The following is a 144,179-nucleotide window of genomic DNA, read 5'->3' as shown; positions in this document are numbered from 1 at the left end:
AGGTGGAAGATAGTTAGAGGATGAGGAGGATGAAACACGAAAAGGCGCAGAAGGCTGCCAAGAAACTTTCTCTGACCACTGAAGTTCTTGAGACGAACGGTAGCAAAGTTGAACTTTGGATGCAGGTCTGAGCATCGATGAGTAGAGAAGACCCAGGCGAGGTTGCTGGAAGAAGCAAACGCCTATATTTGCTCTCCCTCTTTTGTTTCGGCTGGTCCAGGGATGGGGAGCCCATTCCTTCGGGCATTAGATGCGCAGAACTCGCACAGGGCATTTGCTCCCTTGATGATTCGGGGTTGAGAGGAATTTCACCGCACATTTGCACACCCAGGAATTCACAACTGCCTGGAATGTAGACAATATCCCTTCCTTGGCCAAATGGGAAAGCTCCAGGGACAATACAGCCTCCCCCCAAGGTGGCCAAGGGTGAGGGAGGAGGGGGCGAAAGTCCCACTGATCGGAACGAATCTGTCACCAACCGCCCCCGCGCATCACTGACTTCTCCCGGACTGCATTTTGGTAGGAGGGGGTGCCTGGGTGCCCGCACGCCTGTGTTCTGCCTCGTTGCGAGTTAATTGGATCCGTTCCAGCCCGCTTCCTGTCCGCCCGCCGCTGATTGGCTCGCGGAGTTTCGGGGGTGCGAGCAACCGACCTCCTTAAAGGCGAGGGAACTCCTGCCGCCGCTCAGTGCAACCAGCCAGGGTGATCCACCAGGAGAGACCTGGGGGAGGGGTGAGCTTCTCTTGATCCGTTTCGGTCCTCCGGCAGCAAAAGATCCCTCGCGCTCTCGGACTGCTCCAGGACCGCAAAGGACACTACTCGCTCGGACGTGTATCGGACCAAAGTGCTAAGCCCACGCAGGGGAAACTTCGCAGAGCCCAAGAACACTGGGAAGGATTTTTGTACCGAGTTCTATAAAAACCACCTTTGCTCTCGAGAGGATCTGATTCTGGGGAATCCTTCGCCGCCTCCTACAAAAAGTAAGTCCTGAAGACTTTTTGTTTTCTCCTACAACTTCGCTTGGAAAAGACTATTAAGATAAATAGAAGAAAGCTACAGCGCTCTTCCTTCCTTCCTTCCTTCCTTCCTTCCTTCCTTCCTTCCTTCCTTCCTTCCTTCCTTCCTTCCTTCCTTCCTATACTTTCCCTTCCTTCTTCTATCTTGCTCACTCGAGGTTTGGGTCTGTAGTTACGATTTCTCCCTCTTCTTCCTCCATCTCTCACCGCTCTGTCCTAACTTGCGCGCTTCTTCGAGACGGCTGCTTGTGGTTAGGTTAGGCGAGGGCGATAGTCCGAGATCGTCGAATGACTGGTGACGGTTTGTTTCTTGCTTGAAGGTTGTCCCTTGGGGCGAGATTCTTGCCATGGAGCTATCCGGCGGTCTCTTTCTCCTCCTGATGCTTGGAGTCAGCACAACAAATCGGATTCCAGGTAAAGATTATGGGATCGCGGGAGGGGGGGAGACGTCGCGGGTAAATAGGGAGGCTATTCCGAATTGGGAGACTTTCCGCTCAAACTCGAGATTAAGTTTCGAGGGAGAGAAGGGAGAGAAGGGAGAGAAGGGAGAAAGTCTCTAGAGAAACCTGGATGTCCAATTTATCCAGGTAGGGGTGGCAGAAATGGCTTAAAACGGAATAAGGCAGTCGCTACCCAGTACAGCTCTCTCTAACCTGGCGCTTTCCAGCTGGACTTTATACCCCTCGTTCTCTTCTGTGGGCAACGCCGAGGAGTTGCAGACCAACAGAGGCGAGAGTACACGGTTGAAAAGGCAGCCTCTGTTCCCTGAAAGGAGGTCACTGCCCAGGCGACTTTGCCTGCGCGGCGGTGGCCGCCATCAGCCAGGAGTGGAAAGCTGCCTGTGGCTAAGGGATGGTGCCAGTGGTGAAATCCCAATTTTTTACTACCGGTTCTGGGGGCTGGCTTGGTAAGCATGGTGTGGCTTGGTGGGCATGGCAGGGAAAAGATACTGCAAAATCTCCATTCCCACCCCACTCCAGGGGACGGATATTGCAAAATCTCCATTCCCACCCCACAGCCAGAGGTAGTATTTGCCGGTTCTCCGAAGTACTCAAAATTTCCATAAAATTCTCCAGAACCCATCAGAACCTGCTGGATTTCACCCCTGGATGGTGCCCCGACGTGGCAATTGATTGTCCCGCTTCTCTTGCTCAAGCGGCTCCTCTGCCTGGGGCTTCCCCGGCTGGGCGGGCTCGACCGGCTTGTGGCTTGATATTTGAGAAGGGACGGTGGGCTCGAGGCGCGCGAGGCGTTTTCCGTCTGGGTTCTGGCTCCGAGCGGACTATTGACCTTGGCATCCGCCTCGCTTGGGGCCAGGGCGCCGTGCCAGAGACGCTCCGAGCCAACCAGGCGCACAGCAAAGGGGCGGGTCGGCGGGTGTCCTAGTTCTGTATGGAAGTTTTATTTATAAAGTAAAAGAGATAGCGGGAGGGGGGATTATTACCCTCAGCCAGATCCCCGATGCTTCAGGTGATCCAAGGCATTGCTCCAACGTTGCCCGGCTTCTAGGTTGAGCCGGATGCTAGCAATGCTATTTCTCTCTCCCACCTGCCTGCCCTGAAGCTTTACTGAGCCCCTTCTGTTCGGCTCTGCTTCTTTTGGGGCAGAGCTGGCTTTCCATCCTTCTCTATTGCTTTGGGCTCACTCTTTTGGGTTTGTCCCTTGCACAGCCTGGATCATAAATTGGGAATCTCCACTTTATGCCTTTGGGTTGCCCTCCACTTTGAAACTTCAGAGTCCCTGGAGGAGGCAAGAGGAATTCTGGGCTTTGATTTCTATTGTCATTTGGGCAATCGTTCTTCTTTGATCCTCTTGGCTCATTCAGCCAGGAAAAACTGGGAAACGTATATGGGAAGCCAAGTATTCCGCAGCTTGCCTCTATTGCTTTGCTGCAGCAGAACCCAAGCTGTAGTGATGGGAAATTGCTGTGTGAACAGAGGACTATAAGATCCAAACCCTTTCCTCTATAGCTTTTGACAGCATTCTTGGGACTCCTCTTATCAACAAAAGAGAGACCCCAATAATAACAGCAGTAGCAGCTATTTAGACCTGTCCCTGCCCAACATAACCATCTCTTTCTCTCTCTCTCCCTTCCTCTCTCTTATCTTGACAGAGACTAGTGATGATAACAGTGTTTTTGATTTCTTTGAGTTAATTGGCTTTGGCCGCAAGGGAGGCCACAAAGGAATGGGGGTGCATTCGATCAAAGGACTAGAGACTTCCAGCCCTGCCTACCGCATTGATGATGCCAACCGTATCCCTGCAGTTTCTGATCACAAGTTTCAAGACATTCTTTATTCCATCCAAGCCGAGAAGGGCTTCATCTTGTTAGCTAATCTTCGCCCAATAAAGAAGGATGCCGGCACCATACTGGCCGTGGAACGCAAGGATAATTCTGGCTACGTTTTTAAGTTGGTGCTAAATGGCAAGGCAAAAACTTTGGACCTGAGTGTCTTTCCTGATGAAGGTAACCAAAGTTTGGTGTCAGTGGAAGAGGTGAAGTTGCCCATTGCGCGATGGAGTAGCATCACCCTCTTTGTGCAAGAGGATCAGGCTCAACTCTATGTGGGCTGTGAAAAAATGACCAATGTTGAGCTGGAAATTCCTATTCAAGACATCTTCACTCGGGATCTGTCCAACAGAGCCAGACTCCGTATTGCTAAAGGAGAAGTTAATGACAACTTCCAGGTAAGATACTTTCTTATAACAGGTTCAAGAGTCCAATTCAAGGAAGCCAATTTGATTTGCCATTTTGAAAAAAATTAGTCTCAAGAAAGTAAAATGTTTGCCTCTGACTACTCATCATTGACTCCTATCCACAGCAATGGGGATTTAACTGACATTTGGATTATTAATACTGTATGTACAGTTAAAATACATCCAATGGTGTAAGCTTTAAATTGAATTTGAGTTTTCTGTTAAAAATTAGGCAATATTAAGATTTGATCATTGTTGATATGAAAAGGAAGTGAGAGACTGACTTATTATCAACTAATGAGAATTCTGGACAGTATAGTTTATGCTTGTATTAAAAATGAAAATAATAACATCTTTAAATATAGGTATGAAAATTCTTACACAGGCTGAATGAAATATAGGTCACTCCTAACTCAAGATGAGTAATAAATTATAGGCAAAAACGATATGAGAGTTAAAACATAAATGGACAATTGTGCCAATTAAAATACACACACATATATATGCATCAAGAATTCCCCTTGTAATAGTGATGGATTTTTTAAAATCTTTATGTTTTCAGGGAATGCTGCAGAATGTGCGGTTTGTGTTTGGAACTTCACTGGAAACCATCCTGAGGAATAAAGGCTGTCAGATCTGTACGTTATAAACCTTTTTCTTCAAATGTATTGGCCCATTGATTATAAGATTCCTGTTTATGTGAAATGAATGAGTTTAGACACAAAATGAAATGCAGACCACTGTATTTTAAAGAAATATTGCCTTACATTTGTTTAAGCTGAATTCTGTCAGTTTTGAAAGTATTTCTATATGTAATCTGTATGTGTTTTAATTGTTTCTTTAGCTACTGGAACACTTATTAAATTAGATAATCCCATGAATGGCTCCCGTCCAGCCATTCGTACCAACTACATTGGCCAGAAAACCAAGGACATCTGTGGCTTTTCTTGTGACGATCTAACCAAAATGTTTCTGGAGCTGCAAAGCCTGCGTGCCCTGGTTATAAAAGTTCAGGACTCTGTCAACCACATGGTAAGTGGATATTAAATACCCAAGAAAGAATCAAAAGCCTTCTAAGGACTCGACTCATAAATGCTAACTATTTTTCATTCCAAAATGATGGGAAACAGACATTCACTTACAGTACTGTAAGAAAGAAATATTTTAAAGTGACCAGCCTGGGCAATGTTTGTGCATAAGAAGAAATCTATTTTTCTTTCTTCTCAGCTGCCAAGGTCACTACCAAAGATGCTTCATACATGTTAAGCCATGATTAGATCTGTATTGTAGTATACTGAATGAAATATAATGTTTAGCTTCACCTAATTATATTAAATCAAAGCCAATATAGCATTACATTAAATTTATGTCTAATATGAATAGTTTTTGCAACTGACCTAAAAGTAGATATATCCTGCTGTACGTGTAATCCTCTACTTACAATCAGTTGCTCAGCAACCATTCAAAGTTACAATGAAAAAGCTACTTACAACTCAGATTTGAAGTTCCAATGGCCAGCCGGCTCCATATAGTCATGTGATCACATTTTGGATGCTTGGCAATTGGCCTGCATGCATGATTGTTTGCATGGTCACATGACTGCAATGTATCACATTTTTTTTGCTGGAAACTGGCATTTACTTTCAGTTTTCAGCAAAAAAACATCCTATAGCAAACAGTGGGCTTACTTATCAAACACAGCATTTGTTTAAAGTCATAAAATTAGGTGCGGTCATAGGATGACCCACTTAAAAACTATCACAATCATTACCATTATTGTAGTTCAGTTATGGTCATAAATTGACCTATAGTCATTTGCAGTATTTTTATTAAATTTTCTCTAGCAACTATGGTCCTAGAAATCTGGCTAAACTTGCATTTGTATACAGTCCAGCTTCCCCTGAAGCTTCTCCATATGGTCTAACATAGGTGAGCAATCAAATGGAGAAAAATATATGTATTACTTTAGTTATATCGTTTAAATACTATGTAGGTATTTAGAACTATAGCATTTAAAATGGAAGCATAATCCTTTCTAAGTAATCAGTGTAAAAGCCATTTTCTTGCTCTGTCAGATTCAGCCGGATTTATAAATCTTCATTATTATCTATTCTTTTTATGTCTGTTATAAAGGAACTTATCGGCCCACCTGATATAAGGAAAGGAATATGCCACCACAATAATGTTATGTATGAAAATGCAGCTGAATGGACCACCGACACCTGTACCACATGTACCTGCCAGGTAAGATTCTTTACAGCTAACCTGTCAGTAAAGGATTTATCATGTATCTAGTTAGTACATTATGCAAAATGTAACCCGTGTAGAGAAATTGGTGACCCAAATATCTGTTACTGTCTTTGTAAGAAAGTTTGAATACATTCTTTTCAACTTAAACCTGCCACCATCCATATGTTGTGAATGAATATTTGCAGCAAGGAAAGTTCTGCTAAACTTGCTTCCTAATCAGAGCTGCCTTTTTGACAGTTTAAGACAGTTGTATTCGGATAAGCTTCTGTGATTTTCTTTGTACTACTGACATCTAATTCACTCTTTGTTTATGTTATCCCCTAAAGCTACAAAAACATGATGTCTATTATCCTTTAAAGAACAGAATTGGCAAAAGTTACCATTCTGTACCATTTGTTTTGTTTTTTTTTGGCATAAGATGAAAATACACATCAAGCTACAACATGGATTTGTTTGAATGTGGAGCCAACTTTCCTAAATCCATTCTACCAATGACTCTAATGATCAAATAAAATTCAGGCAAATAACCAAAATGGCAACTTTGAGAATTTTTATTAGCTTAATGAGACAAGATCTGGAAAGCTACTCAATAAGATTTGGTTTTCCCATTTAACAGTAGCTATTGATTAAATGAACAAATAAGGGTTGCAAATGATTGAAGGGCTTTATATTCTTGAGTTTGCTTTTACTTCAAAAAGCCTCAGTATACTCCACCAAAAGCCAAACTACCCATTGTTCAGATTCCAGGCAGCAATCATCTGCACACTTATTAAAATTGCATCCACCTTAATGGGACTGAAAGTCAAAAATAGGCTTCAAAACTTACAATCTGGACTAAAAATCACTCTTGATTGTAACATTTGAAGCCTATTTCTGGCTTCATGATTACTAACCTGATGACATAAATTGTTTTAAAGTCAATTCCTAAAGTATCCTTATTGCTTCCAGTTGGAAAGAAGATGAGTTTATTTTCTCTCTCTCTTCTCCCATACTAATTATAGTCTCTCCTTTCTAAATGTTAAACAGCTGTTGGGGAAAAAATACTTTGCACAATGGAGTATGACTGGTTGTAGTAGAGCATTAAGGTACTGGGAAACGAAATGTCAGATTTATGTTTTTTTAATAGGATGGTTTTTTCCCTCCTGTTTAGAATTCTGCTGTAATGTGCCATAAAGTGTCTTGTCCTCTCATGCCTTGTTCCAATGCCACAGTTCCTGATGGTGAATGCTGCCCACGATGTTGGCGTAAGTAACTATATCCCTTTAACTTATTTGATAAGATTCAGTTTGATTGTTTTTGCATTTTCAATCTCTGTACCTAGGAGGTAAAAGTTATCTTGAAAAGAGTATATGTGAGAGAGTACAGTTTCTAGCCTGAAATTCTGAAACTAATGCAGACATCTTTGAAATTGCCACTACATTCAGGATCAGCTATAAATATTAGATTTTGAACTAAGGACACAATCTTTTTTTGTTTGTTTGTTTGCAGATAGATGGCTTGTGTCAAAGTAATTTGAATTAAGTAAAAATTAAAAGTCAGATAAAATTAAGAAAGAACTACGAGTCCAGTCAGGACAGCATACATGAAAATAAAAATTTCTAAGATTGATGAAACTTCCACAAGTTTATTCTGAGTTGTGGTTCATAGTTTGAGGAAACCAAAGCAAAATCTTAATAAAGTTTTTCATATCCCTTAGGAGATTTCAGGAACTGGTAGCAAGGATATCTGTGTTTATTTTCTTTTCCTGGGTAAGCACAAGGTGTCCCATAAATCTCCAAAATATGTTACACGAGACCTTGGTCATCTGGTTCTGAATTTTTCTTACAAACATTCAAATGTAATTTGGATAGTTCAGTTATCAAAGAGTAAATGGAAATTTACAGGGCAATATGGAATCTGTCACTATATTATTTTGGCAATCTCTGTTTCCTATTGAGGTAACTTCTAAGAATATTTTTATTTTATTATATATTTGTTATATATTTTTTTCTTCTTTTTACAGCAAGCGATTCTGCAGATGATGCTTGGTCTCCCTGGTCTGAATGGACCGCTTGCTCTACAACCTGTGGCAATGGGATTCAGCAGAGAGGGCGCTCTTGTGACAGAATCAACCATCTTTGTGAAGGCTCCTCAGTGCAAACACGGATATGTAACTTGCAAGAATGTGATAAGAGATGTGAGCATTCAAATTCTTTACATTGTAGATAGCTGATATCTAGTTTTACTCTGTCTTTCCATACTTAATACTAGGAAACACTGATTTACTTCAGATTGGTGTAAAACATTTATGAGATGGTTGATGATATTTGGTATGATGATATATGGTATATATATCACATATCATATATATATCATATATATGATATATGATGGTTGATGATATATGGTGAAAATATTTGCAGATCCCTTGCATCCTGGACATAAACTGTTTCAACTCCTACCCTCAAAACGACGCTATAGAGCACTGCACACCAGAACAACTAGACACAAGAACAGTTTTTTCCCGAAGGCCATCACTCTGCTAAACAAATAATTCCATCAACACTGTCAGACTATTTACTGAATCTGCACTACTATTAATCGTCTCATAGTTCCCATCACCAATCTCTTTCCACTTATGACTGTATGACTATAACTTGTTGCTGGCAATCCTTATGATTTATATTGATATATTGATCATCAATTGTGTTGTAAATGTTGTACCTTGATGAACATATCTTTTCTTTTATGTACACTGAGAGCCTATGCACCAAGACAAATTCCTTGTGTGTCCAATCACACTTGGCCAATAAAATTCTATTCTATTCTATTCTATTCTATTCTATTCTATTCTATTCTATTCTATGATTAAAACAAAAACACTTCCTATAAAAAACCATTTTCTGATTCAAGTGACAGCAATATTTAAATAATTTTTGCAGTGTGGTAATTAATAGAAGAGAATATTTGTAGCTCAGGTTGAGCTGTGGGTTCATTGGTGCTCTCTTGCAGACAATTCATTACACAACCAGGTAATATCATCAGTGCTAACATAATCAAGGACCCCATAGTATGGTAATTTCCTAATCGACTATTACAATACTTTGATCACTCACTAAGCAACATTTTATTGCTTACAGTCAGACAGAATGGTGCTTGGAGCCATTGGTCCCCTTGGTCTTCCTGCTCTGTTACTTGTGGAACTGGGTTAATCACTCGAATCCGTCTGTGCAATTCTCCACTTCCTCAGATGGGAGGCAAAACGTGTGAAGGAGAGGCACGCGAAAACAAGCCTTGCCAGCAAAGCCCGTGCCCTAGTAAGTACACTGTTTTAAATGGTTTTGTACGAGAAACATGATCGTATTTTAATATTCATCACCTGATACTGAGAACAGGAATTATTAAAATGTTTTCCAAAAAATCACCCAAATCAACCTGAATTTCTAATGCCAATGGCATTTTCCCCTTCAGTTCCAAGATACAGAAATATTCCTTATTGTTTGTTTTGTTTTCAGTTAATGGGAACTGGGGGCCATGGTCACCTTGGGATGCCTGTCCAGTTACGTGTGGAGGAGGCATTCAGAAACGCAGCCGTCTCTGCAATAATCCAGAGCCCAAATTTGAAGGGAAGGATTGCATTGGTGATGCAACAGCCACTCAGATGTGCAACAAGCAGGATTGCCCAATCGGTGAGTAATGGCCCATCGTAAACAATCAAGCAGCATATATAAGAGTACTGTGTCATTTTCAGAAGAGTGTGGCAAAGTGGAGAATGCAACAATTTAAATTTCATAACAAAGAAATGTGAAATATTTTGGCAAAATGACTGCATTATGACTTCCATAATCTTGTTGCTACTTCTGATATTCTATCAGGTATTTTTAAGGTGGCCACCTCATTCTATTTAATGGCGAGAACAGCCAAGAAAATAAAAGTTGATTTGTGCCAATTTTCTTGCCATTTTTAGATGGATGTCTGTCTAATCCTTGTTTTGCGGGAACTAAATGCACTAGTTTCCCCGATGGTTCCTGGAAATGTGGCCCGTGCCCTGCTGGCTATCAAGGAAATGGAATTATATGCAAAGATATTGATGAAGTAAGATAATTTGCATGCATTAATCTAGTCAATGTTCAAGACAATTGCAAATGAATCTATGGCCAAAATTTTCTCCCACGTCTTCATATTTCAGTGCCAAGAGGTCCCAGATACATGCTTTGTACTTGGTGGACTACACAGATGTGAGAATACTGTACCTGGTTATCACTGCCAGCCTTGTCCCTCCCGCTTCACGGGATCACAGCCCTTTGGTCAGGGCGTGGAAGATGCAATGGCAAACAAGCAGGTACCGTCAAAATAGAGATGTTTCCTATTTTATGAAGCCTCAGTCCCTTTGGAATCTAGGGCCCCTTTGTTCCATATATGACCAAGAATTAAAGAAGATACCAGATAACAGTTTACTTTGTTACATGCAGCCATATGATTTTGCTCAGAGGCAACCAGTTGCATATAAGAAATTCAGTTTGAATTAAGCTGGAAACAATAATAATAATAATAATAATAATAATAATAATAATAATAATAATAATAATAATAATAATAATAATAATAATAATAATAATAATAATAATATAACAACAGAGTTGGAAGGGACCTTGGAGGCCTTCTAGGTCAACCCCCTGCCCAGGCAGTAAACCCTACACCATCTCAGACAGATGGTTATCCAACATTTTCTTAAAAATTTCCAGTGTTGGAGCATTCACAACTTCTGCAGGCAAGTCGTTCCACTTATTAATTGTTCTAACTGTCAGGAAATAAGCAAGTGGAGAGCCACAAATGGTAGGTGGAATTCAGTGGGCAGTCCTCTCTTTTGTGTAAAGAGAATTGAAGCTCCAGTCGGTATCTAAAACACGATAAAGAAAACCATATACCTAATTCTCTTCAGAGAGAATTCACAAAAATCATAGTCAACAGCTGCTTGCTTTGAAAACACAGTAAAAATGTCAGGTATTGGTCCTCCTTTGATACATTAAAAAGAAAAATGAGGTAAAGACATCTCTGCAAGTATATTCTTAATTCTGTTTTAGGTATGCAATCCACGTAATCCATGTGTTGATGGAACTCACACCTGCAATAAATTTGCCAAGTGCATCTACCTTGGACACTTCAGTGACCCAATGTATCGCTGTGAATGTAAACCAGGGTATGCTGGCAATGGGGTTATCTGTGGAGAAGACACTGACTTAGATGGATGGCCAAATGAGGATCTTCACTGTGTTGCCAATGCTACTTACCACTGCACTAAAGTAAGCCTATTTCTTCATTATATGCCATTCCATCCTTTAATACTGGGGAAAAGTGGTTTGGTTACTATTTTAGTATGAGCTTATTGAATTAATACTTCTTAAATGAATTTACGAGATAAAACAGAGTGGCCCTTTAGTTTTTCCATTTTTCCAAATTTTGTGATGCAAAATAATTCTGGAGAAAATAATCAAATACCTAAAGGAGATAGCACAAAAGGGCACAATATTATGAAAATCTGATAGTGGACATATTTCTTATTCAGTGTAGTACATTTAAATAAATTAGTTGCCATGGACACAACTGATTGATCATAATTCACATGTTTTTTTAAAAATGCTTATTTTGGGTTAAGCATAAGTGTTTCAGAATAATTTCTTCTTGTTCAAAAATCATGATTTTAGTGATGTTGACAGTGCTCTAAATTAAAGAATCACCAAGACAGGGTCTGCCTTTGTAATCTGAACACTGCTTTGTGTGAAATTAAAGACAAATGTTCTGTATCTTTTTCTGCAGGATAATTGCCCTAAACTTCCCAATTCTGGACAAGAAGATTATGATGATGATGGAATTGGTGATGCCTGTGATGACGACGACGACAATGACAGCATTCCTGATGATAGGGCAAGTTTAATTTAAAAAAAAAATGTTCCTCTGTAGTATAGACAATATCCCACTTAATGATAGCCAAAGACCAAAAGAAAATTGCATGTAGATCCAGTGAAACCTTGGAATGGATTAATAGATGTCTTCCCATGCAGTCAGTGGAAGAAAAAGTAAAATATGAAATAAAAATCCGTGCCCATTTCCTACTCTGTTCATAGTAAAATGACAAGTTTGCCCACCGATATACTGTCCCTCCCTACCACTAACGTAAAATGCAGAAAGAGGAGGAGATTGAATCCATGATACGAGGTTGAAAGGTAGCTAGACTTACAAGATTGAAAGGTAGCAGCAATTTGAAATAGTTAACTAATTTGTAGCTAAAAATGGATTTTTTTAAAAAAAAAGACCAATTTTGCAATAAAATATGGATGCTGCATTGCTTATCCCCTTTATTACTGATTACCTTTCATTTATGTGCCAAAGAAATAATCCTCAACATGCCTGCTACCCTTCTTACTCCAGTAAATCTACTGAATAAGTTATTCATGACACTACCTGTGCAAATATCTGAGCATATTTTAACAAGGCTTTTAAATTTTCCTTCTGCAGGATAACTGTCCATTCAATTACAATCCACAACAGTATGACTACGATAGGGATGATGTTGGTGATCGTTGTGATAATTGCCCATACAATCACAATCCTCTTCAGATAGATACAGACCAAAATGGAGAAGGCGATGCCTGTGCTGTGGATATTGATGGAGATGGTAAAGTTTGGTTACTTCTTCTTTTCTTCTATTATAGTATGACTGTCCAAGTCATCTCAAGATAGGGAGCCTGCCCTTGAGCAAGTTCTACTCTTAATGATGACCTGGATATATCAAACATTTCAAATAAATACATGAAAAATAGAGAAACTAAGTTATACACCTGCCATTTTGGAGGTACTTTTACTGTTGCATATTCTAATAGCATCCCATGTTTTTCATTTGCTTATTTAATGTCATACATGGCAGCTTCTATAAAAGCAGATTTAATTTCATACTGCCTCTTATTTGGTTTGTAGATATAGTTGAAGATGTGCTGCCATTGAATAGTTAACTGAAATGTCAGCTCTATTAGTGTTAGATACCTAAAGTGATAGGCTATGATTTTGGCTTCTATGAACCATGTTCTCGTACTTACTTTTATGTAATAACTTATTATCTAGATGCATTTACCATTAAAGATACCCGAATGGGTTCCTTTACATTTCTAGGCATTCTTAATGAAAGAGACAACTGCCAATATGTGTACAATGTGGATCAAATAGATTCAGACTTGGATGGTGTTGGAGATCAGTGTGACAACTGCCCAATGGCGCATAACCCAGACCAGGTCAGTTTAAGTGCCCTCGGACAATTAAATATTTATTTAATCTTCTAATTTACAGAATGTCATGTATAGCTCTGCAACATATGTCAAGAAAGGATGCCATTGTTAACTGGGACAGAGCGTCTTTTAAAAATAAAAATGAGGGGTCCTCAGTGCTCTGGGAGCTTGTTTGTTTTCTTGCAGGTGTTTCATTACCCAGAATAGGTAACATTATCATGATGTTACCTAGTTTGGGTAATGAAACATCTGCAAGAAAACAAGCAAGTTGAGAGAGCACCAAGGACCCTTTAGAATAGAATAGAATAGAATAGAATTTTATTGGCCAAGTGTGATTGGACACACAGGGAATTTGTCTTGGTGCATATGCTCTCAGTGTACATAAAAGAAAAGATACGTTCATCAAGGTACAACATTTACAACACAATTGATGATCAATACATCAATATAAATCATAAGGATTGCCAGCAACAAGTTATAGTCATACAGTCATAAGTGGAAAGAGATTGGTGATGGGAACTATGAAACGATTAATAGTAGTGCAGATTCAGTAAATAGTCTGACAGTGTTGAGGGAATTATTTGTTTAGCAGAGTGATGGCCTTCGGGAAAAAACTGTTCTTGTGTCTAATTGTTCTGGTGTGCAGTGCTCTATAGCGTCGTTTTGAGGGTAGGAGTTGAAACAGTTTATGTCCAGGATGCGAGGGATCTGCAAATATTTTCACGGCCCTCTTCTTGATTCGTGCAGTATACAGGTCCTCAATGGAAGGCAGGTTGGTAGCAATTATTTTTTCTGCAGTTCTAATTATCCTCTGAAGTCTAATTATATCAAACCTGTGCTACAAATATTTTCTTTCATTAAAAATCTAAATCTTAAATGAGATTTTTCAGAACACAACACCTGAACATAAATCCTGTCAAATGGGGTACATGGTGCTGGTTGAAAAAAATCATTTTTTTCACTAAATCTATATTCCATCATTCATTAGAAAAAGGCAAAATACCTAGAACTCCCTCTTATTTTCATACCAACAAAAGAATTTCCATGGCTGAGGATAAACCTGAACCTGGGTCTTCTCAGCCCTGATTTAACATCTTAACCACTACACTGTACTGGGTGAAAAAATATATTTTGTACTGCAACAATATCAGCCAGCAATATAATAAAATTAATAATTGGAAAGAACGGTCTATGTAGAGGTTACAAGTGTATTAAATGTGGATTAAATAAAATAAAAACCCCAATTTTTTGCTTTTCAACTTAAGTATTTCAGGAATTTAGCAATAAAAATACTGTTAATATGTCAAACAATACATAATCTGCAAAAAAGTTTGTATGTGTATGGGTATCATGACTTATGATGTCCTGAGGCTAGGAATTTAGTTTTACAAAAACATGCCCATAAAATGAATTATGTCTATATTTAAGATGAAAATCTGTTTCAGAGAACTTATTTTATGTGGTGGTTAAAACTGAAGACCGATGGTTTTTTATATGATTTATTTAATATAGCTTTCTACATCTAAATATCGACTGATTATATTTTAGAAAGGCAGAAACATTACGGTTGCTACCAACCTTAAAAATGCACTACAGATAATAGAAGCCACAGTAAAGTTTGACTTTTTCCAATATGCCAAAGCAAACTGGATAGGCGTTAAGAGAGTATCATTCACTAACTCAAGGTGAATCCTACACCGAGCTAAATTGAATTATTGAATTGAATTGGATTCCCAATAATTCAAAACTTTGAGTGCACATTAGTATCTTACTATACATATTTATCTCCGTTCGCTTTAGTAAAGTGAAAGGCCCATGCATGCAAAAACTGCTTCTCCACAAGCTATTGAAATGAAGGATTCATTCTGACCATTGGAGGCTCAGCCCCAAAAGAGACCTCTGGATTTCCTCCTGCTTCAAGATGCTATCTTCCAGGGTTTGTAAATCTTTGTCCTGACAAATGTTCCACATTTTGCTTTCAGATGGATACAGATTCCGATCGTATAGGGGATGAGTGTGACGACAACCAGGATATTGATGAAGATGGCCACCAGAATAATCTTGATAACTGTCCTTATGTGCCCAATGCAAACCAAGCTGACCATGACAAAGATGGGAAAGGAGATGCCTGTGACCACGATGATGACAATGATGGTATTCCTGATGACAGAGATAATTGCAGATTGGTTCCCAACCGTGACCAAGTTGATTCAGATGGTAAGAAAGACAATTTGCATGAAATTAGAAAGAGACGGCATAACATTTAGACATGTAATGAAGTCTTCAATGTGGTTTACTACAGAGCATTAATATGAATGAATATGTGGTTTTCCTGCAAATGCAACATTCCTTTACGCCTTGTAATATTTAAATTTTGTTTGTTTGTTTATTAAAATGTTAGGTTACTCCAATTTGTATATCTCTGAGTGGCAAACTGTACACACAGAGTACATATATACATATATACAGGCATACATACTTTTTCTACATCTAGAAAAAAACAATAGAAACAAAGCCTAGAGAAAAAACAATCAATTTAACCACTGAAATATCTTCCAAGGGGCATATACCACCCATGGTAATCCAGGATCAGGGAACATAGCCAGGTTTTAAGGACATGTTTAAACAGGCCTTCCTGTTTAAACATTTAAAAGTTGCTGTTATTTAAAAATTACTTTAGCTACTAAGAATTCCAGCCACTTAGCTAATTCTTGAACTGGTTCGTATGTATAATTGCTCAAACTATCTGCTACTGGAAGTCTGAAATATACCACATGATGTTCATTTCTTTCTTTCTGAACTCACCCCTTATTCCTCTATTTTTTGCCAGGTGATGGGCGGGGAGATGCATGCAAAGATGATTTTGACAATGATAACGTTAATGACATTGATGACGTCTGCCCTGAGAATGTTCACATAAGTGAGACAGACTTCCGTCGATTCCAGATGATTCCCTTGGATCCAAAGGGAACATCTCAAATTGATCCCAACTGGATTGTTCGTCACAAAGGCAAAGAACTGGTTCAGACTGTCAACTGTGATCCTGGACTTGCTATTGGTGAGCATCAAAGTTTTGGCTTCTTTTATATGTGCATGCCTACACACACATCCACTGAGAATCATCTCCTTCTGGTCAACAAATACCATATTGTTGTATAAGGATATAGGTATTCTTCGTCCTCACATTCACATTCCTTCACCTCATCACCATGTTTACAATTGTTTTAAAAAATTCTTTTTAAAAAAATGTTTTTCATAAGGCATTCTTAAAAATACCAGATGCTCAGTTTTTGAAATGAACAGGCACTGAAAAAAGAGGGCAAGGATAAAAAACATTGATTTCAGGAAATTAAACAACAACAATGTTGCTTAAGCTCCTTTAAGCCTTATCCAATAGAACAATAAGTCTGCATAACAGAACTTCTGAATATACATACAAAAGCTCTTTCTGAATACTGGATCTCTGTTCAGTATGCCTATTCACTTTTGCTTTTGCTGGAAAGATGCAGCATTGCACAATGCAATGGATATAGATCGTGATTTAGGATGCAATCATGAATCGTAGTTCTAATTCCATTTAATTTCAATTCATTGTATAAAAATACTTTGACAGAGAAAATAGTGAGAGGAAAAACATAATCATCCAGAAAATATATGTTTTGATTAGAAGTTTTGAGTATAAACCCCAGACCAATTTTAAAGAGAGAGAGGGAGAGGGAAAGATTTGTTAATGAAAACCTTACAAAGGATGGACATTAAAGCATGAATTGACATTCATCTGAAAGCTAACAGTTACTTATTTTTCTTTTTCCCAGGTTTTGATGAATTTAATGCTGTTGACTTCAGTGGTACTTTCTTCATTAACACAGAAAGAGATGATGACTATGCTGGCTTTGTATTTGGGTATCAATCCAGCAGCCGTTTTTATGTGGTCATGTGGAAGCAGGTTACCCAAACATATTGGGAATCACAGCCAACCAAAGCTCAAGGATATTCGGGTCTTTCTATCAAAGTAGTAAACTCTACCACAGGTCCTGGAATGCACCTTCGTAATGCCTTGTGGCATACTGGAAATACTGTTGGACAGGTAATAGATAATTTCTATTATTAATGAATTCATTTTTCTTTTCAAAAATCTTGGCAAATTACACTAATGTAAAACATAGCTATGTTAAAAAATATTTTAAGCATAACAAACTTTTTTTAAAAAGAAAACTCTTCTGTACCTGCTAAGAGCTTATGTTTTATCTCCAGGGCTTATATAAATGTAATTGCAATGCACAATTCATCCTTGCATTTACCTTTCAGGTAAAGACTCTGTGGCATGACCCTCGTCAGATAGGTTGGAAAGATTTCACTGCTTATAGATGGCGTCTCACTCACAGGCCAAAAACTGGCTTCATTAGGTAAGCATCATCGATATAGACTGAACAATTTATATCTTTTGGGAAAGACTTGTTCAAGATTACAGTGTAAGTACCGTATGTTATTTCATGCTAAAGATTAATTATCACTGCTCTTCCTTACAGAGTGGTAATGTTTGAAGGAAAAAAGATCATGGCTGACTCTGGCCCTCTCTATGACAAAACCTATGCTGGTGGTCGCTTAGGACTGTTTGTCTTCTCTCAGGAAATGATATTCTTCTCTGATCTAAAATATGAGTGTAAAGGTAAGAACATAACTTGTTTTGTTAGATTTAATATCATGAAGTATTTAGTATATCTTTATAAATATTTTTTTAAAAAAAGAAGTATTAGATCACACTTACTAAATATAAATAAGAAATGTGTTTGCTGGATAAGGAAGGATCTTAAATTTAAATTAAATAACTGTATGATTTATAGATATCTGAGTTGGGCAACTGTTTTGTTAGAGAAGCAGTAGGCTTGTTACTCGGACATATTTTGCTTTGAAATAACCCCACCTTTCGTACAAGAACAAGTACAGTTAGGTCTTTATTTTGTATGTTGATTACTATTTTATAAATTTATCTCTAATTGTCATTGCTTAATTACTAAACAATTGATGGTTTTTGTCTCTTTTTTTCTGCAGATCAATGATTGGAAGGCAATTCATTATAGAAATTCAAAATGCTGGTATTGCACCTTCTGAACTGTTAAATTTCTAGAAACCTTGGGGGACCATTTGTTGTGTTATGTTTTGTTTTTTGCTCATTCCTCTCTTCCTGCCTTCATGAGACTACATTACCTGTTTCGAGGGAATGCTTTTGAGAGAGAAATTTGCAAATCTTCCCATCTGACCTCTGTTAGCACAGAAGAAACATGTCTTTCAGGAACAAGAACATTCCTTCGCTTCAGAAATGAATAGACATTTCTTTGAGAAAGATGTTTGTAATAGCTGGGCATTGTCACTGCCTCTTTTTAACTGGAGGTCCAATGGATCAGCACTTTTGCAACAAGGGTATCTTTATGTGGACTACTTAAAAATTAAACCAGAGATTTCAACCTATAGAAGAAGGAAGGGAAGAAGGTTTGAGTTAGGTTTGAGTTTGCCTCACTTTCTAAAAGAGAACTATGCTTCCTAGGGTTTATGTCAAGGTAAATTGGATGAATTGTTACATACTGTCCTGGATCATTTATCCAGTGCACATTTGCTCAGGCGTAAGCCCCACTTAATTCAGCAGTATGGATCACTTTATGCTCACACCTAAGATTATACTTAGTTCTGTTTCCACAAATAGGGCCTACTTTGCTTAATTGTGTAGGAAAATACTTGCAAGTTATACTTGCTAACTAGCCACATGCAATATTAACATTTTTTTTAAAAAAATCTGCAATGGGGCAAATGAAACAACAATCATGGCACATTTGATTGAAGCAGGTTTATGGGGGAAAAAATGGAGGGCAAGGAACATATGGGTAAAGCAAGATTTCCTGTGCTGCTGCATCCACGATCTGGTTCTCATGCAGATCCAGCAACAATATTAAAAGTGTCAAAAAGCACTTTCATCTCAATTTAGCACTTGTGGTGGCCTTCAGTAACTTTTTAAACATTTTAATGAAAGATTCAAAAGCACAATGAGTGACGAGTACGGTTAAATGCAAAATTCTGTTCTACAAAATGCAATGGTGAGGGTTTTTTAAAAAAAATGTCCCAAAAATGGTTTTTGTGGAAGACATCTGTAGATAAAATAAATGTAAAATATTTATTTTTTACCTATCCTGCCTGTTCCGAATAACAAAGGACTGTAAGATTGAAACGGAAATAATGCGTCAAGACTATCCATTTTGCTACATTTTTCTATGACAGAAAGATTGTAAATAAAGGTTATTTATTGTTCTAAATGAATTTTGAGTTACTTTTAATACTATTTTAGATTGCAAAGAGTAAGTTCCCCTAAGCAATGTGGAATAATAGGGTAGGAATTGTTCTCAGTGTGTTTTCTTTCTCTGTGCAAAACAGCTGACAAAGTAACCAAGCAGGCTACTTATTGTTGTGTTGCCAAAGCAGAAAATGTATACATGTTGACTGTCCCCGTCGGTCACGAAAAAAAAATGGAATAGCTTCAAATTACCGTAGGTCACAATCCTTTGACTTATGTTATTTGCACAGGAGGTATTCATGTGTTGGCCTTATCACCTTTGTAATACTGCTGGTTAAGATTATGGTATATTTCTGTTAGTCAGTATGCCAAATAAAAAAAAGAAAAGATCTGTTTGGAGGATACGGAGGACTAAGGGCATCATTTCATTCCAAGAGAATACCCAATTTTCTCACCAGTGGGGACTACAGAAGACACATTGCATGGGGGGAGGGGATGTTTGGAGCATCATTTGAAGACTGCTTGTAGTGTAAGACTAGCTTTACTTTCTCCACAACCCTGTTACTAGAAAACAAGGAATGTCAAAGGCGAATTTTTTTATATACAAATATTACCTCATTGTTGTTTGACTGAAAAATGGAAAAAAAAAAACCCTTTGGATCAAGCAGAGTTTAAATATCTAACAAAATTTAAAGCTACTGTAGTATTAGAAGAAGGTTTTTTTTAATAAAAAATATATTGCAAGTTGTATATAGTCAAAATTCATATTCCCAGTAAGAAAACAGCATTGGAAAAGTGCTGAGAACAATTTCTTATATTCTGTTAGATTTTTTTCTCTCTGAAATCTTGTATTCCATTCCTTGAATTTGTATAAATTATTTTTTTTCATAACTGTTGGAATAGTTAATCTCCTGTTTGTGTAGATGTTCTATTTAAATAAATTATCAGGAAATGCTACCTGTAGGGCTGTAGTGTTTCTATTTTTATATTTCATTTGCACACTGAACTGAAGAATAATTTGATTTTCCTCCCCAGTAGTGTTGCTATTAGTAAATACTTTTTTCAAAGAATGATTTCAAAGCATATTTTGTACACATTTTAACCATTTTACAGTTTTAAAAGATGTAAATTGTGTGATAAAATTTCCCATGTACATGAAATAAAAATTTCAAAGTTTATATTTACAACTTTTAGCTATGGCTTCATAATTTTTTTCCTATTTTCCTATATTCATTAAAACAAAAAAGGGAGTCCTTCCTTCTCCTTAATTCTTCCATATATATACCACTAAAACTATCCTGTTTATTTGTCTGTTTGTAACCTTCAATTAGCCGAAACAATTTGATATAGGGCAACAATTTTGGAATCGAGGTACCTCAGCTGCAGTAACTTAAAGAATGCATATAAAACCCAGGACTCATTAACTTCCACTGGATTGAAACTTCAAGCATCTTCAAACCAGTTGTATTCACAAATATGTGATCACTGTAGTGAATTGGATGGTATTTTGCATACCATTTTCCATGACAAGACCTTAATGGTGTGCAAAATACCATCCAAATAGGAAGCTTTTCCTGTTTCTGCTGTAACATTTAGTACTCATATAATGATAGATCTTTATCATGCTAGTGTTACTAATCATTTAATCAGAGGTGAGATTAGCTTCAACCCTTCTGGAAAATTCTCAAAACATTTTTTTACATCAGGCCTGGGAATCCCTGACAGCATCACATGTAACTTTCTGATTTTGGCTCTCTTGCAACTTGGTTTTAGTAACTAATTGTTTGAATTGGTTTTATAATATGTATCAATCATTGGTTTTATTGGAAGTCACTTTGTATAAGACAGGTGGTCATATAAATTGAGGATAGATAGAAGATAGATAGATAGATAGATAGATGATAGATAGATAGATGGATGGATGATAATCATAAATAAGCTGGTCAATTTTAGTAGTCTTAACATATAGCAGGCCAGTTAAATTAAGCACCCACCGTCTAGGCAAACTTATATATAGCTGTGGACCACCCCCACCCCGTTACATGTATATACATGCCAAGGAGCTGCTGATCCAATTCTACAGAGGAATTATTGAGTCTGTCATTTGCACCTCTATAACTGTCTGGTTCGGTTCTGCAACCCAACAAGAAAAACACAGACTTCAGAGGATAATTAGAACTGCAGAAAAAATAATTGCTACCAACCTGCCTTCCATTGAGGACCTGTATACTGCACGAATCAAGAAGAGGGCCGTGAAAATATTTGCAGATCCCTCGCATCCTGGACATAAACTGTTTCAACTCCTACCCTCAAAACGACGCTACAGAGCACTGCACACCAGAACAACTAGACACAAGAACAGTTTTTTCCCGAAGGCCATCACTCTGCTAAACAAATAATTCCCTCAACACTGTCAGACTATTTACTGAATCTGCAGTAATCGTTTCATAGTTCCCATCACCAATCTCTTTCCACTTATGACTGTATGACTATAACTTGTTGCTGGCAATCCTTATGATTTATATTGATATATTGATCATCAATTGTGTTGTAAATGTTGTACCTTGATGAACGTATCTTTTCTTTTATGTACACTGAGAGCATATGCACCAAGACAAATTCCTTGTGTGTCCAATCACACTTGGCCAATAAAAAATTCTATTCTATTCTAGTACTGAATATCATGTAAGATAAAAACATACTTTATGTACCTAATAAGAAGACATTTCAATGTTGACAGCTTTGAAATATTTTACATAAATAAAAATAATATATGATCGCAGAACATATCTAATACATGATGGAAACAGATTTACATAATGCCTTGTTTCATGGAGTTCGTTTGATGTCAGTGAGGCATTGGACCAGTTTCACCTGGCTAACAGCCAATGCCTTTGTAAAGTGGATAATTTTAGCTCACAGCTTTAAAAGTTTAAAATGGGTATACTTAAAGCAGCCATTTCAAAATGGCACACATAAATCATCTAGAAATAAAATGTATTTTTGAAACAAAAAGCTGCAGCAAAGTAAAACCATGGCTTTCTTTTTATGAAAACTTCACAGCATTATTCGAAGCTGCACAAATTCTTTTTATTTCTAAAGATCAGTTAAATAGGCCACATTGGTGTTTTTCTATATACTGTGTTTCCCTGAAAATAAGACCTTTCCCAAAAATAAGCCCTACCATGTTTTTTGTGTGTGAGACCCATATCTCTAAATCTTTAAATCTCACACAGATTTTGATACCACTAATGTGAAATTTTCTCTCTGCATTTCTAATAAGATACACTATTGGTCTGAATAGAATAGAATAGAATAGAATAGAATAGAATAGAATAGAATAGAATAGAATTCTTTATTGGCCAAGTGTGATTGGACACACAAACAAGGAATTTGTCTTGGTGCATATGCTCTCGGTGTACATAAAAGAAAAGATACATTCGTCAAGAATCATAAGGTACAACACTTAATGATAGTCATAGGGAAACAGTCAATATAAATCTGAAGGATACCAGCAACAAGGTTACAGTCATACAGTCAGAAGTGGAAGGAGATGGGTGATAGGAACAATGAGAAGATTAATAGTAATGCAGACTTAGTAACTAGTTTGACAGTGTTGAGGAAATTATTTGTTTAGCAAAGTGTTGGCGTTAGGGAAAAAACTGTTCTTGTGTCTAGTTGTTCTGGTGTGCAGTGCTCTATAGCATCATTTTGAGGGTAGGAGTTGAAACAGTTTATGTCCATGAGGTGAGGGGTCTGTAAATATTTTCACAGCCCTTTTTTTGACTCGTGCAGTATACAGGTCCTCAATGGAAGACAGGTTGGTAGTAATTGTTTTTTCTGCAGTTCTAAATATCCTCTGAAATCTGTGTCTGTCTTGTTGGGTTGCAGAACCAAACCAGACAGTTATAGAGGTGCAAATGACAGATTGTTCTGTCCCCTCCCGGCCTCAGCCATGTGAGCTGGCTAAACAAGCCAGTAATTGAGTTCATGGCTGCTATCAGTCCTGGCAGGGAATCTGCAGCTGCCTGCCAAAGTCTCCCTTTTATCTTGGGGTTGCCAGGCAACCAGGAAGTCAGCAGTCCAGGCTGAATGTTCAGCTCAATTCTCCAAGAGTCAAAGAGTTCAGCTCACTTCTCCATGAATTAAATAGTTCAGCTCAATTTTTGCTCGTCACGGAGCAGAAGAGCAGCCAGGGCTACTTTTATACTCTGTGGGGTGTGGCTCCATGACTCAGCACTTCCTAGGCCTGCCCCACCCCTGCTTCTGTTGTTCCTGCCTCTCCTGCCTACGAAACCTAGGGTCCAGCCAGGCCTGATTGCCATCAGCTGGGTCTGGAGGCATGGCCGGGGTGGGGGGGAAGAGTCAGGGGACGGAGGCCTCATTATCTCCTCCACATGGCCTGCTCTGGCTCCTGGAGCTGAGCCAGGGAAGCCGGTGCTCCAGAGGTAAGTCCTGATGGCCCTCCCCCTCACTTTCCGAGTCACTTTCTGGCAGGGGCCAGCTCAGGGGGCGCAGACACAACACAGACTCAGTAATTCCTCTGTAGAACTATATCAGCAGCTCCTTGGGCAGTTTCAGCTTTCTGAATTGGAGCAGAAATAACATTCTTTGTTGTGCTTTTTTGATGACAGTTTTGATGTTAGCTGTCCATTTTAGATCTTGTGAACCTAGAAATTTAAAGGTCTCTACTGTTGATACTGTGTTGTCTAGTATTGTAAGAGGTGGTAGTATGGGAGGGTTTCTCCTAAAATCCACCACCAGTTTTGAGTGTATTCTATGGTTTTGAGTGTGTTCAGTTCCAGATTGTTCTTGCTGCACCACGAGGCCATTTGTTCCACCTCCCATCTGTATGCGGATTCATCATTGTCTCGAATGAGACCAATCACTGTTGTGTCATCTGCAAACTTCAATAATTTAACAGATGGATCGTTTGAGATGCAGTCATTGGTATATTGAGAGAAGTGGAGAGAGCACACAGCCTTTTGGGGCCCCTGTGCTAATTGTACAGGTATCTGATGTGATTCTGCTTAGCTTCACCTGCTGCTTCCTGTCTGTTAGGAAGCTTATGATCCATTTACCAGTGTGTTCAGATACCACTAGCTGGTTTAGCTTAATTAGAAGAGTGTCTGGAATGATGGTGTTGAATGCTGAACTAAAGTCTACAAAGAGGACCCTTGCATAGGTCTTTGGAGACACAAGATGTTGTAGGATGTAGTGCAAAGCCATATTAACAGTATCATCTGTTGATCTATTTGCTCAGTATGCAAATTGCAGGGGGTCTAACAGCGGATCTGTGATGGTTTTCAAGTGAGACAGCACTAACCTTTCAAAGGTTTTCATTACTATAGATGTTAGAGCAACTGGTCTGTAGTTGTTCAGTTCCTTGATGGTGGGCTTCTTCGGCATTGGGATAATAGTAGAGCATTTGAAGCAAGAAGGAACATAGAACATCTCTAGCGACTTATTGAAGATATGGGTGAAAATGGGGACCAACTGGTCAGCACAGACTTAAGCAAGAAGGAGTTATCTTGTCTGGGCCTGGAGTTTTTCCTGGCTTTTGTCTGTGAAATAGGTCTTGCACTTCTTTTTCTGTGATCACTAGGTGTTGTGAACCCAATGGGATGGGGTCAGTTGTAGGAGGTTTGGCTGTTGTTGGTGTGTCTGAGATGGGGTCAGTTGTAGGAGGCTTGGCTGTTGTTAGTGTGTCTGAGATGGGGGTTGCGGAGATAGGTGACTGTAGTTTCCCCTCAAACCTGCAGTAAAATACGTTCAGGTCATCTGCCAGTTGTTAATTTCCTTCAGCCTGGGAAGATTAGCTATAACTGGTGGTATTTTAAAGAGTTTCCCACATGTTTGCTGGTTCATTTGTTGAGAACTGATTCATTTGTTGAGAACTGATAGGGAATTTGAGAATTGTCCCTTTGTTGTTTTGCTGCCACTATGTTATATCCATGTTAATTACCAGTCTTATGCTTTTAATTTAATTTAATTTATTTATTTATTTTATTAGATTTTTATACCGCCCTTCTCCTGAAGGACTCAGGGCGGTGTACAGCCAGAATAAAATACAGAATATATACAATTAAAAGAATTTAAAATAAACTATTACTAAACGGCCGATAATTTAAAAGATTTAAAAATTTAAAATATTACTAAAACCCCAATTTAAAATCAACTATTTATGCCAGTCCTGCTTGAATGAATAAATATGTTTTTAGCTCACGATGAAAGGTCCGAAGATCAGGCAATTGAGGCCAACTCCTCTCAAAACAAAGTCCCATGTTTCTAACAATGGTGTTGTGTAAATATACAATATCACTATTTGTTCCATATTCTAATTACAGCTATTCATCAGTGCAGGACCTTCTTTGGTATAGAATTACTTCATTTGTACATAAACCATAGTATTGATATGATGACATATGATATGATTAAATATAATATTATAATATAATATAATATAATATAATATAATATAATATAATATAATATAATACAATACAATACAATACAGTACAATATAATATAATTAATACAATTAATACAATACAATATATTTTTATAAATAACAGAAGCTGTTTTAGCATTTTTATTTATTGAATTTATATAACTGCCCATCTCACCTAAAGTGACTCCTTTGGGTAGTAATATGTTTAAATTGTTAGGGTTTTAGATTTAGAGAAACAGTCTATTGAAAGTAGTAAATAAACGTGATAAGTTAAATACTTTCTGAATATCATTCAAAACGAATAGTTGTTCAGATCAGATCATTAGTTTGAATGGAAAAGGACTGTGATATAGGCAAGAGAAGAAAACATTGTAGGTTTCAATGCCCCTAAGCAGTAGCTAGAAAGAATATGAAACAACTGAAATATTTGAATTCTGCTTGAATGTCAACCAAACATAAATTTTCTGGAACTTTATTTACAATATCATTTTTTGTGGGGTATGTTTTAAGAGTAATGCTTTGCATGCTTGATCATCATGAGTCAGGGGGCTGTAGTTGCCTCACATGCCCCACAACAGCTTATCTCGGGGGCCCTGCAGACAGGCTACCCATGCCTCAACACCTGCCTCTCCTTGCAGAGGCAGCTCTAGCAGCCCCATCCAGCAAGACCCTGCATGGCCACCGGACCATTTCTTCTGCTCGCTCACGGCCACAACGGAGCAGGAGGCTGAGCAACACACTGGTGCCATGACCATGAGGTGAGGCGGGAGGTGGAACTGCTCCATGCGCCCCCACACTGGTTTACCTCAGGGCCCCTGCAGCCAGACCATCCATGCCCCGACACATGCCTTACCTTGTGGCCACGGCACCAACACCAGCACACCACTCAGCCTCCTGCTCCATTGCATCTACAAGCAAGCAGAAGAAATGGGCCTGCGGCCATGTGGGCTCCTGCTGCACAAGGCTGTTGGTGCTGCCATTGTGCAGCAAGTGTTGGGGCTGCGGAGGCCCTGTGGAGTAAGCCAGTGCGAGGTGTGTGAGGCAGTTCCACCACCTCACCTCATGGCCATAGTACTGCAAGCAACCAGATGGAATGGGCGAGTGGTTGGCTGCACAGGCCCTTAAGTAGGGCTTATTTTGGGGATAGGGCTTATTATTAGGAGCATACGTAAAAAACATGCTAGGGCTTATTTTGAGGATATGTCTTATTTTTGGGGAAACAGGGTATGTACAATGGAAAGAGTAGCTGATTTGCACCATCTGGAAGACCAGTGTCCCTCATTCTGAAGGTAGCTTCCCTAGGATCAAGGGAAATGTAAATGTAAATGCAATGACCTCAGTGCTCATGTCTTCTGGAACAAATAACTCTTTATGGAGGAAGATGATCCTTAATTCTGTGTGAAATTCTCCTACAGTATTTACTTTTATTGAAACATCTAGAATACAATCTAATCCAGAGTTAGGAATGTTTTCCATGGGCACATACACTTGATTTAGCCTCAGAAAATACAGTAAGAACAGAATGCATAAAAGAAAAGCGTGAGAAGGGTTACAAAGATATTGCAAAACAGTTTTAATGTTACATTTGCTCTTACACAATCAGGGAAGAAAGAGAACATCAAAAAGGGAAAAAGCATTTCTCTAACGCAATTTTGTCAGCATAATTTTAAATGTAGTTATGATTTGCACGTTTTCTAGAACTGTATCACAGTGTGACAGGGTTCGTTTTAAAAGTGGGGATGCATCTCTTTGCAAAGGTGATAATGGACAAAGAAATACACCACAGGGGATGCTTGTTACACTTTTTACTATAATTTACAATTATTTTCAGCAGGGATTTACAAGAGGCTAAACAGCAGAGTGCTGGTGTTGAATTTCTTCCCAGGTCTCCCAGCCCAGACTTTCCCCACCACCTCTCCTTTCCTCTTCCTTTTGCTTCATCATCCTCCGCTTTTTCTGAGTTTGACAAAAGTGAGAAAAGGAAGGAATGGACTGGGATTACTGGAATATGCTCAGCATTGCTTGACCTTTTTTTTCCAATTCAGCCAAAACACCATCTGCTTCTGGGTGGTGATCTTCTGATTGTGCTCCTTTTGAACTTGCAAACTTGTGAAGAATCTGTTTTTATTTCATTTAGCATTATATGAATTGTTGATATTATTTAGCATTATGAATGCTATGGCGATAGCTAATTGCGCTTATCAGCCAGCAGACATGAGCAGCAGAACAAAAATGATGAAAGGGCAATTGTAGTACTCTTTATTTTCTGAGCAACTGTCTTCAGTAACTAAGTTCTAATCCTAAAACTCAGGCTGGGGGTGAGACAGGAGTTTGAAGCGATATTTCTGGCCAAGGGCAGAATATCTGATTTAATTAATTGAAATATAATGGTAAACTGAGGCTAGAATGGTATTTTTAATTTAAGCTACTTGTTAATTTCTATTTATTTAGCAACCGCAACAGTACAGAAAACAAACATTGTTTTTAGTTGGCTCTCTCCTAAAGACTGACTAGGTGGCTCAGTGGCTAAGACACTAAACTTGTCAGACAGAAAGGTCGGCAGTTCAGCGGTTTGAATCCCTAGTACAGGGGTTGGACTAGATGACCTCCAAGGTCCCTTCCAACTCGGTTACTGTTAAGGTAAAGCTACAGGTTTCCCTCGCACATATGTGCTAATCGTTCCCGACTCCATCTCCATTTCAAAGCCGAAGAGCCAGCGCTGTCCGAAGACCTCTCTGTGGTCATGTGGCCAGCAGGACTAAACACCAAAGGCACATGGAACGCTGTTACCTTCCCACCAAATGTGGTCCTTATTTTTCTACTTGCATTTTTTATGTGCTTTCGAACTGCTAGGTTGGCAGAAGCTGGGACAAGTAACGGGAGCTCACCCCGTTATGCGGCACTAGGGATTTGAACCGCTAAACTGCTGACCTTTTGATAGACAAGCTCAGCATCTTAGCCACTGAGCCACTGAGTCCCTTAGGTTACTGTTAGGTTACTTATCTAATTTAAAAAGGTCCAAGAACTAGCCAAAAAAGTAGCATTATAAAATAGCATTATAAAATGGAACTACCCATCACTGCATTTCCAGAAACAAAGCAAGTCCTTCACTTTGACTGTTTCATTGGCAGGATCAACACTACCATAGCATCTTTTGGGCTTACATCTTAGCATTTAGCAACAAGAAAGATGGAATAAGAGATACAGGGCTATAGCAGGAATACCCAAACATTTTCTTACAAAGGGTGTTTCTCAGATATTTAATTAAGTAATATGACCAGTATAAAAATTTGTAACTCAATTGTAAATTAAAATTAATATATTAATTACAATTTGGTGGCAGCCACTGGAGGGGCTTCAAAAACCACACTTAGAGTTTTGGGTCTCTGGGGCTGTAAAACGCAGGTCTGTCATGTGGCAAGGGATTGTGAGTCATAGCATCAGTAACTGCTACTCTGTTGAGACCATAAGACAATCAAATCAGAACGAGAATCCTTTTATATGTGTGATAAAGGTTATATGTGAATATATAGGTTATATGTGAAATGTAGAAGACTTTTCAACTTAAGAGAAAGTTTTAAAATAATTTATTTGTGTATTTGTACTTTCAAGCAGCCTAATTTCTATCAAATTAATTACAAGAAAACAAAAAATTTTAAATTATAATTCAAACAATAACAAGTATGATAAAATAATAGCAAGACATAGCGGCATAGAGTCAGAGAAATGAACAGAGAGTCAGAGGATGAACAGAGGTCTTTCGTTAATGCCAAAGATTGTAAAGATTCAATGCTTATTGTAACTGGATAGGAAGGGTTTCTAAAGTATCCTCTCAGATTGCCAAATGCAAAGGTGTAACTAGGGCAGCACATCCAAAGGAAGGCCTGCTGTACTTTAATTGCTGGGCAGGTATAAAAATGATAAAGTGATTAGATATCCTAATTATACAAGGCTTTATATATCAATACAAGCATTTGTAAACTGCAAGAAAGACACGCAAACCAGAAGCATGGGTAGATTCATACATTTGTCAGACACAAATGTGAACTGAACATGGACTCAATGTGCTATCATGACCTCTGATTGGTATTGAAGATGCTAGGCAAACTGAAATATGCAATTGCAATGCTTTATGACACACAGTGCACAAAAGTAAAGTCTGTGTTTCTTCGCTTTACTGCTGATCTTGATGCCACATCAGCATATGTATTGGGAAATCTTGGGGAAAAAATGAAACAACACGGCAAAAATGTTGTGGCAAAAATGGGAGTTCAAAGGCAAAGATCCTTTACAAAATGGCCTGCACAATCTGTTATTTAATTTTAATTTAATAATAATATTTTAATTTGTATACTGCCCTTCTCCCGAAGGACTCAGGAGACTCTATGATACTTTAGTCATCTGCAATTGCAGGTAGTCCTTGACTTACAACAATTCATTTAGTGATTGTTTGATTGTTGGAAGCTACAATGGCAATAAAAAAATGACTTATGACCATTTTTCACATTTATGACCATTGTAGCATCCCCATGGTCAGGTGATTTACATTCAGATGCTTGACAACTGATTCACATTTGTGATGGTTGCAGTGTCCCAGAGTCATGTGAATCCTTTTTGCAAACTTCTGACAGGTAAAGTCAATGGGGAAACCAGATTCACTTAACAACTATGTCACTAATTTAACAGTTGCAGTGATTCACTTAACAAATGAGCCAAGAAAAATCATAAAATGGGGCAAAACTCACTTAACAAATTTCTCACTTAACAACATAAATTTGGACTTGATTGTCGTCGTAAGTTTAGGACGACCTGTACTACTCATTTCTATTTGGCTCATCTTAATTATTTTTTTAAATCTATTTATCTTTTTCTTTAAAAAGAACATATTCTGGGTATCTTGACTTGCTTTGTTGTTGCATATATGCTGCATTTAAATGAACAATTCCTGCTTGAATTTGATTAGACTTTTGCTGTGACTATATAGAGTCAATTTTTCAATGTCTGCATATTCTCCAACATTAGTCTCCCAATCCTGTATTGAAGGCAAAGTTTCCCTTATCTGGTGTTGTGCCCCATTGATTCTTATCGTGGTTCGAATATACTTCTGGTACTTTTAATTTAACCCTCTGGAATCATATCTAATAAATATATATTACATATTAAATATATTAATTAAAAAAATTTCCAAAAAAATTTGGAGAGTTTGCCTTTTCAGCATTTTAGTCTTTTTTTAAAAAAACGAACAACTAGATTAAAATATTCCTTTTTTATTACATTTTATAACATTTATAGTTATATGATTTGTTCATCTTGCAGTCACAGGTGAAGATATAAACCATCTATAGAACACTTGCATCAATTTTTCCTCAAATTGCAGAGAGATATAGACAGAAATTGCATTATGGGAAATGTAGTCCAGAACATGTGACCACATCTGTGTGTCCGATTGGCCACTGAGGCTGTCTGTCCGGGCTACAGAACAAAGCCCCGGCCATTATGAATTGCCACAGAGGAGAGAAGCTTTTTTCTGAACAGGGAACAGGTCTACCATCTTTTTACACTAGGAAATGGGACAGATTATGAAATAAGGATGAACCTCACCATGACTCACCATAATTGTAAGTCTATGACCAGAGGATACCCAAATAAATATGATCTGTATGAAAACCTGTTTGCTAGAGTTTAACTATCTGTTTCCAGCGGAATCAGATGCTTTAACTGAAGAATTATGTGCTACGGATACTTGATATACTTTTTTAGTTGACCAGAATGGGTAGAGAAAAGCACATGCACATGCACATTGCACGTTGAGATTGGCCTGATTAATATAGGGAACACTATAGGCTGTAGGTTCAGTGATCAAAATGGAGGCATATCTGCTTCCAAAAGCTATATTAAATATTATAAATAACTTAATATTAAATAGCAATATTTAATATTATTAAGATTTTAATTGCTTTAACTAAATTATTAATTAAATTATTAGTTTATTTAATTAACACAAAATAATATATTCATGATTTTCAAATTGAATTCTTTCAATTCAATTTGTAAATTGACTCTAAAATTGAAAAAACAGGAACCTGGAATGGTGAGCCGGTTAATTTAAAAAGGCTGAATTGTGGAATACTTGTGGTTAAGAACAGAACATCTGGTGTTTATGAGTAATGCCTTACACACATTGCTAAACAACATAAAGTTGTATTAACTAATAAGCTGACATGTTTTATCAAACTTATGTTAGAATACAGTGACTTGCATCTGATTTATTGCTGCTTTCTTAGAATTTTGCAAAAAAAAATAAAAAGAAAGATCTAAATTGCATAAAATCTTACTTGAACTGTAGAGAATGCAAAAGAACTGCTAGAAAAGTAGATATCAAATTGCTAGGCCCATTTTGTCCCAACCAGGACAGAGAGACCTGATTACTGTAGCTTATCACGAACAATTATAGTAATTTAACTGAATTATAGTCAACATTTGTCTGCTTCTTTACTTGAGTGAACATTATTTTCCTCATTATTTCCAGTAAAATAGTAATACACAGCACCATCCTAGGATGTTCCATTGCTAAATCTATTGTACAGATGAAAACAGTCAAGTTCGTTTCTGCTTCTTGATTTCATGCACTCTTCTCCTATCTGCCAAAATCTCCCCATGTTCTTAGAACATGTGATAACAGCAAATCTAAATCTGGCTTATTTGTTTTCCTTTTCATGCATGTGTTAGCAGCTGTTGTACCCACCCTCTCCTCTATGACAATGAGTCTTAAGCCAATCCGTTTTTTTTAGATAGCGTGACTGAAATCCCTACTCATTTTAAAACAAAGTTGAAAAGTCACACTAATTGTTAGAATCAGAAGTTTCACACAGGTTAAAAGAACAAAACAACAAAATTAAAAGGAAATGTCAACCTGTTTCTGTAAAACAACCATAATCTGCCTGCAATTTATTGATACAGGATATCTCCATTTGCTACAGATTCTCTTTAAAGAAATAGAGTTTGCTAATGGACAGATGATCACATGATAGATTTCAGACAGCCAAATGTAGAGAAACAGATTAATAACTGCCGATAGCTTATGTATATTATCCACATTATTCTTTCCACGTTTGCTTTATGTTTTCAAAAATCCAGGATGTTTAACTATTGAATGCTTCCGATAATCATCACCTCTAAAAATGTTTATTCAAATGATACTTATGTTTACAGATTATTGCACATTCAGGAAAAATACCAGAAAACATATGACTGTACATGCATTGGGTTCCTTTCATATGAGCCCTTAATATGAGGGCATAATGTATATAACAAGCATAAAAATAATTCTATTAATATTTAAATATAGCTTATGGTTAGGAAAGTGCTATTATCACTTACATAAATTTGCTGAACAATATAAATATTGATATAACTGAAATATATATGTGCAGATAGAGGAGCTTAATAGTTTTAGATCTGTAAAACTTTTGCATGTACATAAGTCATCCCCAGAAAGAAGTTAATCAGGAGATCTTTATTTAGAAGTCCTATTGAAACATGAAAATGAGACAAAAATATTAATTATGAGACAAATTTTCCTGAAACAATACACAAAGAATTAAATGAAGTAAATTTTACCAATTTGGAAGAACATCACTCTTGGATTATGTTCAAGAACATCAGGTTGGAAGAACATCACTCTTCATTCACATCTTCATCTTTCAGCTCATCTGCACAGAAATAAAACCATTTCTGGATTAATGAAAGGCCTTTAGTATTCACCTTGATAATATAAATTTTGAATTTTGTTGCCCAGAAGAACTCTCATCATTACCATCTCAATATTTTGCAACACTACACAGTTCTATAACCACTACATATGTTATAATGTAAGTAGAATTTTATCTATAGATGCATATTTGTATATGTGCTAGTCCAATATAATAAAGTTTACATATCTATCTTATTTAACCTCTGCCAGTCAATATGATATTAGTAAGAGCATTCCTTTTCATATGATCTCTATGCAATATTGGAGGAGCCAGAGGTACTTTGACAAATTTCATAAATTATGCTGCAATGATCTCCATTCTTAATCTTTTCCCCAGAAAGATTAATTGCAAATCTGTTCTCACACAATAAATTATTCTACTTATTATCACTTAAAACAGGAGTATTTAGAGGCTATTATGCACCATGCTGGAAATACTCTAAAAATATGCAAAAATATTTAATTGTATTTAATTCAGTGAAAGCTAAAAACTCTTAGGGAGCCTAATATTCTTAATTCTCCAAATAAGTAAGATTTCAATGGCTCAAGCAACTCAAGAGGAAGAGGGGAATTAGTTAAAATCAATCTCATCCACTAGATCTGAATTCAAGAGTGGAAAGAATAAGTATTGCTATTCACAGATACAATTTGGATTTAAGCCATACATCTGAGTACCATAGAAATCGTTTGAAAGACTACATTTTACATTTTATCTACCTCCAGGTTCAACAGAATAACTTTAAAGGTTGAACAATATGTATCAATTTTAAAAATTTTCTCCCTAAGTATAAAACACTTTCTCACATTTTTTTAAACTGCAGAATCTTTTAAACTAGAGTTGCTGTGTGTGAGTTAGGTGGTCACATAAATCTGTTTAATAAATAAAAATAAAATATCATCAATTCAGACATCTATTGTTCATTTCTAGATAACTGAGATATTATGAATTCTGATGAAGAATTCAGGATAATTTTAGACAAGTTTGGCATTTCATCTAATAAAATAATAGTATCAGAAGATTATCTAGGTTTGAAGAAGGAGAAACAAATACAGACTCATCTCAAGAGAGACAGAATGGCTGCTAATACAAATGGCATTGTCTTGGACTCACACTGAAAAATGAAATGGTATACAAGTTAAAAAGCACCCTTCAATGTTGAATAATGTATATCTATCTTCTGAGCATGGGTAACTATATTTATTTATATCTATTCTTCATTATCATTTTATTCCCGCTCTTGCTATTGGTTTCAACTTTGGCTATTTTAGAATGCTAGTTTCTTATGTATCAGACTTGCCCATTATAAGAAATTATATAACGTTCTAATCTGTGCAATCTATGTTATCATCATTTGCATCTCATTATTAAAGTAAACAACTTTAAAGATATCAACAAGATATATTTAATAAAATATTTCAAATCACTGAGCGAAAAGATCTGAGCAAGCAGTTCTGGGTACTACTTCTGAGGCACAGGTCAATTTAAATAACATGGAAGCATTACAGTCTATGTGATTGAGGGTAGCATTAGTAATCTATCCCTAGGGCATGAATGGATAAATCTAGACTTCATCTTGGTGCAGCTAAGACCAGTGTATTTATTAGAGCAAAGAGGCTTAACCAAAGCATAGTTAATATTAGTAGTAGAACCAAAGAGAGGCATGGAGAGAGCCAACTAAATCTATTTTGTTATCCATGTTTCTCCCTCCCTCCCTCCCTCCCTTCCCACTTTTTTCCATCTTCTGCCCTTATACAACCCCTTTTTCAACAACTGCATTGTTTCAGAGAAACCACCCTGTTCAATGGCATTTAATTCATTAATTTTAATCACAAGTTTTGACAACGGAAACACAATGGACCAGTCACAATCCATTCATACTGACACATTTAAAAAAGAAAAGAAAAGAAATGGTGAAAGAAATGAATAAATGAGTATATTCTGATTTTTTATTTGATTCAAATTCCTTCATCAAGTGTTATTTAACTTCAAAAATATTACAAGCAAAAGAGCAACTGGATTTTGCAAGAGATTCAGAGGGACCATCTTACTTCAACAGCAACATTAATTATTTATGGCCCCGCAAGGAGCAGAAGAAATATTGCTGTGTGATAAAAAAATACACTTAAAGCAAAGTTTAAGAATACTATTAAATATTGTGAAGAATGTGTTAGACTAAATAATATTCTAATTAATGAAATTGATGCAGATGAGAAGCCTGTATTTGAAGAGAAAAATGAAAAGCTTGGTAGTATGTTTAAATAATTTGCCATAGAAAAAGAGGCATAGCTAATATTCTCATGTGGGTTGAAATTTAAGAATTCTATATGTCACAAGCAGCACTGTTTAGTTATATAATTAAGAAAGATTTCCGGACAATTTTGGTTTGTAGCAGGAACTATATCTATCAAAATATTATTGCCAGGTAACATTAACAGTTAAACATTCTCTTCTTCTATGATTTTGAGCTTTTTTATATTAAAAACGTTATCAGCTGATATTTATGAAACGTTTGTACAATTTATCAAAATAAAAAACACAAGGAACTACTTGCCTATGAAGTCATAACATATGCCAATCCCACCTTACCACTAACTGACAAAAACATTATTTTTGGCACTTTTTAAAAGAGAACTGGTATCATTGCTATTTATGTGAGTTAAAAAAATGTCAGAAAACATTTTGAAATGGTCTGCTATTCTCAACATCATTCTGTGCTTTTGTGCATAACCAGCATAACCATCAAACATTAGTGCATATGTTTGATGAAATCCTGCTTGACTTGTCTGGGCTTTTATAATCATAATCAAATGCTTGGTCTAAAAGTTTATTAACAGTCTCACCTCCTCTGGTTTTTAGTGGTATGCTAGGAATGCTGGCATCTGTGGAAAGTTCATTGTTCATGCTGACACAATAAAAAGTTTCATCAAGAAAAAGAGGCTTTTTCATCTTGTCTATACTGAGAACCTTTGACATGAAGAAATCTTCAGTGCCATTAGCAGTGTCTGGTGCCTCCTCTTGGTCTTCTTCATTTCCCTTTTTCTCCGACATGGGAAATTCGAAAAACATCTTGCTGGGATTACAGCAGGAGTCTATTTTTTCCTTTGAAAATATATATTTATACTCGTCTCCAAGCATTTCCTCATTTGCTGGTAGTTGAATATCATCTAACACTTCATTCCTAGAGTCTGGCATGTTCTCTTCAAAGATGTCACAAGGGCTCATCTTCTCAACAGAATTTTCCTGACATCTGATCAGATTAAGATCACATCCTCTTCTTAGGCTTTGCATACAGTCTTCCAGAAGGGCATTAAGTTGCTCTTCTGAGAGGCAAGGAGGTACATCTGGCTGCAAAAATAAGGGAAAAATTCCCATCAAAATGAAGCTACAAATAATTTCATCATAAAACAGCACAGAAAAATAATGGTAGCATTGATCCCTGGTGCTAAAGGTCATAAATTAAATCCGAAAGAAATGAACATGGCCAGATTATGAATCGAGGCATTTTCAGTATGATCTGTTATTAGAAATACACTTATCGCCTTTGAATTATTTTAACAAAGCATACACAAACTTGCTGAAATGAAGTGACTGAGCTTAGCAGGACTGAGCTAAATTTTAAATTTATGGGTTTTAAATTGGGTTTTATTTTTATATTTTTAAATTCTTAATTACCGTATATACTCGAGTATAAGCCGAGTTTTTCAGCACGTTTTTTGTGCTGAAAAACGTCCCCTCGGCTTATACTCGGGTCTATACGGCTTATACTCGAGTTTTTTTTTTTTTAAGCCCCTCGGCTTATACTCGAGTATATACGGCTTATACTCGAGTTTTTTTTTTTTTTGTTTTTTTCACATTTTACCGGACGGCGCGGGGAAGCCCTGCCGGTGCAGTGAGAGGGCGGGGCGGGGGAGCCGCCAGCCTTCTCAGCTGAGGGAGGGAGGGTTTCCCCAACCGGTAGGTGCCTCATTTCCCACCCTCGGCTTATACTTGAGTCCCCAGTTTACCCCAGTTTTTGGGGTAAAATTGGGGACCTCGGCTTATACTCGGATCGGCTTATATTCGAGTATATACAGTACTGGGCTTTTAGAATAAGTTTTTTAATTGCTTTTATATTGTATTTATGTGTTTTTAAGTGCCTGTAAACCGCCCTGAGTCCTTCGGGAGATAGGGCGGTATATAAATATGATCAAATAAATAAATAAATAAATAAATCCTGAGAAACAATACCTCACAAGATGGCCTACTGACAATAGTTAATTAATTAATTAATTAATTTATTTATTTATTTATTTATTTGGATTTTCATACCGCCCTTCTCCCGAAGGACTCAGGGCAGTTAACAGCCATTATTTTTTATTTTATTTTATTTTATTTTGAATTTATATCCCGCCCTTCTCCGAAGACTCAGGGCGGCTTACATTGTGTAAGGCAATAGTCTCATCCTATTTGTATATTTTTTAAAAAAATTAAAAAACACATATAATACAAGTTAAAAATCAATTGAAAAACTAATTCAATTTAAGGCCTAAAAAGTTAAAATAAATAAAACCCCATTTAAAATTATATTTAATTTTAAATTTTATCTCTTTTTTTTCCACTGAACTATCAATATACAGTATTTTAGATGAATGCTATCTTATCAATATACAGCATTTCAAATGAATGTTAATGTATATTTTAAGAAGGATTCAAATGTTAATTCCTAATAGATATTTTATGGAGGGGCATGGTGGCTCAGTGTTTAAAGATGCTGAGCTTGTCAGCTGGAAAGCTGACAGCCCGGGTTCAAGACCCAAATGCCAAGGAAGGGGTGAGCTTCCGTTCTTTGTCCCATATAGCAGTTTAAAATCATGCAAATGAGTGTAGATAAATGGGTATCACTTCTATGGGAAGGTAACAGCATTCTTTGTCCCTTTGGTGCATAGTCATGCTGGCCACATGACCATGGAAAATGTCTTTGGACAATGCTGGCTCCCTCAGCCAAGAAAGGAAAATGAGCATCATGTCCTAGAGTCAGACACGACTGGACAGAGAAAACTTTATCTTTAGATATTTTGTAGAAATTACTGACAACATTTTCATGGCGGGCCAAAATCCCTAAATAATTTTGCTTTTTGGTAGTGGGTTTAAACTACCAGATTTTCAACTCTAACCATTGTGCTTTCATTCTAACACCCATATTTCTATGGACTGAGAACTTGCCTAAATATTATTGTTCAATTACTCTCTAATTGGATGTTTTTGAAAAATTGGCAACTTTGCGCACCAAGATCTAGTAAAAGGGGATATTCTTTTCCAGCTTGAAAGCTTTTAGATATATTAGTTATTAATAGGGAAGCAATTTGGTCCCAAAATTACAGGAGAAATTGAAGCTGTGGTATAATTGAAATGTGAAGATAGCAGCAAAGATATTTTATTGGAAAGCCTGGCTCAAACATGGGAAAATACTTTAAATCAGTTTATTTATAATGGTTGTTTGAGATATTATATTCTGCCTATTATGTACCTATAGCTCCTGCTGGGCAATCTGGACCATAGAAGATAGTATGATCCAGATGCCTTAGCAAGTTTGCTTATAAGATCCAGTGCTGGAAATGAAACCAACCATTCAGTTGGAATTAAAGAAACAAGATGAAGGTTGCATTAATTATCTATCAGAAGTGTAAAATGAAGAATTGGAATATTCAATTTTGGAAAATCGATGGATCCAAGACTGAAAAAAATGAAAAATATATTCTTTATGATTTAAGAATGAAGCTAATTCATCAGCAAATACTATGTTGTGTTTATTCCTACAAGATACACATAGCTGACTTTGTACATGGTTACAATTGCTAGGATTCTCCATGCTTTTCTTTGGAAATTATGAACAATTCCTTTTGCAGAAGAATGGCAAATTAAGTTATGGCAACATACAAACTTACCACATATCCTCCAATCATACCTGATTCAGAATTTAACTCAATATGGAAACCATTTTTCAACTATAATCTTTGTTAAATAATCTTTATTACCAAGTTTCAAAAGTTGAATATAAGGTCAGGAAAATTATTACCACATCTGTTACCACATCCTAGTTACCACATCTGAACTTTGAATTTTCCTGATCTTATATTCAACTTTTTAAACTTGCAAAATTTTCTACATTAGTCAGAAATTACTGTAATTCTTTTATTTCATTTTGTAATGTATATAGTAATATTAGTCACAGTTGTTAACAGAACCTAATTCTATCACTGCCTAAGTTTAATGCCAGTTTAAATCTTAGAATTATTATATAAGGCATTTCAATATGCAAATTTAAATTATTCTTAAATTGTTGTTATTTCAAAATTTTACAGCAAAGAAGCATGATGTTAAATTATATTCCTAAAAGACAGAATTTGTCATTTTATGAGCCATTGGAATTTATCAAAAGTGGTACTGAGCAAAATACTCTTATATAAATGAAAAAAGGAAAAAAAAAACCCTCTTGATCTTAAGGAATGGATTCCAGATATTTGTTACCGATTTTGTAAATATTTTTATAGTCCAAAAACTAGAAGATGGAGCAAAGTAATTCTATATAGTCTATATTTAGTGATAAAATGAAAGATTATAGTTTCTTTTCCTGTTCATTTTATTTAATAACTATGTAGTTTATATCATATTGAATAATTAGTGTTGCATTTTATTGTGGTTTGTTATAACCAATGATAAAAAGAAAAACCCTGACAATGACCCACTGAGTAACATTTTATGGACTGTAAAGAAAACAATATATAATGATACTTCTGTATAATATCAGATCAAGTTACCTAAACAAATAAAGGAATCAGGAGACTATGATCACTTAAGTAGAGATTACTACAACTATTTTCAATAGTTATATATATTTTTAACATATATTATCTATAAAATTATCTATAAAATGTTACATTTATACTTCTGAAAAATTTCAAGTTCTACTTATCTAACCTAAAATCAGCACATTGAATGTTTTCGGAATATTACCAATTCTTTCAGTAAATCAGTATTGGATTCAATTCAGCCAATCATTTTAATTCACTCAATCAAACTTGGGTTCACTGGGAAATATTTATATGTATACTGAATAACAACATGAAAATTAATGGAGCTTAAAGGTTTTGGCTGGTGGGGTCTTGAAACTACATGGTCATGGTTGGATAAATTTGATTAGATGCTATAAAAGATAAAGATGAGAAGTTAAAAGCATAAAAAGAAATATATTAGGCTTTGTTAGGATGGAGGAGGCAAAAACAGTTTCATGAATAGATTGGGACTGAGAGTTATAATGAATAATATTACATGAACTAGATTTAACTATATTCCTCTTACCTTTCTTATTTCAAGTCTTTATTTGGTTTATGTTGTTTGTTCCTTTTCTGAACTTTACATAATATATTTATCTTGAAAGGAATTAATGTGAGGATTTTGTAAGGACGTTCAATTATTAACCATTCAGGAGAATGTAAAAGGAACAGTTTTGTTGTACAAAATCAAAATGAGTTTAGATTTTGCATGTAATTTTCTCTTTTTTTCTGTATCCAGGAACAATTGCCTATTCAGTAGATGTAACAGTAAAATCACTCTTCCAATTTTCTCTAAGGGGAAGTTCCTTAGAGAAGGGGAGTTCCTTTCTTCTCATGTTTCTTGTTGGCCTCCTTATACAAATAGTTCTTGACAAGAGGTAAATCAGCTGAGACAATCAGCACATGGCCTGACATTTGGATAAATAATTAAAAGATTGGGTTACATGTATGAACCCATCTAGTTTTCTGCTTAAAGACTTGGGTAGTCATACTGTACATAATTGTACTAAAATTGTTAAGCCTGTAAAATGCCAGCTTAGAGGAGACATCTATGTTCAATAGAACACAACAAAGCTCTGGCAACAGAAATCCCGTCTCATTTCTTAATTTTCTCTTGTCAAAGGTAAAATGCAAGTTGTATGTTATTGATGTGTCTGATTTTGGCAAAATCTGGCCAAAGACAATCCTCTCTGAAGTTTAATGGGAGAATTAAGTGGTAAAAATCAAATATCTTCCAGAAATCATTAAGACTTGGCTTCTCTGGTCCTTTTGTGATTAGCAAGTTCTTATTTCTTGAAGCCTGAAGAAATGTGTAAGGCGAACAGGGAAAATCGGGGTACAAGGTGTTTGCACTATTGCGATAATAATTATGTGGAAGTTATTCCTATTTCTCCAAATAAATAAATATCTGCCTCAATCTATAAACATTCTTGGTCTTCTGTTACTAGACTAGAGAAAAAATTAGCATTTTACAATATTTTACAATTTTTAATAAACCACAATTGACACTACTAACTCTGTTAAATCATAAGCCACTATTTATAAACCATGAGGCTAGATTCATATAAATAGCTAAACCAAAAGTAAACAAATCACATTCCAGTATGTGCAGTGTATGAATGCAATTACTGCTGATCCTTAATTTATTTCACCATCCTTGCTCTGGCCTTTTACTGCAAACTGGAAGCCTCTGAAATTCACAATACTTCTACAGTCTTTCAATATTTAAAACATTTAAATAAACATTTGAAAGCTAAATTAATATATATTTAAAGGTTAACTATTTAGATATCCATTTTGACTGACATATCTGCATATCACTCATAAAAAAGGCCACATTTAAAGAAGCATGAATGTTGCTATGCAGTTCACAGATCGAACTGCAATAAATAATGGCCTTATTCTTTTTCTTAATTTTTAATCGGATGCTGTGTCTATGCAGACGATAGCTTTCATTGCAAAAATGGAGAATAGGGTCTGGGTAAACAAAACAGTTCCTTATTCATATTCAGTCACGCTGGATGCCCTCTAAAGAATCTTCCTGCCAGCTCTCTTTATATAAGCTGGAGGGAGGCTACTAGCATGGTTCTCCTGACCCAAGATGCCATTTTCCACCTGACAGTTTTTGAGCTTAGCTACATTCCTCAGTTTTATGAGGATATAGGATAAATCCAATCTATAGGACAAGTCCTCTGCATGTGGTAGGAATGTCCATTCATAATCACCTTGTGCACAAATCCTCTTGGAAATCCAGGGTTTCTAGTTCAAAGTTTCCTAGCTGTTTTTTACGAGAGCACTACAATGGGGACTGGTCACCAAAAATGGTTAAAAACTGTTACTTTTTTTTTTGCTCTTTTACGCTCTTTAAATAAATACATTTAAAACCTAACTTCAAATAGCACTCAGAGAAAGAAAAGAAAGTAGTTCTGTTTGCTTCACATACAGATTTCTCAAACATGCATTCTAGAAACAAAATAAGAACAGCATGCATATTTTAAATATTGTACTTCTCTAAAATATATCATTCAAATCTACAAATAAAAAATACATATAATGATGAGGCCATTAGAGAAAGGTGTGCTGCAAACTTCACGTATTGCTAAAATCCTTCCTTATATGAAAAAAAAAAAATCTTTCAGAAGTACATAAAAAGATAGCATTGAACAGTAAGGTTTCTCAGAAATGGGTCACCTGAAGCATTACGATCCAGGTGCTTGCATAGTTTTGCTCACCAGAGACAAAAACCCAAGTACACATCCCTAGGGGGAATGGTAACAACTGTCCTAAGCCCATTCATGATTACAGTACTTTTTTTTTTTTTTTTTGTTTACATTTATACCCCGCCCTTCTCCGAAGACTCAGGGCGGCTTACAATGTATAGGGCAATAGTCTCATTCTATTTGTATATATTTACAAAGTCAACTTATTGCCCCCCCCAACAATCTGGGTCCTCATTTTACCTACCTTATAAAGGATGGAAGGCTGAGTCAACCTTTCATTTCTTATTAACATTTACAGTTTAACAACCAATAACCTAAGCTTTCTGCAGGTATACTGTGGGAGAAAAACAGTTTAGATAAAAAAGAGAGGAGGATAATGGGTAAGAAAAGCTGCTGGCATTTCAGTATTTAAAAATTAAATTTCCTTTGCATTGATTAAAAATTACTGTATTCAACAAGATTGTCAAATGATCGAATTATTATATGGGATGTGTAACAGCTGTGAATCATATAAACATGTTGAGATTTTCTTTTTGCACAATTCTGAAATCATGAAGAAAATGTTATATAGTAACAGCTGAGCATTAGAAGGAAAAGTATAAAAATATATAGACCCAGCTTGTATATTTTTACTAATGGAGAAGTAGGATTGGGTGTACAGTTTTTTACCAGGAAAATGGCACTAGAAATGTGAGTATCCTCTGCATCAGGGAAAATATTATCTCTCCCTCTCTGTCGTGTCCCACTCCTCCTCTGATGGCCGGGTTGGGGAAGTCTGTATCAAGCATGGCCACAAAGCCTCTGCAGCTTTGCCAAAGTTCTGTCAGAGTTCTCAGGGCAGGCAGGAGTCCAAGATGTGACTTCAGCAATCCAAATTAGACTTTGCCTGACTCAAAGAATGCCAGAAAGCAGATCCTTTATATAGGCCATGGGGTATGGCTCCATGACTCAGCACTTATCCAGGCCTGCCCCTCCCTTCCTTTTGCTGACGTCGCCTCTCCATTCTCCGGAAGCGTGGATCCGTCCACCCTCCAGCTGCCGGCAATTCCAGCTCGTGACTGGCTTCAGGCTCCTCATGTTCACATGCTGTGGGGGAGGGGTTTATTTGCTCGGTCTGTCCGGGCATGGTGCCAGGACTGGGGGCTGGAGGCATGCCAGGCCATTTGTCTGCACTATCAGTCCCTGGCTGAGATAACAGGAGATGAGAGGGGTCCGGCTGCAGAGAGGGGGGCGGGCGAGGCACAACACTCTCTTTCTCTCTTTCTCATACATACCACATAAATACTTACAGCAGCAGTTACTGTACACTGAATCATTTCCATTACAGGTAGTTCTCAACTTATGACCATAATTGAGCTTGGCCATTATGTCATAAATCAAAATGCTCATAAAGTAGATCACCTATGTGACCGACCCAATTTTACAGCCTTTGTAAATTAAGCAAAGTCATTAAGCAAATACTACAGTCATTAAGCAAATAGTTTCCTAGGAGTCAGTTTTGCCAAAAAACAGAACTAAATGCTAGTTTTCTACAAAAATGTTGTAAAATTAAGTCACAGGACTGTGGAATGCTGCAAATGGTCATAAATTGCAGCCGGTTCTTGGGCATCCAAAATGTGGCCATGTGACCATGGTGGCAGCCTTCACAACTTCAGAACTGGGTTGTAAATACTCCCTAAAGATTCCCTCATAACCTTTTTTTTAGAACAAGTTTTTATTGACTTTTTAGTTTCCCCCCCCCACACACACACACACACATACATAATTTATGAACAGAGTATTGGCCATATCATATCTTATACAATTCAATATATTCAAATATATTTTACTTAGTTGCATTTTTTGCCGACATATTCTTTTTTCATAGTTTTTATTCATTTCCTAATATTTCCTTGCTCATTTTATTAAGTCACATCTTCTTTCCTTTGAGTCCATCATAACTTTAAATGATTGCTAAGCAACCAGTCATAAGTTGAGAACTACCTGTATAACATGGAGAAATGGTTACCAAAAGATTGTGTAATAATAGCAAATTTGTGTTTAAATTTCACAACTCCCAAGAGAAACAGTCTATTAGTCAGAGGGTGAGATTTCAGTAAAGAGATCTGACCTCTTTCTGATCTTTTGTTTAATTCCTGCAGCCCAGTTTCTGAAATACTATTCTACTAACCATGCATCATTTTGTAATTTCATATATACCCAACACATGTAGAGTTCCCCTCAAATTATTCTTCAGACATATAAAGAGACAATTATAAAACATAGCAATAACACTTATATACTACCCCGTAATCAGTGGTGGGATTCAAATAATTTAACAACCGGTTCTCTGCCCTAATGATTTTTTCCAACAACCAATTCAGCAAACTACTCAGAAAGTTAACAACCGGTTCTCCTGAAGTGGTGCGAACTGGCTGAATCCCACCACTGCCCGTAATAGTGCTTTACAACAATCTCTAAGTAGTTTACAGAGTCAGCCTATTGCCCCCCAACAATCTGGGTCTTCATTTTACCGGTCTTGGAAGGATGGAAGGCTGAGTCATTCTTGAGCTGATCAGGATCTAACTGCTGGCAGTCGGCATAGTTAGTCTGCAATACTGCATTCTAAGCACTATGCTACCACAGCTCTTATAGATCTTATACATCTGGCATTTTAATAATTTATGGCTTAATGGTTTTCATTCCTGTATACAAATACTGATGTTTTATATTATTCTTTATACTAAAATGGCAACTCAGCAAAGAAACAAACAGAAAAATCTAACTATCATACAGAGGCAATCCTTAAAGAGGCTCTAGCTCCCCACTTAAACATTGCTTCTGCTCTTAAATCAAGCTTTAAAATGGTGCCTTTTCCAAAATATCTAGGAAGACCTGAGGTTAGGAGATAAATCTGTTACTGCCATATATGCTGCTTGAGCCTCACAAAGAAACCTTTCAGTATACTATTTGACAATCCGATTTAGCTTCCTCAGATACGGGCATGTGCATGCACACACAGTATTTAATTATTCCATGTTATATGCCAGCAAATTTTTTAAAGAAAAATATGAATCTTGTTTCATCACATAGTCCTTAACTCTGTCGTTCAGTTAAAGCTTCTCTGTAAGCCAAAAATATTTCAGTGTGGTTTTGGCTCTTTTCAATGATAAAAAGCTACATAGTTTATTTATTTTATTTATTTATTTATTTTGTCACAACATCATACAAAAAGATTATATAGTATATACACATATAAACATATATAGGAAGAAGAAAAGAAAAACAATAGGACAGGAACGGTAGGCACGTTTGTGCGCTTATGCACGCCCCTTATGGTCCTCTTAGGAATGGGGTGAGGTCAATAGTAGAAAGTTTTTGGTTAAAGCTGTTAGGATTATGGGAAGAGACCACAGAGTCAGGTAAAGTATTCCAAGCACTGATGATTCTGTTGCAGAAGTCGTATTTTCTGCAATCTAGATTAAAGCGGTTTACATTAAGTTTAAATCTATTGGTTGCCCTTGTATTATTGCAATTAAAGCTGAAGTAGTCTTTGACAGGAAGGACATTACAATAGATGATTCTGTGAGTTAAACTTAGGTCTTGTCGAAGGCGACGGAGTTCCAAGTTTTCTAAGCCTAGGATTTCAAGTCTGGTGGGATAAGGTATTTTGTTGTTTTCAGAGGAATGGAGAACTCTTCTTGTAAAATATTTCTGGACACGCTCAATTGTATTGATGTCAGAGATGTGGTGAGGGTTCCAAACAGGTGAGCTGTATTCTAGAATTGGTCTAGCAAATGTTTTATATGCTCTGGTTAGTAGTGTGGTGTTTTGGAAAAGAAGCTGCAAAATTAGGTTTACAACTCTTAGAGCTTTTTTGCTATGTAGTTGCAGTGGGCTTTGGCACTTAGATCATTTGACATGAAAACTCCAAGGTCTTTAACGGGATGGGGTCGTCTGTAAGGTAATGTCCATCTAGTATGTACTTAGTTTTAGAGTTCTTTTTCCTATATGTAAGACTGAGCATTTGCTGGTTGAAATTTGGAGCTGCCAATTTTAGACCAAGCGGTTAGATGGTCAAGGTCGTTTTGAATGATAGAAGTGTTGTCTGTGGTGTTAAATAGTTTGACATCGTCAGCAAAGAGAACACAATTACTTGAGATATGGTCACAAAGATCATTAATGTATAGAATAAAGAGTGTTGGTCCAAGGACGCTGCCTTGAGGAACGCCACTCTTGACAGGAACAGGATTTGATAAAGCATTGCCAATTTTGACCACTTGTTGTCTGTTAGACAGAAAAGCAGATATCCATTTGTGGAGGGGTCCTGAGATGCCATAGGATGTTAGTTTAAGGAGAAGTTTATCGTGTACTACTGAGTCAAAAGCTTTGCAGAAGTCTATGTAGATTGCATCTATTGATTTGCCTTGATCTAGATTTGAAGTCCATATGTTTTTGCAGTGGAGAAGTTGTAAGTTACATGATAACTTTTTCCTGAAACCAAATTGTTTGTTGGAGAGTAGGTTGTTAGTTTCTAAGTGTGAGGTAATGGATTGATTGATGATAGATTCCATGACTTTGCAGGTGACGCAGCAAAGGGAGATCGGTCTGTAGTTTTCGACTAAGCTGGGGTCTCCTTTTTTGAAGATGGGGATGACTGTGGCTAGTGACCAAAGTTTGGGAAGAGAACTGGTAGTGAAAGCTTTATCAAAGATAATACTTAGGGGTTCAGCTATATTAATGGAAAGTTTTTTTAAGAAATATGCACATAGACCATCAGGTCCAATAGAAAGCGATGGTTTTAAGTTGTGAAGAGCTTTACCAACGTTGTCTTCTGTGAAATCTATATGAGTTAAATCATCATAGTCATTGCTGGTTCGTTTGTGGAATGTTGGATATGTGTTATCGGAGTTAACAAAAACTGAGCCAAAGAAAATGTTGAAGAGGTTTGCTTTGACTGTTTCGTCATTGCATTCTTTGTTGTTAGAATCTTTTAGTGGTGGGATGGATCTTGAATCTTTAAGTTTACTGTTGACAAAATTATAAAAGGCACGATTGGAATTTGTGCGTAGAAGGTTTTCTTCTTGCTTGGTGTGGTAATTTGTGCATTCAGTTTTAATTTGGTTGCATATGTTTCTGTAACGGTTTCTGAAGTTTGTAACATAGCCTTTTTTGTTTCTTTTCCAGAGGGATTTTTTTGATTGAAGCTTTTTTATTGATATGGGTAGTTTGTTTTTCTTGGACATGGTAGTCATTCGTGGTACATATAATTTAATGACTCTATTGATTTCAAGTAGGAAGATTCTATAGAGGTCATCAGCGGTTATGCAGGTTGCAAACAGATTTTGCCAGTTCAGAAGTGAAAGATCGTTGTTTATAAGGTCGTAATTGGCTTTCTTGAAGTTGTAGTTGGGAGTTCTGGTGTTATGACGAATTAAGTATGGACGTATATTGAGACGAAAATCAATCATGCAGTGGTCACTGTTTGAAAAAGGTTCTTTAATTTGTATACCGTAAATTGAGTTTGGATTGTTGCAGAAGATGAGGTCAAGGCAGTTGTTGAGTCTTGTATTGTTAGTTCTCTAGTATGCTTTTATTTTCTACTTAGATATCAAGTGATTTCAGTGCTCACCATCTGAAAGTTTATATTGAAGATGTTAGGAAAACCTAAGAATAACATTCATCATTTTTGTAAAGTTTTAAAGAGTGTTTATTAATGATGCTTTGTATGATAACAAAGATTTTTGAGCAATAACTCATCTTCTTTATTCAAACAGTTATTTCAGTTCCCCAAATACCCTTTTTAATAGCTACCTTGATTCTTAAAGGCAATTCACTTTCAGATGAATTGCAGAAAGAATAACAGGATCTCAGTCTTTTAGGAGAAGAAGCCTTATGCATTTCCTTGTTCCTCTGAACTTTATGGAAATAGGTTTGAGTGGGATCGGAAAAATTCATAAAAGCCCAGTGCCATTTTTCCAGTAAGAACAGGGAGCACTAAAGCCATTTAGCATTAAAAAAAAAATCGAATGAAAAGATTTTAAAAAAAAAATACTGCAAAAAAGAATTGACAAATGGCGCAGTCACACTTTTAAAAGAAATGGATGCCACTACATTTATTTATCATTTATTTATTTTTTAATTTATTTGTCATAACAGCATACATAAGCATAAGCACGAAGCAACTATATAAGTGCTTCCTCCCAAATACATGTTTATACGACTGCATTTTGAAAAATAATTTGACAGAGATAGCTTAAATATTACTGCCCTTAATTTGACAGGGGAAAAAAGCCACTGACCATTGGTCATTGCACTCCCATTCTTAATTAATCCCAGATGTACAAATAATCATTGCCAACTGCACATTACTGGCTTTAAAGAGTCATCAACTATTTTGTTATTATTCCCCAATTCATTCTTTAGTGTCAACCCTTGCATTTATTTATTTATTTATTTATTTATTTATTTATTTATTTATTTATTTATTTATTTATTTATTTATTTATTTATTTATTTATTTATTTATTTATTTATTTATTTATTTATTTATTTATTTATTTATTTATTTATTTTCCATACAGACCAAGACATGAAAAGTCAGAAAAAGGAAGTGAAGGACCTTTATGCCTTTCAATAAAATGTATTACCAGTAGTTGGAAATGCTGCTACCAGGCTGCTGGTCATTTGCCAGCATAAATTACCATGGTTTGTCACCTATAGGGTATTATGTAGGTATGATATGCCTGCTTAACTAATTAAGTTAAGATACATGCAAATTGCCAATGTTGCTACTCAGAATTCCATTGATTCTACCCAGATTATTAGTTTGCCATCTCAATCTGTTTGGGGTTGTTTTTTTTTTGCTTTGTTTTGTTTTATTGTGCTACTTTTCAAGTTTCAAATCAATTTGTAAACTGCCCAGAGTCAATGAAAGTCAGGTGATGATGATTCTTTGTGTGATTATGAAGTGATACACAGGGACCCACAAGATAGCATGACTCTTCTTAGGGCAAGAAAAATAGAGTACACGGTGTAAGTACAGTTTAAATCCCATCCTCATTTTGGATTACCATCATATCATGACACTTTTGCCACTCGGAGATGGACCCTTTGTATTGCCGATTTTATATTTTATCTGTCTATCTTCAGTTGTTATGCGCTACTCAGCTTGTGAACTCTTGCGCTCATGTAGGTGCCCCGCCGCAGGAATGGCCTCCTCGTTATCAAGGGCCGGCCTCCATGACGGGTCTTGGGACCCACAGAGGTGGCATGCGAAAAAGAAGAGCCTGTGGGTTTTTAGAGGGAATTTTAAGGTGGAGGGTAAGGGCGGGTAATGGGGTAACCCGTCGGGTAGGGGGCCAGTTCCTGCACATGTCACAAGCGGTTTTTCTCTACCAGGTTTGGAGGTTAGGGGAGGAGTGTGTTCCTATCTGTGAGGGTGGTTCTATTGACACGGTAAGTGGGAGAGGCAGGTATGGCGGAAGCAGGGGTCATATTGTTCCGGGAGCGCGTGCTCGATGTCTGAAAGCGATCACGCTCCGACCCCTTGACTTTCCTGCCTCGGATGGTCAGGATCCTCAGAGCTCGGGCCTTCGGTTGATGTTGTGCAATGCCCGTCCGTGGTGAACAAAGCCCCTTGTCTGTGATCTTATACAGGGGGTTCCATGGACCTTATGGGCATTACGGAGACCTGGTTGGGCACTGAAGGGGCGTGCCTTATTGAGATGTGCCCACCGGGTTTCCGTATGCTCCATCAGCCGAGGGCCCAGGGTAGGGGTGGGGGTGGCGGTTGTGATTAGAGAGAGTCTAGAGCCGAGGGAGACCACTGTACCTCAGATTGCCGGGTGCGAATCCTCTTGTGAGATGGGGTCGAGGTGTCAGATGGGTTTGCTGATCACGTACCTGGCTCCTTGCTGCGTGACAGCCGCCTGCCCGAGCTTCTGGAGATGCTGGCTGGGTGGTGAAGTTGAGACCCCAGACTTTTAGTCATGGGGACTTTAACTTGCCATCTTCCGCTCGCCATCGACGGCAGCTCGGGAGTTCATGGCTTCCATGACGGCCTTGGACCTGACTCAAGTAGTTGATGGCCCTACTCACATTGGGGTGGCACTCTGGATTTGATTTTTCTCTGGTCAGTGGTTGAGAGATCTGGACTTAAAGGAAATAGTCATTGAACCTTTGTCATGGTCAGATCACTCTCTTCTTCGCCTGGACTTTCTGACCGCCATTCACCACCGCAGGGAGGCGGAGCCGACACGTTGGTTCCCCAGGCGCCTGATGGACCCGGATGGGTTCCGGACGGAGCTTGGGCCATTTCCTGAGGGTCTGGCTCACGGCTCGGCTGAGGAACTTGTTATGCCTGGGAACGGGCCGCGCGGGGCCTTAGACCGTCGTGCCTTTGCCTCTGACCCGCGAGGTCCCAACCGCCCTTGGTTCTCCGAGGAGCTGAGAGGGATGAAACGCCGGAGAAGACGCCTAGAGAGTTCCTGGAGGTCTAGCCGCTCGAAGCTGATCGACACTAGTGAAGTCCTATACTAGGACTTACCTAGTGGCATTGAGGGAAGCGAGGCGAGCTACGCCTCCTCATTGCATCGGCAGATAACCGCCCAGCCCTGTTTCGGGTGACCCGCCTCCTACACCAGGGGAGCGGATGACCCGCTGCAGGGACGTGCTGAGGAGTTTAACGGTTATCTATACGATAAAATCGCTCAGCTTCGGGATGGTCTGGACCAAGATTGCGTGATGCGGGTGAGATGCTGAGGGTCTTGGTGACATTGTTTGGGATGAGTTTGACCCTGTGGCTCCGAGGACATGGACAGGTTGTTGGGTAGGTTGAATGCCACCATGTGTTTACTGGACCCGTGCCCTCCTGGCTGGTGCTGGCCACTCGAGAGGTGACACGAGGCTGGCTCCAGGCGATTACGACCGCTTCTTTGGTGGAGGGTGTCTTCCGCCTGCCTTGAAAGAGGCGGTGGTGAGGCCCTCCTCAAGAAGCCGCCCTGACCCGCTGTTTTAGGTAATTATCGTCGTCTCCAACCCGCTGGCGAAGGTTGTAGAGAGTATGGTGGCATATCAATTTCCCTTGCACCTGGATGAAACTGTCTATCTAGACCCGCTCCAGTCCGGTTTCGCCCGCTACAGCACGGAGACGGCTTTGGTCGCTGGCAGGATGATCTCTGAGGGCCAGGGATAGGGGTTGCTCCTCTGCCCTGGTCCTATTAGACCTCTCAGCGGCTTTCGATACCATCGACCATGGTATCCTGCTGCGCCGTTGAGGGATTGGGAGGGAGGCACCGCTTATCGGTGGTTCTCCTCCTATCTCTCCGACCGGTCGCAGTCGGTGTTGACGGGGGCAGAGGTCGGCCCCGAGGCGCCTCACTTGTGGGTGCCGCAGGGTCGATCCTCTCGCCTCCTGTTCAACATCTACATGAAGCCGCTGGGTGAGATCATCAGTGGTTTCGTGTGAAGTACCAGCTGTATGCGGATGACACCCAGCTGTATTTTTCACACCGGACCACCCCAACGGCTTATCAAGTGCTGTCCCGGTGCCTGGAGGCCGACGGGTCTGGATGGGGAGAAATAGGCTCAAGCTCAATCCTCCAAGACAGAGTGGCTGTGGATGCCGGCATCCCGGTACAGTCAGCTCCGGCTGACCATCGGTGGCGAGTCATTGGCCCCGATGGAAAGGGTCCGCAACTTAGGCGCCCTCCTGGATGAACGGCTGTCTCTAGAAGATCATTTGACGGCCGCTCCAGGAGAGCGTTTTACCAGGTTCGCCTGGTACGCCAGTTGCGCCTTTCTGGACCGGGATGCCCTATGCACGGTCACCACGCACTCGTGACGCCGCGCCTGGATTACTGCAATGCTCTACATGGGGCTCCTTGAAGGGCATCCGGAGGCTGCAGTTAGTCCAGAATGCGGCTGGTGATAGATGGAGCCCCGTGGCTCCCGTGATAACACCCATCCTGCGCGAGGCTGCACTGGCTACCTGTGGTTTCCGGTGCGCTTCAAGGTTTTGGTGACCACCTTTAAAGCGCCCATGGCATTGGGCCGGGTTACTTACGGGACCGCCTACTGCTACCGAATATCTCTCACCCACCGCGCGCCTCACAGAGAGGGTCTCCTCAGGGTGCCGTCAGCGGCAATGTGCCTGGCGACGCCCAGGAAGGGCCTTCTGTGGGGGCCCCCACCCTCTGGAATGAACTACCCCGGTCTCGCCAGCTGGACCTCCGGACCTTCCGCCGCGGGCTTAAAACACATTTATTTAATTGTGCAGGGCTGAGCTAAATTTTAAATTTTAAATTACTGGTTTTTAAATTGGCTTTTATTTTATATTTTTAATTTTAAATTAATAGGCGTTTAAAATAAGTCTTTTAACTGTTTTTATATTTCTTACATTGTATTTATGTGTTTTAAATGCCTGTACACCGCCCTGAGTCCTTCGGGAGATAGGGCGGTATATAAATTTGATAAATAAATAAATAAAATAAATAAAATACTTCATGGATGATGCAGAACTTTATTCAGATACGCATATACAGTATGTGTGTGAGGTACTCTCCAACCTTGCACTGACTTGCACTGATGATGTTACCTAGTTTGGTAATGAAACATCTGCAAGAAAACAGCCAAGCTCAGAGAGCATGAAGGACCCCACAGTTCAACCCTGACCTATAAATATTCTCTTCTATTGATGTTTGTGTGTTATTACTAAAAGTTACTTTCTGATGGTTATGTGAATTCTTATGAGTGTGTATCAATGGATAAGAACATGTCTAAAGAATCTTTTAACTGATGTTTAAGTGGCACATGTGCAATACCATTACGCATTATTGGTTATATTTGCTTTTTCTGACTCATCATGGGAGGATTATTTGGTTTGAACTTAAACTCAGCACTTTGTAGTTCAATAAGCATTCACACCTACCAATAACACAGAAAAAATGAATTTAGACAAATAAGAGATTAACAAGGCTATTATAGCATTTGGAATTATAGCATTGGAACATCATTCCCCAGAGGTAAGGTTAACCCCCATCTCTGTTAGCCTTGGAAGGCCCTTTAAATCTGTTTATTTCCGTCAGACTTGGGAATCCCAGGGATAGCTGGCTATATGAGATTAAGTAATTTTATTTTCCCATTTTCTTGGTATTTGTTTATTTTATATGTTTATTTTATTTCCTTTTTATTTTTAGATTGTTATGGAGATTTAAAGTGTTGTATTGTGCTGTATGCCACCCAAGTCATGTGTTTGTGCAATGGCTGGATACATAAATTAAATAGATAGATGATAGATAGGAGAGGGAGGGAGGGAGAGGGGGAAAGGGAGAGGGAGAGGGAAAGGGAAAGGGAGAGAGAGAGAGAGAGGCTTTCAAAGGATTTCATGATTTTGAATTCAGCTCAGGATGAGTCATAACAAAAATAAGAGATGTAATAAAAAAGAAAGCTATTTGATTCCTCTAACAAATGCAAACCGTTGCAATAGTAGAATTCTGCTCTAAACTATGTGACGTAGAGCGAGAGTGATTGTGACTTGGTTGATGATTAGATTATTTTTCCTGACTGATTTCAGTAAAGGTCAATTTAAGTGTCCCTCTTATGGGTTTTCCAAAGATTTTAAGTAAATATGCAATGTTGAATATGTGCTCTTCAGTGTAACCAAAGAAAAAAATGCACACATTTCTTCTTAATTCAATCTGCAACAAAACTGTATGATAAAAGTAATCAAAGGCTGGCAGTTCTGGCAGTATTTCCCAGTTTGTTACGTAGTTCAGAACAAAACAGAAGTTTTGAAGCAAAATTTTGGATAATTTTAAAGCAATATATAAGGCACCAAAATAGGTGCACTTACTGAAACCATCTGAGCATCATCTCACCAGCGTTGGTTCTTCAGGTGTTTTTGTTGTTATATAAATCAGATTATCAGCTTCCAATTTTAAAAGGCATCATACTCTCTCCATCACTGCTGCTGCTGTCCATTTGTGTTTCCTTTTCCTTTTCCTTTGGGATCTGGTTTACCTGATCCCTGAAAGGAAAGCCATTCCTGATTTTTTTCCTAGTGATCAGATCATAAAAATGCAGAGGAGAATAAGAAGCCACAGAAAGGATGAATAACAATAGCAGGGTACAGAGTTCTGAAGATTGACAGCAGATGGGTTATGAGAATATGTTGAAAATGCTGATCCCTAATGTAGGCTCATTATTAAATTTCATTCACTGATGTCTGATTTTTGGAGATTGCCTTACAAATCCATGCAGTTCCCTTGGCAAAGTTTTGCAGAAGTAGTTTGTCATTGCCTCCTTCCTAGAGCTGAGAGAAAGTGAGTGACCCAATATTATGCAGCTGGTTTTGTGACTAAGGCAGGGCTAGAAGTCATAGTCTCAAGGTTTCTAGGCTGATGCCTTAACCACTATACTAAACTGGCTTTCTTATGTAAGTTTTACATAAAGGAACGTTTTATTTTTAAAATATTCCTTCTTAAAAAAGACATATGCCTCAAATTGACATAAGATGGCAATTAGTTTGAGAATCTATTAGAAAAGTAAGAGTGTTCAGTGTTTTCCTTTTTCTTTTATTTCCTATGGTTTACATTTCTTGATGACAATTAAATAACATTTGGCTCTTTTCTCATATTTCTTGGCTCATTAGTTTTGATTTCACAACGTTTATTAGCATCACAAACTTTCCCTTAAACTATTTCTGCCTGTTATTAAACTGATACAGCACACCATCGGTTGTCTAAATTCTGCACTATTTTAAGTGGAGGAGTTGCCTAATTTCTGGATTGTTTAAACCAGAACATTAATTCAGCTGAACTCTTTTGTGTAGTACATTACACATCATCCAATAACTACAACAGCGTTGGGAGAAACTCCGATTAATATACAGCTCCTGTGAATCACAAAATAGCCCCTCAGAAAGAATCTGCTGAAATGTCTCTGAGTGAACAATTGCTATACGAATACCTCTACCAACTTGGCCTCTGGGAATAAACACTGCTTTGTCTTTAAATCAGAAGTGACTGAATGCTTCAGCAGCCCTTAATGCTTGCTCAATTGAGGTAGACGTTCCTGCTCTGCTTTTGTTTGCTCCTAATCAGGAGGCAAATCTATGGAGAAATACCGAGAAGTGTATAACTCTTGTGAGACAGATGATTTTTATCTTTATGCACACTAAAAACCAACTGGAATTGTAAATGTGAAGTGCATCTCTTAGTCTAAGGTGGGAAAGTATGTTTCAGCAGTCAAAAACTGTTAGTGCTTCAAGCTGTCAGTCACTTGTAAGCAATTTATTTTTCCAAGAGGAAAGAACTAATCAGCTAAAAGTCAGGTAGAAATCAGAGCGTGGGAATCAGCTGGGGAATTCCCAGTGTTATACTCCAGAATGGGAGTTCAACTCCAACTCTATATCTGAAGTGTTGTACCTGGTATAAATAATGTTATAAACTTTTCATATAAAAGGAATGTGGTAGAACCCGTTCCTTCATTTTTAAGTAACCTTAACTCACTGGAGGAATGTCAATGTAAGACCAAAATGGACAAAAAGAGAGGTTGTTTAATTTTTCCCATCTCTTTCAAATGATCCCCACTCTCTTTCTCTCCTTTTACTTCAGTGAGAAATAGATTTTTTTAAAAAAACTGCTAAGGGAAAATTATTTTTAAAAGAAGTCGGGTCTTTTAAGAGAGATTTATAAAGAGAAAAGGTTATGTTCCTTCTATCATTTCTTTTGTCAAAAATACTATTAGTTAGATAGTTTATTTATTTGTTTCTTTCTTTAATATTTCTTTATTATATTTTTATCCTACCTTTATTACTTCATAAGTAACTCAAGGCAGCTAACATAATACTTCTTCCTCCTCCTGTTCTCCCCACAACAATACTGTGAAGTGAACTGGGCTGAAAGTCACTCTGGCAACCAAAGTCACCCAGTTAAAAGTCACAAATCACAAAATTACCATTCCAAGTTTGTTTTCAAATGTTGCCTTGAAATGTAATATCCAGATTCTGCCATATAATTCTAACTATGCTCCCAGCAGGATATGCTTGGGAAACTGGAATGGAGATCTAGATACAATACTGTTCAGACATCATTTTTAGGTATTCTCCAGTACAAGCATGAACAAGGCTATGACTCACCAAAGCCTTGGACAAATACTTCTAGATATGAGAGCTAGATAAGAAACAAAAAGGCTGAGACTGGATTGGTCCATTATAACAATATGCAAGCATTAAACACTCCTCCCCTCACACATATGTCCTAGTCATTCCCGACTCTAGGGGGCAATGCTCATCTCCGTTTCAAAGCCAAAGAACCAGTGCTGTCCGAAGACATCTCCATGGTCATAATGGCCAGCATGACTAAATGCCAAAGGCGCATGGAACGCTGTTACCTTCCCCCCTAAGGTGGTCTCTATTTTCTACTTGCATTTTTTACATGCTTTCAAACTGCTAGGTTGGCAGAAGCTGGGACAAGTAACGGGAGCTCACCCCTTTACTCAGCACTAAGGATTCAAGCCGCTGAACTGCCAATCTTTCGATCAACAAGCTCAGCATCTTAGCAGCTGAACCACCACATCCCTTATAAAAATAATTAGCCCACTATAATATACAGACAGAAGAAAGCATCATAGGATTTGAACATGGATCTGCTTTATACATGACTCAAAGTTTGTAGCTACTAATTTTTTTTTACTAGTATCTTTTCCAGTATCTGTAGTAAACTTACAAATAGTTACGTTTTTATTTGTGAGTCTTCTACTTCAAATACTGGTATAGCTGGTCAGCTATCAGTTTAGGAATTAAGTATTTATTGTTACTTCTCTGTCAGCAACAATAGACCGACCATTGATTGTTTCTGAGAAGCAGGAAACATAATAAAGAATTTATATGCAGTTCTTTAAATCCAGCCTGCTCTTTTCCCATGTCTTCATATCCAGAGAGGTCTTAGCTTTTCTTTTCTCATGTCCCCAAGTCTCATCTGTTGAAGGTTGTTGCAAGTTTGCATATTCCACATTCCTGCTCTCCTGTCCGGACAATTCCCTCTTGCTGTGCTCAGATTCTTCTGCAGCTAACACAGTCCTGCCAGTTATATCTGATGAGCAGTAACTTGTTCTTGTAAGAAGACGGAGGGATGAAGGGGTCACTCTTACTAGATCTCTATAGTTGTTCACCATCTGGGATGCATTACATTGAAATCCTGGCATACATTTTAATAAATGTATAGGTCTATACTATAGGCCACCCAACCAAACAGAGAAGTAGATGAACTTTTTGCTAGTCAGCTAACTAAGGTATGTAGGAAATTCATCACAGTAGTAATGGGGGATTTTAACTACCCTGACATCAACTGGGAGACAAACTCTGCACCAAATGGAAGATCCAACAGGTTCCTAACAAACCTAGCAGACAACTTTGTTTCCCAAAAAGTAGAGAAGGCAAAAAGGGGATCAGCCATACTGGACTTAATTCTCACTAACAGAGATGAAATGATAGAAGGTGTTGAAGCTACAGGAACCTTGGGGGCAAGTGATCACGCAATACTGGAATTCAACATTAAGCAAATTCAAGTAGTAGAACAAAGTCAAACTAGAGTCTTGGGCTTTAAGACAGCTAATTTCAATAAATTTAGAGAGACCTTGAGAAGGATTCCATGGATGAGAATCCTCAAGGGGAAAACAACTCAAGAAGCTTGGGAAATTTTGAAAAGTGAGATTATAAAAGCGCAGTCTAGCACAATACCAATGAAGAAGAAAAATAATAGATCTCAAAAGAAACCAGCATGGATGCATAAAAAACTATCTAACAAATTGAAAGACAAAAAGGACAAGTATAAAAAGTAGAAAGAGGGCAAATAACTAAGGCAGAATATCAGCAAATAGCCCGAGCCTGTAAAGATGAAGTGAGGAAAGCTAAGGCTCACAATGAACAAAGGCTAGCGACAAAAGTAAAAAATAATTAAAAAAAACCTTCTTCCAACATGTTAAAAACAAGAAAAAAGTCAAGGAAACAATTGGCCCATTGCTGGGAGAAAGCGGCAAGAAGATGACAAGCAACAGGGAGAAAGCAGATCTACTTAACTCATTTTTTGCATCTGTCTTTACACAAAAGGAAAAAACAATCCAACCTATCAAAAACAGCACCACAAAAAACAGATTAGGAACACAAGTTAAAATAGGGAAGAAAATGGTAAGTGAACACCTGTCTACCCTAGACAAGTTCAAATCACCAGGACCGGATGGATTACACCCCAAGGTTCTGAAGTAACTGGCAGACGAGATCTCAGAACCACTGAACTATATCTTTCAAAGATCCTGGAGCACAGGGGAACTGCCAGAGGACTGGAAAAGAGCTGATGTAGTTCCCATCTTCAAAAAAGGAAAAAAAAACAGATCCAGGAAACTACAGACCTATCAGCCTGACCTCAATACCGGGGAAGATTCTGGAAAAGATAATCAAGCAACGAATCACCGAACACCTAGAAGCAAACAAAGTAATAACCAAAAACAGATCATGCCAGACTAATCTTATTGCATTCTTTGACAAAGTGACAAAATTAGTAGACAAGAGGAATGCTGTCGATATAATTTACTTGGACTTCAGTGAAGCATTTGATAAAGTAAACCATAACCTACTATTAGATAAAGTAGAAAAATGTGGGTTAGACAGCACCACCACCAGATGGATTTGTAACTGGCTGACCAACCACACTCAATGTGTAGTCCTCAATGGAACTACATCCACATGGAGGGAAGTATGCAGTGGAGTACCCCAAGGCTCCGTTTTAGGCCCAGTACTCTTCAACATCTTCATCAATGACTTGGACAAGGGGATAGATGGGGAACTCATCAAATTTGCAGATGACACCAAGCTGGCAGGAATAGCTAACACTCCAGAAGATAGGCTCAAGTTACAAAAGGATCTTGACAGACTTGAACATTGGGCGCTATCTAACAAAATGAAATTCAACAGTGAAAAAAGTAAGGTTCTACATTTAGGCAAAAAAACAAAAAACAAAATGCACAGGTACCGTATATGTGGTACCTTGCTCAATAGTAGTACCTGTGAGAGGGATCTTGGAGTCCTAGTGGACAACCATTTAGATATGAGCCAGCAGTGTGCAGTAGCTGCTAAAAAAACCAACACAGTTCTGGGCTGCATAAACAGAGGGATAGACTCAAGATCACATGAAGTGTTAGTGCCACTTTATAATGCCTTGGTAAGGCCACACTTGGAGTACTGCATTCAGTTTTGGTCGCCGCGATGTAAAAAAGTTGCTGAGACTCTAGAAAGAGTGCAGAGAAGAGCAACAAAGATGATTAGGGGACTGGAGGCTAAAACATATTATTTATTATTTATTTATTTATTTTATTAGATTTATAAACCGCCCTTCTCCCGAAGGACTCAGCCAAAGTAAAAAAGAAACAATGTACAATTAAAATAAAATTAAAAAACTTATTATACAGTGTGGCCGAAATTAAAATAGTTAAAAATCTAAAAGACCCCAATTAAAACTAAAAAGAAATTTAAAATTTAAAACTAAACAATTTAAGAAAGCCCCGCACGAACAAACAGATATGTTTTCAGTTTGCGGCGAAAAGTCCGAAGGTCAGGTATTTGACGTAAACCAGGGGGAAGTTCATTCCAAAGAATGGGAGCCCCCACAGAGAAGGATCTTCCCCTGGAGGCCGCCAGCCGACATTGTCTGGCGGACGGCACCCTGAGAAGGCCCTCTCTGTGCGAGCGTACGGGTCGGTGGGAGGCATGAGGTAACAGAAGGCGGTCCCGTAAGTACCCAGGTCCCAAGCCATGGAGCGCTTTAAAGGTGGTAACCAAAACCTTGAAATGCACCCGAAAGGCAACAGGAAGCCAGTGCAGTCTGCACAGGAGAGGTGTCACATGGGAGCTACGTGAGACTCCCTCTATCACCCGCGCAGCTGCATTCTGGACCAACTGAAGCCTCCGAGTGCATCTCAAGGGGAGACCCATGTAGAGAGCATTGCAATAATCCAGGCGGGAGGTAATAAGAGCATGAGTGACTGTGCATAGGGCATCCCGATCAAGGAAGGGGCGCAACTGGCGAACCAGGCGAACCTGGTGAAAGGCTCTCCTGGAGACGGCCGCCAAATGATCTTCAAACAACAGCCGTGCATCCAGGAGAACACCCAAGTTGCGCACTCCCTCCTTTGGGGCCAATAACTGCTTCAACAGTCAGCTGCAGCTGCAGCTGACTGTATCGGGGTGCCGGCATCCACAGCCACTCCGTCTTGGAGGGATTGAGCTTGAGCCTGTTCCTCCCCATCCAGACCCGTACAGCTTCCAAACACCGGGACAACACTTCGACAGCTTCGTTGGGGTGGCCCGGGGTGGAAAAGTACAGCTGAGTATCATCAGCGTACAGTTGATATCTCACCCCAAAGCCACTGATGATCTCACCCAACGGCTTCATATAGATGTTGAACAGGAGGGGCGAGAGAATCGATCCCTGCGGCACCCCACAAGTGAGGTGTCTCATGGTCGACCTCTGCCCCCCTGTCAACACCGTCTGCGACCGGTCGGAGAGATAGGAGGAAAACCACCGATAAACGGTGCCTCCCACTCCCAACCCCTCCAACTGGCGCAGCAGGATACCATGGTCAATAGTATCGAAAGCCGCTGAGAGATCTAATAGGACCAGGGCAGAGTAATGACCCCTGTCTCTGGCCCTCCAGAGATCATCCACCAACGTGACCAAAGCTGTCTCCGTGCTGTATCCGGGTCGGAAGCCGGACTGGAACGGGTCTAGATAGACAGCTTCATCCAGGTACTGGGGTAGCTGCCATGCCACAGCACTCTCTACAAGTGCCGGAGACCGGACGATAGTTACCTAAAATAGCTGGGTCCAGGGAAGGCTTCTTGAGGAGGGGTCTCACCACTGCCTCCTTCAAGGCAGCAGGGAAAACTCCCTCCAACAAAGAAGCATTGATAATCCCCTGGAGCCAGCCTCGTGTCACTTCCCGGGAGGCCAGCACCAACCAGGAAGGGCACGGGTCCAGTAAACATGTCGTAGTATGCAGCCTCCCCAGCAACCTGTCCACGTCCTCGAGAGTCACAGGATCAAACTCATCCCAAATAACCTCCACAAGACGCGACTCCGCCCTCCCACCTGGATCATCCCAATTTCGGTCCAAGCTGTCCCGGAGCTGAACGATTTTGTCGTATAGATAACCACTAAACTCCTCGGCACGGCCCTGCAACGGGTCATCCCGCCCTTCCTGATGCAGGAGGGAGCGAGCCACCCGAAACAGGGCGGCCGGGCGGTTATCTGCCGATGCAATGAGGGTGGAAGCGTAGGAGCGCCTCGCCTCCCTCATTGCCACTAGGTAGGTCCTAGAATAGGATCTAACTAGTGTTTGGTCAGCTTCTGAACGGCTGGACCTCCAGACACTCTCTAGGCATCTTCTCCGGCGTTTCATCTCCCTCAGCCCCTTGGAAAACCAAGGGGCCGGTCGAGACCTACGCTGGGTCAGAGGCCGCAAGGGCACGACACGGTCCAAAGCTCCAGCCGCGGCCCGTTCCCAGGCCGCAACTAGCTCTCCAGCCGTGCCATGAAGAACGGTTGCAGGAACTCGGTATGTCTAGTTTAATAAAAAGAAGAACTAGGGGAGACATGATAGCAGTGTTCCAATATCTCAGGGGTTGCCACAAAGAAGAGGGAGTCGGGCTGTTCTCCAAAGCACCTGAGGGTAGAACAAGAAGCAATGGGTAGAATCTGATCAAGGAAAGAAGCAACTTAGAACAAAGGAGTAATTTCCTGACAGAACAATTAATAAATGGAACGACTTGCCTGCAGAAGTTGTGAATGCTCCAACACTGGAAATTTTTAAGAAAATGTTGGATAACCATCTGTCTGAGATGGTGTAGGGTTTCCTGCCTGGGCAGGGGGTTGGACTAGAAGGCCTCCAAGGTCCCTTCCAATTCTGTTGTTGTTGTTGTTGTTGTTATATAAAAATGATGAATAAACAAGAATCAAATTGAATACTACTGACAAGATATGAAAAAATTACAGCCTTGAAACAATAGCTTGACAAATCACACTGTACAAAAATATTACATTTGTGATCTGAATTTTTTTTAAGGCAATTGAGATGCTAATATTAGATCAGGCCCATGCTGAATATTTTATGGGCTACTGCATCCCATGGTGTTCCAGAAGATCATAAATGATTTCTGGGAACAAATAATTATTTATTATTTCACAACATTTAAATAATCATAATCATAAACTTATAATCTAACATTTATATTAAGTAATTTCCTTACTAGATATATATATATAATTTATTTCTCTTTTATTTTCTGTTCTGGTTTTTTTTTTATAGTGCCAGTCACTCAGGGTCACTTGGACTTGAGTGTTAAGTCTATGAAAAAAAAACCAACCACATATGGCATTACCAATTCAAATCAATGTTAGCAATTTTAGAACAAGGGAATGCAAGATGATTGTGTCTAATTACATTGTTAATCTTGATAAGACAAATTTTGATAGGACTTTTCCAAATGACATGTTCCTATTTATTGTACTGTTTCAAACAACTATCCCTAATATCTGATAAAGAAGCTTTTCCCTTTCTTCAATGTATATAACTGACAGTGATTAGAAAACAGATCTTGTCTGCGGTAGCATTCAAGTTCTAGGACCATTTGGACCACAAAATTCATCTGAATGCCTTTCTTGAATTTTCTACCAGCTGATGAAGCCCACTCCATTCTGAAGGGAATGAGACAACTTGCCACAGCCAAGCTGACTTGCTGCAGTCAACTCATCATGGTCAACTCACTGCAGGACAACTCGCCATGGCCAACTTGCCATGGAACAACTCGCTGTGGGACAATGTAACAATTCTATTTAATTATTTAAAATAAATAAAAAATATTTTAATTTTTACCATTCACATTTCATTCTGTCCCTCCTTTTGCATCCTTTCTTCAATAATTCTATTCCACGATTTCTTTGATATTAGTGTAACTCTTGTCCCATAGCAAGTTGTCCTGTGGTGAGTTGGCCATGGCAAATTGTCATAGACCCATGCTGAGCACTGACTACTTTTATCTGTACTGCCTCTACTGCATTCTATTGAAGCTGTACTTTTATTGTGGATTTTCACTGGTATAAGATCCAATGGCGGGCATAACACATGGCCATGTTTTTTGCTTTAAATGAAAGAAATAAAACAAAACACCCCAGCTGGTCTCCCTCAGAAGTCTATAATCTTTTTGTATGATACCTACATATATTGTTGTGACAAAATAAATAAATAAATAAATAAATAAATGAAAAAGCCTTCCTCTTCCTTTCACAATACTTGACAACACAGTATCAACAGTAGAAACCTTCAAATTTCTAGGTTCTATCATATCGCAAGATCTCAAATGGACAGTTAATATCAAAAACATCATTAAAAAAGGACAACAAAGAATGTTCTTTCTGCGCCAACTCAGTAAGCTCAAACTGCCCAAGGAGCTGCTGATCCAATTCTACAGAGGAATTACTGAGTCTGTCATTTGCACCTCTATAACTGTCTGGTTCGGTTCTGCTACCCTTCAAGAAAGACACAGACTTCAGAGGATAATTAGAACTGCAGAAAAAACAATTGCTACCAACCTGCCTTCCATTGAGGACCTGTATACTGCACGAATCAAGAAGAGGGCCGTGAAAATATTTACAGATCCCTCACATCCTGGACATAAACTGTTTCAACCCCTACCCTCAAAACGACGCTATAGAGCACTGCACACCAGAACAACTAGACACAAGAACAGTTTTTTCCCAAAGGCCATCACTCTGCTAAACAAATAATTCCATCAACACTGTCAGACTATTTACTGAATCTGCACTACTATTAATCGTTTTATAGTTCCCATCACCAATCTCTTTCCACTTATGACTGTATGACTATAACTTGTTGCTGGCAATCCTTATGATTTATATTGATATATTGACCATCAATTGTGTTGTAAATGTCGTACCTTGATGAACATATCTTTTCTTTTATGTACACTGAGAGCATATGCACCAAGACAAATTCCTTGTGTGTCCAATCACACTTGGCCAATAAATTCTATTCTATTCTATTCTCTTCTTGTTGTTGGCTGTACCTGGTATTCAAAGTATGCTGTCTTTGGATTCCATTTAATAATAAACTGTCCGTCATAAAAGTTTTATAAAGCTATGCTATTTGTGTCAGTAACATTCTTGAGTTTATTATGTTGTATATGAATTGTTTCTTTTTGGTTTTGAATGAGAAACAATTTAGTTAGTTCCACTGAGTTGTAGGTTCATGAGCAAGGAAAGAAATATATGGCTAAAGATCTCTTTAAGCCATATATTCAACAATATTTACACATGTATAATTCTTACCAAGTCTTCTTTCAACTCAAAATCCCTAGTTCTATTTTGCTATATAAGTACCTTTCCCATTGCAGCCCCCTGTCCAATGCAATATTCAATCCTTGGGGATCCAACAGGCCCCCATCCTTTTAATCTAGAGCAGCGGTTCTCAACCTGTGGGTCGCGACCCCGTTGGGGGTCGAATGACGATTTGCCAGGGGTCGCCTAAGACCATCGGAAATATGGGACATATACTTGCGAATCGAAGAATCGCGCTCCAATGGTTGACTCCACAAGCCAGCTGCAGGCTCTTCAAATCGCTAGCCGAATTCGGCTTCAGGCGTGATGAATTAAAAAAGAGAGAAATCTTTACTCTGATGTCTCCCTCTCAAGCCAGCTGCAATCACTCCCAATCGCTAGCCTAATCTAGCTTCAGGCGCGATAAACTTAATAGGGAAAGAGTTTCTGCTTTAATGCCTCCGTCCTCAAGGCAATCGCAAGCAGTTCAGAAAATAATTTTACGGTTGGGGTCGCCACATTGTGGGGAATTGTATTAAAAGGGTCGCAGCACTATAAAGGTTGAGAACCACTGATCTAGAGAATATCAAGACCTGGCTCTTTCCCCAGGCCCTGGGTTTGGGTGTCATCACAGTAGGAGAATATGTAGTTATGATACCAGATTTTTCTGTTTGTTTCTTCTTTAGTTTTATTGCTTTTGGGTTAGTTATATATATGGTTTTATTGCTGGGCATCCAGAGTTTGGTTATAAGATGGGGGGGAAATAGAAATATTTTAAATAGATAAAACTTTGAATTAAAGATAAGATACTGAATACCATTGAAGGTTCTTGGCCTCTTTTTATTTCTTTAATCTGAATGAGTCAAAATACCGTGTTTTATATAGTTTGGAGAGTATGACTCCCTACTTGATATACAGAAGTGACAAATTTGCAGAGGAAGTGTCATTGCTATGTGACAATCTTTTTCAGGTAGTATATACACAACTTTTCTTCAGTAGCATAAATATACAGCCAGAAACTAAAAAGAAGATATAATTTGTTCTAGCTCAGTACCGTAAAATCAGCTAACAAAACTCTGACTATGGTTCTCTGGTTATCTGCCATGTATACACACCCTTTCTTTGGAACCCAGCCCAAATCTATTACAGTAGTTTGTTTAAATAAACTTAATATTCACAGCAAGCTAGCTGTTTAGTTTACATTTCAAGCATATTAGCAATTTTATTCACAAAGATCCAAAGTAAATAACAACTTTCATTAATGCCAAATACTAAGAAAACTGTAAAACATTTAGAAACAAAGCCAGAGATTTTTAAATAAGAAGCAGTTTTATTTTTTTCTTTCAGAACTTCTGAAGATTATCCTCCAAGTCAGTGATAGCAAACCTGTTCGACACCGAGGGCCCAAACCAAAACGTGTGTATGTGTGTGCATGCGCGCGTGCACCGGAGCTCCGGAAACCCAAAGACCAGCTGGCCAGCAAGTGCATGCCTGTTTTTTGCACTTTTGGCCGTTTTTGGCGGGCCGTTTTCCAAGCCATTTTCAGGCCATTTTTCGGTCATTTTCAGCCCGAAAAATGGCATGAAAATGGCATGAAAAACAGCCAAAAACAGCCTGAAAACAGCCCAGAAAACGATCTGGTTTTTTGGCCATTTTCCAGACCATTTTTAGGCTGTTTTCCAGCTCTCCAATGCCCACGAAGACCAGCTGGCTGGTGTGCATATGCACACTGGAAACCAGAAGAACAGCTGGCAACGGCGTGCATACCCATAGGCATACCCTATGGCATGCATGCCATAGGTTCATCATCACAGCTCTAAGTCTATCAGTTTTAAAGATCTCTAATAGGAACAGTGCTAAAAAAGATCCTTGAGATTCGAAAAACTGCTATCATAGTGGAAAACTAAATTGAGGTGCCAATGTTTAGCCTCCACCCAATTTCTACAAAGCCTCAATACATACTCAGCATTTTATAGGAATTAAGTACATGCATAGAACAAATGGGAATATTATGCACATTGTGTAAAAGTGTCTATACATATCCAGACTGTAAAATTGTAAAAAGTATCTTGATAATCTGTGATTATGTCAAGGCAGGGAGGGAGGGAGGGAGGGAGGGAGGGAGGGAGGGAGGGAGGAAGGAAGGAAGGAAGGAAGGAAGGAAGGAAGGAAGGAAGGAAGGAAGGAAGGAAGGAAGGAAGGAAGGAAGGAAAAATGTCTATAGATACTCAGGCAAAACAAATCAAGAGAGGAAGTCTACGTACACTTTTTCTGAATAGCACTACTACAATGTGTACATGATTGATTGTGATGATGGGGACAAACTTAAATATTCTCACACAAAGCAGATTCCATTCACACAAATGTAGAATATCACAAAAAAGCATAATAAAGCAAACTCTCCTTAACATAAGTCATGGACTTTCCAGTGTTGGAGTAAAAAAAAAATAGCAGTGTAAAATTTTATGTTTATTCTGGCAACATCCAACTCATCTTTCGCACAAAGGATGACCCAACCATTGTCTCATTAGGTATCATAGAATCCCAAGTTCAACTCCATCTTCAATCATGGATGCTAAATGGTTGATTTTTTTTCTCTTTGGCCAACCTATATCACTGGTTTGCTAGCCACACAGAACCCTTTTCCTGTATATTGGGCGAAATAGCCTTTTGCTTCTGCCACCTGTGATAAATTTCTTTTTAAAAAATAAAATCAAGAATTTAGTATATTAAAATATGTAACTAAAAGGCAAAGACTTCTAATTTGACTGGTTTCTAGCATTGCATATTTTGTGCAGCTTCAGTTAAAGTCAACCACTAAACCTCAAGATAAACAATTTCTAAGGTATCTGTTTGAAATCATTGCTTAAGCAGCAGAAAATGCCAGATTCAAATTTCAAATCCTAGATTGTATCTAGGATTCAGTCCGACTTACCAAGGATAAATGCTATGCATTTGTTTTATCACATAGTTCCTTTGAAGGCTAATGGATTACCAGCATATTACCCTTTGATGGTAAAATAACTAAGCCTATATATGGTGACTAATTTAATAAACAGCAGAAAGAAAGCAGATTTCCTTTACTTCCATGGGGAGAAGAACATGGTAGGAATCTCTTCCCCCCCGCCCTTGTTAAGGCATCTGAAAACAATGCATAATTCTTATAGTTGAACAGAATTAGGTCAGAGGACCATATATTTATCTCTAGACTAAGTTTCTACATATTAAGTTTTCCAGTCTGTATCTTAGCCCAAAGTGACAAAAGTCACAGATTGCACTTATCAGGAGTTTGCATGATGTCACTTGTAAAAATACCCTGTGATGAAATATGCTGGCCATGTGCAAATGCCTCTCAGAATCAGGCTTTTACTTCATACTTACCAAAACAGGTGAGAATACTTTAAATTTGTCTGTTTTTACTCAGTCTGAAAAGACTTTGGGCCATTTAAAGTATCCAGAGACAGAGAGCAAAAAAAAGAAAGAAAGAAAGAAAGATTAGAATTAATGTCGACGCTTTAAAAATGGAAGGGGGAAAAAGTGGATTTAATTCAGATCTATTCATGTAATCCCAGACATTTATACTCTTGAATTTTTTCTTTATAATTTACAATTTCGTAGTCATGGCAAAAATAAGATAACACCACCTTTGTACCTAAAGTATGTTTAGCATTGTCTGCTTTAATTTAATTTAAAGCTAAATTATGCTTAGCACTATCCCTTTTATTGCAGCTTTAACTCTTAAGTCTAATATCATACATGGGACAACTTCACAGTAGACAATAAGCTTCATTGCTTTATTTAAAAAAAAACCCTTTACTATGAAATCCTCTGTCAGTGTTTTCAGCTGCATTTATTAAAATACTGCACTTATTAAAGTACTGATTAATATATTGTAATTTCATTTAATAATTTAAAGGCAGCATTTATCATATAAAATTTAAATAGAAATATTTAAATTTAAAAAGCACTGATAAAAACTGAATAATTATTTATTTTGGAGGGTAGAAAAATAAGTCAAACATATGCACAGAACTACAGTGGAAATGTTTATATGACAGCTTGTGGCTTGTGTTGACTAAATTAACTCATTGCAGGGGGCATTTAATTTGCCTTGTTGTGTTAATGATTAATTAAATTATATTTTAAAATACAGTAGCTCTTGTCACAATTGGTAGCTAGATTACTTTGTTCCAATAATTAACTTTTGTAAACTAAACAAGTTCAGCAAGACTCCAAAATGGAACAGAAGAGATTGTTTTATTTTCTTCTGTTGTTTAAATTAACATTTCTCAAATTTTTCAAAACGAAAGAACACAAACTATTTTTAACAATAAAAAAAACTATGTTAAAAATAATACAAGGCTTACAAAAATGTTTAATAATTATTTTAACCTATATTTAAGACATTGTCCATAAAACCTAATGGGATATATATGAGTATACATTTGAAAGCAACAATATCTGAAGTGAGATTTTTGCAACCAAGGATGTCTTAGACTCGGGATGACATTCAAATACACATTTGGCCTTGGTTATAAAGATCTGAAAATCCACTATCACACACGAAAACCTTTGTAGTGAATTTCTGAAGGAACAAATGGGTGTTTGAAGAAAGAAGTAAACGGAAGTAGGTTTTAACACCTGCTGACTTTGTACATGGTGTCACACCATAAACTTTGTTGCTATCACTACAATGCATGCAGAAAAGGAGTGAGGGTGCAAAGACAGTTGCTTTCCCCATTTTGACCGGCCGGGCTCCCTCCCCCCCTCCCCCTCCCCTTCACCACTGCCACTGTGGATATTAAAGTATTGCAGGGCAAATGCTCTGGCTTCTGCAGTCAGAATTTAAGAATTATCGGCCAGTCAACAAAATTAACTTGATATATTGGGAAGGGGGGGAATTCTTCAAATATGGATACATGGATATAACTGGATAGTTTAAAGGTATACAAGTATGCACTAAATATACAATATTTTGATCATAGCCACTTGTCTCTTGCCCCTTCAGATACAGAAATTTTCTCAACAGGCAAATGTGGTCTTCAAGTAAAACTTTTATGGGGTCTAGCTTATACAGGAAAGGGCTCCAGTGAAATAAAATTAAAAGAAACATACAGTTAAATCCTTTTATTTTATAATCTCACAGAATTGTATTTTAAATGATTGTTTGAATAGTAGACACATAACTTATGCAAACCTCTGAAAAGCCAGGTTAATTCCAAAATCATCAATAATTCTAGTAATAAATAGTTATTGTATTGTTGCAGCCATGAGGGGTGGGGGGTAGGGCTTTTAATGATTTTATTAGATAATGGAATTTTAAATGTTATAAGCCATCTGAAGTCACCCATGTGTGAGTTGGATAGCAATATAAATTAGTAAATAATAAAATAATAAAATAATAAAATAAAATAAAATAGCCTTTGCTTAGCATGTTACCAGACTCATTGCAAATGATGACTATATAAACCTTATCTATCTTCATTTGAAATAAAAGTTTTAATTGTGTCAAATATTTGAATAAACTCATTTGAAGAATGAAAATAAAATACAGACTTTCCCTACCCATCATGTTTTAAAAATTAATTAAAATTTACGATGGTAAGAATGCATAAGGTTTAAATCTTACAAACGCAAGCTGCAATACAATGAACTGCTATGAATTAACTTCGGATGGATTAAACTCGTTCTTGGAATGTTATTGCTGAGAGCATGTTGTAAAGAAATAATGACCTTTCTGTTTGCACTGCAGCTAAATAACTTCAATTTACTTTTGACCAGAATGAATAGAAAGAAAGGGACAACACTTCAAACTGTGGCATTCTAAACATAATTAGCCTGAATTATGCTTGTTTTACTATGAGAATCTGGTTACTGGCATAAAGGATAATTCTGTATTAAGCTTATTTAACTGCTTAATTTATATGGTAATTAGCACAGTAGATTCAAGGTAGAGCCTTCCAAACCCAAGATGCTACAATAATAAAAATAGAAGTGCGCTATAATGTTGCTGAAATGCTAGCTAAATATTTATTCATCTCTTCTTTCAACTATAAAAATGGGGTTCCTGTTAGGACTAGTGTGGAATTTTAATAGCACTGCATAGACAGCAATTATGTAACACATGGGCAAAACAACAGAGTTTCTCATCATTTAATAAACCCTTGAGATTTCCTTAGTTCCAGTTCTCTCACTGGCTAGATTTTATGGTCTGCTGGCTCCATCTGACCTTGAGAATACCCGAGTACATCCATAACAAAAGCGGGAAAACATTGCTAGAAACAAATGATATAGATTTGCATTTGATTTATTTGATGAACAAGATATAGTGAATATTTATGATATACTGAAAAGAATTTGCTCAGTGACTTGGTCTTTGTGAATAAATTTGCTTCAATCCATTATCCTTGCAAAGGCAACAGCATGGCTATCTAAATACAGAGTGGAACGCCTACGAACAAGGGTTTCCTCTTCACTTCAATGAAGAGGAGCTTCTCTTTCCTTTCCCCAAGGCCCAGGCAGCCTTATAATAGATTAATCAAATTCCCTGTAACCTGATAATTTGTATAAAAAGAAAATGATCAAATTATAGGGAATGTATTGATTATGATATTGTGGCTTGCAGTCTCCAATAACAAAATGAACAGATTGGGTGTGGGGAGGGATCAGATTTGGTGGTCTTAATATTCGTTCATTTCTATGTATTGTTTCCTTATTTAACAGTCTCTCTCCCCCCGCCCCCTCTCTTTTAAGTAAAGTGGGAGAAAAAAGCAACTATGGAATCTTTGGTGCTTTTTGAGCTTTGTTGTTTGCTTCCAGATATTTCATTACCAAACTATGTACAAGTAGCATTCATATGTCTGTTATTCCACTATGAATAACTACTGTTGTTTTTAGAATTTGGAAAAATAAATGGAATAATTTTGGCCACAAATAATATCATTCAAAACAAGATTTGGATTTATTTTATCTTTTTTTAAAACTGTAAAATTCAGCTTATTCTACGTGATTATGGAAAATAATGTTTTCTTTTTGAACAAAGTAGGATATCTTGTGTATTGATATTCTGATTACTTCATTTATGGTTTCAATGAATTAGCATTACTTGCACTAAACAATTTGTTCCTAATCAATAACAGAGCCTTGAAATATCCTCCTTTCACATGCAAAAAGAGCAACAGAAAGAGTAAGGTCATTATAGCTATAGAAGATCTATATGCAAAATCTGACTGTAAAACAACTTCAAAAATGTGATTAAAATAATTTGTTGGCTAATAACTGTTTTTTGTTGCATGTTTTTTATAAAAGAAAAAAACTATGAGAGCCACTGCTGACCTTAAATAACCTCACAGCACCATGGATTTCAGTGGACTAAGAAAATGAACCAAATTAACTCTCCAAGTTAATTAATTTGGCTTCTGCTCAGAGAATATACTCTGACAATATTTTCCCAATATTCGTTTTTGTGCTACAGGATGGGACAGCTTCCCACTGGCAGGAACTGTAAGGTGAAAGAGCATAGAAAAAAGAACAACAGTCAAAGAGAAGAGGAAATGAACTCAAAGTAATCAAGAGTAGATTAAGACTTGATAAGGATGTTGCTTTTCTTTCATTGATTTAAAACATAATTATTTCAATTAGGATGGTGGTTAAGTCCCTGTTACTTTGGGGGGGTTTCTTCTACTCAGCTGTATTCTTTTTCATTGATAATGTCTATTTTAACTGTAAGCAGCTCAGAGTCACTGTAGTTGGAAGCCTCAAACCTGATATAATAATACATCTATATTTTGTCCTCCTGTCTTTGAATCCTTCTATTTTCCCCAACCCCACCCCTTGCCAATGCCAATTTCTCTGCTCATTCAATTGGCTTTTTAACTTGCTATTGGATCCTCTGCATTGTTATACAATGGTATAAACAGCTATTAGCACTTATTTTTGAACATTCATTCTGCAATACTAACATAATACTAGTTGTTTTTTAATAATAAGCTCAAGAAGCCAGTGGCATTCTTAGCAAAATGCAGTGATTTGAAAATATTCACATGTATATGATGATGCAAATGCTGCCATTTTATATTTGTGCCTTGGTGTCTGCAACAAGTAAACAAGGTATAGAATTTGCATAATGAAATAATGCATATGTCATAATTTGCCTTCTCCTGTCCTCCCAGCAGACCATCCTTCAGAAAGGTCTTGCAAAAAGTTATTAAATTAAAGGAGTAATGAAGTAAAATAACTGAACCAAGCAATTACAAAACTTGCAGGAATGTATATAATGCTGGTATGTGCATATGAGGAAAGGAGAATGAATAAAGCATGGTCCTTAGCATTACAGATATCTCAAGCATATCTCATTTTCATCTGCACTACATTAGTAAATCTGAAACTGAATAAGAGTCATTGTTTTGCTACCATAATGCAGCTTTTTTTTTCTTGCCTATAAACTGTCCCTATACCTCACATATCTCCTTTGAAAATGAAGGTCGAAAGTACCAAAGAGTTTTCACAGTATAAAGAAATGCCAGTCTGGCTCTAGGTTATGCAACAATGCAGGTGGTTTATTTGTTTATAATTTAATAAGTGAAGAATACTTTCTACTTCTATAATATCTTATGGGCATTCTCTCAACTCAAGAAAAAATGTCTGGTATGCAGTGAAGGAGTGGTAAGTACCTGCTAAGCAAATTCCAAGGAGCAGTTTTATACTAATCAGACCTTGAAACTGACCTGTGAACATTCATTGTATTTTAATGACTCAGTAGCCCAAAGCATTCCAAAGCATTGGTTATTGCAGACTAAGCCACCAATGTGAGAGTTCCTGTCCAGACTTGTATTTCCATAAATAGCAAGGTTCGGTGACCGAGTGGGAGAAAGGGCGCAAAGGTCAACAGCAAAAAGAAATTACACAGCCTGGATTCTTTTTGTTTGGCGGTTTCACCACTCACTAAACTGGCATTACAAAACCGATATGAGCTATTGTAGATTTGTCATTCTAAGAAGGGACTTTTGGACTATAAATTTTGATGAAATGGTATTTTAACACTTGTTTGCACAAGGGCAAATCTCATTTTATGAGATTGATTTATGTTAAAAAGCAAGATCGACTAGGTGGCAAACTACTTCTCAAATGTAAAAAGTGAAAGTAAATGTAAATATAAAAAGTGAAAACAGTGACAGGCAAACATTGATTCACTCTTATTCTCAGTTTGGCTTTTCTTACCTTACTTTAATAAAATAAAGCTTTTTTTTTCCTTACAAAAAAAATTTGATTGTTCTTTGCATTAACTGAAGGCTCTTACTGGATAAGAACGTTCTATGGCAGAGATGTTAAACTCAATTTCATTGAGGGCCGCATCAGAGTTGTGTTTGACCTTGGGGGGGTGAATTAGGCATGGCCAGGGTGGCCATGGTCAGCTCGACATCACGTGTGTCAGGGGCACCTGTGGTGGCCCAAGCGCTCTGCCAGTGAAAACAGGCTCCCAATATCCGTTTTTGGCTGGGACAGCCTCCTGCAACTTTCCGCCAGCGAAAACGGAGCTCAGGAGGGCCACATTCAGCTCCGTTTTCACTGGCAGAGGCACCGCAGGCCAGTCCTTTGCTGTTTCCAGGGCAGCCCATGGGCTGGATTCAGCCTTGGGGCCTAGAGTTTGACACCCCTGTTCTTTAGGAATCGTTAATACAGGGCATTAATACAAGACATTTTTCAGTCTTTCTCCCCCTACAGCTTTTAAAGTGGGGGGATACACAAAGAGATTATTGTTGTCTTTTTAGCCTTTGATATTTCTATCAGTTTATTGGTCTTCCAATATGAAGTTGAAGAGCAGCACAGAAAGAATTTTGACACTTTTGAACTTTGGAGTTAGACAAGATTTCTGAGAATACCATGAACAGGCAAGAAAACAAACAAATGCTTCACCAAATAAATTGATCCAGATTTCTAAGGCACAAGTGACCAGGCTCAAATTATCCTAGTTCAGATACATTATGAAAGACTTAGCTCTCTGAAGAAAGCTCTAGTGCTGGGAAAGGTGGAAAGAAAGAGAAGAAAATAACCAAGAGCTGGGTGGATGGATTCTATTATTGTAGTGATGGGTACATTGGAAGTCCTGAAGGATCAGGTTGGGAGCAGGATTGTGGAGAAAAGTCAATCTATGTGGTCACTTAAAGTTGACTCCAACCTGATTATTCATAAATCAATTTGACATAGTTTTAGCTACATACAGTGTGAAGATAGCAAATAAAAAGAAAAGTTTTTTTAAAATATCTTTGTAATATATTTTAAATGATCATACAAACTAATTTATTTCGTTGTAGCTAGAAATTATAGCTGTTATAAAGAAGCAGAATAGACACTTATTTCTAAGCTACTTAGACACAATTGTTATAATTTATCTGTTGTTAAGATCACAGTAGTATTTCAACAAAACATTTACAGAATAGAATAGAATGGAATGGAATGGAATGGAATAGAATAGAATAGAATAGAATAGAATAGAATAGAATAGAATAGAATAGAATAGAATAGAATAGAATAGAATAGAATAGAATAGAATTTTTTATTGGCCAAGTGTGATTGGACACACAAGGAATTTGTCTTGGTGGATATGCTCTCAGTGTACAAAAAAAAAAGATACGTTCCTCAAGAATCATAAGGTACAACACTTAATGATAGTCATAGGGTACAAGTAAGCAATCAGGAAACAATATCAATATAAATTGTAAGGAAACAAGCAACAAGGTTACAATCATACAGTCATAAGTGGAAGGAGATGGGTTGTGGGAATGATGAAAAGATTAATAGTAGTGCAGACTTAGTAAATAGTTTGACAGCGTTGAGGGAATTATTTGTTTAGCAGAGTGATAGCATTCGAGGAAAAACTGTTCTTATGGCTAGTTGTTCTGGTGTGCAGTGCTCTATAGCATCGTTTTGAGGGTAGGAGTTGAAACAGTTTATGTCCAGGATTAATCAGTATTTGCAACTTTTTCTTATGCTTTGTATATAATACTTTTTTAAAATTATAAATTTATGACACTTACAGTTTCCTCTAGGATTTTAAGTTGTTGGTTGATTTCTTTAAGTCTGTTTTGTTGATCACGTTCTTCTTTAGTGTCTCTTAAGATCTTTTCACCTGGAATGTTCAACTTTCTATTTGCATAAGCCAAGGATTCCTTTAAAAAAGCAAATAATAATAAAAGTACTGAATTTTAAAAGGAAAAGGAAAGGAAACGATCTCAACCAATCTCTCGTTACCAAAGCATGGTCCACATACATTAAATGCCTTCAACAAAGTTGAAGTTCTAGTTCAGAGTTCTAGTTCAATTATGTATGCTAAGTAAAACTCAATTGTAAGCCTGGCATTATCTAAAATTTGAGGTTAGTTACAATATAATTAGCACCTATATAATGTTTTAGAAAATGTAAAATTGTCCTATTTATTTTCCAAAATAAAAAGCAAAATTAGTAATGCCAGCAATGATAACATAATTTAAACACTAATTAGAGTAAGCTCTTTTCTAAAATACTAATTAAAGTATGAACTTTTCTTGGCAAAATTAGAACCTATATATAAGTCAGATTTTTTTAAAAAAAATTCAAATCTGTTTACACAGTGAGCTTAACTGGGGCAGGGCAGGGGGATGGTATTAATGGTGTCATGTGAGCAATCTAATATAATAAATTGCTTACAAATAACCCCAAAAAGCCAGATTTATCCCTAAGTAACCCCATGGTAATGTGGAGCTAAGGTAATACCCTTTTGCTAACAGTACCATGCAAAGTATTTACTGAAGGGGTTACCTATCCTTTTCTGTTTCCAAAAATAAGATCCTACCTAATGCAACTCTGTGAAATCAGTTTCTCAGTTTATCTGTTTGAAAGTATAAGGATAGCGTAGTTAAACCAAGGTCCCTACCAAGCATTACTGGTATAAAGAAGCGATAGCTATTTCTCATTTTAAAAGTGTAGATTTTGAATTGGAAAATCAAGATTTTAATTAGAAAAATCAAGCTGTTGAAATGTGTTTTACAGGAAAAACACTAAGGTTCCTTGTTAAGTGGAAAAGGGAAGATATCAGCCCAACAAAGCTGGGAGACCATTTTTAAGTACAAGATCAAATAAAAAATAAAAGCTTAGCAGCTTTATTTAGAATTTCATTGGGGAGTTATTCTGTAATCAGTGTTTCACATTGCATTTGTATGAAAAACAATTATTATATATGTACATTCAGAATTACTGCAAGCTGTGATCTATGTATACACATGCAATAATCTGTTTACACTTCATTTGTCCTACATTTCAAAAAAATGTGTGAAATGACCCTATTCTTATCTGTTGATTATCAGGATTAGAAAATTGAGCAAGAGACAATAATAATATTCTTCAACATTGGAATGAAAGTTTCAACAAAGTTCAGCTTTTTACTTTCTTTCCATCTTCTCACTTGTTGCTGTGACATCATTTATAGTATATCTCAAGTCAGGATTTGGCAAATATGATCAAAGCTACACAATATGAAGGCTTTTCAAAATCTGCCAAAAAAACCACAATTCCAATCTTAAATAAAACCGTACATTTATTACATAAGGCATACTTTTCTTCCAATATTGCATACTTTAAGCAAAACCATTGAATAGAATTTAAAATATTTAGAGTTGATGAACCACAGAAAAATTGTTAGTAGCATTTCTGGAACACAGTCAGTAGGTAAGCTAGTGAAACCAATGTTTTCCCAACTGACTAGATTTACAGTTTGCTGAAATAATGAATGGATTTACAAAACATATCAAATGAAGCCATGATTTATTGGACCTGGTTTTGTTAAATAAATCACAATCAGATGGATTCACCCAACATAACTCATTACTCATCCTTACAAACAGGTTCACTCTCAAATCAGAGTGATCCTCATAGGTATCTGCAGAGGGCAAGGGGCAAAGGCAACTAATAAAAGCAGTGTTGTACTATATCACAATGCAAGCTCTTTAAGCACAAAATGGTATTGAAGATTAAGTTTGTAGAACACTGTCTTCTGTATATTTCCTATATTCTGATGAGCAGTACGCAGAATTGCAGAAATACCAGTATATGTTACATGTTACATTGATAATTAAATCCTTTTCTTACAAAGCTTATGACAAAGTAACTTTTGAGATTGTATAAGACCAAAATCCTTGGCAAGATTTATAAAGGCGTCCCCAGAAAATTATGGCTCATCAGTGGATATTTTTTTGCTGCTTGCTACTTCACAAAAAAAATTGTTGCAGGGCGTCTATGCCTGCATTGAATGAATCAAAATCAAATAATTTTTAAAAAAAATAATTAGTAACATACCTATTCCTCAATTTTCTACATTTACCTTAGCTGAAAACTGCTTTCATAAAATGGTCATTCTAAGTACAATCTCCCTAAGCAGTTCAAGACAGAAATTTGTCTTCAGTTCTGGGAGGCTTCTCCCAGCATGCTGGGTATGTTTCTCCAGTGATTTGGAGACTGGAATGATTTGGAGCATTGACTGTCTGCTGTTCAAATATCAGAAAGAGTCTAGCAACATCCTTTTTGACTACCAAACCTTATTAAAAGTTATTAACTTTCGTGAGATGAAACTTGTTCCATGAGATTGTGTTACTATCACAACTTTTCATGTTGAAAACAGCGACGACCCAACAATGGTGGTAGAAGTCATTGAGTGACTGTACCATTTATTTCAGTAGTTGCTCTGGGTAAGTTTGGTGTAATACTCTCCCTGGCTCTGAGAAAGTACCCTGACCAGGCCTGTACCACTTCTTCCCTCAGGGAATCAGAACTGTAACTGCAGTTCTTGCCTGTCTGCCTGCCTGCTTTGCGACCCTTCCAGCTGCTCAGAAAAATTGAGATCACTGTCGAATTCCTCACAAAACCCTCCAGGGGGTCTTGATCCATGGTTTGAAAATCTCAGACATAATGCCTCACCAAAAAAAGAAAAGCATTACAATATCCTGAATTCTTTTAAGGCCCAGATTGAAATGTTTCCACATCCCAAACTTCTTACTGCCATCCTTTTGCTGATTTTGCTGGACTCCACCAATTCTAATTCTGTAAGAATTATACTCTTGGGTTTATTAGGAAATACAGAATATTGAGAAGAAATATGTATTTTTCTGTGCTTAAAAGTGATTGAAGAGTACAACTCTCAGACTTCCCAGTCCCCAACCACATTTCCTTAAACAATCTTTATGAGAAACATACTTTCGTATCTAACTGAATCTATTACAGAATGTATATAAATTTAAAAAAGAGATTAAATGCCAATATTGTCAAAAGAATAATAATTTTTAAAAGTATAATATTGCCAAAACAAGGCATCCTCTAGCTATTCTGTACCTCATAAATTTTACTGGAGGCTTTTGAACAGGAGCCCTGAAATACAGACAAATCTCCATCAGATATTATTATTTTGAGTTTAGCATCAATTTCTGCAAGATGATGATATTCCATTGGTTCGGGTGTATATCCTTCACCTGGTACAAATTTTCCAATTGTTTCTTCCTATTAAAGTAAAATGAAATAATTATTTTCCCCTCAAATTACATGTTTAGAAAAAATAGATTATAGATTATATAAAAAATACATGTCATACTGTACCTACAGAGTAGGAAGTTAGTTTACTTTTATACGCATAGCTACTATGTAAGAAGTCATTTCTTTATACTTTTTTCTCCTTTGTTTCTTTTTCTTGCACTTTTGGCTTTGTTTTTTTCCTATTTAATTTATTTTTTTTCCTCTCTTTATTCTAAACATTTGTTCTTGTTAGCATTTATATTTTTCCTTCAATTTTTTAATAAAGTTATATGAAAATGAATATGTATTTCTATTGACAATGCATATTCTAAATCAGAGCATGCATTTCCATTATCTGTTAAAGTCATATGCATTTTAAATTCATTGTAGTTTTGGAAAAATGGAAGACCGTTATGTCCTCTAATGAGTTCTTAGAATTGTTTTAAATATTAACAAAAAAAGTCTCCAATGCCACATTTCCGAATTACAAGTGCACCCCCTACTGGTATATAAATACCGAAGGAAGACAATGCTTGATCTTGAATTTACAGTAGGCAGAAATTTTTAATATAGCATATATACATACCTCAGCTTCAACTTGAAATTTATTACTATCATTTTCTGTATCTTTCAGCAATTCAGATAGTCTCTGTTTCTCTTCTTCTAGCATAACTTCACTTGATGAATCTTTGGCCAGCTGCATAGAGAGGAAAGCAATTTGGAAATTGATAGTCTTGGGAGATCAATAATAGTCTTTTGAAAATCAGTAAGGATTAGAGATGTGCATGCTTCAGAAACAATATGGATGGAAGATGTGCTTTCAATTTTACACATCTCTTTGCTAATTCAATAAGCCAACCGGCTTTCTGACCAAGACAGAAGAAAGGTGCTACAACTTTAAGGGGTGATTCTTGAAACAGTATCAACTTTCTGGAAGTGTGGAAAAAACAGGCTACATACAGTAAATTAGTATTGTAGAGGTGCTGCACCTGAGAGGCTCCAAAGTATTTCTTCCAAATTATTTTTGAACGAAGCACGTTCTGAATGTAGTCCTAGATTAGCAACCTCATTTGGGACTCCTACATTGATTATTAAATGAAGCAAGTGCTAAGTGGAAAATCACATGATCACGACGGAGCTTTCTGTCAAAGCTGAAAAGAGTAACCAATTTCATACCTTAGCTTTTGTTTGCCTCCTAACTGATCTCCCACCCTATAAAATGTTCACTGAAGTGCTGGATAATCAGCAAGAATGGAAGTAATTTATTTATTTACATTCACTGGAGAGAAAGAGATTAGAAAAGAGTAATCACATCAAAAGCAATGTGTTGATGTCAGCAGCCAATTGGCAAACAGCCTGTGTATTCACCACTGTGTACCTGTTTACTGTACTCTCCTCTAATCCCATCATCAGCAATCTCTTTGTTCTGCTGGGGGATGAAGGGGCAGAGGAGATATTGCCTACAGAAATCAGTTGGCAGGGTTCTTTTTTCTGAGGGTAGTGAGGGAAGAAGAGGGGATGCAGTTGGCACATGGGAAGGAGAAGAGGACAGAAAAGCACTGGAATGACTGATGGCCATCAATTATTTTCCCAATGGGGTGCTGTGCTATGATGGAGATTGGGGTTAGAAGAGAATAAACAGGCATACAATGGCTGCTGAATACCTCAATGTTCCTGAGAGTTTTATCAGCACTTTACTTTTCATGTCTACTCCCCATTGTGTGCCTGCTTACTCTCTTCTAATCACTTCTTCTCCAGTCTCCCCATTCTGCAAGGGTAGAAAAGAAAAAAGAAAACCAACAGGTCAGATTCAGGACAATATATATTAATTGTAACAGAGATCACATGAATGAGGGAGGCTAAGAATGTCATAAATGGTCATAAATTGGTCATAAAGTTATTTTTAGCACTGTTGTAATTCCGAATGATTGCTGAATGAGTACTTGATAAGCTGCACTACCTTTACTGTAAAATATAGTCACTTAAGTTGGCACTACATCTGCCAGATACTACACAAACTCATAGAAATATTTTGACAATGTTACCCTTCCACCACATGAAAGTTATCATTCATAACTTTGTAAACATTCTTATCAATAAATGTCACAGGCACAGCATAAGCACAAGAAATAGGATGTGCAATTAAGAAGAGGACATTCCATTATGTAGATATAATTACATGGTGGTTTAAAACATTCTATTTTTCCAGCAAAACCCGATACTGAAATTAATTAGAATCCAATTATTAATCTCATATATTTCAGATAAACTGCAGAGAAATTTTAATAAGGTGATTTTCTAAATGAGTAACAAGATAAATGTGATGGTCCCATCAGAGCTTGGGTCCGAGGAGGATGAAGAGATGGAGCTAGGGCTGACGAAGGAATGACTGGAGCACAATGAAGCAGTACCAGGTCCCTCGGGCCTGGGAAGGGTTGCCAGTGAAGAAGAGGGCATAGGATGACCAAGCAAAGGAGGAGGAGAAGGCAGGCAGCAGAGCAGAAGAGCGATGGCGCTGCGGCAATAAGCAATGACCTCCCCCCAATCCCCGAGCACAGAGATTGGGGAGGCGGGATCAGCGCAGGGTGAACCGATGACTCAGGAGGAGGGCGCCCTGCCCCTCTTCACAAGGCTCACTTGGGGAATGAGATTTAAAGCGATGATGTTGGAGGGGCACTTCTCAGGAACAAGCATTGCCTTTTTCCAGTATTACATGCTGTTACCGACATCTGGATATTTTGCTTGCCGTGCCCTGTTTGCCTTGCCCTACTTGCATTGCTTGCCTGGCCTGGCTATGTGTGAGTTTGCAGCAACCCAGTTCTGCTCTGGGTTATGCTGCAGTCTCAGTGAATTTTTCCTGTGATGAGGACTCCTTGGAACCAAATTCCCTGAACTGTGGCTGCTCTCAGAACTGTGCTGCTCCTCTGGACTAATAGCAGCCAGGAACTATTGGAGGTGCGTATTTAGATTTGTCCCTGGACTTGCAGTGAATGGTGGGACTTTTGGGGGATAACTGGAACAATAAAGGGGAGTTAAGCTTTCATTCTGGCTGTGTTGCTTCTGTGCCCAGCCCTGGGTCATCACAATAAAGCTTAACAAAAAATTCTAATCATATGTTTAAATACTTACCTCTATGTTCTTTTTAACAAAGTTTGGTTTTTTTTTAAAGTTTGCTGTACTCTTTGGGCAGTTGTTTTCCATTTTCTTCACTGAACTTCTTGAACTATCAGCTGAATCACCTTCAGGTATTGAAACAGAAAAAGAATTATTGAGGAAACAAATAATAAAGAAAAAAAATAGCCATCTCAATTAAATTTCAGAATTGCCTTTCACTATTTTATGTAAAAGTTTTTATTTTGTTACTATATTGTAGATTGTAAACTATGTTTCAATATTATCCCTAACAAAATATTATACGCTTAACCACAAACCCATTAATAACACTAGTTAAGAACAAATTGCAGAGAAAACTAATATGAAATGCAAAGCCACGCCAACCACTCTCAAATCCAAAATGCATTTTTCTGTGAATGAAAGTGAACATGAAACTGAAACTTTTGATCTCACATCAAGTGTAATAAAATGTGAGGGAAGGCTCATACAAAACAATTCTTAGGAAAAAGTAGTTTTTACAGTTTTATAGTTTTATTTACATCTAAATATCTCCAATGCTGGGCCAATATTTAGGCAAAAAATGCTTCTATTTCATGCAGCCCATATAATAATAATAATCAAAATAATCAAAAAGCATGCTTTCACATATTTGTTATTCTTTTAAAATTATATCTGGAGAACAAAAGTACCTCGCTTTGTTTGTCTTTCATTCGTCTCATAATTTTCTGGAGGAAGCTGAGTTTTAAATATGTTAAACGTTCCATTATCTTCGCAAGCAGAAAGATCTGTTAATGAAACATATACTGTGAAATGATTTCTATTCAGGAAGTGAGAGATCAGTTTGGATCTAAACTGATCCAAAGAGGCTGCTGGATCAGCAACTGTGTTAGGCTGAACTAAATTAGCTACAGTAATCACTTTCCCTATATTTTCAAGGTGAATTTAAAAATAACAGATGTACTTGGTCAGGAAAGCATACGCTCTGGTATACCATCCAGTCCTGATTGATATGAGTTGTAGGAGTTTTGAATTAGAGGACAAATTAGCTTTTTGCTACAATATAGCAAATAAGGGGGGTAAACAACCTTTTGATAACCAAAAGCTGCACTCAACATTTAGGAGATGTTATGAATCACAGTAATAATACAACAATGCAAACTGGGTGGATTTTTAAAAATATGTGAAGAACATATGCTACAAATCTGATATTTTCTACTCAAAATGGAAAGTAACAAAGCCGCCAATTTTCATCAATCACATTCAAAGGACCTTCTGAAAGCTGTTACGAAGAGTTCAAAAGCTGCAGGTTGCTAGCGCTATATTAGAATTAATACCAACAATATAATTTTTTAATTCTTACCAAGAGTTCCAGATAATGGTGAGTTCAAAGCTAAAAATCTGCTAGTGTTTTCTTCCTCTTCAGTAATTATTGAAGAACTTCGGGATGTCATAGACTGCATTCAGGTAGTGAAATACATATGTACATATAAGGATAAATGGACAATCCAGAATATTTATGCATACTGCTAATCTTTTTCTTAAGTTTCTAAAGGGCTCTCCCACACAACTGCAGGTTTTGCCACTTTGTTTTTATCCTCACATGATTTACACAAACTTTTATCACTGGGCTATGTACCCAACAAAATTTCTTTGGTAACTGCAGCTTTTAGCAACAGATTACAAAAGTTATAAGGATTTGAGCAGAGTATTTTCAGAAAATACTGCACGATATGCGTATGTCATATGAACTCTACAACATAGTAAATTCTTATAAATTTTGCACAAAAATATTTTATACTAAGAGATTTTAATATTCCATTCTGTAGCAATTCATGAAAAATATCCATAATTTATCAAACTAGATGAATTTCTACCGGGCCATATCAACAGACTTACTAAATAAATCAATAGCTAGCTTAATTGAGCAGAAAATTAGCACATAAGTCAAATACGTACGTAATAGATGACTGATTTTTATATGCCAGAAAGCAATTCAAATGTAAATAAACATAGCTATTCATCATCATATACTGTATAAATGATGGGTCACAGAAGTAGTCTGGAATCAATCTTGTATTTCTAACCTGAAATTCTTCCCATAGTTTTGCTCTCAATTCTCTGCCTTGCTTTTTGACTGCTCTTTCCTTGGATTGTTTATTTGCCAATATCTGGTCCAACCTTTTCATCTTCTTTATTGCTTTCAGGATGAGAAGATCTACACCTTTCTCCTTAGAATCATCCAGGTTTGCAGACCTGGATGTCACTTAAATATAAAACTGACTATTAAAATCAAATCATGTTTCCATCAAAAATATTCTTAATAGCATTTTAAGTTGATCTACTAAAATGTCATCAAATGAAGAATATTATTCAGTAAACCACTAGGAATACAACACCAATGCTACAATATTTTAAAGAAAATATTGCTCTTCATTAATGAAGCTGAAAATTGTTTCAAAACTACTGCTAATACCAATATTTATGAAATAAAGGGATGTCCATCCCTAACCAGATAAGTTATGTGGTGGCAATGCAGACTAAGTGCCTGGAGGTTGTATGGGTCTGGATGGGGAGGAACCAGCTTCGACTCAACCCTGGCAAGACTGAGTGGCTATGGGTTTTTGGCCCCCCAGGACCAAAATAATTCTTTATCTTTGACTCTGGACAGAGTGGCACTTCCTTAGAGTGTATGAATTGGTGTGAAATTTGGGGATCCTTCTAGACTCATGCTCCAGCTTGAGGAGCAGATGGTAGCTGAGGCCAGGAGCCTTTGCACAGATTCGTCAAGTGCACCAATCATACCTTTTTCTGTCCTGGAAGGCCTTGTTCAGTCAACCGTACATTGATCATCTCTTAATTGATTATACAAAAAGGAAGATGGAGGAAATTCTAGCATATATTTATGCTCCAATACATTCTACATCTTGAAGACCACCCAGAAACTTCAACTGATCTAGAACAAGGCAACACACACAGTAATAGGGATGCGAGTTACATAGCTTCCAATTTCTTCCTGGTTACAACTCAAGGTACTGGTCATCACCTTTAAAGTCCTGGCACAGGGTCAGGCCACTTGAAAAACCACCTTTCCTTAAGGATATCTACCCATCTACTCATTCCTTAAGGCCATGCCAGATAGGTAGGCATCCTGATTCCTTCCCCCAAATATTGTTATATAATGGGAAGCATGCCTTTCCATGGCAGTCTCTGCTCCATGGAAGTTGCCCTCTGAAATTCAGTAGACTCCCACCCTTTTAGCCTTTTGTAAAGTCTTAACCTGGTTTTCCCCCAAGCATTGGGAGATTAGACAATGCTATATTTGCTTAGATTGGTGATAGTTTTTTTATTTTTATTGTTTTTTTAATGTTTTGTGTTTTAATTTTTAAAATTTAATGTTAAGTAGTGTATTGTACAGTTTTTAAAGGATTTTATTGAGAGCCACCCAGAGTTGTCTGAAGGATAGGTGGCTATATAAATGTTATAAATAAACAAATAAACAAATAAATACTAGAATTTTCTCCATCTTCTCCAGTTTTGTATGTGTATAATCATTAAAATTATCGTCCTGATACCGGTAGAAAGCTAAGAAACAGAGAACTGTATTGCAGTCATTAAAAAGTAGAAAGGAATTGGTATTCAAGTATCCAAATCAAATTAACAATATCAGGACACGCAGGAAAATAGAAACCTCTGATGTGCCATAGGAACTGAAGCTTTCATCAAAATGACAAAAACAGCATTATAGCATCACAATGCAATCTCCATTCCTTTTGTACAAGTGTGCATCATCATGACACACATTAAACAATTGCAAAACTTGTACTTACATTATTTCATAATTTTCACTTCCTTCCCATTATAATTATTAATGCTTGTAAACTAAGCTGGCTTTCTAACCCTAACTATAAGACAGAGTACAAAATATAAATACCTCTTTGTGGCTCAGATGGCTTATTCTGAGAAGCACTGCTACAAGAGAGTTTATTTTCAGCAAAGTCATCTTCAGAATCTACTGAAGAATATTCTAAAAAAAAAGAGAAACAGTGCATAGAAGTGCTATTTAAAAGTGTTATTAAAGAATCAAACCAACTGTTAAAAGAGAATTAGTCCAAGGTGGCTGCAATCTGGAACAAACTATTTAGTCTTATGTTCAGTCCACTGATTCTAATCTTGTGAAATATTTATATATGTTCTTTAATGAGTTTAACATTTATATTTCTATATTAATTGTTCCTTATTGTTCCAGATTGTCCTAAAGTTTTATAAAGATCCAAAGACAGTTGGATCGTTCTTCTTTGCTGGCAAACTCTTGGTTTCTTAACAGGCAAACAGAAATTCAGCAACAGAAATTTGCTTAGTATATAATTGCTATTGTAAGAAAAACCATACAACTGTTCAATGCCACAGTCAAAGCCTAGACATAAGCACTAATTTAACCAGTTAAATTTACTTTTATTGTTTTTTTACAGTCATGTAATTCACTTGAACCTCATTTTTATTAAAGTTCTTAATTACTGTAGTAAAAAGCAACATAAACTAGAATTTCCAATTCTTTAAATTCCCACACATAGTTATTTTTCTTTTGCTCAAGAGAAGTAAACTCACTAGATGGCTTTTCATTCAAAGATCTCTAACAGCCCTAGAATAGTAAATAAGCGATTTCCAAAAATAATTAGAAAGTGGAATTTGCAAACTCAGTATCCTTTGAAAGGCTCCACTATAGTTGTGAGCATGATGACTAATTTTTTTATCTCTCAACTCTTAGACCTGCAGAAAACTGCTATCCTCAATGTCCGCATGAGGAATAACCATCCACAGCACCTGGAAGTCATCCCCCATCCCTCACTATTTGGAAATGTTCTGAGGAACCACTGTATGGTCTTTCTTTGGTCCGGTTCTTTGGTCTTTGCCATGATCATTGTCTCCATCTTTGTTGGAGACATGTTTAATTTGCATTCTTTCCACTTTTGAACCCAATAAATAAATAGAAGATATTTATATAGTTATATCATTGTCACAGGTCTTTTTATACATTATTATTATAAATGTATAATAATAGTAGTATTTGCCATACCTGCCACCTGATTTGTATGCTGTCCCACCAGTTGAAAATCACAAGTTTTTTCTTCAGATATTTGTTCTGAGAAACTCATTGGTTGAGTTTCATATTCTTCCCCATTTTTATCATAATTTTCTTTTGAGTTCTCCCCTATGTGATTATTGCAAAAATCAACCTAGAAATGATATGAATGGAAAGTTTTTATGGAAAGTTTTAACAAGCATATCAATCTTTTTATCCAAAACTCCTGATTTATGATCATAACCTAATATCCTTGGGTAAAATCCAGAAATTTGACTTTTTATATTCTTTTTAGAAAAAAAATTAAATAAAGCATGTTATTTCACTTAACTAGTGGCTTGTAATAAACATCTGAAATTCTATGCAAAAACTTTGAAAGGCCTACGGAGAGTGGGACAAGTCACAGAGCAGAAAGAGTAACTACCTTAGTCTGGTCTGATTCTGGCGTTAAAATCTCTAGAGATGAACTTAAAATTTTGCTTCCATGATTATTTCTTGAGTTAGATGCTGGTCTTGAAATTCCATACAGACTTCCTCTTGTAATATCCATTGTAGCCTTAAATGATTAGAAAAGGAGAACTTAATTACAGTATATGGAATCTATTTTTAAAATTCTGCAGGCTTCATTTTCAGTAATGAACTTCCATTATCTTCTTAATTTTGCAGTTTATATCAGTGATTCAGTTTAATAAGCAAAAGAAATGAGTAGATACTCTGTTGCCAAAAGCAATGGCCTTGCTATGGTCAGGAGACTGCAAGACCTGACCTTGACTGGTTTGCACATGACTTAAGAAATTGGAAACAAAAGTCTGGGATTTTCACAGCTTCGAAGCTACATGAAGATTCTTCCCCTTCTCTTTTAGATTTAAAAAAAAGTAATTTCATGACAGTTAAGGGGATCTTTGAAAGCCAAACATCAATAATATAAAAAATGTTACTTCTGGAAATAGCCTGATTTCATCATAGAAACTATGACACAGTTATATTTGCCTATTTACTTCATCTGCAAATATATGTATTTAGGTTACTTTATGTTAGGAATACCTCACTATTTGCTGATAGGCACCATATTTACCATTGCAAAATAAAATCCTGATTGTTTTACTATCACTGTGTGGTTAATTGAGACAGTCATAGGATAATGAACTAATATTTAGAAATTATTCTTTCTGTGACTCTTTGGTCCAAAACAATCTTCATAGCATGGTTTTGTATTTGAGCATGAGTGGAAGCAGGAAGTTCAGCCAGCAAATTGCTACAACAGTCAAGCCAGGGGTGAAATCCAGCAGGCTCTTAAAGGTTCTAAAGAACCAGTAGCGGAAATTTTGAATATTTCGGAGAACCAGTAGCAGAAATTTTGAGTAGTTCGGAGAACTGGCAAACACCACCTCTGACTGGTCCCAGAACGGGGAGGGAATGGGGATTTTACAATATCCTTCTTCTGGAGTGGGGTGGGAATGGCGATTTTGCAGTACCCTTCCCCTGCCATGCCCACCAAGCCATGCCATACCCACCAAGCCACACCCACAGAACCAGTAGTAAAAAAAATTGAATTTCACCACTGAGTCCAGCCATGAAACATCAATCACTGACCCTCACAGGGTCATTTTTATGGGGAAATAGAAGGAGCGAGGAATATTAGGCATGTTCACTGCCTTGAGCTATTTATAAGGTAATGAAGGCAGGATAAAAATCTAATAAGTAAATAAACCACTTAAAAGCATTGCAGTCAAGAACCAGAAGATCTGGTTTGTATTGATGTTTTACACACTGTGAATGTATTTTATTTACATTATATATTTTACATAATTTTATTACATGCTAACCTGCTATTGACTATACAATATAGTACATTTTGTCCCAATGTTTAGACTAAATAGAAAAGTAGTCAATTATTAGAGGTTTTCTTTCATCTTTCACTTTCAATGCCAATTTATGATGGAAACTGTCGTCTGCACAAGTAACTCTATAAGAAAAGATCCAAATCATAAAATTTGAGCAAGAGCCCAAAGTAACTCGTTATGTCTAGTTTAATGAAAAGAAGGACTAGGGGAGATATGATAGCAGTGTTCCAATATCTCAGGGGTTGCCACAAAGAAGAGGGAGTCGGGCTGTTCTCCAAAGCACCTGAGGGTAGAACAAGAAGCAATGGGTGGAAACTGATCAAGGAAAGAAGCAACTTAGAACTAAGGAGAAATTTCCTGACAGTTAGAACAATTAATAAGTGGAACAACTTGCCTGCAGAAGTTGTGAATGCTCCAACACTGGAAATTTTTAAGAAAATGTTGGATAACCATCTGTCTGAGATGGTGTAGGGTTTCCTGCCTCGGCAGGGGGCTGGAGTAGAAGACCTCCAAGGTCCCTTCCAATTCTGTTGTTATTATTATTATAACTATAAATAATTATGCCTCAAAATGGGTGGATGGGGGGGATCATTTTTTGAAGACCATGCAATCCATGCTTCCTGCTTTGGGAGTAAGCCCTACTGAACGAAAACAAATTAATTCTGGTGCTGCCTGTAAATATAGACATATAGAAATCAAAACAAATACATAAAGGACGATACTGGGCATCCAACATGATCATGAACGCAAAAGGTTCATCGTAACGATCGCTGAAAAATATAATTTTCCCCCCACCAGACCAAAAAAAGCCGGGAAAGCGTCTACATACAACACTCGGTCTACCTATACCTCGAAAGAGTATTAGAAATGCACCTCCAGAGGCAGACAAAACAAGCAACAGTCTCCATCAAGAAACAGCAACTGGTCGCCCCGCTTCTCTGTTGCTATGGCAACCCACGGGCTGGAGCGGAAACCGGAAGTAGGGCAGCAACTAAGGGCGGAAGTTAAAACGCTGGCTTTTTGACGCTTTGCAGGTGACGCTCGGCAGTTTAGTCGGGCGGCGTCGTTGCACGGAAAACAGCAAGAAGTCATTAGCAGAAATGAACTGGAGCATTGATGCTCGGGGATTGATAGCCTTTTTTTTTTTGTTACACCGTATATACATTCTAAAGCAGGGGTCTCCAACCTTGGCAACTTTAATTTTAGTTTCAACTTAAAGTTGCCAAGGTTGGAAACCCCTGTTCTAAAAGAGCCTCCATATCTTCCGAAAGGACTTCAAAACTCTGGACAGACATTAGAGAGTTACAATGAGTTCAGTACAGTGGGTATCCGGATTTTTGCACTCCGAACCTAGTGTCTTTATTTACCCAGGTCTTTTTTACGGAGCCCCTGGCGATTTTATGTGAATATCCACGTGATTTTCTTTGCAGCGATATCTTTGTCTTCCATTGCTTTGCTACTGTCCAGTCTTATTCTCTAACGGAGTTTTTATCAACCTCAGCAACTTCGTGGGCTCTTAACTTTCAGAATTCTTCAGCCAGCATGCTTGCAATATAGGGAGGTGGGATTTGGGCAGGTTTAAGTGGATTTTTTAAAAACAGCATTTCTTTGGTGGGTGGGCAGATGAATAATGAAGATGAAAGATTCTAAGCACTTTCACTGGGTATGACCAAACAAATATATATTTTTTAAATCAGTTCATTTTTTTTATTGTTTTGGAAGTTTTGTTTGTAGTCTAATGCAGGGGTCTCCAACCTGAGCAACTTTAAGCCTGGCGGACTTCAACTCCCAGAATTCCCCAGCCAGCTTTGTTTTTGTTTTTTGTTTTTGCTGGTTGGGGAATTCTGGGAGTTGAAGTCCACCAGGCTTAAAGTTGCCCAGGTTGGAGAACCCTGGTCTAATGTATCAGGAGTCATCCCCTGAATGTATATGGTATGATACACACTCATGATAACTAAAGGTATTTCTAGTATCTATTCCTCAGGATTTAGGAATTTTGAAAAGAAACTGCTTCGCTTGGGAATAAAGGCAGAGGCATGTCTCTCTTTTCTTTATATGTGAATAAGCAGCCTAAAAGAGGACATGATTGTTTACTTTTACCCATAGACAGAACCAGAAATTCTTTGATGGATTTTCTTCACCCACCAGATGGAGTCCTCCAACTTGCATTCTATTACTTTTTTTTTCCTGAAATGGGTAATTGGTTTATATCAGTATAATGAACACAAACTAAAATAGGCTGTGCAAACTTTGATTCTCTTCTTCACATTCAGAGAAACATAGATTTGTTATGTCAAATTCATTCCACTTCTTTCAAGCTAAATCTTTACTTGAAGCTAGCAAACACAGGGTGTTTGGGGAAGCTAGCAAACACAGGGTGCAGACTAGACTTGAGAAGTTGAAAAATCCAGGACAAAGGCAATGACAAATCATTTCTACTGTGTTGTCAAGAAAACAACTTGGACATGAACACACATCATTGGGAATTAAGTTTAATGTGGAGATGACATCTGTGGAGTTAATTTCAAGGGGCTAGGTGAAAGTGTTACAATGGAAGCCCTACCCTTTCTGTGTGTACAAAAGGAGCAAGACAGAATAGAATACAATAGAATAGAAAAAATAGAATACAATAGAACAGAATAGAATTCTTTATTGGCCAAGTGTGATTGAACACACAAGGAATTTGTCTTGGTGCATAGGCTCTTAGTGTACATAAAAGATAGATTCATCAAGAATCTTAAGGTACAACACTTAATGATAGTCATAGGAAACAAATAAGCAATCAAATCATATTAGGAAACAGTCAATATAAACCTTAAGGATACCAGCAACAAGGTTACAGTCATACAGTCATAAGTGGGAGGAGATGGGTGATAGGAACGATGAGAAGATTAATAGTAGTGCAGACTTAGTAACTAGTTTGACAGTGTTGAGGGAATTATTTGTTTAGCAGAATGATGGTGTATATTTTCACAGCCCTCTTTGACTCATGCAGTATACAGGTCCTCAATGAAAGGCAGGTTGGTAGTAATTGTTTTTTCTGCAGTTCTAATTATCCTCTGAAGTCTGTGTCTGTCTTGTTGAGTTGCAGAACCAAAGCAGACAGTTATAGAGGTGCGGATGACAGACTCAATAATTCCTCTATAGAAGTGTATCAGCAGCTCTTTGGGCAGTCTGAGCTGAGTTAGCGAGAAAGAACATTCTTTGCCGTGCTTTTTTGATGACATTTTTGATGCTAGGTGCCCATTTTAGGTCTTGAGATATGGTAGAACCTAGAAATTTGAAGGTCTCTACTGTTGATACTGTGTTGTCTAGTATTGTAAGCGGTGGAAGTATGGAAGGGTTCCTCCTAAAGTCTACCACCTAAAGGACGTCTATGGACCGCCTGCAGGGGGGGGACCTTTTTAAGACCCTGCTCCCCCCCCCTCGGATTTTGGGAGAGACATGGCTTAGCGGCTGAGCGGCCTTGCCTGGTGGATGTCCCTGGCCTAACAGTGTAACAGCTTCCCCTTCCTTCTTTAACCACCCCTTGGGACTGTAGAATGAGGGGTTGGTGAAAACGACTGAATTATGGCGGTGTTATTCATCTACCGCCCAAGAACTATTCCTCAACTGTGCCTACCCGGAATTGCCGGAATTATCAATTATCATCTTGACTGGTCCAGGATGGGCTTGTTTGCCGGACTCTTAGTATGCGGACTTTTACAGCGGCTGACCTTCTTGCCCTGTGAGATTCCCCACTCTCGCGGGTTTGGCCCCTACACTATCGAGGCCCATCTTGAGGACGGGTTTTGGAACCCGAAGAGGTGGCACGCCAAAAATAGGAGACTTAGGGGATTTTTAATTAATTGTTTTAATCGTTTTTTTAAGGGGAGTTTTAATGGGAATTTTAATGCGGGGGGGTGGATGGGTGGGGGGGAAAACCCGTCAGGGAGGGGGCTAGGTCCACCATGTGTTCGCGGCGGTAACTTAATAGGTCCTGGGGTTATGGCGAGGGGTGTCGTTCCAGTTTGTCAGGGTCGAGTTATTACTACGGTAAGTGGGAGAGGCAGATATGACGGAAGGGGGGGGGCACATCAGGTCTCGGGGGCTCGCCCTCGCTGTTTCTGACGATTGCGTGCTCCGGCCCCCCAGAAATTTCCCGTGACCCGAGTGGCCAGAGTAATCGGGACCTGGGCCTCCGGCTGATGTTATGTAATGCCAGGTCCGCGGTTAATAAAGCCCCCCTGATTGCAGATCTTATTCAGGAAGGGACCGCGGACGTTATGGGCATTACGGAGACCTGGTTGGGCACCGAAGGGGGGGTCCCCCTAGTGGAGATGTGCCCACCAGGCTTCCGAGCATTCCATCAGCCGAGGGCCCAGGGTAGGGGTGGAGGGGTGGCGGTTATCATTAAGGAGAGTCTCGAGCCGAGGGAAACCACTGTGCCTCAGATAGCTGGGTGTGAATCCCTCTTCGTGAAGTGGGGTCGTAGAACTCAGGTGGGCTTGTTGATCACGTACCTGGCTCCTTGCTGCGTGACTACAGCCCTGCCTGAGCTGTTGGAGTTGCTGGCCGGGTTGGCAGTTGAAACCCCCAGACTGTTGGTCATGGGGGATTCCAATTTCCCATCAGCCGGCGTAGCATCTTCGGCAGCTCAGGAGTTCATGGCTTCCATGACGGCCATGGACCTGATTCAGTTAATTGACGGCCCTACCCACGTCGGGGGAGGTACCCTAGATCTGATTTTTATCTCTGGCCAGTGGTCTAATGATCTGGTTTTAAATGATTTAGTTGTTGAACCTTTGTCATGGTCAGATCATTTTCTCCTTCGTCTAGACTTTCTGACCGCTACCCACCACCGCAGGGAGACGGAACCAATGCGCTGGTTCCATCCCAGGCGCCTGATGGACCCGGAGAGGTTCCTGACGGAGCTTGGGCGTTCCCGAGCACCTGGCCCACGACTCGACTGAAGAGCTAGTTGCGGCCTGGGAGCGGGCGCGGCTGGAGCTTTGGACCGTGTCGTGCCTTTGCGGCCTCTGACCCGGCGTCGGTCTCAACCAGCTCCTTGGTTCTCCGAGGAGCTGAGGGAGATGAAGCGCGGAGAAGGCGCCTAGAGTGCCTGGAGATCCAGCCGCTCTGAGGCTGACGGACACTAGTTAGGTCCTATAGTAGGACCTACCTAGTGGCAATGAGGGTTCTGGCGTTCCTCGTTCCTCCCTCATTGCGTCGGCAGATAACCGCCCGGCCGCCCTGTTTGGGTGACCCGCTCTCTCCTTCAACAGGAGGCGGGAGGACCCCTACAAGGCGTGCCGAGGAGTTTAACGGTTATCTATCGACAAAATCGTTCAGCTTCGGGACGGATTGGATCAAAATTGGGTAGATCCAGGCGAGGGTTCTGAGGCCCGTCTTGTTGAGGTGGTTTGGGATGACTTTGATCCTGTGACTCCCGAGGACATGGACAGGTTGCTGGGTAGGCTGAACGCCACCACATGTTTACTGGATCCGTGCCCCTCCTGGTTAGTACTGGCTACTCAGGAGGTGACACGAGGCTGGCTCCAGGGGATTACAAATGCTTCTTTGCGGGAGGGGGTCTTTCCCGCGGCCTTGAAAGAGGCGGTGGTGAGACCCCTCCTCAAGAAGCCTTCCCTGGACCCAGCTGTTTTAGGGAACTACCGGCCAGTCTCCAATCTTCGCTTTACGGCGAAGGTTGTAGAGAGTGTGGTGGCATGTCAGCTACCCCAGTACCTGGATGAAGCTGTCTATCTAGACCCGTTCCAGTCCGGCTTCCGGCCCGGATACAGTACGGAGACAGCTTTGGTCGCACTGGTGGATGATCTCTGGAGGGCCAGGGATGGGGTTATTCCTCTGCCCTGGTCCTATTAGACCTCTCAGCGGCTTTTGATACCATCGACCATGGTATCCTGCTGCGCCGGTTGGAGGGTTGGGAGTGGGAGGCACCGTTTATCGGTGGTTCTCCTCCTACCTCTCTGATCGGACGCAGACAGTGTTGACAGGGGGCAGAGATCGACTCAAGGTGCCTCATGTGGGGTGCCGCGGGGTCGATTCTCTCACCCTCCTGTTCAACATCTATATGAAGCCGCTGGGTGAGATCATCAGTGGCTTTGGGGTGAGATACCAACTGTCGCTGATGATACCCAGCTGTACTTTGTTGTCCTTTTTTAATGATGTTTTTGATGTTAGCTGAGATCTTGCGATATGATAGATATGATAGATATGATATGATAGATATGATATCAGTATAATGAACACAAACTAAAATAGGCTGTGCAAACTTTGATTCTCTTCTTCACATTCAGAGAAACATAGATTTGTTATGTCAAATTCATTCCACTTCTTTCAAGCTAAATCTTTACTTGAAGCTAGCAAACACAGGGTGTTTGGGGAAGCTAGCAAACACAGGGTGCAGACTAGACTTGAGAAGTTGAAAAATCCAGGACAAAGGCAATGACAAATCATTTCTACTGTGTTGTCAAGAAAACAACTTGGACATGAACACACATCATTGGGAATTAAGTTTAATGTGGAGATGACATCTGTGGAGTTAATTTCAAGGGGCTAGGTGAAAGTGTTACAATGGAAGCCCTACCCTTTCTGTGTGTACAAAAGGAGCAAGACAGAATAGAATACAATAGAATAGAAAAAATAGAATACAATAGAACAGAATAGAATTCTTTATTGGCCAAGTGTGATTGAACACACAAGGAATTTGTCTTGGTGCATAGGCTCTTAGTGTAAAAAGATAGATTCATCAAGAATCTTAAGGTACAACACTTAATGATAGTCATAGGAAACAAATAAGCAATCAAATCATATTAGGAAACAGTCAATATAAACCTTAAGGATACCAGCAACAAGGTTACAGTCATACAGTCATAAGTGGGAGGAGATGGGTGATAGGAACGATGAGAAGATTAATAGTAGTGCAGACTTAGTAACTAGTTTGACAGTGTTGAGGGAATTATTTGTTTAGCAGAATGATGGTGTATATTTTCACAGCCCTCTGACTCATGCAGTATACAGGTCCTCAATAAAAGGCAGGTTGGTAGTAATTGTTTTTTTCTGCAGTTCTAATTATCCTCTGAAGTCTGTGTCTGTCTTGTTGAGTTGCAGAACCAAAGCAGACAGTTATAGAGGTGCGGATGACAGACTCAATAATTCCTCTATAGAAGTGTATCAGCAGCTCTTTGGGCAGTCTGAGCTGAGTTGGCGCAGAAAGAACATTCTTTGCAGAGTTCTATGTAATTTTCCTGTTGAAAATGGAGCACATTATGTTTCTGGCAGTGTTCCTAATCATGTCAGATTTTGCCCATTTGAATAAAATTTCTACTTTTTAAAAGAAGCTATCTTGACTTTTTAAAAGAAGCTATCTTGACTTTTTAAAAGAAGCTGTCTTGACTTTTTAAAAGAAGCTATCTTGACTTTTTAAAAGAAGCTGTCTTGACTTTTTAAAAGAAGCTGTCTTGACTTTTTAAAAGAAGCTGTCTTGACTTTTTAAAAGAAGCTATCTTGACTTTTTAAAAGAAGCTATCTTGACTTTTTAAAAGAAGCTGTCTTGACTTTTTAAAAATTGTTAATCACAAGCATTCTCTTTGACTTGGAGATCATCAGGGTCAAACGTGTTTTCTAACCTATAGTACTATATTGTATGACCAGGAAGCTGATTGCTGACCTGTATAAAATGGGAAGCTATTCCAGAGTTCTATGTAATTTTTCCTGTTGAAAATGGAGCACATTATGTTTCTGGCAGTGTTCCTAATCATGTCAGATTTTGCCCATTTGAATAAAATTTCTACTTTTTAAAAGAAGCTATCTTGACTTTTTAAAAGAAGCTATCTTGACTTTTTAAAAGAAGCTATCTTGACTTTTTAAAAGAAGCTGTCTTGACTTTTTAAAAATTGTTAATCACAAGCATTCTCTTTGACTTGGTTTGCATAATACATTGAAACATAAAGTAGCTGTTTACAACGAGTTTGTCCAGCACCATAAATTGACAAATTTGTGGTTCAGTGTGTCATGTGTAAACAAGCAATGAACTGAAAAAGGGGAAATAAGCACTGGCAATCAATGGAATGCTATTTAGTTACATCAAATATCCAGAGGCTGTGGGCAAGAAATGTAAACAGGACATATTGACATTGTTGATGTCATAAGGAGCAGAATAGAGTCTCTTCAGAAAAGCTGGCAGTGGCAAAGTCCTACCTCAGATTTGGCATCATTTCTTCATGAACATTTTGCCTAGTAAAGTTGGAATGCCTAGCTGCATTTTCAGAATATTAACTAAGAGTGTGATTCACAATCTTTAGAGATAATGTTAAAGTATCTCAGCTTTCTGTCAGTCTATTTGCAGAAAGAACTCTCACATTGGTTTTCATCCTCAATATCCTCCCTCAGCTATATCTCTCCCACTGTCACAGTGGGCCTCTCTAGGTTAACCCCTGATTTTACATAGAATGACTGCTAGATTGGAAGCTCATTCTAATAAGGTGCAAAATACTTTGAGACTCTTTGACTTGGAGATCATCAGGGTCAAACGTGTTTTCTAACCTATAGTACTATATTGTATGACCAGGGAAGCTGATTGCTGACCTGTATAAAATGGGAAGCTATTTCAGAGTTCTATGTAATTTTTCCTGTTGAAAATGGAGCACATTATGTTTCTGGCAGTGTTCCTAATCATGTCAGATTTTGCCCATTTGAATAAAATTTCTACTTTTTAAAAGAAGCTGTCTTGACTTTTTAAAAGAAGCTATCTTGACTTTTTAAAATTCTGTGATTTTACGGGAAGTACGTTTTTAATATTTTGGGCATTTAAATTAGTTTTTAAGGGATGTTTTTTAATTATTGTGTGTATGTATATTTTATCTGCCTGTTCACCGCCCTGAGTCCTTCGGGAGAAGGGCGGTATACAAATTAAAATATTATTATTTATTATTATTATTACCACTATTTCTACAGTTTTGAGTGTGTTCAGTTCCAGATTGTTCTGGTTGCACCATGAGGCTAGTTGTTCAACCTTCCTTCTGTATGCAGATTCATCATTGTCTCAAATGAGACCGATCATTGTTGTGTCATCTGCGAACTTCTGTAGTTTAACATGCATCATGATATTGCTTCTACTCTTTTTTGACACATACATCGTGCCATAATTGCCTTTTTAAATTGCAAATGCAAGTGAAACTGACTATATGACTGACCCACACAAAGACTGCATTTACATGAGATAACTTTATAAGTAAAGTATCATTGTAATCTAACCATGATTTGCTTATTAGTTTGCATAATACATTGAAACATAAAGTAGCTGTTTACAACGAGTTTGTCCAGCACCATAAATTGACAAATTTGTGGTTCAGTGTGTCATGTGTAAACAAGCAATGAACTGAAAAAGGGGAAATAAGCACTGGCAATCAATGGAATGCTATTTAGTTACATCAAATATCCAGAGGCTGTGGGCAAGAAATGTAAACAGGACATATTGACATTGTTGATGTCATAAGGAGCAGAATAGAGTCTCTTCAGAAAAGCTGGCAGTGGCAAAGTCCTACCTCAGATTTGGCATCATTTCTTCATGAACATTTTGCCTAGTAAAGTTGGAATGCCTAGCTGCATTTTCAGAATATTAACTAAGAGTGTGATTCACAATCTTTAGAGATAATGTTAAAGTATCTCAGCTTTCTGTCAGTCTATTTGCAGAAAGAACTCTCACATTGGTTTTCATCCTCAACATCCTCCCTCAGCTATATCCTCCTCAACATCCTCCCTCATTCATCCTCAACATCCTCCCTCAGCTGTCACAGTGGGCCTCTCTAGGTTAACCCCTGATTTTACATAGAATGACTGCTAGATTGGAAGCTCATTCTAATAAGGTGCAAAATACTTTGAGACTCTTTGACTTGGAGATCATCAGGGTCAAACGTGTTTTCTAACCTATAGTACTATATTGTATGACCAGGGAAGCTGATTGCTGACCTGTATAAAATGGGAAGCTATTCCAGAGTTCTATGTAATTTTTCCTGTTGAAAATGGAGCACATTATGTTTCTGGCAGTGTTCCTAATCATGTCAGATTTTGCCCATTTGAATAAAATTTCTACTTTTTAAAAGAAGCTGTCTTGACTTTTTAAAAAATTGTTAATCACAAGCATTCTCTTTGACTTGGTTTGCATAATGAGTTAACAGAACCACGGCCAAAATTCACTTAGTCTGGAGTAGTAGATCCCTGGACTAAGTCTGAGTACATTTGCTATAGCTTTGGCTATAATCTTGGCACAACTGGTTCATGTATGGCTTCATGTTTTATCTGAACCTTGTGGAAAATTCATAGATGACAGTCATTATATTGCTTCATATAAGAAGCAATGGGTGGAAACTGATCAAGGAGAGAAGCAACTTAGAACTAAGGAGAAATTTCCTGACAGTTAAAACAATAAGTGGAACAACTTACTTACAGAAGTTGTGAATGCTCCAACACTGGAAATTTTTAAGAAAATGTTGGATAGCCATTTGTCTGAAATGGTGTAGGGTTTCCTGCCTCAGCAGGGGGTTAGACTAGAAGACCTCCAAGGTCCCTACCAACGCTGTTATTCTATTCTATTCTATTCTATTCTATTCTATTCTATTCTATTCTATTCTATTCTGCCCAGAAAATGAGGCTAACATAATGGGGATTGGCATATTATCCTTATCAATGGCACTTCCTGATAGTCTTTCTTGCAATTAACACATTTCATGCAAACACATCCTTTGAGCTGAAGGCAGGGGTGAAATCCAGCAGATTCTGACAGGTTCTGGAGAACCGGTAGCAGAAATTTTGAGCAGTTCAGAGAACCGGTAACAGAAATTTTAAGTAGTTCGGAGAACCAGCAAATACCACCTCTGACTGGCCCCAGAGTGGGGTGAGAATGGAGATTTTGAAATATCCTTCCTCCAGCGGTGGGGAGGGAATGGGGATCTTGCGGTATCCTTCCCCTGCCACGCCCACCAAGCCATGCCGACAAAACTGGTAGTAAAATAATTTGGATTTCACCCCTGGCTGAAGGTAACTTTTCTAATCTGTGACATATATTAGTATGGCTTTAAATAATACAAGTGAGTTGGAAAAATGACCCTGCTTTCCCTTCCTCTTCCTTTTAGTAAGATCCTCTTTATGTGTATCTGTCAAGTGTGTGCATGTGTGTGTGTTTAAATTTATATGTTCTCTCTTTCAAAATTCAACATTGATTGCATTGGATTTTGTGAGCAACTTTGTTCTTAGAAACATGTTGCAGTTGAGCACATGGAATAATTATTCACCAATTTATTTTATTGCATAGAAGAACATCAGAGGTGCCTACTCCAGGCTGTTGTGGTCCACCAGCAGCCTGCGGAGCTGGCAATGGAGTTGGGCCAGTGCTGGAGGCTGGAGAAGGCCAGGTTAAGGGCTCTGCATCAGAGGCCGAGATGGGGCCAGGGCCATCAGGGAGTGAGGTGCGGACTCCAGAGCCTCCAGAGACTGAAATTGTGAGGCAGAGGAACAGAAGGAGCCTATTCCTAATGCATGCATGAGAAGAGCTGCCAGAAGGCAAGAGCAGCCCAAGCAAAAAGGACAACTCGGGAGTAAGGCCAAGAGATGATTGGCCCCTCCCATAAGGCTTAAAACAGACCAGCACTGGCGTTTGAGCTTTGCCAGAAAACACGTTGATAGCTTTGTCGTCTTGCATTTATTTTGTATTATCTTCTGAACTTTTGCCAAGAAAGTTTGCCTAATTGGGCAGTTTGCCTAATTGGACCAAGGTTGGTGATAGGACTGAGAAATTTGTGTTGGGAGGAGTTTGCTTCAATTTAGTTGAACTACACTGAGAATGAAGTAATTCTCAGCTGTTTGAATAAAGTTTGTTTGTTTTTACACTGACTGAATTTCCTATTACCTACTGGGGCCTGAGTCACAACACAGGCAGGATCTATGGGCAATCAGCAAAGGTTTGTATTCACTATTTCCCATTCTCTGGGGATTCCCGAGGCTCAGCAATCTGTAAATAGAACTCTTTGTAAAGGAGCCACCTAACAAGCTGGCTATAAAAGATCTTAGTAACCTAGCATTAATAACCACATTTATTCCTGCTCCTGCACCTTATTACAAGCAGAGTTCAATAAAGCAGTTTTAAAACCAAACAGATCTAATGGTGATGTTGGTTTTGGGGGAATTCTCAAAAGAGACTGTTCACAAAGCTATCTTGAGCCTTCGCATCTACTAAGATGGGTACTGCTAAATTGCAAACATTTTACATGATTTTTGCAACTGTTGAACCACTTCCCTTCCTGCTCCTGGTTCTGTTAAACATTATTGTAATCCAGGTCAGCTCCTAGTGAAAGGCATCCATCAGAGTGGATCAAAAACAAGTCAAGATGGCAGCTGTAACCATATGATCAAAACCCTTTTCTCTCCACTTTTTTAAAATTTATATCATACATGTAAAAAGGGGAGGCAGAGTTTAAATTATGCAGTTATGACTGCAATCTTGACTTTTTCTTAATCACCCTTCTTCCCTCTCAGCCAAGATGTGTTAAACCTAGTTTAGTGCTGTTGTGATACAGTCTAGCTCTTAAGAATTTTTTATGGATACATATAAACACACAGACACAAAGACACTGTTATATTTTGAAGTCTAGCTTTTATTGTTAGACATGTCATCAGATGAGGAGGAGAGGGAGGAAATGGACCTAGGAACAGGCTGTGAGAACAGTCTTGGCAGGGATGATTCCAGCAGTATTGTAGCCAAGGACTCTGCTCCGGCTGAAACCAGGGCTCCCTGCTTGCACCATTACCTTCTCAGATTCTGAAGTTAGCCATCCTATCCTAAGCAGAGGTGTATGATAAAGATCCAACAAAGAAGTGAACTCTACAGTTCCGAGAGGCTTGTCAACAAGCAGGTCCATGAAAGTGCAGAGTCTGATGTTTAACTCTATTATTAACTACTATTGACCTCAGTCCATTTCTAAGAGGTCTGTAAGGGGCGTGCATAAGAGCACAAGCGTGCCTACCGTTCCTGTCCTATTGTTTCCTTTCCTTATATCCAATTAATATAGTTATTACATACTCATACTTATATATATGCTTATATATTGTATAGTTATTACATGCTTATGCTTATATATACTGTGTGACAAAATAAATAAATAAAAATAAATAAATAATCAGCTATACATTGATTGGAGTCTCAGTGTGGTGGATTTATGTTGAGAACAACTACTCAGACTTCTGTTTGTGTATCTTGCTGTGTTATGCTTAGAACTTTGTCTCCTGTTCTTCGTTCAGATTTGTTAGATGCTTATTGGATTTCTACTGGCCCCCATGCCAAGCCTGTTAATTGTTTAGCATTCCTGTCTTAAGATGCTGGTTAAAAGAGAGAGAGAGAGAGAGAGAGAGAGAGAGAGATTTTTTCTTCCAAAAACTGTTCTGCCTGAGCTCATACATCATTGGGCTGTGGCAGGCATCCAGCTGGCTGTCTTGTTCGCTGGTAGCCAGCAGTGACAGTATAAAAAAGAAATTGCAAAGAGAGGTTATCAGTTTTTCCTGTACAAGGAAGGTGTTTGCTTCAGAAGGGTAGATGTGGGAAATGGTTTCAGAATTAGAATTAGATAATGTGAATAATATACTGATGAATATGAAGTGAAAGGGAATAAAATTCTTGATCTTTTGCTATAAAATCTGTTTTAAAGCATATTATTTTAATAAGGACACAGTGTTCTTGAATCAGCAGAAGCACCACATTGATATTACTGGGAGCAAGAGTTCCAAATATTTTTCTTTATTTAGCTGCAGCTTAATTGAATTATGCAAATCATGATTAATTAGTTTGTTTATTCATACAGCAGACAGGACAGATCAATTAAATTTATGTAGTTGTTGATTTATGGCACATATGCGCATTTATTCAGTACAGTAATCACATAATTTATTATATTGAAAAAAGTTTTATCTCATGTGGTAGAGCTGTCCTATAATATTGCCCAAAATTTTGTAAGTTTATCATCTGTGTTCTCTCGTATGAAATTTTAATTTGTTTTTCTGAAGTCTTTTATACTCTTGAAGAATTCTTGTTCAATATATTATTCAGCAGTTATTAATAGTAAGGATTTTTCTTGCTAATACATAGGTATTGCCTCTTCCTGATTCCAGGATTACTGAATGAATAAATGCAGAAATATTATAGTTATATAAAACCAAAGTTGTCAATACTCGAAAACATAACAGGGCTTACAAATGCTTCTTTGCGGGAGGGGGTCTTTCCCGCGGCCTTGAAAGAGGCGGTGGTGAGACCCCTCCTCAAGAAGCCTTCCCTGGACCCAGCTGTTTTAGGGAACTACCGGCCAGTCTCCAATCTTCGCTTTACGGCGAAGGTTGTAGAGTGTGGTGGCATGTCAGCTACCCCAGTACCTGGATGAAGCTGTCTATCTAGACCTGTTCCAGTCCGGCTTCCGGCCCGGATACAGTACGGAGACAGCTTTGGTCGCACTGGTGGATGATCTCTGGAGGGCCAGGGATAGGGGTTATTCCTCTGCCCTGGTCCTATTAGACCTCTCAGCGGCTTTTGATACCATCGACCATGGTATCCTGCTGCGCCGGTTGGAGGGGTTGGGAGTGGGAGGCACTGTTTATCGGTGGTTCTCCTCCTACCTCTCTGATCGGACGCAGACGGTGTTGACAGGGGGGCAGAGATCGACTCCAAGATGCCTCATGTGTGGGGTGCCGCAGGGGTCAATTCTCTCACCCCTCCTGTTCAACATCTATATGAAGCTGCTGGGTGAGATCATCAGTGGCTTTGGGGTGAGATACCAACTGTACGCTGATGACACCCAGCTGTACTTTTCCACCCCGGGCCACCCCAGTGAAGCTGTTGAAGTGCTGTCCCGGTGTCTGGAAGCCGTACGGGTCTGGATGGGGAGGAACAGGCTCAAACTTAATCCCTCCAAGACAGAGTGGCTGTGGATGCCGGCACCGGGTTATTGAGGGAGCGTCTCGGAGCTCCCATATAACACCTATCCTGCGCAGACTGCACTGGCTACCTGTTGTTTTCCGGGTGCGCTTCAAGGTATTGGTTACCACCTTTAAAGCGCTCCATGGCTTAGGACCGGGCTATCTACGGGACCGTCTACTGCCGGCTTCTATCTCCCATCGTCCGGTACGTTCCCACAGAGAAGGACTCCTCAGGGTGCCGTCAGCCAAACAGTGTCGACTGGCGGCCCCAGAGGGCCTTCTCTGTGGGAGCTCGACCCTGTGGAACGAACTTCCCTCGGACTTGACAATTACCTGACCTTAGGACCTTTCACATGAACTTAAAACTTATTTATTTCGTATGGCTGGACTAGCCTGATTTTTATTTTTATTGGATGGGTTTTAAAATTTTGTTATTTTACGAGTCGTTTTTAACATTTTGGGCATTTAAATTAGTTTTTTAAGGGATGTTTTTAATTATTGTGTGTATTTATATTTTATCTGCCTGTTCACCGCCCTGAGTCCTTCGGGAGAAGGGCGGTATACAAATTAAAATATTATTATTATTATTATTATTATTACTTTTAAAATAAAGATGTACTGTTATCCATGGCCAGTGACAACTGATTGGTACAAATATAGTGTATCACTTCAGAAATATGTACGTTCTTTGGTTTTGGAGTGCCCCCAAATATATATTTATACTGAAAAATATAAGAATACCTTTACTTATTTGGGGGCTTTTGAAAATTTTACATATTTTACTGATGTCATTTATTCAATCATATTGGCTAGTATTAGTGTTAAGTTGCATTTATTTATTTTACAAATGTATATGCTATTTTATAAGACTGACTGGCTGGTTTACATAAATAAAAGAAGTACAAAATTTAATATTATAACACAATTATTAAAAGGTTAAACGATAATTTAATAAGCACAGACAGTGATGCATGACAACCACTTAGCTTCAGGCCCCATACTACAGGGTTCAGCTATGGAAGCAAGAATCACACAGATTTCAAAAAGGAGTTTTAGGGATAAAGTATGGAATCTTGGGAGTGTAGGATGTTACTATATGCTGACAATATCCTATATTTATGGATAAACCAGAAAACTCTAATAATCAATTAATATGGAATATGTGTTTGGAAACCTCTCTGCTTACCTTATAAAAGAGACCTGATGCCATTGGATCGTAGTAATAATTTTAAAATGTTTAAGACTGGGATGTAAGGCTATATTCTAACTCTTGTATTTAGCTTAGTATAAATATTTCCACGCAGTTATCTCAATAAATTTAAATTTATCTCCTAATTTGGAGCAAAAAAGCATTTCCTCATGTAAATTAGTACAACTAATCACACAGCAGGTGATTGGTTCCACTTCATAGGATGTTCTCAAGGGCACCATTCACCTTCAGCCTGCCATCTCCCATCTTCCTGCCATCTTCCTCCAGCCAATGGTTTTGCCTTTTTCATGCCAAGACAAAAAGCAGGACTTCTTTTCTGAGTCCTAATGCAGCCTAGAATTGCAGTTACCATTTTACTGCCATGTACATGTTGAGTCATGTTGTTTATAAACAAACAATCCCCCTGCACACATAACAAAAAAAAAGTTGTATTAACAATCTAATAGAGAGGAAGTGTTTCTGTTATTGAGGAAAGCCCGCTGAATTGGAGAATTGGACATTGTGGGGATTAATGTAAATTATGCAAATTGCAGTATTTCTATAATGGTGTCATTGTGCAAATAAGATAGTCATATAAAACTGGTTCATAGTATACAAATCAGTTACAATAAAGTCTAGTGTAATGAAGTCTCAAAATACATCCAAAATACTTTCTAGGTTTCTAGCTTTTGTTGTGAAGAATTTTACCTTTATCACTTTAAAATTTCATTCTATTTTACAACCTATTTTCTTAATATATAAAAATTATTTTGAATTTTATTTCTATCTTCTTGAGCATGGAAAAGAATTATTGATTTCTCAGGCTCGACCTGGCATTTTTAGAGACCCATGGGTTCTCTATAATGAAGCAAAGTGGTTTTGGGGGGTGGACATATTTTTGTGGAGAATTTGATCTTATGAATTATTTTAAGTTACTGCAAATGGAGAGAAATTGTATTCCAAGAAGTTTAGACATTCAATTAGATATTGAAAGGTTTGAAAGCAACCTGATTTTCTAGTCCATGTAAAAAGGCAGAAACATCTGAAACCCAGGAAAATTAATCCCGAAAAAGCAAATTAGAAACAGGAAAATCTCTTTTTTTAATGGGCTTTGAAAAATCACCATTTAGCCATTAGAATCAGCCATTTAGCACAAGAAACAGATGCTTAGGGCACCACAGAGGGGTTTATTTTTCCTTTTCACTTGACTTTAGTTGAGTTTTTTTGTAATTGCTCTTATCTGCCATGTTCAACTTTAATCTACATTGTTAAAATGTTTTCTTTGGCATGATGAATGGCTAAAGTTTCAAAGTTTGACTCTTAATGTTTTGTCAGTTAAGCAATGGATGGGTCAAAGGGCACCACTGAGGGGCTATGCAACAGGGCATTAGTTGGCCTTAATCTGGCCTTCCTGTCACGAGAGCATCTCTGAAATGTCATGAACAAAGTCCAGATTATAATATGGGGCATTATTTTAAGAAAAAATGTTTTCAGCTAGGGCTTCTTTGTTTCTATTCTATTCTATTCTATTCTATTCTATTCTATTCTATTCTATTCTATTCTATTCTATTCTATTCCTTGTTTTATATTTGTTTTTGGGGGTATACAGGAAGGTGCTGATTGAAAGAGCAACCGCTGGGATAATTCCCTTAGAAGTCATTGTTATTTTCTTTTCCTTTTTTCCTTAGTTGTTTAGCTTTGACATACCCAAGAAAGACTTGTATTCTTATTAATTCAGAAGCATTCATTTAGAAAAGACAAGCATCTTCTTGCTTCATTAATACTTAAGGATACAAAACCAAATCCCCAAAACTTTAACCTTAGATTGTCTACTGTAGACCTCACCCCATTACTAAGAGGTCTGTAAGGGGCGCACATAAGCGCACCCACGTGCCTACCGTCCCTGTCCTAATGTTTTCTTTTATTCGTATCCTTTTCGTGTATTTATAATTATGTTTACACTTGTATCTGTCATAAAATACATGCTTGACGAAAATAAAAATACATAAATAAATAAATAAAAGCCAAGAAGAGTCACCACTGTATGTGTTATATATAATTTAACATTAGAGAGGATATTCTCTATGAAATATCTGCCGGTGTCAGGTATTACTGAAAAGATATTTTTCCCCAGGTGCATGTGAGTGCAGTATTAATTCTGGAAGACATCCTCAGGAACCCCTACTCAAAGGAACTAGAGGGGCAAACCTACCAAATCCAAGATACATTCTTGTGTACGTAAGTCCTTTTACAGACGCCTATTTAAAGGATCATCATATTGTATTGCTCAGAAAGCCAATTTGATCTAGTGACTAAGGCACCAGGTTAGAAACCGGGATACTGTGAACTCTGGTCCCACTTTAGGCATAAACCCAGCTGGCTGACCTTGGGCAAGTCACTCTATCTCAGCCCTAGGAAATATGAGACAATGATAAACCACTTCTGAAAACTTGCCAAGAAATTTTTTAAGGACTAGTCCAGATAGTTGCCAGGGGTCAATACTTTTGGAAAGTACAAAAACACAAAACAAAACTTGCCATTTTCCAATGGCAGGAAACCACATGCAGTCCTGGTATTCTGAGATGCTCAACACTGTGTGTACCATCCAAAACATCTTTGTAACATATACAAATTTGGCAAGCAATCTTTTATCTGGTCACGAGTGTCATTAGTACAAATCTTGAATGATATTCAGTATCAAACTCTACAATATCACATTTGATATCATTCTCCAGTTTGCTGATGAGGAGGAACCACTGAAGAGTAGAGTAGCTTTTGAATTAGTTCTGAACCCAGATAGTTGTCATGCCATTTAGCAACAATGAATCATATAAATATTTTCAAGAATTCAGGATTTAATTAAAGGCAAAAACCATTTTTATCATGAAAGGTTGAGACACAAAGATACAGAAAAACTTGGTCTAGTAGTAGTAAATTATTTATTTGCTTTATTATTTATAAAGTTTATTTCAAAGTTTACTGTTGATAACATAGAAATCTCAAATTTCTTAGAAACTGTAAACCCCTTTGATATTTCAGAAATGATTAAGAACACCTTTGTTTTATAAGCTCAGCTTATGTCGTTTTGTTCCCTAGAATTAAACACGGTGCTATTTAAATATGATTACTACAAACATGGCAATTATTTCAGGAAATGGTGTGTTAAAAGTAACAATATTTTACTAATAGTTAAAATCCAGAATCCTATTATATTCAGTGGCTCAGAAGCACAAGCTATCTATAGTATTTGAAAGCAGGAATGTCTAAGTTTATAAAATCAGCGGGGGACTTTGAGAATGAATTGCAGTAATCATTTTTACAACAGAGGAATGGAGGTGAGGAAAGAGACTGCTTACAAACTAGTAAGTGGAAGAGACAAAGGATCTTCCAGATTGGAATTTAATAAACCACAGTGAAGATACAGAAAAGGAGGAAACAGTCAAGGTTGAAGTGTCTGGATACATGTAAAATGATTGCTATTGCAATAGGTTTTGACTTCTATAATGTGTAATACTGTAGAGTTAACCACTGCATTAGATAGTCAGGAATGATTTTCAAATATTTCTTCATTTGCTTGTTTATGTTTCCTATTTTCAACCCCTCCCATTTCCCTCAGAGATAACTATGATGTAAACTATTCATAAGATGCTACACTTTTATATGTGTATACCAATGGTGGTCCTCCAGCTATTGAAATAACTCACAAAATTCCTAGTAATTGGCTATGCTGTATAGGAATTGGAGTTCCAGTATTTGAAATTCAATTTCCCTAACCTTCTTATAATGTTCAAAACTTCTCTGTATTTATCACGATATTTAAGCAAATAGGATTCTATTGGTTCCAAATAGAATCACAATGAGTTAACTATGGTAAGTTCTTGAGGAGATTTTTTTTTCAATTCTGTTTAGATTAATACATACCTCTTCTAAGCTTTTTCAATGATTGATATTGTCTTAATATCTATCATTAAAACTATTATTATTTTATTAACATTTGTATCTATATTTCCATATTCAGTTTGCATAAACTGCATGCTAATTTGATTTAAAAGACCCTAGGCCAGACGTATTTTGCATCTCTTCAGCTACTGTATTACACATCAGTACTAAGATATCCCTTGGAATCCCACAAGTCAACAAATCGAAGGCAAAATACGTTAAAATCCTTTCTTTTCCTGCAACAAACCAATATAAACTGAAGTAAATTTCCTGACAGTTAGAACAAGTGGAAGGACTTGCCTCCAGACGTTGTGGGTGTTCCAACACTGGAAGTTTTAAAAAAGAAATTGGACAATTTCTTAAGTACAGCGGTTGGACTAGAAGACCTTCAAGGTTCCTTCCAGCTCTGTTATTCTGAAGCCACTCCCAGCGAATAAAAGGATGAAGAATCACAGGCAAAATGATTAGATAGAACCATTTAATTAAAATGTAATTAAAAAACAAGGCAGGAAAGCAGAAAAAAATGCTTTATGTTATTAAGATTTTTAGAATCATAATGAAGAGGTGTATTCTATATATTAAACACTTAGAATGTGCAAGTGTGTAGAGTGCAGAACTAAGACTATTCTTAGTGGCTTCCTTCTTCAGTCTGTTGTATATCAAACAAAACAGCAACAACCATCTTAGTGCCTTTTTATCAAAGATGAACACATTATCAAGAGAAGCAGAGAAAGACTGAATAAGTGAGCGAGAGAGAGACTGATTTTGAGAGCATGTAATTATTACCCTGTTTTCCCCAAAATAAGACATCCCCTGATAATAAGCCCAATCGGGCTTTTGAGCGCATGGCAATAAACCCAAGCAGGGTTTATTCAGGGTTCAAAAAAAAATAAGGCAGGGTCTTATTTTTGGGGAAACACAGTAAATGTAATAATCATATCTATATAGGTAGTCCTTGACTTACGACCATACTTGGAACCAGAAAAGTTGTTGTTAAGTGATGCAATCACTTAATTTTACAACTTTTTTTTGCCACATTCCATAAGCGAGATATCACATGTCTGTGACTTGCAACCACCTGCTGGCTTCCCCTTTGATTTTGCTTCTTGGAAGCCAGTTGGGAAGGTTGCAGATAGTGATAATGTGATGCTGGGATGCTGCAGCCATTATAAATACCTGCTGGTTGCCAAGCACTCAGTTCATGATCAGGTGAGTACAGGGATGCTGCAACAATCATAAATGTGACGACCAATTGTAACTCACTTTTTTCAGCACCATTGTAATTTTGAACTGTTGCTAAATGAATGATCATAAGTCAAGAACTATCTGTATTCAACATGTTATGCAGTAGCATCATCAAATATATCTGTTATATCCCAATCAGGTTGCCGCAGCTTCGCTGATCAAAAGCTTGCAGGATTCAGACTATTAAAAATCAGTCCTTTAAGAAATCTAAAATCCTATGCATGAATTTGACACATGCTTACCACAAGAACATACTTAAAAATAAGAGTCCAAAATAAACAGGCAAAATGCTTAGTAAATTATAAAATGTAATTGGAATGCTTAAGGTCTTTTTAATTGTTAAAAGACATCCCAAATCACCAAGTCAAATAATGCTCCAAAAAGATTCTGGGTGCTTTTTTATGTGAGAATTCCAAGGACTGGAAGTTCCTAGATATTCACTAAATTCCTTTCCCTGGATTCTATAACTGAAGTGCCACATCTCTGTAAGGTGCATGCATGAAGTACAGCAAAACTCCAAATGACCATTAAATGTCAGCAAAGGTACTAGATTTTCTGGGCTGCCTTGCTGTCCTCTAGTGCAGTGGTCCCCAAACCCCAGTACATAGACTGGCACTGGGCCGCAGCATGCCAGAAACCAGGCTGCGCAAACAAGCTAAGCCCCATCTGCAGGATGCAGGCAGCATGTGAAACCGCACCCCCTCTGGTCCATGGCAAAATCTCTCATTATGGAACTGATTCCTGGCTGGGGCCTACTTCGTTTTCTGGACTGCTTTGTGTTCATCCTAAACTTTGCAGTCCAGATTTTTTACACCTAATTAAACAGACTTGCTGTTTTATAGTCTTATAGATCGCAGTAGAAGGAGCAGTCTGTAGGGAAAGAACAAACCAAACATACCTCTTTGAAAAACAGTCCATTTGTTTTTTATATAATGGGGGAAAGGGGCATTGTGAAATAAGGGAAGATGTGTTTCATAACAAAACCCATGTGTAAGGAACACTTAAGTTTTAGCTTTTACAATAACTGGCACAAAAATAAGCCTTTAATTTCATTTTAGCACAGATCCATAGGATCACATATATGCAAAAAGGCAGTCTTCTCTCATCATATGGAACTCCTTCTTTGACTAGGAATCCGTTTTGGGGAAGATGCTGACTTTATTGTTCCTGCTCATTTTTCGTTCTGATTTACCTCTGGGTTGCTTTGTCTGGATCAGCTCCTCTGGTGTATTTCCTAAAGGAGGCAGAAGTCGTTTCTTACTATTCCGGTTTTCTGATAGCCACTGTGGGGGCAACTCAAAAGGTCCAAAGCCCAGTTGCGTAGAATACTTTTCTTTGGCCAATTCGGCTTCTGTAGAAAAAGCTGGTGCTATTTGTGCAGCAGAATCTGCAACTGCGGGACAAACAGACCTCTGAATTTGGGTTTGTTCTACATCTAAGCTGGTTGTGGGTATCTCCTCCTGTTGGTAGTCACTGGGGTCCACAGATTTAGCTTCATTTTCGTCCTCTGTGGGCTTGAAAATTTGCTGCTGCCCAATGTGAAACATTTCTAGGAGTTGGCTGCCAGAACGAACGTGAGATTCCAGATTGGCCTCTCCAGCACTCCCAGAACTGACTATGTTCCTTCGACTATACCTTCGATGTAATTGCAATATCGTCCCTACCAAACATTTCCGTATAGATTTGTTAACAGTCAGGAAGAGAAGCGGGTTGGCCAGCAGTGATATTTTAGGCAACCAGATAGCAGTGAGAAGCAAGTATACAGAGGTATCAGAAGAATCCTGGACAGCGTGATAAACCACCATAGTCATATAGGGAATACTGCAGAAAATGAAAATCATAACCATAGACAGAAGCATGGCGTGAAGTTCAGATTCTCTCTGGGAGGCATAAGGAATAGAGATTGTATTTTGAGGAGTTCTTAAGGCAGCTATGATGACTTTTTTCTTCTGGCTGGCGCTCAGTGCCTTGCGGATGAGGATCATAAAGAGAAATACCACAGTCACTGGTAAAATCACAGTGGTAAGGTTGTAAGTGATAACATATGCTAAATGGCCAATAGAGTAACTCCAGGGCCCAGTACAAGTGGATATAGCATATATGTCTGACACATGAGTCACAGCAAAGACTGGAATGCTGGCCACCACTGCATGAGCCCAAATATAGATCAAAACATCTCGTGATTTGGCATCTGATATCTTTCTTTGCAATGGGTATAAGACTGAATAGTACCTATCCAAAGAAGAGAGAGCAGAAATATCTATAAGGGATACAGAAATGCCATTCCTTCTTATTCTACCAGATTAGACTCCATCTCCAAATAGTTACATATGCAGAATACTATTCTTTGATCTATTATGTAAATTAAACTTGAACTATTATCAGAGATACCAGGATTTAAGATGTTTCAATGTTAGATCTAGTACAGATAGTCCTCGACTTATGATCACAATTGAGTCCAAAATTTATGTTGCTGAGTGAAATATTTGTTAAGTGAGTTTTGTCCCATTTTACAACTTTTCTTGTCACAGTTAGTAAGTCAATCATTGCAGTTGTCATGTTAGTAACACAGTTGTTAAGTGAATCTGGCTTCCCCATTGGCTTTGCTTGTCAGAAGTTTGCAAAAGTTGATCACATGACCCCCAGGACACTACAACGATCATAAATAAAAACCAATTGCCAATAATCCCAATTTTGATCACATGACCATGGGGATGCTGCAACAATTGTTAGTGTGAAAAACAGACATATTCATTTTTCTCAGTGCTGTTGTAACTTTGAGCAGTCACTAAACGAAAGGTTGTAAGTCAAGGAGTATCTGTAAACAAACTTTTTAGCCACTAATTTAAACCTCTATGAAATAATAACAAATGCAACTTATACTGATCAATTTGTATCAAAGATGGGGGTTAGAATTTACCCTGAAACTTCTGTTTTTCAAATTATCTCATAACCTCTTTTGTTTCAAACTAGTTTGTGAATAGAATTGAATCAACCATGTTTCTTAGCATGTAGCAATTCCTGCCACATTACAAAAAGAATAGATTTGCTAAACTACCGTATATACTCGAATATAAGCCGATCCGAGTATAAGCCGTACGGGTCTGGATGGGGAGAAACCGGCTCAAGCTCAATCCCTCCAAGACGGAGTGGCTGTGGATGCCGGCATCCCGGTACAGTCAGCTGAGTCCGTGGCTGACTGTCGGGAGCGAGTCATTGGCCCCGATGGAGAGGGTGCGCAATCTGGGCGTTCTCCTGGATGCACGGCTGTCTTTTGAAGATCATTTGACGGCCGTCTCCAGGAGAGCTTTCCACCAGGTTCGCCTGGTGCGCCAGTTGCGCCCCTTTCTAGACCGGGATGCCTTGTGCACAGTCACTCACGCCCTTGTGACATCTCGTCTGGACTACTGCAATGCTCTCTACATGGGGCTCCCCTTGAAGGGCATCCGGAGGCTGCAGTTGGTCCAGAATGCAGCGGCGCGGGTGATAGAGGGAGCCCCTCGTGGCTCCCGAGTGACACCTATCCTGCGCAGGCTGCACTGGCTACCTGTGGCCTTCCGGGTGCGCTTCAAGGTGTTGGTGAACGTCTTTAAAGCGCTCCATGGCATAGGGCCGGGTTACTTACGGGACCGCCTGCTGCTACCGAATACCTCTCACCGACCCGTGCGCTCTCACAGAGAGGGACTCCTTGGGGTGCCATCGGCGCGACAGTGTCGTCTGGCGACACCCAGGGGAAGGGCCTTCTCTGTGGGGGCTCCCGCCCTCTGGAACGAACTCCCCCCAGGACTTCGTCAACTTCCGGACCTCCGAACCTTTCGCCGCGAGCTCAAAACTCACTTATTTATTTGCGCTGGACTGGGTTAGTTTTTTATGGGTTTTTTAATGGATTTTATTGATGGGTTTTTAATGGGTTTTTTAATGGGTTTTATTATTTGCTAAATTTTAATTGTGGCCAAATTGAATAAGTTTTTTAGTGGTATTTTAATAGTATTTATTTTGTAATAGGACTGTTTATTTTATCTGGCTGTAAACCGCCCTGAGTCCTTCGGGAGAAGGGCGGTATAAAAATTTAAATAATAAATAAATAATAAATAAATAATAAGCCGAGGTCCCCAATTTTACCCCAAAAACTGGGGTAAACTGGGGACTCGAGTATAAGCCGAGGGTGGGAAATGAGGCACCTACCGGTTGGGGAAACCCTCCCTCCCTCAGCTGAGAAGGCTGGCGCCCCGCCCGCCTCTCACTGCACCGCAGGGCTTCCCACCGTCCGGTAAAATGTGAAAAAGGAAAAAAACTCGAGTATAAGCCGTATATACTCGAGTATAAGCCGAGGGGCTTAAAAAAAAAAAAAACTCGAGTATAAGCCGTATAGACCCGAGTATAAGCCGAGGGGACGTTTTTCAGCACAAAAAACGTGCTGAAAAACTCGGCTTATACTCGAGTATATACGGTACCTAGATGTTGCATGTAACATAAAAATTCCACTATGGTACACAATAGCTCAGTTCACATGTCACATTAAGACATAATACAGTCTCTTACTTTGATAAGATCACAATGCATTATGATTTAACCTTAGTTTAGCTAGCTATGGCTTATTCAATAAATGATTAGAAGACAACCTATCCAGCATCTGCTTTGCTAGTAATGGTAATTAACAAATAGATAAGAGCAATATTAATTAGCTAGTGAAAAATTAATGCAGAACTTCTGTCATGTCCTTCAAATATTATTACAGATTCCAAGACAGTAAGGTTGAGAGTTAGAATCCATAATATCTCTTAATAAGTAGTGGTACTTTAAAAAGTGGAATTATCTTCCTTTCTTCCAATAGATGCACAAAGAAAATTACCTTTTTAATGATCAGAAAGATTAGAAAACAGACAGGATAAATTAGCAAGGTTATTTAAAAAGAACAGCCAACACCCATATTATACAAATCAGTTTGTTTCTCTTAACACAACTTCTTTCACAATATGCAATCTTTTTATTTTTTTAAAAGAAATATCAAGTTGATATGGAAATAAGACAAACAGAAAACACAAAAAATAAATCAGGGGAACAGTAATTAACAGATTTGTCCAGGTTGAACTATGAAGGGAGAAAGCTGAAAGATAACCTGCGAGTAATCATAGTGTCTTACCGATCCAGAGCAATGACAGGAAAGCTAAGGATGGTCACCGAGCAGAAGACTTTATGCATGAATTTGATGACTTTGCAGAAGATCATGGTATAGACCCACCCACAGCAATGTGGACTGGTACTGAGAACAATGTCAAAAGGCACACAGACAAGACTGGCACAGATCCCAGAACAAGCCAAGTTCTTAATAAATCGGTTTGTTACTGATTTAAAAACTGATGTCCTGCATGTCGACCACAAGACCACAACGTTTCCTGGATGAAGAGAAACAAAAAATTAAGAAAGACACATGTAATGACAGTTACCTGTAATTCTTTCATTTTATTCAGCAAACAGATTAATTCAAGCATAACTATATACCTTGCTATCTTTCTCAAACTAGGATCACATTTAATTCTGTAGATATTTACCCAGATTTAAATGCTGCTTATTACTCACCCTGGGAGTAATGATGCTTCCTAGTAGGACCATAGGATTGCAGCATGAGATATAATTTCAATAAAAAGTATTCCATAAATGTTCCAATTTCTGAATAAAGTGGCAGTGAATATAATAAATTGGTTCAATATAGAATAGAATAGAATTCTTTATTGGCCAAGTGTGATTGGACATACAAGGAATTTGTCTTGGTGCATACACTCTCGGTGTACATAAAAGAAAAGATACATTCGTCAAGAATTATAAGGTACAAAACATAATGATAGTCATAGGGAAACAGTCAATATAAATCTTAAGGATACCAGCAACAAGGTTACAGTCATACAGTGCTCTACAGCGTCATTTTGAGGGTAGGAGTTGAAACAGTTTATGTCCAGGATGTGAGGGGTCTGTAAATATTTTCACAGCCCTCTTCTTGATTCGTGCAGTATACAGGTCCTCAATGGAAGGCAAGTTGGTAGCAATTATTTTTTCTGCAGTTCTAATTATCTTCTGAAGTCTGTGTCTGTCTTGTTGGGTTGCAGAACCAAACCAGACAGTTATAGAGGTGCAGATGACAGACTCAATAATTCCTCTGTAGAACTGTATTAGCAGCTATTTGGGCAGTTTGAGCTTTCTGAGTTGGCGCAGAAAGAACATTCTTTGTTGTGCTTTTTTGATGATGTTTTTTGATGACAGTATTAACTATCTCATTCTACACATACCTATTTAATTAATGTATATACGACCTGACTCTGTGACTACCAACGTCTTACAAATTGTTTTTAAAAAATTAAAACAAGAAAACAACACAAAACGGAAAAGAACACGGATGGCAGAGACAACAGACCCAAGTAGAAACAAAGAAAAAGATAAAAATGAGGCTTCAATTATGTTCACTACAGACCTATATGAAGAGCCAGAACTTCAAATTCCTCCAAAAGCCCAGGAAGGGTTGGAGGCTGTTTGAATCTCTGTGGGAACCTCATTCCAGAGAGCAGGTGCTGCTACAGAGAAGATGCATTTCCACGATCCAGAAAAATGGCATGGTTTAATTGACGGAACCCAGAGTGATGGATTATTTATCAGATTATTTGCTCAATAAAAATGGAGTTCTTGTGAGTCATTGTTTCCTTCCAGTTTACCTTATACCCATCCTTTGCATTTACAGACAGGCTCTTTTTTTACACAGATGTGATACTTTCTCCTAGGCCCCCCGCTAAGCCCAGGACCTGCTCATCAAACTTTTTTTTTCCAGGTAGATAAACCAGCTGATTCATGCACCCATCCCTAACCCACCACACTTTATGTAGACCATTTGTGGCTGCTTTTCCTGCTGGCAGGCAACAAAGACGGAAATTCAGTGATTGCTTCCCCTTAGCTGTTCCATAGTAAAACCATAGGATTATCCCTACTGTTAGTCTCAATACTGAGGGAGAGTAAAAACCAGCAAGGAGTATTTAAATATTTATTTATTTTATTTTATTTATTTATTTATTTTATTTTGTCACAACAATATATGTAGGTATCATACAAAAAGATTATATAGTAAATAAACACATATATGGGTAAATATAAGGAGGTATAAGCATATATATAGGAAGAAGAAAAGAAAAACAATAGGACAGGAACGGTAGGCACATTTGTGCACTTATGCACGCCCCTTATGGTCCTCTTAGGAATGGGGTGAGGTCAATAGTAGAAAGTTTTTGGATAAAACTTTTAGGATTATGGGAAGAGACCACAGAGTCAGGTAAAGTATTCCAAGCACTGATGATTCTGTTATTTTCTGCAATCTAGATTAAAGCGGTTGATATTAAGTTTAAATCTATTAGTTGCTCTAGTATTATTGCAATTAAAGCTGAAGTAGTCTTTAACAGGAAGGACATTACAATAGATGATTCTGTGAGTTAAGCTTAGGTCTTGTCGAAGGCGACGGAGTTCCAAGTTTTCTAAGCCTAGGATTTCAAGTCTGGTGGGATAAGGTATTTTATTGTTTTCAGAGGAATGGAGAACTCTTCTTGTAAAATATTTCTGGACACGTTCAATTGTATTGATGTCAGAGATGTGGTGAGGGTTCCAAACTGGTGAGCTGTATTCTAGAATTGGTCTAGCAAATGTTTTATATGCTCTGGTTAGTAGTGTTAGGGTTAGGGTTATAAATATTTGAAATTGCTTGGCATTAGGGCAAAGCAGTGTTAGTACAGGTAGGGAAAACAAATCAAGATGCAACAGTGCTAATTTGGGAAAGGTACAAGAGACTGAAACACACCCAATAAGGTGGAAAAGACTTCAGTAAAGATTTATATGAAATGTAGTTTCTCTTTAGTCAATGAGTTCTCTTAAGTGTCAGAGTTGTCACATAGGAATTTCCTCCCCTTTTTATTTGGAGTCTTCCCTGCAAACATCACATTATTTTTAAAAGCTGGTGACAAAAGTCAGGAAATCTAAGCTTCTTTAAACCTCATAGATTTCAGCAAGAAACAAAATAAGTACAAAAATATGTTTGCTCATTCATAATTAAATCTTTCCTAGGCTCAGTGACTTATTCTCCTACATGTGCATAGAACTGGAGCCTTAAAATGCTTAACTCTGGAGAGATCTTCTGAATGATTAAAGCAAGCTCTGCCAATATATTATATTCTCCCCAGCTCATTCTGCCCATTAAGTTTATGGTACTCACCTATTAGCAACTGCTTCAAAGGGGAAGAAACAACACAGGCTACTCAACAGTTACCATAGCAACAATAATCTCAGGAAGCTAAAATCATTTTCTTTGGCTTGATCGCTAACTGTGACTCAATCATTTTGGTTTTATGTCTAACATGGCAAATGAGAACCTAGTACCATTTCTGTAGCAACTTGATTTGTTCAGGATTTTTTTTCTCCTTATTAAACAGAAGAACAAGAACTCCGACTTATTTACAAATACATGCTATGTTGTTTTATGACCTTGACAGCTAGTTTAAAATTATTTAGTTATATTTCACTTTACATGAAGATTAGTTGAAAATAAAGAAGGTGGGCATGTTTACTTCTTCCCTGAGACTAGTAGAGTAGTCCTTGGTGGAAGAATACTAAAACAATATTTTTACTGCGGCAGGCAAAAAAGTTCTCTATCTCTTCCCCCAGCATAATCAGATCTGACTAAATACTCATTTCCTGTTACCTTTGTGTCAAGAGTGTTTCCAAATCCTAAACATAAATATGATTTCTCAGAAAAGTATGAAAACATATTTCTAATATGCATATTATTATGAATGGGGGCTGGAGAAAACAAACTTAATTAAAATTAAAGGAGTTACAGTAATATTCTTTGAGTGTTTAATATACCCTGTCAAATAAGTTTTGTCAAGCTCCCTGCCAACCCCCTCATGCCACACTGATGTTTTTCAAAGCTTATGTCACCATAGTTGTCTCTAGCAAGATTTATTGAGATGAACAGGGTATAGCTGCAAGAATTTCAGGAAGTGAACGTGCTTAATTTAAAAGAAATATATATCCATGTCTGTTTCTGATTCTTTTCTCACAGCTTCATGTGAATTGGCAAGGAGGTCAGTCTTATTAATGAAATTTGGGAACTACACAGCTTGTTGTTTACATAAACAACAAGGGGTGTGCATAAGAGCACAAGCATGCCTACCGTTCCTGTCCTATTGTTTCCTTTCATTATATCCAATTAATATAGTTATTACATACTTATGCTTATATATGCTTACATATTGTATAGTTATTTCATGCTTATGCTGTTGTGACAAAATAAATAAATAAACAAACAAACAAACAAACAAACAAACCATGGTGCCTGGGTTTTTGTAGATCTTTGGGGGGTGTTGTCTGTTTTGGATCACTAAATGGAAGTTAAGAGATCCAGACTGTATGCACATTTGATCTAGAGTAGTATTTTTCAAACTAAGTAATGTTGGCTGGGGAATTCTGGGAACTGAAGTCAAAGTTATTTTAAAGTTGGCAAGTTTGAAAAATACTGGGCAAGAGATACTAACTGATGTAAATTGGTAGAAATTATGCAACTTAAATCCTGACTAAGTGGCTAAGACATTGAGCTTGTCGATCAGAAAGGTTGGCAGTTCGGCGGTTCGAATCCCTAGAATAGAATAGAATAGAATAGAATAGAATAGAATAGAATAGAATAGAATAGAATTTTATTGGCCAAGTGTGATTGGACACACAAGGAATTTGTCTTGGTGCATATGTTCTCAGTGTACATAAAAGAAAAGATACATTCATCAAGGTACAACATTTACAACACAATTGATGGTCAATATATCAGTATAAATCATAAGGATTGCCAGCAACAAGTTATACAGTCATAAGTGGAAAGAGATTGGTGATGGGAACTATGAGACAATTAATAGTAGTGCAAATTCAGTAAATAGTTTGACAGTGTTGATGGAATTATTTGTTTAGCAGAGTGATGGCCTTCGGGGAAAAACTGTTCTTGTGTCTAGTTGTTCTGGTGTGCAGTGCTCTATAGCGTCGTTTTGAGGGTAGAAGTTGAAACAGTTTATGTCCAGGATGCGAGGGGTCTGTAAATATTTTCACGGCCCTCTTCTTGATTCGTGCAGTATACAGGTCCTCAATGGAAGGCAGGTTGGTAGCAATTATTTTTTCTGCAGTTCTAATTATCCTCTGAAGTCTGTGTTTTTCTTGTTGGGTTGCAGAACCGAACCAGACAGTTATAGAGGTGCAAATGACAGACTCAATAATTCCTCTGTACTTTGTACTAGACCAAGTACTAGTACAGGTATCCTGCGTGAGCAGGTCCCTTCCAACTCGGTTACTGTTACTAACTTAAAAAAGTCAACCCATCTGGAGTTTTCAATCTAAGATTCTAGGTAATCCAAAAGTATACAGATGGAGTCAAAGGGAGGAAAGTGTAATTCAGTGTTCTTAAACACGGAGTAACAGAGCAAAAAGTTCATAAGGAGTTTCCAAGCATCAATAAACATAGCTACTGTCTTTTCACTGATCAAAAAAGCCAATTTAGCCATCAATCCCCAAGGAAAAAAACCCTAATCTCAATTGTATATTAATCTTCAAAATCCTCTGAATATATATATTTGAATTTTCCAGGTTTTTTACACGTCCACCAAACATGATAAATTGTCCTTCTTGCTCACATCTCCAATATAAATTTGAAGTGCCTTGATACATTCTAGATAATTTCTCTGGTGACATACCAATGGTGTGCTGGAAGCATAGTGGAGTAATATTATCCATTATCTCTGTGCTAGGTTCGCTGTCAAAATTTTTGTATTAATATTTTACAAGGAAATTGGGTGAGACCTGGCAGAGTCAGCAATTCTGATTATGAAGTAAATATCCTGCTGACTCTGCAAAGTCTTACCCATTTTTTTTCTACTGTAAAGTGTAAATGCAAAAAAATTGACATTAGGCTTGGGACCAAGAAAATATTTTAAAATGCATAATTACTTATCTCTAATAATCACGTACCTGGGTTCTAATTTGCATGAAAACTGGAACGTGACCACTGAAGTAAAAACAAGGATAGAGAAAGCTCGAACAGCATTCTTCAAAATAAAAAGGGTTTTCTGCAGTCACGACATAAGCCTAAGACTGAAAATCAGGCTTGTCAGATGCTACATCTTTTCTATCCTGCTCTACAGAGTGGAGAGTTGGTCTCTGAAGAAAGCCACTTGAAATGACTAGAAGCATTTGAAATGTGGATTTACAGCAGTGGTGAGTTTCACTTACCTTTGCTACCAGTTTGCTCGTGCGCGTGCCACAAGCATATTTGATGACATCCGGGTGAGTGGGCGGAGCCTCCCACCGCCCCTGCTACTGGTTTGCCCGAACCGGGGCGAACGGGTAGCAACCCACCACTGATTTACAGGTATAAGTTGGGTTGACAAAATCAGAGATGAGGAGGTGATAATCAACTTAGGAAAGCCAAAGGAAATAATCAAAACCATAAAAAAGCAAAAGTTAGAATATTTTGGACATGTGATGCAACACCCAGAAAAATACGGCATACTTTACTTAATCCTCCAAGGAAAGATTGAAGGCAAATGAGGTCCAGACACAAGAAGAACATCATGCCTTCAAAATCTAAAGGACTGATTTGGACAAAACTCAACAGCACTTTTTTGTGCGGCTGTTGATAAAAATAGGATCGCCAATCTGATCACCAATGTCCAATGACAGATATGGCACAAGAAGAAGAAGAATACTGGAGTAAAGAACTTACCTACTAAGTTGGAATATCCACCTGAAGCAGGAGCTTTCTGTTTTTGTAGATTTAATATCTATAATTTTTCAAGAAAAGATTGCAGCTATGAAGTTTCATAAAAATTGAATAACCTCTTCCTTAGTTTGATTTTACCCAGCATTATACAGTCAAGAATAAAAATAAAAAATATATGGATTTATTTAATTAAGTTCATTGCATTACTCTGGGTGCACTTACTTCGTTGCAGCTGTTTCAGCTAAGATGCTAGTAATTTTTTAGTCCTTCACTGTGCTTCCAATAACTTTGCTTTATATAATTTGGTGGATATTCTACAGCAAATATGAGAGAATTGTGTTCTCATAAAAGCTAATGTTCATCTTCTAAAAAGTCTAATCTGGATCCCTCAGAGATGCAAAAGTATAGGTCAGTCTATAACCTTGAATGATTGGGTGAATGATTGAGGGTAATTGGCTTCAGGCAAGCTAGAAATAAACAGATTTTTTGACCCAAAAAACAAAACCTTGATAAGTCTGATAGCTGATCTATACACGGGGCTAATTAGGGAGTATGTTTCTATTGTTTTTCCTTGACTCTCATGACTTTTGAAATCATTGAGCAAGATACCAGGCTAGATCACCTAAGGATCCCTAAGCAATTTGGAAAGGACTTTGCAATTATTCTGTTCCTGTCTCTTATGTATTCAGATGTATCTCTTAGACAAACCTATTCCTTGAAATGGCTCATATGGTATCCCTCAGGGCCCTATTTTGTTTCTAGTACTTTTTTAACATTTTAAATCATATTTTGATTAAAACATTGGAGGAGATATCAGGAGATTCATAGCTGAGTAATATTGTCATACTGATGTCATCCACATATCTTTCTATGTGACATCTCCAGAAAAAGCATGGTTCCCTTGAACACCTGCCTCCTGTCAATAAAGGAATATAGTAATTGGTATTTTACTGTACTGATATAGTGGCATTGTCTTATCACATAAGCTCTCCTCAGCCAAGGAAAATAACTGGGAGGAAGTGTTCCAGGAATCCTGAACCTCAGCAGTGATGTCACTTGAACAACTAGCAGACTCTGATGCAGACCAAATGTTCCTTCACCTAGTTTTTGAGAACACTGCCTTCTGAAGACAGAGGACCAGAAGATAGAGAAATATAGAAAAGCTAGGAGACAGAGCTACTAGCCAGAAGATGTTGATATGTATGGGCTCAGTATATCACAATGCAGTATCACAATGTCAGTGTAAACACTGGTCTGTGATTTTCTATGCCTAGCATTCATAACTACAATTTTTTTTCTTATAATTCACCTTCTCTTTTAATATCTATCACCTGTTCTTTCCAATGTAATGCTTCTTGTGAGTCTGCTTGAATACATGCTTAATTCGGATTAAATTTATGAGCACAAGATTAGTTTGATGGATTTATTAGGGCAATAATGTAGATATGAACAATTGTTCACCTGCCAGTGCATTAAGAATATTATATCCTTTTAGTTCACTATCCTATCTACTGATTTGGATGACTAGTTTTATCAACATTAGCCGCTGATATTTCTATTGAGCATCTGCATTTAAAGGTTTATAAACTGCCCTGCTCTATCACTCCCAGGAAAGCTTACAAAACTAGAACAGATTAAAAGTAAAAGAAGCATCACTTCACACTGTTATTTGTACCCTAAAATTATAATAAAATTATAATTATAATACAGAGTGGCCTGGGTAAGCCACTCTGGTGAGGAAATCCCATAAACAGGATACTTTATCTCCATTGAAATATATGTTTCTTAGCAATTATAACACATTTCCCAAAACAAACTTGTAACCGTTCCAGATGTTGCTCATATAATAATATATAAATGAAACACAGGTAGGCCTCAGCTTATGACCATAACTGGGTCTGGAATCTTGGTCAATGAGCAACGCAATCAAAGACATTGTGTAACCACTTTGCTCAATAACCACAATCTTGACACTCCTGCAGTGGTGAAATGTAAAATTTGTTACTATCGGTTCTGTGAGGGGTAATGTGACTGGGTGGGCGTGGCCTTTTTTTTTTTTACTTTTAAAAGCATTTAAAAGCCGAAGAGGTTGTAAAAAATGCTTTTAAAAGGTTCTGGCGATCAGGCAACTCAGCTGGATCATCAAAGGAGCCTTTTAAAAGCATTTTTTCTACAATCTCTTTGGCCAAAGAGGTTGTAGAAAAAATGCTTTTAAAAGCTTCTGACAATCCCAGCTGAGCCGCATGATCATCAGAGGCTTTTTTTTTTTACTTTTAAACGCATTTTTTCAGCCGAAGAAAAAATGCTTTTAAAAGTACAAAAAAAAAAAACCCTCTGATGAGGTGGCCATGCGGGGGGGGGGGGCAAGGATTTTTGCTACCGGTTCTCTGAACCACCTACCACCATCACTACCAGATTGGGTGATCCAGTCCGAACCAGGAGCATTTCACCCCTGCACTCCTGCCATTAGGCAATCTTGTGGATCATTAAGCAGACAAAATCTGAGATAAAGGATCATGGGGGCAGATTGTGAGGTTGTGGGAGGCACTGGAAAGCCTGTTGCAGATTACCTGGCCCCCAGCCCACAGGAATCTGCTACAGCATTGGAGACCTTGACTGCTCACCATCTGATAAGCCTGGGAGGCTTGAGCCATGTATAGGACCCACCAACTCAAGCAAATTGCTGCATTTATCTTTTTTTTTTCTCCTGCGGCTACTGACAAGCATAACCAACCTATTGCCTTCCTATCCAGACCGCCTCAGGCCTTTCAGCAAATGGACATCTTTCTTGTGATCATTCTGAAGGGTTCTTCTCCAAATCATGCAATTTGAAGAAGGAATTTTCCAAATGATCCTAAGAATATCACCGCCTTTGTGAATATACCCATCCATCTATGAATAATCATAATAGCAAGAAGACCCGTCTGCGGTCATTGTCTACTGATGGGACTTAGGCACTTGAACTACTGTATTTTTAAACAGAGGTTTCAGTCTAATTTAGGAAGTTTACAGGCATGGAAAAAGGATTGGGAGAACCAATGGTGGGGTAATTTCTCCCACTTCACTGAGCATTCCCCCATTAAACTGATAAGCATCCCTTCTACTTCTTCATTCTAACTAATAATAAAAATTGAACCTTGTCAGATACTATGCATTATTGCAGTCCAACCTGATAGGGAGCTATTGCTGAACACTCTTTAACCATGCATTTTGAGCACCTATTTATCCATGTAATTATCATGTCCAGCCTACACTGAATCTGAATGTTATGACATATATTGTCAAATTGTTTCCTGAAATCAGGGTATATTGCTTTTAAAGCATTGCATAATCTACTGTGTAACTAGATAATAATAATTAAAAAAACTTTAGTATAGCTAAAATAATATTTTTCTCTTAACAATTTCATATAAATTTCTGATAATCACCAAATAATTTTTAAAGTGCCTACAAATCACTCCATTTATAATCTGCTATAGTGCTCCCCAGTATATTAATGTCAAGAAATACCAGTTTGCTAATTCCCTCAATTTTTCAACTTTTTGAAAATAATGTTAACATTTACTTTTCTCTAGACCTCTGGCATTTAATCTGTTCTTCTGGGGTTCTCAAAATTAACACATGAAGTTTTAGCCAAGCCAATTGTCAGTTCTTTCAAAACCCTAGAATGCTACTGATCTGGATCTTGAGTTTCAAAATAATTCAAAGTATTCCCTAATTATGCTTCTGTCAGTTTCAAGTTTTAAAGCTATTTCTTCATTCTGTTCCTCATAATCTGAAACACATTTCCTTTCATTGGAAAAAAGGTAATCTGAAACAGGAATAAATTAGCTCTATCTTTTCTTTGTTACCTGTTAAACACTTTGATTTATCCACTGAAAATCTGATATTCTGATTCTATTCTCTAAGCCCTTATAAATTGCTTCTACTATCAATTCATTCTAGTACCAATCAATTCATTAACACTCTGTCCCTATGTGTTTGGTGTGCTCTTAAGTATATTTATTTCTGTTTTATTAAAAACTGATCTCCCAGCCTGTCATTGAATTGTGAGATGATTACTTTTCATTGTTATATCAAAAAGCTTACACAGGAGAGACTTTTTAGAACCCAAACTATGAATTCATTTTATTTAGGCCTCCAAGCCTGAATTTACCAGATGTTTTAGATTTTACTGTTATGCCACACCAGAACCTACATACAGACTGTTATGCAGTGCCTGTATACAGTTCCTGGTCACTGTTGCAATTGTTCAGATTAGCAATTTGGGGCTTTGTGCTGTTGACAGTGTTTGAACACTGCAGCTCACCAAGTGTCCTAGAAAATGTGGATAGATCATAGTTTGAATCTCAGTAAACCTACTGGAGGAGTAAGATGAAACAGGTAAAGGATTGGCCCAAATGAAATCCAATTTTTTTTACTCCCAGTCCTGTGGGTTTGGCTTGGTGGGAATGGAAGGGGAAGGATACTGCAAAATCTGCATTCCCACCCCACTCTAGGGGAAGGATACTGTAAAATCTCTATTCCCACCCCACTCTGGGGCCAGCCAGATGTGGCATTTGCCAGTTCTCTGAACTGCTCAAAATTTCTGCTACCGGTTCTCCAGAACCTGCCAGAACCTGCTGGATTTCACCCCTGGATTGGCCTGATTTGAAGAGGAAATAAAAGAAGCCAGTTTTTCTCCCACTAACAAATAATGTGATCAAATGTAACCCTCTTGATCCTTGATGACATGCAATTGTAATGCATTACTGAAGTATGCTTGGGTCCTTACAAAGAGGGAGCAGGGAGAAAAATACGTTTAGTTCATCATTTCTAGTCAGATGTCTAAATTCTGAAATAAATGGGGAATCTACAGTCAGCTTCTAGCAAAGCCTGATTTCTGTAAAGCAGAATTAAAAATACCATAATGGGCAACCTTTTATACATAGTGAGGTCAGTCTATCATTTTTCTATTACGTTTCTCTGCTCAATGCTCTATTTTCAGAAGTCTCAAATATAATGTAATTTAAAATCCCCCATCAGCTACTAAAAAGGAGTACCCATGGTAGTTGCCTGCCATATGCAATCTCTACAAGGTCTTGATATTACAGTATACATGTAGAACTCACAAAACATAACGTACTGCACTCAGGAGGCCCTAAGAAAAGAGAACAAAAAGTCCTTAACGTTAAAAGAAAACCTAGGATCAGCATGCTGTTCCTTATGAAGCCCATAGATGTTGTTTTATAGTGTCTTTCACACTTCTTGAAAGTTTGGATAGCTGCCCACAATGCCTTTGGAAATCTGAAGAGGCAATTAATCTGAGTTCCAAACCTGGAACAAACTGTAATGCCTGATGGTCAGCAAATTAAAGGTGAATAAGAAATGGCAGTCAGACTGAGTAGCAAATGCCCACTAGAGGGACTGATTTGAAGGCAATAATTCCATTTAAGAAGAAAGGCACCTGCTTAAGTCTCTTGTATATGTATGAAACTTCAGTCAGATAACCCAGACATGATGCTGGAAAAGTCTAATTAACACTTCTCTTTAAAACAAACAAATACACTTAAATACATGATTAGTGAAATAGCTTCAGCAATTAAAGGAAGACTATTCTTTTGCTGTAGAGTTTTCTTTATTTTCTTTATTTAACCAATTGTCACAAACCAAGTTTATCATGTAAGGAAAAGTTAAGATACTGTATACATACACATATTGTATTTCATATATTGGATATCAGAGACAACCTAGATTAGGAAACTTGCACTTGGGGAATAAGAATTAATCCCAATTCATAAAGCAAAAGGAAAAAGAAAATCTTTTCTTTGGTTCTCAGGTTGGCTGGAGAATTCTGAAAGTTGAAGTCCACACATCTTAAAGTTTTTATTTATTTATTTTATTTGTCAAGCATGTATTTTATGACAGATACAAGTGTAAACATAATTATAAATACATTGAAAAGGATACATATAAAATAAAACATTAGGACAGGGACGGTAGGCACACTGGTGCGCTTATGCACGCCCCTTATAGACCTCTTAGGAATGGGGTGAGGTCTATAGTAGACAGTCTAAGGTTAAAGTTTTGGGGATTTGGGGAAGAAACCACGAAGTCAGGTAGTGCATTCCAGGCATTGACAACTCTGTTACTGAAGTCGTATTTTCTGCAGTCTGGTTTGGATCGGTTTAACATGAGTTTGTATTTATTGTGTGCTTTTGTATTGTTTTGGTTGAAGCTGAAGTATTTATTGGATGGTAGGACATTGTAGCAGATGATTTTATGTATTATGCTTAGGTCAGACCGAAGACAACAAAGTTCTAAATTGTCCAAGCCCAAAATTTCGAGTCTGGTGGCATAAAGTATTTTGTTACAAGCAGAGGAGTGGAGGACTCTTCTTGTGAAATATTTCTGGACTCATTCGATTGTATTAATGTCCGATATGCAGTGTGGGTTCCAGACAGACGAGCTGTATTCAAGAATTGGTCTGGCAAAAGTTTTGTATGCCCTAGTTTGCAGTTCAATATTACCAGAGAAGAAACTACACATGATTAGATTAACAACTCTTAATCAGGGGTGAAATGCCGGACGTTCGATATCCCACAGAATTCAGTGTTAAATGCAGCAGAGAGAATGCCAACCTTTCTCCCTCCATTCAGAACGGAGCTGCTGCAGCCTCTCCCTTTAAGGTAGTCCCCAGGAGGGAGGGGGCCAGGAAGGAACCATAAAGGGAGCAGCAGCTCCGTTGTGAATGGAGGAAGAAAAGTTAGCATTCTCTCTGCCACAGAATTCAATTTAAATGCAGCAGAGAGAATACTAACTTTTCTCCCTCCATTCACAACGGAGCTGCTGAAGCCTGTCCCTTTTAAGGTAGTTCCCAGGAGGGAGGGGGACAGGGGTGGGGAGCAGCTGGAATGGAACCGTTTTTGTGAAAGGCAGGAAAATGGGGAAGGGGATTTTCCTGCCTGTCATCCATTCCTTAAACTCAGCGCAGACTGAGGGAAGGATGGTAGGCAGGAATATTCCCCTCCCCATTTTCCTGCCATTCATGACAAGGAGTGGCTGGGAGGGGAGGGACCAGTGAGGTGACCCTCAATGTGAGTGATGTCGAGTTGGCCACGCCCACCCAGTCATATGATCTCCCCAACAAGACATGTCCAAAGTACCAGTAGGGGAAATTTTTTAATTTCCCCCTGCTCTTAATGCTTTTTTAGCAATGCTGTTACAGTGAGCTCTGGCAGTTAGATCATTTGAGATGAGTACTCCAAAGTCTTTGACAGAGTGAGGGTCGTCTGTTAGCTCGTATCCGTCCAGCTTGTATTTTGTGTTCTGATTTTTTTTGCCAATGTGTAAGACAGAGCATTTGTTGGTTGAGATTTGGAGTTGCCAATTGTTTGACCATTCTGACACATAGTCAAGGTCTTTTTGTAGAGTAGCAGAACACTGGCTTTGATCTATGACTACCCACTGCTATAAGTGGAAGCAATCTCACAGTCACCAAGCTGATCCTCAGCCAGACCATGAATATTGCTTGCCAGATTTTGGATTTTATTCTGGGGTGCCAGCTTCTTAGTTTAATGCCTCACTGGATATGCATTTGGATATCATAAAGTGGGCTCTTAAAAATAGCAGTTTGTCATATGCACCAAAGTTGGAAAAGAGCCTAGTTACACTCAGTAAAAGAACTAATCTACTGTTTTTGCAACAAATTTATTAAGCTGCAACTGGAACCTAATTCCCTCCTTTCTGGCAAAATCTTATTCTCAGTGCCACAATCTTTGGGCTAAGAAAGAAATACAATTTATTACATTACTTTTCTTTCTGGATTATTGAAAATTGTTCCTGGTTTGTTTAAAACATCCAATTTCTCAATGAATAAGTTAGCTATCTCTATACTAGTTAATAGTTCAGATTCGTTGGAGAAAAATAATAGTTTTAAGGGGTTGTAATAAAAATTGTGGTCCCTACAATGTTGAACCAAGACCCTAAGACTTGCTAGACTAGAGTCTGTGACAAAGTAATAGCATTGTCTATGTAAAGTAAACATGGTAAAGGTAATGGCAAGTTCTTGTATGTGTGAATTTATCAGATGTTGTCAAAAGATGCACACTTGCTTTACCCTTTTGTCTACTGGGATCAAACTGGAAAGCCGACCAACTTTACACTGCACTTTGTATTAGAATACAATTTGTAAACCAGTAAGAGTGGTTGCTTATCAGTACAAGACATTGATTTTTTTGTCAGAGATGGACTCTTGAAGTTGAATTGAAGTCCACAAAGTACAATAGTTTCACAAATGCTACGAGAGTTTTGATTTAGTACTGAAAATGTTTTGTTGGCTTCAGGCTGCAGAGTGATACAAAACAAGAGGGCAATTTAGATCACATAAAAGGAATGGTTTCTTTTTACAATGCATGGTATCAGAGGTGGGTTTCAGCAGGTTCTGACCAGTTCTGGAGAACCGGTAGCAGAAATTTTGAGTAGTTTGGAGAACCAGTAGTAAAAATTCTGACTGGCCCCACCTCCATCTATTCTCTGCCTCCCAGGTCCCAGCTGATCGGGAGGAAATGGGGATTTTGCAGTAACCTTCCCCTGGAGTGGGGTGGGAATGGAGATTTTACAGTATCCTTCCCCTGCCACGCCCACCAAGCCACACCCACAGAACCGGTAGTAAAAAAAATTGAAACCCACCACTGCATGGTATAAAATTCATTTCCATATGATGTGCCAGTAGCAGTTCTCTTCATCAAATTCATGAAGGATTAAAACTATACTGTTTGTAAGTACTATTCATGCTGGCTATATTTTATCTGCAAAATAGGATACAGCTTTTTTTTTTTTTTAGTAAGACTTGCTGGTTACAGTAGTTTTCCATTGAATTTCATTTTTCACTGTGGAATCAGTGCTTTGCAATCCCCAATGCTTCCTTTTAGAAATGTGTTTTATGTTTCTGTGTTATGATTGAACAATTTCTTGTCAAGGACTAAGAAGAAAACAAATAACATAAAACAACCTTGTATTTTCATGCTATCGTAATATTTTTATGCTATCGTAATTGTTTTTTACTTTTGGTAGAATAATGTTATTGATGCAGGATCCAAACTGAGTCAGACACTGGAACCAGAAATTAGTTCTTGCAAGCTTTCAGACTCATGCTGGAGCCCATCTTCAGGGAACTTCTGTTTCCAGTTTTAGGATGGGCTCCAGCATGAGTCCAAAAGCTTGGGAGAACAAACCTCTGGTCCCACTAACTGACTCAGATTGGAGCCTGCAACATTCTCCTGGGACGCTTGTATTTCCCTTCATTTCAATGTTATTGATGATATTTCAATATTCCTTGCATTGACTAACATGATAACCAGTTTAATATCAAATGGATGCACTCTTAATAGAAAAATAAGTCTGCAGCAAAAACTAAACACTGATAAAATAAATTGATTGAAATAAAAGGTACTTATTTGCTACCCAGTTACACTGTACCATCATCATGGTATAACTGAAACACCAAATGTTTTAACGAAAATAACCTAAACTTAAGATGACTTCATTGCATTTGTATTTACTTGAAATATTTAAAAAATTCTAAAAACAGGCTTGCTATTTTGTGAAACTTTCTAACTTTCTAATCACTTATTTTTCTTCTAAAATATTGTTTGTAGTTTTAGCTATAAGGAATATGATTTTAGGCAACTCATCATTTAGAAATATAGGATGTCATTGTTTTGTTTAATGAGGATAACGAAAATAATGCTCCACAGACTGAACAAAATTATTGATAACGTCAGAGTAGGAAGTATCCTAGATTGCTTTTGGGGATGTAATTGTAGATTCTAAATTCAAGAGCAACTCAGTCTGGAAATTGTAAGTAAACCTTCCTTTTGTAATTTGTCTGCTAATATCAGTTCTTTATTCATATTTTACACCAGTCTGTTACTACTGACCTTCAAATTTTTTATGTTTTAATTTTCACAATTGCTTATCTACAGGTGAGGCATTTTCCTGTTACTTTGGTTAAAAATTCAAGGGTCTTCTTATCTGCAGATGGGCTTATACATGGGTAAAGTATATGGGTATACTTTTAAAAAGTATTACCATATATGTATTCATTTTAAATGAATGGCTGAAATATGTTTGCTTTCTGCATATGAAGTGTCTTTTTATTAGGAATGATTAAAAATTGATTGTGATTAAAGTCTATATATTACAATATGTTTCTGTTTAGTTCTCTATTTTGGAAAAGTACCTGGGGGGGGGAGTTTCTTTTTATATACTAATGCATGGATGGATGGATGGATGGATAGATAGATAGATAGATAGATAGATAGATAGATAGATAGATAGATAGATAGATAGATAGATAGATATAGATATAGATATAAGCAAGCAACTTTCTAACCATAACCATAAAAAAGATATGGCTGAACTTAAAATAAGACAGTTTTGTTCTAGATGTAGAGATTTTAAGGTTAAAAAAAGGGTATTTCACAGGTTATGTTCTACAGCTGCTTTATCTCCTAGAAACCTCTTATGGGAGAACCATGCTGAATTCCTGACCACTGATATCTCATATTTCTCTTGGCAATACTCAGATGTCTTAGCCTGAAGCTTCTTTTTTATTCTAGGAAGTGCACAAAAGGATCTGAAGGCTTTCAGCAACAACTTGGATACTCTGAGAATGAGTCAGTAGATGTTTCATGGACAGGACTATGATTGTCCATGTACCTTCATCAAATCATTGGCTGATTCAATGAAAAGGCATTATTGGCAAAAAAAAAAAAAAAAAGTACCAGCATCTGTCAGTGACTGCCAGTTTCTACCCTGCCAGTAACTGCATAATACAAGATGGAAAAACTAATTACATCCAGAATCATTATTGTCTCTTTATGTTCATTTGAACACTATTATTATTCCCTGTGACGTCACTTTCCATTTTCTCCCTGCAGTCTATTTTTGGTTAAATGGATCTCAAGGTAATGAACCAACCTAAAATTCTACAGAACTCTTTTCACTAATTCAGATTTAAATAGTTATTTTCTTCTTTCTGTTTGACTCTGAGCACATCGCTTTTGTCAAAAACTCAGCTGTTTACACATGGCTTACTTTCTTTAGTCACCGTGGCCCTTGGGATAATTTTTTCAATCTGTAAATTGTGGGAAATAACCAATTTTGGGTGAGTCAATTCTTATCCAAAAATGATGCAAAATAGATATGCTAAGCATTAAAGATGCTTAAAACAGCTAGTTGGCAAATAAAACTCAGCTCAGGAGGGCTGCAAACATTCAGTGCATGCTTCTTTAGACACACTGCAACCTACATAATGCACTGCCCCCCCTCCCCAGCAGAAACATATTTTCAATACTCAGCATAAAACATTTTTTAACCTATACCAATCTTACTATCAGCAAAGAATGGGTAGGGCAGTGGCAGTTCTACCCACGCCCTCAAAAAGACTATTTAATCCTGGCCTGCGCTTCAAACTCTGATTTGATAAAAGAATGTTCTGAATTTCTTTTCCCTCCCAACTCTTCCTTAACAGTTTCTCTATAGGATATAAGACTTAACCTGATCAGAATTTGCTTTCTGTCTTTCTTGAACAAGATTAGCACTTAGCGTCACATCACATGCTATGCTCAAACATATAAACCAGTGGTGAAATCCTACCAGTTCGCACAGGTTCAAGAGAACTGATAGTGATAAAAAGCTACCTGTTTGTTAGAATGGTATTTCCGACAATCAGCTGTGCCGCGCAATTTAAAATCTCTAGAAAGCAGGAAATCCTGATTTCTAGTGAATCTAAACTGCGCGGCACAGCTGTTCCCCCCTCGCTGTTCTATTTACCTTCCCAGGCCTCCTTTTTACGTGCACAGTGTGCATTTGGCACATACTGTATATGTGCGTGCATGCAGTGCACATTTGGCGTGAACTATGCATGTGTGCATGTGCTGCGTGCATTTGGCGCATGTTGCATATGCACATGCAGTGTGAGTTTGGCACACACTGTGAATGCACACATGTGCAGCGTACATTGGGCACACACTATGCACATGTGCGGGCAGCACACATGCGCGGGCAGCGAACTGGTAGCAAACCGGGGAGGATTTCACCACTGATATAAACTCATGTATAATTCATACAATATGCTTCAACAATAACTTAATTCATATAATAGTGTTGCACCCATAGACTATCCTATCTTAATTTAGACTATTATGTTATGCCTTCTTGGCTTACATACAGCCATTTTCCCTTTGTGTATGGTCAGAGGAAAAAAGTACCTATGTTCAGAATAAAGACATTTATACTAACCCTATTTAATTGTTAATTGTTTTTATAAATCAATCCCTTTCTACACTGTATCCCATTTATACTTTTCAGTTTATTTTGCTTGATTAATTTAATATAAAACCAAACAAAATAAGCAATGTACTGTACAAATTATGAAGAAAGAAAAATAAACAAATTAAAATAAGAAACAACATATAGGACATATTTGCACAGATGCATTCTGTCTTTCTGAGACACACACATACATGTACACGCACACACATTTCAATAAATGGGAGGCATATTTCATTATAACCAACATCCACAAATAATGTGGATTATCCTCACCCCATTCCTAAGAGTTCTGTAGGGGGCATGCATAAGAGCACCAGCGTGCCTACCGTCCCTGTTCTAATGTTCCCTTTAATTGTATTCATTTTATGTATTCAATTCATGCTTATATATATATTATTTAATATTATTTAACTCGACAAAATAAATAAAATAAATAAATAAATAAAATAATCTATGTCAATACAGTGTGCAGTTTGTTCCTAAGTTCCTAATAACATCAGATCTGTATAGATCTATAGATAAAAGTAAAGGTAAAGGTTCCCCTTGCACATATGTGCCAGTCGTTCCTGACTCTAGGGGGCAGTGCTCATCTCCGTTTCAAAGCCAAAGAGCTAGTGCTTTCTGAAGACCTTTCCGTGGTCATGTGGCTGGCATGACTAAACACCAAAGGCACACGGAATGCTAATACCTTCCCACAAAGGTGGTCCCTGTTTTTCTACTTGCATTTTTTACGTGCTTTTGAACTGCTAGGTTGGCAGAAGCTGGGACAAGTAACGGGAGCTCACCCCATTATGCAGCACTAGGGAGTCGAACCGCGGAACTGCTGACCTTTCAATCAAGCTCAGCGTCTTAACCACTGAGCCACCTTCATTGATGCTATTCAATGGTATGCAAAGTTGAAGTTACCTCAGATTACTCAATTTCCCCATTCAAAATTGGTGTGCAGTCTGCGGGGTTTTTTTTGACTCACTGCTCTTATTTGAATAAGAGATGGCAGCTGGGATCAAGAGGGCCTTTGCACAGATCTATCTAGTATGTCAAATGTGCCTCTTCGTGGATAGCTGGCCATTTGACTGTTCATGCCCTATTCATCTTAAGAATGGACTGCTACAATCAGGGATAAAATCTACTTACCTTCCCTACTGGTTTGGAAGTGCACGCTCTGCCAAGCGTGTGTATGCATCATGTGCGATTTTGGACCCTCTGTGCATGCGCAAAGCCTTCTGCGCATGCACAGAGGGTAAAAAACAGGTTACTTCCTGGTTAAAACCAGGAAGTAATGACGTCTGGGTGGGTGGGCGGAGCTTCACGCTGCCGCCGCTACAGGTTCACTAAACCATGCTCTGCCACCACTATCGATTCGCCCGAACCAGTGCAAACCAGTAGCATTTTACCCCTGGCTGCAATGTAAATAAGTCAATAATTCTTTATATAACTTAAAATCAAGTAGGGGAGACAGCAACTGGGCAAAATGATACAAAACCTCAATGAACAAGCTCACAGCCATTCATGTAGAACTGCAGAATGGATTTTACATATCCAGCCTCAAAATGGCTTACAGTCTTAGAAGGATGGAACCTCTGTATATACAATTACTGTTTGTACCATAAATGTCACTATATGTTTCTATTCTGCAACAATTTATTTTGCATTTTACCCTTTAGTTTCTATTATGGATTTCATTTTATTTGCATTTTATTCTTCATTCTGTATTTTGTACTTAATTATTAATTTGCTCCAGCTCAAGTCTTTATAAATTATTAATTTGTTGCTTGTTCTAAAGGAAACTATTTTAGTTCTTTGATTCTGTTTCTGTTATGTGTATCAATGAAAAATTGTTTACCTGAAAGAGACTGTATTGTGTATGATTCTTGGATTTAATTCCCCAAAATTCATTTTCAGCCATTGTTTAATACATTTGGTGTAGATGTTATAGTGGTCTTAAATATGAATGCCTGCCTGAGAGGTGAGGTAACAAACAGGCCTCAGATGACCCAATTATCATCTATCATATAATTAACAAACATTGTTTATACTTGAGTATAAAGATAGGAAATCTAGTTAAAAGCACAACAAATTTTGTCTTACTTCAGACAGTGTAAGGAATACATAGATGTCTATGGAAATTCTCAATCATCCAGGCTATGATTGTCCCAAAGATGCTTTTCCAAAAGGCAACAGAACTGAAGAAGCTTCTTGGAGGAGAAGTGAAATGTTTTCAAAGAAAGAAAGAAAAAACCCAAGAAAGTCCAGTTGTCTTTTGGAAAAACCTTTTGGAAAGTCCAGTTGCCTTTTGGAAGAATACATGGCATTACAAAGATATTTTTATGCATAACATCCTATGTGTACAAAATGCTACACAATCAGCCAGTTATTGTTAAACAATTAAATCCAGGAATTTTCTATGAATTCATGTATTCCTCCCTATCCCTATTCATTCAAAAATTCCCTCTTTTCTTTTTCTTTTTTTAATTTTGGCATTTATAGTATACAGAGTTGGAAAAATGATCTGTTATAGTCCCAAAGGTGTTTTTTTTTTCAAAAGGCAACCGGACTCTGGGTTTTTTCCCCCCCTTGAAGACATTTCACTTCTCATCCAAGAAGCTTCTTCAGTTCTTCAGTCAAAACTGAATCAGCATCTGGGATGAAAAATAAAATATCTTCAAGAAAAAACAAAGTCCAGGTGCCTTTTGAAAAAGTACCTTTGGGAGAATCATGACCTGGATGACTGAGAATCTCCACAGAGATTTATTTCAGGGTTATATGTTCATGAGCAAAGTTAGTCCACGTTACAGTTTGCAAATTTATTTCTATCATGGTTGCAAACTGAATTATTTTATTGTACTTCTATATCTTATGTATCAAGGAATAATGCTGAGCAGTTATCTTTTTATAAAATGCCAGTGTGTAAAATTAACTTAGGTTCAGTTCAGAGCAGATACAAATAATACCAGCCATAGGAGGTAATAGGATAAGTAAAAGTACAACAAGCAAAATAAATCTGGAAGCATCACAAAGCAGGAACCTTTCTTGGAAACAGAGGTAACAGTATATAGGAAACCAGAGCATGACAACATGATAAACGTATCTAATAGATTAAAAATAATCACAGACAATACATTAATACAGTAATATAACTAGGAACTCTAGGACTCACAAATGTACTTCCAAAACACTAGAACCAACAATCTTTTAATCTAATAAGGAAGCACTGGATATGACGAGAGAATTACAACTACAGTTGCCTGAGCTTCAGAGATGCCTAGAAAACAGGGAATTTAGCTGTAAATTCCAGGTATCTCCAAAAAGTATACAGGTAGGGAATGTCTAAATATGCCTAGCCATTTAGTTTAAAATTTAAACAGTATTAAAAGGAATTACTACTCAGAAAGGACTTTGACAAAAGAACTGTCTGAACTAATAGCCTCTGTGAGGTTAAATGATCAAACCATTTGTTATCTAAGACAACAATCAACTAATCAATAAGTAGTGATTCTCATTAAACTTGGTGTAGTAATTTTAGTATCAAATAAGCATATTTTAAAAGTCATATATTAATTTATCAAACTTTACTATATCCAATTGAAAAAAGTGGAACCCACAACCTTTCTTTTTGTTTATGTTTTCTGTTAGAAATTCAGTAAAATCCTCAAATATTTCTCTTTTAATTAGTCTCTCAATTCATAGTAAGATGAATGGCTGAGATGTTTTCATTATGTTTACTTCCTAATAAATTAACATAAAAGTTAAGTAACATCCAAACATAAACACCACATAATTCTTCAGATTTTCATCCCACATCTCTGCATACAACAAGATTGGACTGGGAATTATAGCTTAAAACCTTATATAGATTTTCTAGGGACTTAGATTTAATTCACACACATAGATCATTTCTTCAGGAAGGTAGTAATCCTGAACGCATGATCAATAGAGCTGGCTTCAACCAAGGAGAGAACTAATTGGAGAGAGTGATTTCCCTGTCTAGAACAAGTGATCATTATAATATGGGATGCTGCAGAGGACCATCATTATGCAACTGGCCTGCCACTAGAAAACTTTTCTGGTGTTGCAGATGCATAGAATGTAAACAAGGAGCAGAAGTAGAGGGAACTCCTACAGGAAACTAGACTTCTTTATAAAGCTTTCTAAATGAATATGGGCAAGCCCTTATCTCTCACCCCCTGTCCACAAAGTACAAAGGATTTGGAGGTGGTTGTTGTTTTTAAGGTTACAATCCTGCATGGAGTTCAGCTAGGTAATTTCCTTTGCCTTTATTGGAAATAGGCCAGCTGTGCAGAAGATAGCAATTTCTGATGGCCAAAGCACAGCACAGCACAGCATACTGTCATCTAGGAAGCAGCATAATATTGAACGGTGACGATCGTAAATCCTTCTAAGTGTGTTACCTCCTAGAGACCATAGCTCTTGGAACAGTTAAGTCCTGTATAAACAAGACCACTTCAGAGGAGAGAAAAAACCCCACCCTGCAACTGTGTTTACTTACCTAGCAGAGAACCTATTAAGATAACAACCTGCATAACGGTAGTAAAATGTCGATAGGTTTGTTCTTCCCTATATGCCTCGTATTCTGACGTCCCGACCGCGTGGGCGCTTCGGTTGATTCCCACGATCTGAGCACTGGATGCGTTCAGGGAGCTTTTGACAGCCTGAAAGGGACCGCGCTCGCTCGCGTTGGCTGAAGCCCAGCTTGCATTGTAGCCCATGGCGGGATGTCCTTCTGCCTCCCTCTTACTTAACAGTTACCTCCGCACGAAGCCAGCGCTCTTCGCCGCACAAAGCACGCAGTTAGCACCTGCTTTTCTAAGCGCAGCCGTTTTTCCATTGTGTTCCCACTTAAATGTCTGGACCCTGGAGAAGCCGTCTGACGTTTCAGGTCTGCATCTCATTCCAAAGAGGGGCACACATCATGGCAAAATGGGAGAGGGGGCGGGGGGAAAGCTGACTGCATCTGGCACTCCGTTGTCCCATATTTCTTGCTTCCCCCCCCACACACACACACCCCCTCCCTCGCTTCAATGCCACTGCGCGCCCGTCTCTTTTCAGAGCGTTTGCACCGCCAAAAGCGCAAACAAAGCCTAGCCATCTGCTCTAGTACGCGCAACCGGCGTGCTTCCAAGCGGGGCACTTGACAACGCTTTTTTTGGAGGGTTTTTTGTTGTTGTTGTTGTTTTTTGGCACGGCGAAGCTCAGGACAGAAGCTGGCACATCTTGGAGAGGCATTAGCCTTCCTTCCCTATCCATTTTCCTAACGCAGATGCCATTTCAAGCATTCTGCCATCCTCGGGTGGTTTCCGATCAGCGAGGCTTTAAATCAGGCTTGATTGTTCTGGCATTTGAAGAGCTTGACGCTGCTGCCTCTCACTTTACAGATTGGCATCAGCAACTGTTCAAAGGTTTTGAGGAACCACCTGGTTCGCCTTCCACGTTGACTGCAGAGAGTTTTCTATTTTCCTAGAAAGAAAGAAAGAATCACATGACACGTGACCTCAGCGAGGTGGGCTCTGATTTTTTGTTTAAAAAAAATTGAGAGGTGGCAGCCATTTTGCCTTTTGGACTGTCAATTTAAGGACTGGATAAAACCACGTTGGGGAGGTGGAACACTATTGCACTGCAGAAAGTGGTTGTATTTATGTATATTAGAGGAGATAAAAGTTTAACCTACTGAAGTTTTAATTGATAAAGAACTTTGCAATTTAGCAAGGCTTGCAATCGTTTAATTTTTTTGACCTCCCATTTGTAATACACACATAAAATACCTCTTTTAAAAGCATTTTGTCTATTAAGTTATTTATTAAACGTAAGTGCCATTGACTCTCAATGAGTATCCAAACATTTGCAAATTTCTTTTAAAACTTATATGCAAAATATTACTAAAGGCCCAATAATAATAATAGGGCCTCTGGTGGCTCAACAGGCTAATGCAGCCTGTTATTAACAGCAGCAGCTTGCAATTATTGCAGGTTCAAGTCCCACCAGGCCCAGGGTTGACTCAGCCTTCCATTCTTTATAAGGTAGGTAAAATGAGGACCCAGATTGTTGGGGGCAATAAGTTGACTTTGTATATAATATACAAATGGATGAAGACTATTGCCCTATACATTGTAAGCCGCCCTGAGTCTTCGGAGAAGGGCGGGGTATAAATGTAAACAAAAAAAAAAAAAAAATTTATAGAAGCACTTCACTAAATAGGGTCTCTCTTCAAAGAAGGAACTCAGAAAAGAAATTGGAGTTCCCTTTTATACTTAGCATAACAAGAAAAGTAGAGAGAAAAAGTTGGTTGGAGCAATCACCCTGTCCATTTACATCAGAAAAATGGACAATTTGCTAAACATCCCATAACACTAAATGTGCTTATGCTCCCTCAGAGTCTAACTTTCACTTCCCCAAAATGTCACAGAGAATATTGCAGCTTGCACAATTCTGTTTTTTGTAGGTGTAGACAAATCACAGAATCTGAATATTTTTCTCAAGCCCTTTGATGCTAGTCAACCAAGTACTAGTCTGTGGCGGGATTTTTTTAATTGCTTATTCCTTTACTGTTGACTGTTGACCTCTAAGGTGGAAGCTATCTACCACTTCTTCATTGACCACTCCAAAGTTGATTGTTGTACCTGGCTTTCTTCTTCTATAGTTTAAGGTTAAATCTGCGCTTCTTCCCTAATTCCTTTATTTTAGTTTCATCCCAATCATTTTAGCCCCTTTATTTTCACTTTAATTCACTATCCTGGAAGGTCCTTGTTGCCTTCTTCATCTACTTCCAAAACAATTGGCATCTAGAAAGTCTTTCACTATACTGAGTGAACCTTTTGAGTTGGTGGAATCTGGGCAACAATATATCAGCTTGCAAGATAGTCTTTTAATAAAGTTGCTAGCTTGCATGGATGAACTTGAGTTGCATTCACTGAATACTGGCCGAATATTCAAATAATGTAATATCATAAACAATTAATACAAATAATATAACATCAGGTTCTATAAATAATTGCATAAATTATATGCATTTTGCCACTTATCAACAGTTCTTCAGAAACAATGGAGTTAGTGCATTGTTTGGGGATAAAGTCTGAACTAAAATGTTGTCTGTTTTATCTGAAGTACAATGAATAGATGCCTAGAGAATTTAGATTTCACTGTAAATATTGTAGGTATCCACACAAGCTTTTGATAGTCCTGTTAGCAACTTTCTTAATCTGTGAGACAAATTCTTGTTCACCCTGTTTAACAGATTGAATAGATTAACAGAGTTGGAAGGAACCTTGTAGGTCATCTACATATTATTATTTATTTATTTATTTATTTTATTAATTAGATTTCTAGACCGCCCTTCTCCCGAAGGACTCAGGGCGGTGTACAGCCTTATTTAAAACACATACAAATCCCAAATTTAAAATACATTTAAAATGAAATGAAAATATTAATGAAATATTTAACCGGCCAATTTAAACTAAAACAGTCAAAGACCGATATAAAACCCTTAGAATATAAAATTATAAATAAATTAGTACAATTAAAATTTAATTAAAATTAAATTAAAATAAATATTAAATTAAAATAAATATTTAGGCTAGTCCCGCCCGATTAAATAGTAGAGTCTTCAGTTCCCGCTTGAAGGTACGGAGGTCGGGAAGTTGGCGTAGCCCTGGAGGTAACTCATTCCACAGGGTCGGTGCTGCCACAGAGAAGGCTCTCCCCCTGGGGGGCCACCAGCTGACACTGTTTGGCTGATGGCACCCGGAGCAGGCCCGGGAGCGCACAGGTTGTTGGGAGGCTATCGGTGGCAGAAGGCGGTCTCGTAAATAGCCCTGTCCTAACCCATGGAGCGCTTTAAAGGTGAGCACTAGCACCTTGAATTGCACCCGGAAGGCTACCGGCAGCCTGTGCAGGCTGCACAGGATAGGTGTTATATGGGAGCAACATGGTGCTCCCACATAGACCAATCTCCCACCCAAGCAGGAGATCCTACACCATTTCTGACAAATGGCAGGCCAGCCTCTTTTTGAAAACTTCCAGTGATAAAGCTCCCACAACTTCTGAAGGCAAGCTGTTCCATTGGCTGATTGCTCTCACTGTCAGAAAATTTCTCCTAATTTCTAGGTTGAATCTCTCCTTGATCAGTTTCCATCCTTTATTCTTTGTCTGGCCTTCAGGTGCTTTGGAAATTAGCTTGAGCCCTTCTTCTCTGTGGCAGACCCTTAAATATTGGAACACTGCTATCATGTCTCCCCTGATCCTTCTCTTCACTAGACCAGCCATGCCCAGTTCCTACAACAATTCATTGTATGTTTTAGCCTACAATCCCCTAATTATCTTGGTTGCTCTTCTCTGCACTCTTTCTAGAGTCTCAACATCTTTTTTATAGTGTGGTGATCAAAACTGGATGCAGTATTCTAGGTGTGGTCTTCTAAGGCTTTACAGAGTGGTATTAGTACCTCACTTGATCTTGATTATATCCCTCTGTTAATACAATTTAGGATTGGATTGCATTTGCTTTTTTGGCTGCCACCGCACACTGTTAGCTCATATTTAATTGGTTGTCCAC

The 144,179-nt window shown here is 38.0% G+C and overlaps 3 protein-coding genes across 3 annotated transcripts; 1 reads left to right on the top strand and 2 right to left on the bottom strand.

Annotated features, from left to right (window-relative positions):
* The first annotated feature begins 682 nt into the window (after window positions 1-682).
* Window positions 683-20,692, top strand: THBS1 (thrombospondin 1). Its single transcript, XM_058162127.1, has 22 exons — window positions 683-980; window positions 1,337-1,430; window positions 3,130-3,704; window positions 4,276-4,351; window positions 4,558-4,745; window positions 5,847-5,957; window positions 7,114-7,207; window positions 7,966-8,139; window positions 9,083-9,259; window positions 9,458-9,631; window positions 9,910-10,037; window positions 10,132-10,284; window positions 11,027-11,245; window positions 11,760-11,867; window positions 12,459-12,618; window positions 13,110-13,228; window positions 15,205-15,439; window positions 16,053-16,280; window positions 17,038-17,309; window positions 17,531-17,628; window positions 17,752-17,891; window positions 18,275-20,692. The coding sequence occupies exons 2-22, from the start codon at window positions 1,364-1,366 to the stop codon at window positions 18,280-18,282; spliced, it is 3,504 nt and encodes a 1,167-aa protein (XP_058018110.1). The 5' UTR covers window positions 683-980; window positions 1,337-1,363; the 3' UTR covers window positions 18,283-20,692.
* Window positions 20,693-33,232: 12,540 nt separating this feature from the next.
* FSIP1 (fibrous sheath interacting protein 1) lies at window positions 33,233-91,108 on the bottom strand. Its single transcript, XM_058165844.1, has 13 exons — window positions 91,056-91,108; window positions 88,763-88,894; window positions 88,333-88,492; window positions 87,190-87,282; window positions 85,343-85,521; window positions 84,619-84,712; window positions 83,948-84,043; window positions 83,274-83,383; window positions 80,731-80,841; window positions 79,968-80,132; window positions 76,646-76,777; window positions 36,551-37,055; window positions 33,233-33,668 (listed from the first exon to the last, which is right to left on the bottom strand). Exons 2-13 carry the CDS (start codon window positions 88,886-88,888, stop codon window positions 33,634-33,636), a joined length of 1,806 nt encoding a protein of 601 aa, XP_058021827.1. The 5' UTR covers window positions 88,889-88,894; window positions 91,056-91,108; the 3' UTR covers window positions 33,233-33,633.
* A 20,480-nt stretch (window positions 91,109-111,588) lies between these two features.
* GPR176 (G protein-coupled receptor 176) lies at window positions 111,589-140,587 on the bottom strand. Its single transcript, XM_058165833.1, has 3 exons — window positions 140,124-140,587; window positions 116,657-116,909; window positions 111,589-113,745 (listed from the first exon to the last, which is right to left on the bottom strand). The coding sequence occupies exons 1-3, from the start codon at window positions 140,341-140,343 to the stop codon at window positions 112,641-112,643; spliced, it is 1,578 nt and encodes a 525-aa protein (XP_058021816.1). The 5' UTR covers window positions 140,344-140,587; the 3' UTR covers window positions 111,589-112,640.
* Window positions 140,588-144,179: the final 3,592 nt, after the last annotated feature.

The sequence above is a fragment of the Ahaetulla prasina genome, chromosome 1, assembly GCF_028640845.1.
Source record: "Ahaetulla prasina isolate Xishuangbanna chromosome 1, ASM2864084v1, whole genome shotgun sequence".
In the NCBI taxonomy this organism is placed as follows: domain Eukaryota; kingdom Metazoa; phylum Chordata; class Lepidosauria; order Squamata; family Colubridae; genus Ahaetulla; species Ahaetulla prasina.
This window is presented reverse-complemented; position numbering and strand designations above follow the sequence as displayed.

What these genes read in the sequence shown, in the direction of transcription:
- THBS1 (XM_058162127.1), top strand. Translation starts at nt 1,364, where the DNA reads ATGGAGCTATCCGGCGGTCTCTTTCTCCTCCTGATGCTTGGAGTCAGC. An exon ending in ATGCTGCCCACGATGTTGGC is followed by an intron (nt 7,208 to 7,965) that starts GTAAGTAACTAT and finishes TTCTTTTTACAG; the next exon opens with CAAGCGATTCTGCAGATGAT. An exon ending in CAAGCAGGATTGCCCAATCG is followed by an intron (nt 9,632 to 9,909) that starts GTGAGTAATGGC and finishes TGCCATTTTTAG; the next exon opens with ATGGATGTCTGTCTAATCCT.
- GPR176 (XM_058165833.1), bottom strand. Translation starts at nt 140,343, where the DNA reads ATGGGCTACAATGCAAGCTGGGCTTCAGCCAACGCGAGCGAGCGCGGT. An exon ending in CTTAATAGGTTCTCTGCTAG is followed by an intron (nt 116,910 to 140,123) that starts GTAAGTAAACAC and finishes CTCTTCATCCAG; the next exon opens with GAAACGTTGTGGTCTTGTGG. An exon ending in CCTGTCATTGCTCTGGATCG is followed by an intron (nt 113,746 to 116,656) that starts GTAAGACACTAT and finishes TTCTTTGGATAG; the next exon opens with GTACTATTCAGTCTTATACC.
- FSIP1 (XM_058165844.1), bottom strand. Translation starts at nt 88,888, where the DNA reads ATGGATATTACAAGAGGAAGTCTGTATGGAATTTCAAGACCAGCATCT. An exon ending in GCCATCTGAGCCACAAAGAG is followed by an intron (nt 85,522 to 87,189) that starts GTATTTATATTT and finishes TTTATATTTAAG; the next exon opens with TGACATCCAGGTCTGCAAAC. An exon ending in AACTATGGGAAGAATTTCAG is followed by an intron (nt 84,713 to 85,342) that starts GTTAGAAATACA and finishes ACCTGAATGCAG; the next exon opens with TCTATGACATCCCGAAGTTC.